Below are 141,614 nucleotides of genomic sequence, written 5' to 3' on the forward strand. Positions count from 1 at the left end.
AAGCACAAACTGACATCAGCCAACCGCACACCTTCCCTTCTAGCAGCCAAACCCTGCTCCCACTCCAATTCAGACCTGCAAAGAGCACCTCTTGCCTCCCTCCTCGAGCCATTCCAGGCCTCGGGAACCACTCCAACACAAAACCGATGGCCACCTTCTTCCGTGAAATATATCGAAACCAGGCCCGCTCACACATTCCTCCCACAAAGGCCACCCTGCTCCCAATAGTCCCCCCGCCAACTCCCATCCACCAGCAGTACCTCTTGCCTCCCTCCTCGAGCCATTCCAGGCCTCAGGAACCCCTCCCCCACTAAGGCCCTATCCAGATTCCCACCAGTACACACTGACATCAGCCCATCTCACACCTTCCCTTCTAGCAGCCAAACCCTGTTCCCACTGCTCCCACTCCAATTCAGACCTGCAAAGACCACCTCTTGCCTCCCCCTACTCGCCCTACCATCCCTACTGCACTCCCACAACAAGAACCGGCCTTGGCCTCCTCACCTCACCCCGTTTCCATCAGGCTTCCTCACACCTTCCTCAAGACAGGGCCACCATGCTCCCACTGCTCCCCCGACAACTCCCATCCACCAGCAGCACCTCTTGCCTCCCTCCTCGAGCCATTCCAGGCCTTGAGAAACACTCCAGCACAAATCCCCTGGCCACCTTCCTCCCTGACAGATACCAACAACAGGCCCCTCACGCTTTCCGCCCACAAAGGCCACCCTGCTCCAACTCCTCCCCCGCCAACTCCCATCCACCAGCAGCACCTCTGGCTTCCCTCTACTTGCCATTCCAGGCCTTGCGCACCCCTCCAACACAAATCCGCTCGCCAACTTCCACCCTGACAGATACTGACACCAGGCCCGCTAACACCTTCTTCCCACAAAGGCCACCCTCCTCCAACTCCTCCCTCGACAACTCCCATCCACCAGCAGCACCTCTTGACTCCATCTACTTGCCATTCCAGGCCTCGGGCACCCCTCCTCCACTAAGGCCCTAGCCACATTCCCCTAAAGCACAAACTGACATCAGCCAACCGCACACCTTCCCTTCTCCCAGCCAAACCCTGCTCCCACTCCAATTCAGACCTGCAAAGAGCACCTCTTGCCTCCCCCTACTCGCCCTACCATCCCTACTGCACACCCACAACAAGGACCGGCCTTTTCCTCCGCCCCTCACCCCTTTTCCATCAGGCTTCCTCACACCCTCCTCCAGGCAGGGCCACCCTGCTCCCAGTGCTCCCCCGCCAACTCCGATCCACAAGGAGCACCTCTTCACTGCCTCTACTATCCCTAGCATGGCTAGGGCAGACCCAGAACGAGAATCGTGCTTCGCCTCCTTCCCCCCCCCAGTTTCCACCAGCCTTCCTCAAACCTTCCCCCTCGCAGGGAAACCATGCTCACACTCATCCCATTCTCATTAAGACAATCGCGGAGGACCTCTTGGCTCCTTCAACTGGCTCTACCATACCTAGCGCAGACCCACAACAAGAACCATGCTTCGCATCCTCCCCTCACCCTGATTCCAACAGCCTTCCTCACACCTCCCTCCTAGCAGAGCCACCCTTCTCAAATTGGTCCCCCTCCAACTCTGATGCTGGAAGGCTGGTGGAAACCGGGTGAGGGGAGGACGTGAAGCACGGTTCTTGTTGTGGTCCTGCGCTACGCATACTACAGCTAGTAGAGGGAGGAAAGAGGTGCTCCTGTTGGATGGGAGTTTTAGGGGGAGTAGTGGGAGCAAGATGGCCCTGCTGGGAGGAAGGTGTGAAGAATGCTGGTGGAAACTGGGTGAGGGGAGGACTCGAAGCATGGTTCTTGTTGTGAGTCTGCCTTAGGCATGCTACGGCTAGTAGAGTGAGCCAAAAGGTGCTTCTGGTGGATGGGAGTTGTAGGGGGAGCAGTGGGAGCAGGGTGGCCCTGCCTGGAGGAGGGTGTGATGCCGCCTGTTGGAAACGGGGTGAGGCGAGGAGGCCAAGGCCGGTTCTTGTTGTGGGTGTGCAGTAGGGATGGTAGGGCGAGTAGGGGGAGGCAAGAGGTGCTCTTTGCAGGTCTGAATTGGAGTGGGAGCAGGGTTTCCGTGCTAGGAGGGAGGTGTGAGGTGGGCTGATCAGGAGGAAGTTGTTGATGAGGCCTTCTACTGACAGCTGGAAGTAGCCTCACGATCACAGGCCCTGGTTCTCATGGCAGACTTCAACCACCCTGACATCTGTTGGCAAGACAGCACAGCTAGGCACAAACAGTCAAAGAGGTTCCTGCAGAGGACTGATTATAATTTCTTGACTCAGGCGGTGGAGACGCCAACGAGGAGAGGTGCAATGCTAGACCTTGTGCTAACCAACAGAGAGGGTCTAGTTGGAGATGTGCAGGTTGGGGGCAGCCGTGGCTGCAGTGACCATGAGATGGTGGATTTGAGGATCCTCCGAGGAGGGAGCAGGGCAATGAGTAGGATTGCAACGCTGGACTTGAGGAGAGCTAACTTTGGCCTCTTGAGGGACCTACTTAGGGGAATCTCATGGGGTCGGGCCCTAGAAGGAAGAGGGGGTCCAAGAAAGCTGGTTAATATTCAAGCATCACCTCCTCCAGGCTCAAGATCGGTGCATCCCTCTGAGGAAGAAGTCCAGCAAAGCGGATTCAGCAGGAGACCTGCATGGATGAGCAAGGAACTCCTGGCAAAACTCCAGCAGAAGAAGGAAGTGTACAGAACGTGGAAAAGGGGACAGGCCACTTGGGAGGAATACAGGGACGTTGTCAGAGTGTGCAGGGATGCGACGAGAAAGGCTAAGGCCCATTTGGAATTAAATCTGGCAAGAGATGTCAAGGACAACAAGAAGGGCTTCTTCCAATACATCCAAAGCAAAAGGAAGACTAGGGAAAACGTGGGCCCGCTGCTGAATGGGGCTGGTGCCCTGGTAACAAAGGATACAGAGAAGGCAGAGTTATTGAATGCTGCCTTTGCTTCCGTCTTCACTGCTAAGGCCAGTCCTCAGGAATTCCAGACCTTGGAGACAAGAGAGGAAGTCTGGAGAAAGGAAGACTCTCCCTTGGTTGAGGAGGATCAGGTTAGAGATCTTTTGTCCAAACTTGACATCCATAAATCCATGGGCCCCGATGGGATGCACCCACGAGTGCTGAGGGAGCTGGCGGATGTTATCGCTAGGCCACTCTCCGTCCTCTTTGAAAGGTCCTGGAGATCAGGAGAGGTGCCTGAGGACTGGAAGAAGGCCAGTGTCACGCCAGTCTTCAAAAAGGGCAAGAAGGAGGAGCCAGGAAACTCCAGGCCTGTCAGCCTCCCCTCCATCCCTGGAAAGGGGATGGAACAGCTCCTCCTGAAGGTCATCACTAAGCATGTGGAGGACAAGAAGGTGATCATGATTCAGCATGGATTCACCAAAGGGAAATCATGCTTGACCAATCTGATTGCTAGCCTTCTATGATAGGATGACTGGCTGGGTAGATGAGGGGAGAGCAGTGGATGTTGTCTACCTGGACTTGAGCAAGGCTTTTGACACTGTCTCCCATCACATCCTCCTAGGTAAGCTCAGGAAGTGTGGGCTAGATGAGTGGACAGTGAGGTGGCTTGAGAACTGGCTGGATGGCCGAGCTCAGAGGGTTGTGGTGAATGGCGCAGAGTCAAGTTGGAGGCCTGTGGCTAGTGGTGTCCCCCAGGGGTCAGTCCTGGGCCCAGTCTTGTTCAACGTATTCATTAATGACCTGGAGGAAGGGACAGAGCGCACCCTCAGCAAATTTGCTGATGATACTAAACTGGGAGTGGTGGCTGACACACCAGAAGACTGTGCTTCCGTTCAGAGGGACCTGGACAGGCTGGAGAGATGGGCGGAGAGGAACCTCATGAAGTTCAACAAAGGCAAGTGCAGGGTCCTGCACCTAGGCAGGAATAATCCCATGCAGCAGTACAGGCTGGGGGTTGACCTGCTGGAAAGTAGTTCTGCAGAGAAGGAGCTGGGAGTGCTGGTGGACAGCAAGTTAAACATGAGCCAGCAGTGTGCCCTTGTGGCCAAGAAGGCCAATGGTCTCCTGGGGTGCATGAGGCAGAGTGTTGCCAGCAGGTGTAGGGAGGTGATCCTGCCCCTCTACTCAGCCCTGGTGAGGCCTCACCTGGAGTACTGTGTCCAGTTCTGGGCTCCCCAGTGCAAGAGAGACATGGCACTCCTGGAGAGAGTCCAGCGGAGGGCTACCAAGATGATTAGAGGGCTGGAGCACCTCTCCTAGGAAGAAAGACTGCAAGAGCTGGGCCTGTTCAGCCTGGAGAAGAGAAGATTGAGAGGGGGGGATCTCATCAACGTGTACAAGTATCTGAAGGGGGAGTGTCAAGAGGATGAGGCCAGCCTCTTCTCCGTGGTGCCCAGCGACAGGACAAGAGGCAATGGGCAGAAACTTAACCACAGCAAGTTCCACTTAAACCTGAGAAAAAAACTTCTTCACTGTGAGGGTGACAGAGCATTGGAACAGGTTGCCCAGAGAGGTAGCGGAGTCTCCTTCCCTGGAGATATTCAAAACCCGTCCGGATGTGATCCTGGGAAATATGCTCTAGAGGTCCTTGCTTGAACAGGGAGGTTGGACTAGATGGATCTCCAGAGGTCCCTTCCACCCTAAACGATTCTGTGATTCTGTGATTCTGGGAGGAAAGCGAGCTAGGCACTGCATGTGACAGTGCCATGGGTTGAGGCATTGCGCCACCTGGTGGCCGTGTGGAGTGTTTAGGAATGGCGTTGGAGGAGGGTGGCAAGGCTGGTGGGGAAGTGTGAGGAGGGCAGTGGTAAGTTGGAGGAGGGGAGGGAAAGGAGGACGGGAGTGCTTGTGGGAGAGGCGTATGCATGCCAGGGCCAAAACGGTGGGCGCCTCGGTGCTCTTTGTGGGGGGCCTGTACATGTTAGGCAGGTGTTGGAGGAGAGTGGCTGCTGTAGTGGGAAAGTGTGAGGAGGGGAGGAACGCGAGCTAGGCCCTTGTTGTGAGTGTGTCCTAGACCATGTGAAGGTGCCATGGGATGAGGCATTGCGCCGCCTGGTGGCCTTGTGGAGTGTTTAGGAATGGCGTTGGAGGAGGGTGGCAAGGCTGGTGGGGAAGTGTGCGTAGGGCAGTGGTAAGTTGGAGGAGGGGGAGGGGAAGGAGGACGGGAGTGCTTGTGGGAGAGGCGTATGCATGCCAGGGCGAAAAGGGTGGGCCCCTTGCTGCTCCTTGTGGGGGCCTCTACACGTTAGGGAGGTGTTGGAGGAGAGTGGCTGCTCTGGTAGGAAGGTGTGAGGAGGGGAGGAAAGCGAGCTAGGCCCTTGTTGTGAGTGCGCCCTAAGCATGTGAAGGTGCCATGGGTTGAGGCATTGCGCCGCCTTGTGGCGTGTTTAGGAATGGCGTTGGAGGAGGGTGGCAAGGCTGGTGGGGAAGTGTGCGTAGGGCAGTGGTAAGTTGGGGGTGGGGAGGGAAAGGAGGACGGGAGTGGTTGTGGGAGAGGCGTATGCATGGCAGGGCGAAAAGGGTGGGCGTCTTGCTGCTCCTTGTGGGGGCCTGTACATGTTAGGCAGGTGTTGGGGGAGAGTGGCTGCTCTAGTCCGAAAGTGTGAGGAGGGGACACCGCTCAAGTCAGGGTGGAACTCGAGGAGACCAGGGTCCTTAGAAGAATGAACAACAGACACAAAAACCTTAGTCTGAGGCTTTCTAAAGGATCTCTCGGCAGTGGAAGAGGTGACTCACCCACTCATGGGAACAAGCCAAAACTAGCTCATTTCTCAAGTCAGCAGTAGCATATCACACCTGACCTGTTTGGACATGTCAAACAGGTAAGTAAGAGCACAGGTTCTGACTGTTCAAGTCTTGATCTCATGATTTTGAGGTGCGAGTACAAGCCAATATGAAATCCATCTTCAAGGCATCCAAGATTTGGATGAAAACAGACCATAATTGGTTGCTATGTATAATATATATAGAGGTTACCTAACATATGTTATTATATGTAATAAATAAAATCTATATATTGACTTTTGTCAATCCTATATTCTCAGCATTTCAAAGCACAATGACTTTGGCCTTTCAGGAGTTAGCCCAGATTCAGGAACATTGCTGGAACAGATGCGTGGGGCAGACTGAAGAAATAAATTTACAGTGTAATGGGATTAATATGTTATGTACCATTCCACTGGATACATTTGTCTCCACTGGATACATTTGCAGGTCGAGGGAGGTGATCCTGCCCCTCTACTCAGCCCTGGTGAGGCCTCACCTGGAGTACTGTGTCCAGTTCTGGGCTCCCCAGTGCAAGAGAGACATGGCACTCCTGGAGAGAGTCCAGCGGAGGGCTACCAAGATGATTAGAGGGCTGGAGCACCTCTCCTAGGAAGAAAGACTGCAAGAGCTGGGCCTGTTCAGCCTGGAGAAGAGAAGATTGAGAGGGGGGGGATCTCATCAACGTGTACAAGTATCTGAAGGGGGAGTGTCAAGAGGATGAGGCCAGCCTCTTCTCCGTGGTGCCCAGCGACAGGACAAGAGGCAATGGGCAGAAACTTAACCACAGCAAGTTCCACTTAAACCTGAGAAAAAAACTTCTTCACTGTGAGGGTGACAGAGCATTGGAACAGGTTGCCCAGAGAGGTAGTGGAGTCTCCTTCCCTGGAGATATTCAAAACCCGTCCGGATGTGATACTGGGCAATACGCTCTAGGTGACCCTGCTTGAACAGGGAGGTTGGACTAGATGGATCTCCAGAGGTCCCTTCCAACCTAAACGATTCTGTCAGTGAAAACAAAGAGAAAACAGAGATTCCATCCTCACACACACACACATTTGTTTGCAAATTTTGGCTTTTACTGAAAGAACCCAACTTCCCCCCCGCAAGTTTGGGTTTTCTGCTGTGACTCGGTGGCAGAGACCAGACCAAGAATCCTCTTACTGCTTTATATGAAAGTATTTTAGCTATTAAAGTGCTCTGTTAGCAGATTGTTTCATCATCAATTTATGTTTTGAGAGATGTAAATATACCTGTGAAATACTGATATATGTTGTTTTTGCTGTTGAACACCCATATCAAAGCAAGCCAACAGCTATCTAAACCACTGTTTTTCCCTCTCGTATATTGAAGGTAGTCTGCAAACCCCAGAAAGCTTCCTGGGGTAGAGTAAGTCAGAAAAGCTAGCCTGTTTCTAGGCAGCACACATTGCTTCACAGTGGCATGCACCTCATCAGAAAGTTTAAGGGGTCCACAAAACAATGTTAAAAAGAAACAAAACCACGCCTTAAACTAAATGCCTGGAATCAGTGTTATCACACAACTCTCTGGAATCAGCTATAAAAAGTTAATTATATGTAAGTGTCCACAGATAACATTGACCTAGTAGCATTTAGCTTAAAATCAACACATCAAGAAGTTGCACAAAAGAATGATTCAGGAAGTACAGCAGCATTAAGAGTGATGAGCAACTACCACCCTGGGACAAATCAAAGGCTCCTCAAGCCCAGCATCTCAGCTCTAATATCCCAGCAACCACTGGTTGATGCCTGAGGAAACTGCATAGGAAACAAGGCAAATACACAGTACGCCTTCCTTTTAGGATACATGCATTCGAACAAGCTGAAGAAGACATAATATACAAACTCAAAATAGGAGTCTAAAGAATGTGGGATAAAAATACAAAAATACAAAAATATCATTCACTTAGTTTATTTTGTACTTCATTTTTATAAGTTATTACCATCAGAATGCTGTGAAAGGGATCACAGAAAAAGCACTGGACAGGTGGTGAGACTATTTTGTTCATAATCAAGCAGTCACAACGGTTCATGGGAGAGAAAAGAACATTACAGTCCATTGCAGAATCTCTATTGGGTGTTACAAGTTCACATCAAGGCAAGGTCTCAGCAGAAGGATGGCTCCAAAACGCTCAGTCCAGCAGTAAATTTCCTACAATAAACACAAAACAGTAAATAAGCAATACTTCCTGCAAAGTGCTATAAGCACTCAGCAGATAGATTTCAAAAGCCTCAGATATCTATGCAAGAAGTTTCTGTTACAGAAGCTGACAGAAGACCTACCAGAATGCAGGCGCACAGATTTTTAAGTCTCTTTGGAAAAAGCTGTAAGTGCCACAGAAACATCTTCTTACTCTATTCCTGTACGTGAACATGCTCTTTGCAGATCATTTATGCACAATAACACATCAATGCTTTTCTTTGGAAAAAAGATAAAATAAGCTGTTGTCTCAGGAATGCATCCATGTACCTACTACCGGCTAAGATGAATTTTAAGTTTAAAAAAAAAGTCCTTACTACATAATTAAATTGCTTCTACATAACTTGAGAGCTTTTTCCACTGACTTGCCCATAAACATCCACAGTCACCTGAAACACTACCATTGCAACTGACTCAAGAAAAGTTTCTTTCATAATTTAGTTACACCAAGGATTTGCCTAGCCACAAAACTACTTACAAGTTTGAAGACATTCTAGCTAAGGATAGAATGTAATTGGCTCTGCTAGATCTCCCAAATTACCACAGGAGACTTCTGATTTGAGATGATTTGTCAAGAATCACACTATGTTGTGAAAAATCCACAGCTTACAAAATAATCACTTTAATAATAAATACATTATTAATAATTCGTCCTTCTGATACTCTGTTAAACCCTGTATAAAAAATAAATTGAATAATCACATTTTTCAGACCAAAAATTTGATTCTGTCTTGGAGAAACAGCCACATCAACTGTCACTGCCACACAACTCAATCTAAACAAACACACAAACAAGACTTACCATTAGAGGGAAGCAGGGAAGCTCAGTCTTCTTTTTTGTACTTGCCTCCGATGTAGGGAACATACTGAAGGACCAGCTTCCAGTCTGTGAACCATATTACACCTGTCCCAGCTACACCACCCCATGTAACAAGGGTGGGAGTCCTAAAGAACAGAAACATATGCAGGTAAACACCATCAATTCTCTACCACTAAAGGTTTGAAAGACATTCATCACTAAAATATCTGGGAAAGGTAATTTCACTTCAGAAAGAAGCTGGGGAAAAAAGCCTGAAAGCATCTCACATCAGTAGGAAGTATTAATTCCCAGGGCAGCCAAGATGTTTTACAGGAAACGGCTGAAAATTGTTTTATTTAAATGGGTCACTGCTGAGTTAGAGGAGACACATTTGTTTGCTATCCTGCTTTTACAGCTCAGCCCCCTTTAGTCTCACCTGCAGGTGCTTTCAGCCTCTGGCCTTCCTGCACCGGCCTAGCAGCAACGGGAGGCACCACGACGAGCATTTAACCCCCGAGCAGCGGCCGGAGCGGCATGGCTCCGCCGCCACCCGCCTCTCCGCAGCCAGCTCCAGGGCGGACGGGCCCCACTCCAGGCACCAGCCCCACCGACCACGGCCCTCACAGAACCCGCAGCCCGACAAGTTCCAGCTCACCGGGACCAGCCTGCCCCGCGCCCCTCGCAGGACCTCCCCGTACCCCCAGACCCGGCCGGGGGAGTCCCGGTACCGAGGGGCCCGACCGGGTCTCACCAGTTCTGCAGCAGCTGGACATAACGCGGCCCCACAAGCCTACTCAGCATCCCGCTCCGCCGCCCTCAAAGTCACCCCCTCTGCGCACGCGCGCCGCCCAGGGCCCCTACCCGCCGGGGGCTGCCCGCGGCGCTGCCTGAGCAAAACGGCGTTACCGTGGTAACAACCCTCCCCCCCCCAGCCCCCCCGGTGGGCGTCACAGCCCGGCGGCGCTGGCCTGGTCCGGTTCGCACGTTGGAGCAGGGACTAAGGGACTGGACCTTGGTGGACTGTGCCACCTCCCCGTGCGCTTTCCCCAACGCCCATCAGTGTATCTGCAAACTGCCTCCTTGCCACCCCTCCAGCCTCCAAGGAGAGAGAGTTTTGAGCCAGATTTTTTTGAAAAAGGACCCTAAATGCATCCGATAAAGTCCCCAAGACGGCACTCAAAGCCAGCTCAGCCTCTTGCTAATCCACAGGTCCAAGAAAGTCCAGAGGAAGACGTTCGAGCCTGATGCCTTCATATGCCTGAGATCTGGGGCTGGATTGCCAAGGACTCTTGCAAGGCTTCCCCAAGTTAACCTTAAATAAGGGTGTCTGGGAGCGACAGGCTAGCAGCCAGCACGTTCCCTGCACATGATACGAGAGCCAGGATTCACTGAACTGAATCTGTTGCATATTCCCAGCCCCTGTTTTTTTCTCACCCAGATACAGAACAATTATTTTATCAGCTCTTTGTGTGACTGACTCAACACTGCGTTTTATTGTAATGCTTTGAGTTGCTCTCTGCCTAGATACCAGCGGGGCGACGCAGGTTACTGAACCGCACAGACTTTTGGGTTGGGCTCTGCGAGCTGTTTCCCCACTGCCCACGCGCCAGCTGGTGCAGGAGGAAGTCGGACAGGGAGCTTCACGGCTGGTGTTCCCGCAGGAAACCGGTGCCTCTGCCACAGCCGCCGCGGCATCGCCAATGCGGAGGAGGACAGAGCCCGGTGAACAGGTTCTGCACAGCTCTGAGGAGTTTTAATTGGCTTTTTAGCTTAGCACGCAAGCACAGGAGAGTCACGGCTTTTGCTTCGCATTGAAAGTTTCCTAGATGCCCCAAAAAGCAGAAAAACACCCCACCCCATAACAAATGCAAAATAAAACCCAGAAGGCAATGAAAAACAGCTCCGTGTTTATTACCTTCAGAAAAGCATTGGGGTTTTCAAGGTAGTTTGGGGGGGATTTCCTACTGCATTACCACAGTCTAGGCAGACAGAGAAAAATCCAATACTGCTATCAATTTCCTGGTTAAAAGAAAACAAAAGCTTATCTTTTCAGTAAACCTTGCTGTCATCTACAGTTCAAGCAGGGCACAAAGGAGATGGATGTCTCCTCTGGCCACCATACTGCCATACAGCTCTTGCTCTTTCTCTGGAGTAACTCCTCTTAGCTTTTGAGAGGCCAGCATAGTTCACACTGCGGCAAGGACAGTCTCATGCAGAGCTACACGCTGAAGCTTAACTCCTGCAGGTAAGCTGCCACCGACGGTGACGGCCACTTATTTCTTTTGGTGGCAGAGTTGCCATTTAAGATCCTGAAGCAGAAAAGAACAGCATCAACGGCATCAAGCCTGGTTGTCCAGTGCTGTTTTAGGGATGCTATAACAAAGAGCAAAATGCTGTTCTGGGCTTGAAATAAATTTAACCATTAGAACAAGCAATCTGCAGCTCTTCAGGCCACCAGAGCAAGTGAGGATATCTCTCTTGTGGCCTTGTGCTAAACACAAATCACTGGACCCAGTTTAAAGCAGTGTAGTGGAGTTTTCTGCCCTGAGAGAGTGGACTGGGCTCAGTGATACCTTGCTTTAAGGACCACTCACAGGCATGTCAGGCAGTGCCAGCATGACATGGTGTTTGCCCACAGGATCTGATAGTGTCACTCCTGCTCCTGGCTCGTCTCCGGGGAGAAAAATGGTTCTGGCCATTCACTGAGGGACCTCATGCCCCAGCATCAGCCCTGGACATTGGCGGCCACTGCTTGCTTGCAAGGTCTTTTGGGCAAACCTGTTATTTGCTCTCAGCCACACATGAGCAACTCCTGTGTGTTGCTCCTTGTTCCTGCCTCCTGTCCAGCCTTCCACCCCAGAGCTGCCCTTACCCCTCCTGACCTGCCTGCTTTACCTTCAGCCTGGTGCATCACTGAGCATCTGTCTTCCAAGCTTCAGCCTTGCTCCTAAGCATGCTTTTTTCTCGCGTCTTGACTGGTACAACCTTGGTTTCTTGATCCTCGCCCTTCCTTATCTTGGTGTATGGCTCCTCTCCTCACCCCTGATTGCAGCCTGGCCTGGCCTGGCAGCCCATATATCAGTCATATTTTTCAATATCCAACATATTTGGTGTCTTGAAAGCAGCTTGGTCCATCTGGACCCGGCCTTGCTTTTGGCCCACTCAGGGAAGAAAAGCAAATGGGCCCAGCACAGGCTCTGGACACATGTCAGTGCAACTCCCTGGGCTGAATCAGCCATGGGAGAGCATGCTGGGAACGACTGCCACGAGGTGGGAGCGAAGGCAGAGAGAATGAGGTGAAGCCTATCAGCCCCGAGGAGTAGAGGCAGAATTAAGAGGGCTATCATTCGATTCACTCAGCACAGCTCCCCGGGGAAGAGCAGCACACTGCCTCAAACACAGCTTGCTGACTGCTGCGAAAAGGGCAGCTGGGGCTTAATGAAATTTAACTAATTACTCTAAGAGTCACGACTCAGTGGATTTGAAGTTTTTTTCCTGCCTGGCCCTGTGTGGACAAGCCCCAAGATGGAGCAGCAAGGCCAATGCAGACCACAGAGAAAGGTGGACGTCTTTTGAGCAGCATCTCCTCTTCGAAGCTAGGGCAGCAGGTCAGGGCTTGGGTGCTCTCATTTGCAGCTGCCACAACTTTGCTTTGTCCCCCCCCCCCCGGCAGTTGCTAATGCAAAGAGCAAGCTAGTGGCAGAGGGCTAAACTGATCACTGAAACCACAAAGGTTAAAGCTATGATGATTTGGGGAAATACTTGTTTTCAGAGGGGCCACACAGTGGGGAGGTCCCCAGGGAAGCAGGAGGGGAGGCAGCTAAGGGCAGGCAGAGCCCAGCCGAGCCAGGCAGAGCAGCGGCAGGTTTGGGGGTGCTGCAGCTTCCGCTGCTCCCTTGGCAGAGGGGGGTGGAGGGAGATCCAACATCGTGCCCAATTTTGCATGTCCTCACACCAAGGAGGAGGCAGGAAGGTCGAACCATCAAGGCTGGGCTATCTCCTAGTACAGCATCCAGCCCGCTCTTGCAGGATTAAGCGCAGGAAGGGTGAACCAACAAGGCTGGGCTATCTCCTAGTACAGCATCCAGTCCGCTCTTGCAGGATTAAGCCCTCGTAAACACTCTGCCAAGTTGTTTCTCCCTGCGACCAGTCTATGCTGGGCTCCAGGATGGATGACAGGGCTGGCTGCATTTAACCTGACTTCCAACTCGCACCTGGCCAGTGTCAACCTACCTGGGTGCTCCCCAGGGCAGGGCAGAGGCAAGGAAGAGAGCGCCTGCAGCTCAGCCCCAGCCCCATGACAACCTCCCTCCTTCCAGCCAGGCAGGGGCTGCTTTCCCAGCACAAATTTTCCCAGCAAAATGAGGAAGAGACCTCTGCTATGCATGGAGCCTGGTTACTCAGGCTAAAATACACGCTGCCCTCTGAGAAAAGCACTTACTGCTGGAACAACAGCCCAGAGAAATGGTAGAGAAAGCCATCGGCCACAGCAAAGTCAAGGGAGAAAGATGTGCCACCACCTAAGCAGCTGCCAGGGCTTTTGCAATTGCTGCTGTAGAAGACGCCCAGATCCCATGGTGATGGGCAGGATGAAGAGGATAGCGGTGCCCAGAGCACAGGAAGCGAGAGAGAGAGTGGACAGTGTCTGAAAACCTGTCTTGTCTTGTTTTGTCTTTTTTTTTTTTTTTAGTACAAGGTAAAACCTTTATTACAACTTTTCATTCATAGGTATACAACATCTGAAAGACAGATATGGGGGAAAAAAAGGTAATATTGTTATAAAAGTCACATTTATTGCTACATTACTGTTATATACAGGACAGTTCTCAAAATCTACTTTAAAAAAGTTAGGATTATTTAAAAATTCCAAATAATCCAGCCAGCTGTTTTGACACTTGTATAAAATTATTTAAAAAAATGAAAACAATTCATATCTTGAGGCACTCGGAAACACAATTTTATCCCCCAATTGTGATTCATTTCAAAGAACAATGCATTTCCCCACCCCCAAATACTTTATTTTTATTTTTATTTTTTTTGCTGGGTTAGGCATATATATATATATATTTACTATATATATAGTTCAAAACTATAATGTGTATCTGATTTAAGAACAAGGATTTCAGCCACTTAAGTACATCTGGATTTACAGGTAGGCAGCATAAACATCAAAAGCAAGGACCATTTTTTTAAAGGCCAAAAAAACCCACAAACAAACAAAAAAACCCCCCAAACCTTCTACAGGGTTAAAAATAAACAACTTCCACAGGCATCTCCCCTCTGCTCGCCCACCCCCCCCATCCTACAAAAATATATAGAAAGAGCAACAAAGTTTTAACGCTTTGTTTCCTAAACTAGCTGGAGTCCTCCGTAGAAAATGTCATTTCCCACAGATCGCAAGATGGAAGTGTGTCCATGGGGGTGACCCTGGGCGGCTTTGCCACATGCCTCTCTCTCTTCTTCCCTCTCCTGACAAATTAAATAGGGATGGCAGAAGAGTGCATCGGGTTCCAGCGGCTCCTTCCCTCCCTGTCAGTCTCAACGTTATGCAGTTTGCTCAAAAGCAGGCGGGTTTGAAGTGATTTGGGAAGATCTGGCACTCGGAGCGAGGAGCTGCCACAGCGAGCTCCCGGGGCCCTGGCCACAGGGCTCAGAGATGCTTCGTGGCAAAAGGCTTTGGTGCTCAGGATGCCTCGTTTTAAAGCGTTGTCTCTGCAATCGCGCAACCCCTCTTTGCTCTCCCAGTGCCAGCCCCTGCTGTGCCTGCAGCAGCAACATGCCCAGTTTTAAGAGCGCAACAAGGAGTTTTATTCTCCCCTCATTCTAACATGGTGGGTGCTTGGCTGGACCAGGGTCAGTATTGCAAGACCTGAGGAGCAAGAGGCATGCAAGAGCAGAACAGAAATACTGATGCACAGACCCAAGGCAGGGCTACCTCTTGCTCCTGGGGATGGGAACTGAAGGTTTCACAGAAAGGACCCCTGCAGCCAGCAACGCCCTCCTAAGTAGAGACTATCTCCACGTTTGGCTCACGCAAGAGTTTCGCAGACAACACAGAGCAAAGGAAATGCAGCTGCTGGCTTTACAGTTAAGGTCAAATTTCCCTGAAGATCGAACCTCTGCCAAGAGCCCTGAGGGTCACCAAGCCATACCCAAGAGCTGCAGTCAAACGGGCGTCAAGGGCAGCGGGACCAGGAGAGGCAGCTGCACTGTGAGATTGCCCTGCAGCAGAACCTGAAACCTGCTGGACCATCCGCCTCCTAAATGCTCCAACCCCAGCAGATGAGCAGCACCAGGCAGCTGGCTGCACAGCTTTGCCCCAGTGCAAAGAAATCTGTGCATGAAGGGATGTGAGCTGGACCCTGAGGAGATCAAGGTGCAGGGGAGGAAGAAAAACACGTCTTCAGGCTTGACATGGTTAAAGAAATACCAAGCCAAGCATGGGCTCAAGCATTACAGCCTGCAGAGCAGCAGCGAGGTGGGACCCGTTCAGAGGGTACCTGAGGAGATGGTGCAAGATGAAGGATGCTGGCAGGGAGCAGCTGAGCATCGAACAGAAGGCACAGGAGGGTGAAGCATGCATGGAAGAGCTCTAGGACCAGGTCTTGCCACTGCCAGTTCAGTGTCCAGCTCCTGCAACGTGGATTGGAGGTGGTGCTGCTGCAGTTTCACCCCTCATTCGCCCTTCCTGGCACCAGGACACAGATCTTGAAATGTTTTTGGAACTGCTGGGAAGTGAAGCTGGACCCTGAGAGCAGCAGGGACTCCACAATCATGGACAAGAGCAGAGAGAAGGGGCAGGGATGGGATCTGGAGGGCCATGGGAGAGAGGAGAGAGGGTTGCATAGGATTTAACAGGGCAAACACCTTGTGCAAGCTTGGCACATGGAAAGCACATCTTCCTATTACTGGTGCAGAGCAGGAATGGGGGAAATCCAGTAGCCACAGCTTGTTGCTGGTCAGCCAGCACAGCACCTTGGGGGCTCCTGGCTTGTCCTGGCCCTGCCTACACTGCTGCCTTCCTCCCCTAGATTTTGGGAACTCCAGTATGAGCTTTACTTCACCTCCCCGTTCTCGGCTCCTTCCTAAAACCCCAGGCACCTGCAGTGCTTGCTGAGCCTGGAGCTGGCCTTCTTCACAAGCATGGCATACAGCAGGGCCTGCAAGGGGACCAGGGGCTCCACAGGGACTTAAACTGGCTGCCACCCCATGGGAGCAAAACCTCAGGGATGCAGGGGATAGGGAATGGAGGGATTCCATCACCTTTCTGTCTGCCGAGGTGGGGATACAGTGCATTGCCCAGCACGGGTGCAGGGCCCTAAAGCTCTGCTGGCCGCCCCCATGACCATGTGTGAGACGCAGGGGACCTTTGAGAGAGGCTTATGCATTGAACCTGAAATTGTAGACTCCTGGGGAAATCCCAGCTTGTTTCTGCCCTTCCTGTTCAACCGGGGCTCCTCCGCAGCATTGCTGCTGGGCATGAAGCACAAAACCCTCTAGGAAACCAGCTTGTCACTGCCACACTGACTGGGGGAGAAAAGCTGCTCGTTGAAGTCGCAGCTGGGGAGGTTTCACATCACACTTCTGCATTTCTCAGCTGGGAAGGGCAGAAACCCCTGTCGCAAGGTGGCCACACTGCTGGCCTCAGAGCACAGGGAAGGGGTAGTGCCATCACCCCGCTGCAAGGTGCATGGGGCTGGCATGGATCCATTGCATGTACCACAAGCCATTGGTGGCAGCAGCCACCTCCTGACAGCCTGGTCAGGGATCTCTAGGTATGTGCCTATCTTGATTGCCCTGAATCCTGCAAACCGGCTGCTACGTCCCCAGCTCCCAGGCTCAGTTCAGCCAGGAGTGGGGACATACTTTGTGATCCAGACTTCCCCATCCTGTCCCTCCTGCCAATGCACCACCTTAGGACACCTGAGCAAGCTGTAAAATTGGGGGAGCAGAGAAGCCCTAGGAGATCTTGGCAAAGAGCCGGAGCTGAACTCAAGCCAGGCAGCTGCTTGGCTGTGAATACGTCTGACTGGTGGGTCAGGCAGGGGAGCAAGTGCCAAGCCAGGGGTTAGCTGGAATTCCGCTCCCCGGGGCACGCTGGCAGCGGCTGCGGGGTGGCGAGGAGGAGCAGGCACACTGCTACCATCTCCCATCAGTGCCAAGCGCAGACGATACCAGACTGTAAAGGTGCTGTCTCTGGGAGGCTGCAGCTGTTTTGCTCAGGGGTGAAAGCAGGTGAAGGTGAAGAGAGGGAGAAAGAACTAAAATCTGCAATTTTTACTGTTAACAAACTGGATTCCATACACTCCCCAGCACCTGGCAGCGCACACAGCACTCTGGCATGATGCATGGGGAGACAGGTGGATGCTTGAGAAGGGGAGGAAATATGAGATCCCTTAGGCTAGGGGCAAACTGGAAGCCTCTCTCCTGAGACCTGCTGGCTGCCTGTCCTGGGATACCTCTCCTATGGCCTCTTGTCCCCAAAAGAAACACTCCTTGACGCTGGTTAGGTGAGGGAGATGAGCACCTCAGTGCTGTCTCTGCAGAGGAAAGTCACCTCCGCACCTGAACAACTCCCAGCTCCATCACACATGAACTGTCCCATCGCAGCAGCGAACCAGGGACCAAAAAAACTGTTTAACTAGGATGCAACTCGGCTATGGCAGCCTGGGAAGAAAGACAGCTAGAGAAATGCAGACCAACCAAGCAGTTGCATGCACCTGCATGGACCAAGCCCTCGGAACAACTCCAAACTGTTCCCTCCGACATCATGCCTGCAGAGGTGGCCATGCCTTAAGATCTCCAGGGAAAAGGTCTTCCCTTTCCCCCGATTCCCCACCTGACAGAGAAAGCTTTAGAGGGCTTTGCAGCCCCAAGCGCTATTGGGCACACAGCCCAGGAAAACCTCTGCATGCAAGGCCGAGAAAGGAAGCACAAAACTGAAGGCCAGCTGCGGGGTCCGCTGTGGGTGTCAAACCCATCTGGGACTGAGCGGGACCACCAATGTACCAGGAATATGCAGACAGGCAGAGTGTGGTCTGTGAGGGGTGCAAAAGACAGGCTGCTCTATCTCTATGGGACAGGCAAGAACCACGTTTTCCTTTGGGGTTGGGAGGGGAGTAGGAGAAGTCATTTTGGGGAGAAACTTCATCTGTCAGACTGCACAGATGAATGCCAGCGGAGAGCACAGGGCCATAGCAATCCTCATCCACCACGATAACCCAGCAGCCAACCCTCGCTGGGGAGCGCACAGACCACGGTCAAGAAGACTTCTCCAACCACCAGACCTCAGAGAGTTTCATTACAACAGGTTGCTACACTCATTTTTAGAAAAGCTGCTTTCCCTGGTTGGTTACAAGCGCCACACTGTCTATGAGCCAAATGCACCAGCTGCCCAAAGTCATTTTTCCTTTCTACTCTCTGCAATTGCTCGATAGCAGAGATGCCAACTAGTCTGCAGCAGGACCCGAATGCACAGCAAGCCCAACGGCATTTGAGCACCCAGTGCTGCTGTGCGACATCCAGGCCCAGCAAATGCCTGGCTCCCCACATCACGCTGTCCTGCTGGAAGAACCAAAATCTTCCCCAAACCTTGGCAGTAAGGGTTTATGCTCAAGGACTGATTGCCAGACTTTCATCCAGTGTTATACTCAACGGCTGCCCAGATACATTGGATGAGATTTCACACTTCGCCAAGGAACTTAGCCGCTTTCGCTGTTACCAGGAAAACAACATCTAAATCACCTAAATACAGCTGAAAAATACCATCTCCGCTACAACACCTGGCAGTTTAGGAATGATGGGAAAGGCCTTATCAGGAGTCCTCGTACTTTGCCTACATGCAAAGTATCAGCCAGCATTGAGAGGGCATGAAGGAGTTCAACAAAATTTTGATCAAATCATAAATCTCCTCAAATTTTCAATTTTGCTGGCAGTTTCTGGATTTTCATAGGATTTTTCTTGACTACAATATCTTTTCTTTAAATCCATCTGAACTTGACCGCCTCTTCAAATTCTTGTTGCAGAATCAAAGTGGTAGGGAAGCACTTTTTAACCTTTTTGTATGGTTTCAAGCTTGCCAAGTTTGGGACATTGCTGCATCCTTCCCTGGCCCTCCTGAGAGGAGAACATGGGCCGGGGGCAGAGGAAAGCACAGAACAGCAAAAGCCATCCTGGCCCCAGCATAACCCTGCCGATGGTGCAGGAATGCTTGCTGGATAAAGCAACCTCTTTTAGATTGCATAAGGCAGCAAACAGCTCCTCTTTTCCTAGCCTAGAGCCCAAATCAGGATTGTTTGCAGGCCTGGACCTGGCTTGCAGGCTACAGAAGGGCACTGCCCCATCCCTGCATGTTTTATCATCCCAAACTGAACTTGCTCGAGTGGCCAAAATGGAAGGTAACCCAAGCAGGACACTCCAGGAAGACCTGGCTTTTGCTACAAGGCAGCTGCTCTACTAGGGCAAGGCTGTCATACACAGCTGTAAACCTCATCCGTCTAACGCTGTCCGATGCTTAAGTAGGTGGAAGAACCCAGGGGAGGAAAGAGTGTCATAACCCGATGAGTTAATTAGGCTGAAACGTCTGTTGACACAGGCGAGCAGAAATCATGTTGCAGAACTGCAGGGACCACAGTGACCTTTCCCGGGAAACAAGCTGGGCTGTCAGGTCTCACGTGCACAAATGCGATGGTTGGAGCAGTGGGTTGCAGGCAGAAAAAGGCAGGAGCACCCAACACCTCCAGAACTACAGTCGGACCTCATGGAGTCCAGGGGCAGCAGGGAGAGGCTCTCCTGTCTCGGTCCAGCGCTCGTAACCAGCTCCTGAACTTTTCCAGCAAGCTTTGCTAGAGCATGAAGCATAGCTACGAGCGAAGAGGAGCACCAGGAGGTTACACCAAAGCCTATGGGTGCTAGGAAAGGCAGAGGGACCTAATCCTGTTCGCCAGTCCCTTCCCTGGGCTGAAGCACTAGCAAAATACACAGCTTTCACAAGAGCACAGGCCAGAGAAGCAAAGAGGAGAGAGCCAGTCCCTGCTGCTGGGGCTCCCGAGTGTATAGTAGTCCCTGTCTCGCTCGATGTCCCCTCCAGGCCAGCCCCAGCACACAGTGGTCCCATGAGCCCCCACCAGCACAGCAGCAGAGCCAGGCAGCCACAGGCCCTGCTCCGAGAGCATGACAGTCACTACCAAGATGGGGTTTCAATCCCCCTCCCAGGAGCCAAGCCCAGCTGCAGGCAGAGCTAGGCAAGGCTGGGCGCAAAACATTTTGGAAGCCGTTTTGGAGAAGGGGAGGGAGAAGGAAGAAACCAAAAATAAAATCACGGCAGACACTTTCCCAGTGCGAACTGCAGAACGGCCTCCTCAGCTTGGCACTACCTGCCCGCGGCAGCTGCCACCCCACTAAGCGCTGCTTTGTTAGCTCTGCGCATCTGCAGGCTGCTGGCGGGGGTCTTCCTCCCAAGAAGGCAGGCCCGGGTCCTCGGCCAGCTGAGCAAACGGGAGCTGTCTGGAGCGACACTGGGAAGCCCTCAGAGAGTTGGGAATATTGGCCGCACTTAGCTTCCAGGGCTGCCGGGAGCATCTCGCTGAGAAAGGGCACTTGCCTGCTCTCCTCCCTTTCCGACACAGAGAGAGGAGTTCACGTGCAGGTGCTGGTGGCTATGTCCCCCTGGCATCCCCATGGCAGCACAGGAGGAAGGGTAGCATGCTGAGGTTGCCTCCGAGAACACTTTGGAGATGCAAGAGCAGGTCAAGTTGAAGTGTAAAACAAACCCTCTCCCGCAGTGTTTCCGACTCGCCACTTCCAAACGCCAGGCACCAGCAGGGAGAAGCCACATGGAGACGGAGGGATTGCAGCTGCAAATGCTGGCTGCAGCTCATCGGGGCTGGGAGGCAGCGTGCACACGAGCTGGCCAGCCCTGCTGCTCCCCATCCTGTCACCTTGGGTCAGGGCTCTTCGCTCGCTGCCTGCAGCCAGCGTCGGCGGGTCTGTCTGCTCCAAGGTTGCCGGGCTTGGTCTCCCGCTGCTGCCTTTGCTGCAGCTGCCTCTTCTCCATCCCTCCAGCTTTGTTCAGTCATCTTTGTTCAGCTCTCTCTGCCCCGGAAGTGCCTCTGACCATGGATATTTGCTCAGACACGTGGGCAAGAGGCGTTTTGCTCCCACTTGCGTTTTCTCTTGCATCTGCGTTGCTTCTTTGCTTACCTCAAAAGTGCCCCAAGTCCCTCGTTTCTCTTCTGCTCTCCAGGCCTGCTCTCTCCCAGCGGCTCGTCCTCCCCACGTTCAGCCCCGCCACGACACTGCGGAGACGGCTGCGTTTTGCCTCATCTCCTGCAGAGGACCCCAGCCTCCGGGATCCTCCAGGAGTTACTTGCAGAGACCTTCGATGGACCTCGGTTATGGCCCGGGAGGAGCCAGAGCACCACTCAGGGATGCTGCTCTAACTTGCTTTGTTGTTTAACTTCCTTTTCCAAAATCAGAAGTGGCCAAAGCAAAGAGATGGTGAATTCAGCACGAGTGAGGTTTTTTTTTTTTTTATAATGGAAGGTACAAGCCAGGCAAGGAAAAATATCCCCTCGCTGTGGCTACATTCGCTTTTAGTGGCTTTCAGAGCCGAATCTGAGAATTCCTCTCTTTATATCCAGTCTCTCTCTTAATACAATTTTAATATTCTGGTTGATCCTAAAGATGCAACGTTAACTATAGAAACAGCAGCAGAAAAGCGGGGGGTACAAGACATTTTTTTTATACAAAAAAAATTCTTTTCGTTGCTTACAAAACATATGCAAAAGAAGCTAAAAAAACCAAAAGGCATTGCTATTTGTTCTACATAAAAAATCTCATAACTAATGTTCTTTTTTTTAAAAAAGAAATATTAAGCTTAGGCACAATTTTGCTGCTGGCTGCTCGTGAACAAGCCAAGAGAACACGCCACCCCCTCCTAACTGAGTGATATGTATTGACTGTTCCGCACTTTATACTTAAGGCAATTTTTTTGTTTTTGTTTTGTTTTTGACAAAGTGTTTTTTCCACCCCTTACATCATGCCAGGATCCATGTGTCAGTATTAGCAGTACTAAAGTTTATGGTTTGAGAAGGTCGCAGGTCACACCGAGGGTTTTCTTCCTATAGACCTCTGTATCCAGAGGAACAAAAAGACCTGCAAAGGAAACGAACACACGCAAGCATAAAAACAAGAGAAACCCAAATGAGAATGAAATTCCGCTCCGTACGCGAACCACGTGCTTGCAGTCTCATTGCCATGGGAGAAGTCGGGCCCAAGGATGTCACAGATACATGCAGGAGAGCCGGAGACACGAGCCATCTTATTCTGCTTAGACGCCGGGCTTTGCTTTTTGGCCCAGCAGGACCTCACACCCACTGGAGCAGGGGACAGCGGGCTGCCGTGGGGCGGACAACGGCCTCTCCATGCACCAGAGGCTGGGGACGGGGTTAGCCCCAGCCCAGCCGTCCTGGATCTGGTCACCAATCCTCCCCGTGGCCAGGCCGACACTGACATCCCTGGTGGCGGACGGGCCAAATGGCCTCGGCTATACCCAGGGCAAACTTGAGGGCTTTTTCCCAATGGGGCCAGCCCGGAAGAGCCTGTGTCTGCCACAGCCCTAGGGGGAATTTCACCTTCCGCATCTTTTTGTGGTGTTTCTGGGACCTGCCCCCTTCCCTCCTGTAGGGCAGGGGCCACCAGGCGAGGGAGTCCTTGGTTTCCAGGAGCCAGCTGGGGAGGGCTGGAGATGTGTGGAGCTGAGCCAACCTCGCCCCAGGTGGGGAGATGACTGAAACCCTCTATCCCAACTACGGTGCTGCATTGTCTCCTGCAGGGCGGACGCTCTACATGTTCTCGGCTGTGGACGCTTTGCCTGCCCAAAAGCCAGTTTGCCTGGGGATGCCCAACAGAGCTAAGCTCAGTCCTTGCTGTTCCCAGTGGGGGGAAGAGAGAGTCGGGGACAAAATAGCTCAGCCGATGGTTGACAGGCAAATGAAATGCATGAGTGCGTCATTTAATAAAGATTAAGTTAAGGAAGATTAATGTCCACTCATGCTGATACCCACCCTGCCTAGAAACACTAAGGGCTCTGACAGCCACAACTGTGCTGAGTGCAGTCAGTCGAGTTGCTGCTGAATAAGGAAAGCTGAGCTGCGAAGGCAGAATCACGCTGCTCCTTCCAGCTCAGCGAGTTGGGCATGCAGGAGGGCACTGGAATCATGACGCAGAGGATGGTACCTTTACATGTGTCCGACAGGGTTGTGACCATCTCCTAGACCAGGATGTGAAGCTGAAAGTGTCATCTGGGGATCTCCTACTACTCCAGACACTTTCTCCTCTTCCCGACGCTTCAAGCAGGCTGCTTTAGGGTTCAGATTGCGCTCTATGCCAAAAACAGCAAGGGAGGGAGGGAGGGAACCTCAGTTTGTGCAATAGCCTCACACACAGCAGCAGCATCCGAAAGAGAGAGCGAGGACAGTCCCAGGACAGACACACAGTACCATGCGAGGAAACAACCTCAGTGCAAGCTGCTCTTTGCCTGCTGCTCCTTGCAGTGGCTGCAGTAACTTTGCTGGACCCCTGCTAGAGTGAACCCCCATGCCCAGCTGAAACACCATGCCAATTTACACATGTGCTTGCTTAAAGAAAACCCCAACTGCCTCAAGCCAGCTCTTGGAGTTGAGGACTGAGTTTTCCAAAGCTGCTTAATGGGACGCAGGTGCCAAAATTTCCATTAAGCCCCACAGGAAAGGGACGGAGAGGGTTCAAATCCACCCAGTGGCTTTGGAAAGCTCAGCCTAACGCGCGCTCCGCCGGCAATGCAAACACACAACCTTGCGACAAAAGCTGGAGTTACAACAGAGATGCACGCGCCCGCAGAGATCTTGGGAGGGGAGAGAAAGGCCCCGAAAGGCTCCTGCCAGCTGTTACCATACCTCGTACTTGCTGCTCCAGGCCCAGAATGACCTGCACCGCTTGCTGTAGGATGATCAGTTTGGTCTGTGCTTTGTCCGTTTTTAAGTGCATCTGACACATGCGTCCCAGTTCTTTAAAGGCCTCGTTAATGTCCCGCACACGCACCCTTTCCCTGGCGTTATTGGCCATTCTCCTCTCCCGGTCCCTCAGATCTTTGTCCTCCAGTGACAAGGCCTCGTCTGTACTGCTGGGTTCATAGCACCACAGGGATTAGTCAGGGGGGTGGGACCAAGAGGGGGGCCATTAGTTGCCGTGCTGGTAGTGCTTCTGGTGTCCACTGGAAATGGCTCAAGCGGCCTCACTTTGCAAAACCAATTGTCATGGGATCAGTGGCACGGCCCGCTTTCTGGAGCGGCCCTGCCTACTCGGGCTGCTTGGCACCGCCGCGAGTCATGTTAAGGTGCTGCCAGCACAGGGCCACACTCTGTGCGCGGGGCCCCGAGGGTGCCTGCAGTGCCACCAACTGAAGTGGGCATAGGTCCTGGCCCGCCCCGGATCGAGAGGTTCTTGCCCACGCAAAAATGTCGCCTGCATTTTCAGCCGAAACCCAGAAGTTTGGAGGTGCTCAGCCAAGAATGTTGGGTTTTTCCCCCCACAGAAAGACTTTTTATTTTTGGCAGAAAGCCACCACCTCTTCAGAAGGTTTTATTCAAAAATCCAATCTGCAGCAAAATCGTCCCAAGGAAAACATTTCACCCAGTCCTACCCCAGCAGTGCAAGGTAGCCTTGCCCAACACCCTCTTATGGGTGGGGAATTAGCACCACAGCCGGGAGCCAAGTGCCCCTGGCTGCTGCTAGGAGTCAGTCCCGGAAGCAGAAACTCAATCCAGGACTTTCAATTGAGCCAAAAAAAAAATCAGCTTGGAAGGGCGCGAGTTTCTCTTCCAGGCATGGTCGGGAGCTCGGGGACCCTGCGCCTGGGCTGTGCATGGCCTCCACCACTGTTGGCATCCCCTGGGTGCTCAAAATTGGCAGGAGGGGGGAAGGCAGAGCTGTGCTGGCAGCATCTTAAACCATAGCTTAGCCTGCAGCCCGTCCCTTCCACACCCCCAATTTACTGCACAGACGACCTTCTCCCCCAGAGCAAAAATTCTCCTAGGAAAGAGCCCTATCTGAGGAGGGTCCTCGGATGAGACCTCATGCTAGGACAGACCTCAGCTTGTGGCTCCAGGGGAACCGCGCAGGTTAAGCCTTCACCCAAGAGGAGCCGCAGAAGCGAAGCTTTCCTGGGGTTGGAAGGGCCTCCAGTCAGTGCCCAACCACACAGAGGGGAAGCAAGGGCTCCCCAGGCGAGTCTGCATGGGCTGGAGGGTTATGCACGGTCCCTGCCTGAATCCTCTCCTTGCTGCCTCGTCCCTGCCTGCGTCCCCTCCTTGCTGTTCCGCATGCCTCAGCACTGCACTACAACCCTCTCTGCAGTGCTCTGGGGACACCCCAGCCAGAAGAGCCGGGGCCGGCAAGAGGAGACACCGCCAGCCTTCCCGACACCCCGAACCCACTCATGCTCTCTCCTGGGCAAGAACCCGGCTCATTCCTGCTGTCTGTTCCACCACAATTCCCAGCTGCTGGATCCCCTGGCTCCAACAGTGCCTTTCCTGCTCCAGCCTGGCAGGACGGAGCCAGCTCCCCAGTGTAAGTGAGCACTACTGGAGGTGACCAGGTGTGCATAGCAAAGCTGGGTCCCCAGAGTTACAAGGCATGTGGTGCCTCGGCTGCTTTGCACCCCACTAAAATGGGGCACTGAGGTGCCTGCCTGTCCCCCTTGCAACACTGCCCTCCCTCTAAGCTGCTCCTTTCCCTTTGTACCTCGTTAGCTGCCTGATGGCGATCAGGAGCCTGGCTCAGCATGCCGATGGCCCTGATCCACAGCACAGCTGCATGGGAGGGAGCCAAGGGCACCCCCTCGGGTTGCTTCTCTCCTGCAAAGTGGTTGAAGACCAAAGACGTTGGAAGAGTGACATCCTAGCTCTCTGCGCTAACATCTATTGGCAGCAGCACATGGGGCTCAGCTTGGTGCCCTGGCTGCAGCCAGGAAGGGTTTAAAAAGGGACAAGCGTGGGAGACCAAAGTGAACACGGTGCCAACTCTGTCTAGCCCCTGCCCTCCCGCCACCCTTTGGCTCCTGTCTTGATGAGCAAGCAGCAAGTACAAGGTAGAGAGTGGGACCACCGAGAGGTCATGGCTGGGGACTGTCTGTAGGAGATCAGAAAGAACAGAACCAAAAAATAAAAATTTAAAATAAAAAATAAAAGGAAGGGGAAATTTAAAAAGAGACAGGAAAAATATACATGTTATGAAAGGCAAAAAATTACAAACTGAAGAGAGGCACAAAGGACTCCAACATCAATGCAACAGCAGAGGCCAGCAGAGAGGAGCACAGCCAGGCACAAACCACGGATTCGTGTTACAACAGCCTCTGCAGAGAGAAAGGGGGTTAACCTGCCCCAGACAGCCCTGCCGAGCTGGGGCCGCGGGTGAGGCGGGAGCATGCACTGCGGGTTACAGAAACGAAGCAGCAAAATCCTCCGTGGCTCAGAGCGGGAAGCAAAGCCCTCTGCTTCCCCTCCAACTGGGCCACGGGCATCCGAGATGCACTCAGCTGGGGGAAGCGCACAGCAGACGAGACAGGTTCACACACACATAGGAGGGGAGCGAGCCTGCCCTGGCGAGGGGGGAGAGCCAACCCACTCTGGTCCACGGTCCGGAGCCCTGCTAGGGACATGTGGCGCTCCCAGGTTTCGTTGGAGACTGGCGAGGCCTGCCCAACTCTCCAATTTCAGTGTTTCCATCCCGCTGCTGGGCAGTCTTGCACAGCTCCAGCAATCCACACTGGTTTGCCAGCCACCCTGCAAACCCCCTGAGGTGATGTGGAGGCAGGGGGAGAGCAGACGCCCCGCGCTGAGCAGGCACACATGCAGGAAGGGGGCAACTTTCACTGCTGCTACTGCCGTGGGGAGAGATGGGCACAGGCTGCCTTGCCGAGAGAGCAGCCCTCGGAGAGATATCGGATCTGAGTCCCCCCCTATGAGATGGCTTTTTTCACTGGCCAAACGGCCAAGCAAAACACTGGGCTGCATGAAAGCTAGAGCAGCCTCCACGCTAAAGAGTCCTGGGGAAAGGCTCGGGAGCGCAGGTCCCTCTTCAGGGATTGCCATGCAGCGCACGCGATAGCAGGGGGAAACAAAAGAGAACGGCAGGAATGCAAAAAAGAAAAAAAAAGAAAAAAAGAAGAAAATAAAAAAGGACATGAACGGCCTTGGGACTCCAAGGCCGCAGGGCAGAGAGACAGTGTGAGGCACCACAGCACATGTCACAGGAGACAGACAGACAGACAGCCCCGTGCCGACCAGATACGTAAAATATCACCACTCCGGGACCCTCACTGACCTCTAACTTGTTGCTCCAGGTTCAGTATGACTGATACGGCCTGGTGTAGGATTAGCAGTTTGGTCTGCGGTTTTTCGCTGTTTAGGTGGAGTTGGCACATGCGTCCGAGCTCTTTAAAGGCCTCGTTGATGTCACGGACCCGCAGGCGCTCACGGGCATTATTGGCGACCCTCCTTTCTCTCTCTCTCTCGGCTTTTTGCTCTGGGGGAAGAAGATCGTCCTCCTCATCCTCATCTTGACTAATGGTTTAAAATAAGAACGAGACAGGGACATTCCTCGCGTGCACTCTCAGCACTGGTCAACTCACAGCAAAGAAACACATGTTCAGGCACCGACACACCGAGCCATGGGAACGGCCTCGCCGAGCCAGGGCGCTGTGCCCCACGCTCCCCCCCACGAGGCCCTGCTGGCCCCAGCACACTGCATCCCGGTGCCCTGTGCTCACACACAGGGACATGCAGTGACTTTGGAGAGAAGCAATTTAGACTCTTCTTCTTCTTGCTCATTATTTCTTTTTTAAAGAACAAACAAAGAAACCACAAAAACATGAATACGGCCTGAGCTTGTCCTCAGGAGATCCCATGGTGGCTGGGAGAAGGTGTGGGAGAGAGCAAAGGGCTGGCAAACACTGTCACAAGCTATTGTTTCAGGAAGACAAAGCCCTCTGCCACCAGGGCAGGACCTGGCTGCTCTCTGGCATCACAGGCATCGCCCCTGGAGAGGTCTCTGACGTGCTGGTGAGGTTGCAGACAAGCTCGTGTGCTGGAAGGACTCTACCTGATCCGCTGCCACATATCTGGCTGGATGTGACAGAGGATACAGGAGTCCCGAAGCAGATAGCAGAGACAATTCAAAGCAGGGAGGAAGCTGAAACCTTCCCTGTGTCTATCCAAGGGCAGGCAGTGTGGAGCTGAGTGCTGGGTCCTTTCAGAGTGTGGCAGAGCCAGGCTGCAAGCAATGCCCCGAGTGACCGAGCAGGTGGGTGCAGCTTGCTAGGACAACACTTGAACCATCTGCTTTCTAAGCACTAAGAAACCCTGTGGACATAGGGACGGGACCAGCAGGGAGGGACGGCAGGTACCCTTCACTCTTCCCCTGCACAGCGTGTCCCAAAGCGCCCGGTAATGGGGAAGCAGAGGGAGCCCGAGCTGTGCTGCCTCTGCAGCAGGAAGGAAAAGGTGCTGCTGCGGTGCACAGGGGCTGTCAGGTCCACGCAGCAGCACAACGGGCCACTGCCTGCCAGGTCCCATGGGCACCCTCTCCGTCCGCGCCAGACAGGCCACAGAGGAGGTCAGCAGGGCTGAGCCCAGCACCTGGTGGGTGGCCTTGGCTAGATCCCAGCCCCAACTCCCCCAGACCAGTAACAGAGTAAGTGAAGGGAGAGACCTGTTCAAAGAGCACCTTGTTCTGTTCCGGGAAGGTTTCAACTCCTTCTTCTCCTCTTCTGAGTTATCAGCCACCGAGGTGTTCTCCTCATCCTCCTTCTCTTCCCTCTTTATTTCACTGGTTCCCGAGGAGACGCTGCTTCGCCCCAGCCCCCCTGACAAGCCTGCCAAGGAAACAGAGCCGCATGCGGCGGTTGGAGGGGTCCAACCCGCACAGGATGGGGCAGGAAAGTCCCTTGAGCCCTGCTACATCTCCAGCCCTGCTGACCCTGGCATCCTAGATGCTGCAGTGCAGAGGCTGCCACTGCTGGGGTTTGGTCCCCATCAGCTGGAGAAAGCTACAGGATCTGCAAGCCCAAAGAGAGCCATTGCAGCAAGGATCACGCCAGGGACATCCCAAAAGCATCACTGAGGTCGCTGCCTGGCACAGGGCAGAGGGGATGGTGCTGACTCAGCTGGGACCAAATCCCTTCATACAGGTGACTCACTCATCTAGGCTCACTGCCTTGAGGACAGCACGAAGCCCTGTGCTTCTGGATGACTCCAGATGCCTTGCTAAAAGCAGCCATGCCACAGAGTACGTGGGTCCGGCCCACAGGTGCCACGTTGAGAACAGACTCATCCTGCATCACTGCAGGTGCTGGCTCTGCCTCGCCAGTTCATTTCCCCCCACCTCTGATGTCCTCCAGAGTCAGAGCCCAACTTCCCCTCCCAGCAGAGAAGGGCCCAGGAGCACTCTGCACCCCACAGCCGGCAGAAGGGACAGAAACATGCAGGTCAAACCAGAAGCCATGTCAAGGACCTCTGAAAAGGTACAGCATAGGATTCTGCCCTCCAGCTTGCCACAGGGGAGCTCCCCAACTGCCCCAGGGAAGCACCCCAACTGCCCCCTGGACCTCTGCTTTGCAGAAAGCCCAGGGTGTGAATCACCCTGGCAGTGGGCGAGACTCAAGCGTGCACATGTGCAGAGCTGCCTTACCACTGTATGTGTCTTGCTGCCTGTTGAGGTCAGGGAGTGAACTGGGCTGTGATGGAAGTGTGACATGGTTGTGGAGCATGCTGGAGTTGCTGGACAACCCATCTTCAGGGTGACCTCCTCCCACCTACAGCAGAACAAGCAGAGCAAGCTTTCAGGGATGGAAGCGTCATGGCCAGCACACGCAGGCACAGCTTGCACCAAGTGCAGCTGCTCAGCACTGCACATGATGCCGGGGCGCAGTCATGTGCGCTCCTCGCGCACCGCCAGCCACACAACCAGAGCGTGTGACATGTGGGAGGGAGCCAGCCTGTTCCAGCACCCATCAGTGCTGTCCTGCCATGGAAGAGCCTCTCCCTGCTCTGATGCAAGGCTGGCACGCTGGAGAGGACCCTCTGCCTGGGCTGCTTGCCCTGTCTCTATCAAGCACCAACAATTCGGACTGAGATTTCTTTGGAGGGCAACCTCCCCATCAGTGCCACCAGAGCAGGGGCATCCAGCAGTGTGGATGTGGCACCCCTCCAAAGGGCCTGGGCATAGAGGCTGCAGGTCGGGTGGCCTTCCTGAGCCCATGTGCACACCAAGGCCTTGCTACACTGGCCAGAGACAGGCAGGACAGATCCAGCCCTGCTCCAAACCCTCCTGTTTCTGCAGCTGGGGTTGAGGGCACTCCTCAGTTTGTAACAGAGGATGCGCATATTATTCATGGCTTAGCAGCAGAGTGCAGGAAGCTCGGAAACTTGCGCATCTGGTTTTCTTGAGCCTGAACTAGCCCTTAGGCATCAGTGCTCCCAGAGGAGCCCATGGCAAATGGGCTCCAGAAGTCCTAGAGATACCTAGCTGTCTGCACCCATGATGCCACCCAGCACTGCCGTGCCCAGGGTCCCTCTCCTCCTTTCTGCATCTCCCAGGGAATGGCTTGAAACCGTTTTGAGGGATATTCATCCACATTACAGGGAAAGATTGAAAGCTTTTTTCACCTCTGTCCCCACAAGATGTGACAGCCCTGATATGAGGGACCCACACACAGGTCTCATACTCTGAGAGCTACTCAGTGTGGATCTAATCCCATGGACTCAAACATGGCAAACTGCCTATCAGTGCAAGTCATCCATTTAAATCTGTCACCAATCAACCCAACCTGAAGCTGCACCACATCAAGCTACTCTCAAAACGCCCCTCTGGCCACCAGGGTTTCAAGGTGACAGGCTAGTCCCCTTTGGCCTGTGCACCAGTTCCCTGCAACATGGGGCCCTGGCATCCGGGCATCCCCATGAGCCAGCTGCGGCAGTGTTTTCCTGGACTCACCAGACTCGGATGCCTGTTTCCCAGAGGCATGACTGAGGTGGGAAAGGCCTGGCCCAGGCCGCCCACGGCAGCACTGTGAGCAGGTGCTGACCCCAGCAGGCCGTGCATGTCCCCATGGTTGCTCGGCATGGCAGCTGTCTGGCCCACGGCGTGATTCCTCAGCACGTGGATGGCTTCATCCAACCTGTCTTCCATTTTGTTTTGCTGGAAGGAAGGAGAAACAGGTCTCTGTTAATGTCAGTGAAGCCAGCAGCCCATTGCAGCATCTCTCTGGTTCACCTAGGGCTTGGCACGCTCCCTGCGTTAAGGAGCTGCTGGCTGCAATCATACACTTGGCTACTGCAAGGCAGCAGAGATGGGGAGAAACAACATCCCAACCCAGCCAGAGCCATCCTTTAAAGGCAAGATCACGGCCAGGGATTATATGAGCAAGTCTGCTCTGAAAAGGGAGGCAGAAACCAGGGAAAATCTGTTAGGCAGGGCCAGATCTGCAATGGTGTAAACAGGCTGTAAATTGGCTAAGGGTGCAAGATAGCATCTTTGCCAGCAAGGCTCTGGGCTCAGAGAATTAGATGGCCAAAGCTGCTTAACCACTTTCAACTAAACATCTATCTGAACCTGTAGGTCCTCCATCTTTGGGGAAGAGAGGTGTTTACTTGGCCATTTACCACCAGATGCGTTATGGATGGCCAAGAAAGTCAGCAGGGAGATCTTTCAGTGACACTTACTAAAGTGTGGAGGCTCCCTTCGTAGCTGGGAGATAAGGCACCCTGTCCGCTCGCTCGTGACCACTGGGATGTGCCTGCAAACAAACGGCAAGAGGTTAGGACCAGGTGCACGGGATGGGTGCAGCAGCCACTAGGTGGGGCTGGAAGCTGAGCAAGCGCTGCACCGCATGGGCCGGCCACACCGTGCACACGGCTGCAGGAACCAGCCATGCTGCGCACAGGCTGGCCACACTGTGCACGGGGTTGCATACGCCACCCACACTATGCACAGGCTGGCCACACTGCATGTGAGTCCACCACACTGTACACAGGGCTGCACAGGCCAGCCACACCATGTATGGGCCAGCTACAACATGCATGGGCCAGCCACACCATGCACAGAGCTGCATGGCCTGGCCACACCACACATGAGGCTGTACGGGCTGGCTGTGCCGCACACGGACATGGTTTTTGCCCCCACTCCCCGCTAGCTATGCTGGGCAGCACACAGTGGGGCTCCTGCTCTGATTTTTACAGACTGGAGGGTGGAAATTGCTCCATACTCTCTGCATCGAGGAGCTTCAACATCAGCTCTGCAGAAATGGGACCTCCTCTCCTGCCAGATGGGAGCAGAGAGACGGGCTTTCCTCAGGCTGTGGGGTGCTGCAAACGGTTTTTAACTAGTTGGCCGCCTCCCAGTTCACACTGGGCTCTTACCATGGGAGACAGAAACTAGGGACAAACTTTCAAAGTTGCATCAAAATCGGATGCTCAGGGAAAGGGGTTTTCTTTGATGGGAAGGCAGAGGTTTGAGGGGGTGGTAGCAATGTTTTAACTCCACAATCACGCGGTGTCGCTACCACCTGGGCCGGACTTGCATGGAGTCCTTAACAAAGGCAAGGAGGGTTTGGAGCTGATCTAGGAAGTACGCTGTCATGAAGTTCCTGAAAGGAAATCTTACCAATGTCTTCATATAAAAGAGCAACGCGATCACCTACCTGCAAGCCCCTGAGGGGAGCCGACCGGTGTAGAGGGGTTTGAAGAGAAGTTATTGCTAGAGTGATCTGGGGAGTAAATCTGGAGCAAGAGAAGTGGGGCATGGTCAGCAACGCCCGCTCCTGTAACGGGATCTCCCAAGCCTCAGCCTCCCTCCTCATCCTCTGCAGCAAGGATGACCCCACTGGCACATCCCTCTCCCGCCCGCACCACTGCCAACTTCCCAGCCAGCACAATGGCCGAGCCTGCTTATCCCCACTACACCACGCCGAGAGCGTTCCCCCTTGCCTCCATGCCCAGTAGCTTTCCCATTAACACTGGGTCCCCTCTCTGCCCCTGTTGTTGCGATCCCTGCGGCTGGAGCACCCCTTCAGCACCCTCCAGCTGGAAGTAGCAAACCCTGGACCTGCGAGTCCCGCTGCCGGGACTGAGCGAGGCACCAAACTAGGCACTAGGCTGGGCAGCTGCAGAGCCAGCTTGCGTGCAGGGGTTTGCAATGGCTGTTTTAACCACCCGGTGCCTTACTTTCCCCATCTGTCAAAAGGGACTTGTCAAAAGGGGATGGCGGCATGTAGAGCCCTGAGGGGAAATAAAAAACAGGGGAAACTCATGCCTCCCTCTCAGAGGCTGCTACATTTCTGGGGCCTGCAGTTTCACCCAAACTTCTCATGCGTTCATCTTTCCAGCTGCCTAGAGGATCCCCATTATACAGGGAAAGACCAACTTGGGGAGTCCCTGTGACAGGACAGGCAGCAGCTTGGGGATCTGTAGAAACTCTTACTGAAGCTAGTGCCTTCCCGAGCGCATCTCCCGAGCTCCCAGCCGTGGTTCCTCGGTTCCCTGCCGAGAGAAGATACAGCCGTCACTGCCCGGGCACAGGTACTAAGACCCCTGTCCAATAAGGTACCTTGTGCAAGACCTTCTCTGGTGACTAGGCATTTGCTCTAAGCCTGAAGTTTTTCATTCTTACCGCTTTTCTTTAAAAATAAACAAACAGAAAGGTCTGCCTGATTCCTGTGTTCCCTTTGCCCACGCCGACTTGCTCAGAGCAACACAGATGAGGGTGCGTGCACTTCGCTGACTTTCCCAGGGCTGTAGGAACATGTTTATGAGACGCCTGGTCAGAGGCATCATGCCTTTGATGGTGATTAAATGCCTCCACTGCAGCAAGGCCCATTTTAACAGGGCACCTTAAGCCCTTACAATCCCAAACTTGTTTCCGCTCCTCCAAACAAAGGTTCATCTCCAAATCAAGGTCAGGGTCCACATTTCCCAGGGAACACAAGCTAATTTCAGTAACAGGTTTTGTAACAGGTTCAGCAGGGTTAGAGATTAAAGCACTCAGGGGTTTAACGTGGCATTTGAATACAGCACGAATGCTTTCTTTCCTGATTTAGATGAATGGCTTCACACATACCAGCCACCTTCCTGCACTCAGGTGTAGCTCCTTCCCACCCCTCGTTTAGTCATGGCACCTCCACCAGAGGATTTCACAGATCCTGGTCTCTTTCCAGATCTGACAGGTGAGGTGCAAACCCTTGGAAACTCCTTAGAAAGCTGCAAGCCACCCCTCTGCCCTCTACTCCAGCTTATTCAGTGGCAATAACCTCACTAAGTCTCTTCCACATTGAGTAACTCCAGGCCTGTGTGCAACAAACAAAAGGATAAAACATGTACAGGTATACAGGATGCAGACGACATACCCTCGTGCATTAGGCTTTTGCAGAAGAGTTTGACTTTCCTGGATTAGCCTCTGCATGGTAACGGAGCAAGAGGGTTGGAAACACAAGGAGGGCCACACTTGGGGACCCACCACTCACCCGTGGACTGTACATACCCATCATGCTGTCCGTCCCACTGATTGGGGGCGTATGGCTGGAGACACCATACGGGGTGGAAGCAGAGGAAAAGCCAGACACAGAGGGGAGTCCGCCGTTAACTTCTCCTGAATGCATCTGGTAGTTCTAGCAGGAGGGGAGAGAAGCATGAGGCCTTCAAAAAGCTGCAGAGCTTCAGCAACCAGGCCAGGACCTGGCCCCAACTGTTGGCCACCTTGGCCTGCCCCACAGCCTTTCTGAGGGCAGCAGCACATCAGCAGCAAAATAGGGCTCTGCTGTGGCTTTTAAGAGATGATGGATCATTTACAGAAGCTGTCTTGTGATGTATGATGCTGCCAGCAGGCTGAGCAGAGCCCCTAACCTCCCTGCCTGCCCCAAACCCAGCTTCAGCGCAGCCCCATGGGAGAAAAGCATGGGAGCACGTTACCATTCGTTCGTGCTGATGTAAACTGTTGAAGCCACTGGACTGTGGGAGAGGGGAGGAGGAACTGCCTAACATGGCACCATAGCTCGACTGGCTCATGGCACTGGGTGAACTCCATAGGTCTGGTGAGTTGTGAAGTCCATCTGGAAGGCAAGCGAGAGGTGAGGGGGGCAGATGTTGGCCCATGTTGGACAACCCATGCAGGGACAAGCCAGCCCATGCGGGGATGTTGCAGCTCTGCCCAGGGATGCAGTAAGTCGCGTTGTGCTGACGCCAAGCATCACACATGGAGTCACTTTGGAGCTGCTTTGTGTCTCATGTGTACCAGGCTGCAGCAGGAGACCTCATCCCTCCACCAGCATGGAAACACCTCATGCTCCTGCCCCCAGGTCCCTCATTAATGCCGGGGTGGTTAAAGCCTGACCTGCCATATAGAAGGCTCCGGGATACACAGTGCTGGGAGGTTTTGAGGGAGTATATCCAGCTGGATCCCTGCTGTAGTCGTCACCTGAGTTGGATGGATACACCTGGAGGGCAGGAGAGAGGATGAAGAAGAGCGCTTGGCTACCCAACGACCGCCGGCATTTCCACCCATGTGTCCGGGTCTGCTGGAGGGTAACCTGCCCTGGCTGGCTTCTCTTTTATTTATCACAGCAGATGATGGAGCCAACTCTCCCATCAAAGGAGTTAAAAATGAAGGAGTTCAGCCCAAGTGAAGGCTACAAAGCAAAACGCCAAAACCCAAGAGGAAATCCTCAGAGGTCACTGCCCTTCAACCTTATTTCTGCCACTCCTGGCAGTGCCCCTGCTCCTCTTTAGAAGAGGCTGCTGCCATTTTGGCATCCGACACTGCAGACACCCTCCGTGTCGGGATGGGCAAGGGGCTTTGCTGGCCTTTGCTGGGTTCTGAATAGGGCGGGCGCAGGGGGAAGTGGATTTAAAGCAGAAATATTCACCTTGTCTTCTCGTAAAAGCTTTGCTCTCCTGCGGCCCTGTATTACAGAAGAGGCCAGCAGCAGCAGAAGTTTCAGCTCTCTGCTCTAGTTCCTTTTTCTGCGGTTATAACTTTTTATGGGTAACCACAAAAGAGATTATTTCTGGACGCCAACCTAGTGTCCACGGGCTCAGGCCAAATCCAGAAGGAAATGGTGGAGGGCAGTGGAGATGGGCAAAGTATTTGGGGCACATCAAGTCCCAAATCCTCTGCAAAGATGAGCCTCCCTCTGCTCAGTCTGCTCTAGGGGAAACTGAGGCACGAGAAGGACACTGAACCTTCCTGGCCAGAGTTCTTCAACCCAAAGCTTTAACTGTTTTCTCGGGAGACCTCCTGGACTCATTGGCACAGCAGGTCCCCAGGTGCCGCATGCTGGGAACCAAAACCCGCAATTGAAAAGAATAGAAACTGAGGGGACTGTGAGTCTGAGCAGTCCCTCAGACAGGACAAGATGAGGGAGAGCACTGCTCTTGGATGGTTTTCCAGCAAATATTGTGCAACGCCACCTAGGCGCGTTCTCTAACAGCACTTTAAGCACATAAAAAGTTTTTTTTTTTCTTTTTTAATGACTAAGCACATCCTAGAAAGCCTTCACAGAAGCCCATCTTGGGCTTGTGTGAAAACACCCAGTTTTTAAACAGAAATCCGACGCGTAAAGAAACCGAAATGCCACTTGAAATTACGTGAGAACCTTTGTTCCGGCCTATTTTCATCACTACCGATTCATTCTGAAACCTGTCCCTGCCCCCCCCCCCTTTTTTTTTTTTTTTTTTACCTCTCAAATACACGTGAAAGCTGAGGTTGGCGGCCAGGGCCTTGCTGGGTACGCTCAGCCCAGCGCTGACTGGAAGACGCATCTCTTTGGGAAAGAAACCCGACCTGAGTTTCTCTTTCCCCACACCCTGACTAGCATCCCCAAACCCTCTTGCCAAACTTGTGCTGGCGAGGAGGGGTGAAATTGTTGTTTATTTTTGAAATTGCCCCAAATGCTGACAATTTTATTTGGGGGGGAGGTGGGTTAAAAAAATTACTTAAAAAAAAAAGGAAAAAAAAAAAAAAGCACATGTATGCTCTAAAAAGCATCTCCCAGGAGCTGTAGACTGGGAGTGAGAAATGCCCAACGAGCAGCACCTTGCTCTCACCCAGCGCTTGCTTTTGTGCTGCTGCGATTCCCATGGCAGCTTTTTTTTTTTTTCCCCATCTGAATTTCCTCGAGCTGACAGAGCCTCCTGGCCGGCGACACACCACCCGGCACCCGCTGGGACTGCGGGGCATTCAAGGAGCAAAAAGCAACTCGGGGCCTTGCTTTCTGCCACAGCGCTGCATTCAGGCAGAGCGTCGATGCCGCAGGTTTGGACTGGCGAACTTGTTATAAAGGAAGGGGTGGGGGGAAAGAAAAAAAGAGAGAAGAAAAGGGGGAATGGAAAAACCTGACAGACGCTGACAGCTGCCCTCATCCCTTGCTCAAAAAATAAAATTAGAAGAGCTTTCGCCTTTGTGTTGCAGCTACGGGCTCGTGTCGGCACGGGGATAAAGTGCCGGTGGTGGGTCGGTGGGCCAAATAAATCAGTGCACACGGGTTGCCTGCGTTTGCGGCCAAGGCCAGGCAGAGCAGGGGAATGGGAGAGGCCACAAAGAATAAGAATCCAGCAAATTGACTTTTCCTATAATTTGATTAAATAGCGGGAGCTGGGATGGGGAATGGAGTGAAGCACGTCTAATAGCCCCGCACCATCTGCCAGCGCCTGGCACCTGGCCAGCGCGCAAGGCAGCTGTGCGGCAGTGGAGCCGGCGAGGGGGGGCAGCCAAGCCGTGCTTTAGCGGGTGCTTAATAAATCCAGAGCGTAAATAAGAATAATAAAATAGCAGGGAATAGCCTCACGCCAGCAGGGGTTTCAAAGGGGCAGCTGGGGGTGGGGGGGGGTGGTTTGCCTTGCTGCCCAGCATTGCCCTGCTCCCCACTCGCCTCTCAGCTCTTATTGAATCCTGGGAGTCGGGTTTCAGCCCCCTGGCACCTGCCCGCAGGGCCCCACTGCCACTAAAGTGGGGGGTTGCGCTTTGAGTGTGGAGATGGGAAGGGAAACTTATTTTGTCTTACGCTGTGAGATGCACGAGAATTTCAGTCCTGCTCTTTTCCAGCAGAGCTCTTTTCCAGCAAAGATGAAATCTTTCATTGCACCATTCAGTGGAGAGGAAGCTCTGCAAACCCCTCTCGGCTGTTTGTTGGGGTTTAGAGGGTTGCAAGCGGAGCAGCGCACCGCCGAGGGGGCAGCAGCAACCTCCTATGTCGCCTCGTTGCCCAAAGCCCTGTCAGTGAGCACGCAAAGCAGGCGAGAGGAGCGGGCAAACACCGGGGTGCGCAGGGAGCCGAGCGAGCCAGCGGCCTCTGGCCAAGCACCGCAGGAAGCAGTAAATCAGCGCTGGGTCTCTGCTCCCCACCCAGCGGCCCCAGCCCTCGCGCCAGCAGCTTGGGCCGCAGGGACCTCCAGGTGAGGTCATTTCCTCTGCTTGCACTGCTAGCGTGGAGAGGGCTCGCAAAGGAGCTGCGTTCAAAGCCCCAGTGCTGGGATCCTCAAGGTTTTTTTTTTCCCTTCTGTTTTTCTTGCTCAAGCGCAGAAACCGTGGTGGGACTGTGAATTTACGTGCTAAAAAAACTCCAAGCTGCCATGCTTTCTCTAGCAAGAGACCCTGTAGGAAGCAACTTGCACAAACCCCCTTCCTGGCTGCCTCCAACCTCCAGCAAAGCTGGCCAACCTGGGGCTGGGGCTCGGGGGGTCTCACCTAGGTCTTGTGCAAAGCAGGTGCATTAAATGGCAAAAGGTGGCAGCGGGTGGCTGCCAGCATGCAGGGGAGTACAGATGCAAGGAACAACCCTGTTTTCCAGCTCTGAAACAGGTCCTGATGCAGCAAGAGAGGCTCAAAAACTCTCCACGCTCCAGGGCCAGCCCAGACCCATCAAGAATACAGGGAGAAGCGTAATGGAATTAAATTGAGACACCGGCCCATTGCTGAACCAAGGTTACAGCAAACCAAGATGTTCAAGAGCATATTTTTAAAGGCGCCTGACTGATGTGGCTGATGCTGGCTACATCCAAGGAAACTCCTCCATGCAGTGGAGGAGCTGGAAGGTGCAGGGAAATGATGGTGTTTGGGGGTTACAGACACGAGGTTTGTAGCTGTACTTTTCTAACTGGATCTTGAGGCAAACATATCTGCTGCATCCATACTCTTTCAAAGCACTCCACAGCCAGAGGCAAAATGCTCAGCTCCCTGGAGGCAAATAGTGAGGGTGATTCCTTGTGGGGTGAGTCGGACATAGACTGCTCTGCCTGAGGACCACCCTCTTTTTTCTATAACATACAAAATATGCTGTCATAACTGTGCCTGGCTGCTGACCTACCTTACGTTATTGCTCAGATGATCGCAAGAGATAAAACGATACTCTAGCAGAGCAAAAGGAGATGGGGAAGGGGGACGTGCGGCGACATGCATGCACACGAGCGCCCCAGGAGCACAGGAGGCAGCACTCCCCACCACCCAAGCCCAGTACCTAACCACCAATTTCACAAGACCTAACCCCAAAGGAGCGCGAGCTGTATCCCGCAGCGAGGCCACAGCGGTCCACTGTCAGACCTGCCTGGCAGGCGCACGCAGCTAGCCCGTCCCTGCCCAGCATTGCAGGCGGCTGCCTCGCCACGTCCCTCATGAACCTTCCACCGTCATTTCTGCCTCTCGGTGCCTTTGGCAGAACCTTTCCCGTTTCAGCCACCCTCAGCTATTTCGCCCACTGACCACCCCGGGTTTTCACAGCAGCTATGGAATTGCAGATTAAAGCACTTTATTTTAATAAGATGCTTATTAACCTGTTTATTTTGCACAGGGTCCAGCGATAACATGGAGTGGGCTCCTTTGCCGCATGTTTGCAGGCAAGCCAGGCAAGAAAGACCCTTTGATCTGCTGCCTTTGAGGCAGGCAAGGACCTTTTGCTACATGCTTCGTTCTACACTTAGCTGCCTATTTCCCTCTCCCTGTGTGGAAGTTAAAAAAAAAAAAAAAACACCACCACCCAAAAAGCTAGAGGTCAATGCAAAAACAGGGCAAACTCAGCTGCCCCTCCGCGCAGGGAAATCGCTCTCTGCATGAAAAAGCCAATCTGAGCAGATCTTCACAGAGCTGCCTGCTCCGAGGGCAGGAAAGGGTGGACGTGCGCACACCCAGCCGTTTGCATTCGCCCTGTCCCTCGCTGCCACGATCTGGGGGCTGCTGCGCTTTGCTAAGTATTACATAACCCCATGGCCTCCTCGGGGGAACGCCGCAGAATGGTTATATTATACGCAGCAAATTCCAGCCTCCTCCCTCCTCGCCAGGGCCGGGGGGAGAGGACAGGTTGAGCTGCAGCCCTACAACAGTGGCACACTGTTTGCAGAGCCGCATGCACATTCAGCCCGGCCGTTGGCTGCACAAGCCTGGGATCGTGTTTGCTTATTTGCTTTAAAAAGCCATGCAGGCAGGCAGGCAGCACCTCCATGTTTGCTCGGGCGTTGGGGTAGCACAAGGCCAGATAGCAAGACCGTGAGCTTGCTGGTCACGGGCCAGCTAAGGCGACGGTCAACGTTTTCTGGGCTGGAAGAGCTTGCAGGTAGGTGTCGGATCAGACACGTGAAAGGGCCGGAATTTCAGCAAGTGCTGAGCGCCTCTTCCTGTGGGAATCGGGGCCCTTTAGGGCACCACTAGCACGATAGGCAGCAATCTCCCTCACCTTTGAAATTCGAGGCCAATAAACGGCCATTTGTTAGGAGCAATGTTTTCCCCACATGGCGACTGGCGTTTAGAAGCTCCGAACTTCACACCAAAACCTGAAGCAGGGACGTGAATTCTATTTCAAGCAGGTTTTTCCTATTAAAACATATACTCTTAGAGCAACTCAGCCTTCCCGAGTACCTTCCAGGTACCCCCGAACATCCTTCACTCTGAGAGCCCCCACGAGCGAGTCCCCAGCACGCCTGCCTCCCTCCCCACGTTGTCCCTCTGTCATCCCAAAATTTGCAGCTAAGCGATCAGTTCATGATGCAGGGGTGCAGATTGCAGAACGGGCTTCAAATTCACATGAAGGGAACGCCGCAGTGTTGAATTTCCTGTACGGGTGGATGCGCATGTGTGTCCCCCAGAGCAGGAGGGAGCGTGCGTGCGCTCCACATTGCATCAACCTCAGCTTTGGCAGTAAGGCGCGCTCAGGCAAGAGCATGTCTTCAACGCAGCCCAAACCTAAGCCGCGATTTGCCTGCGGGACAGAGTCCGCCTGTCCTTCAGCAAGCATGCAAACGCTCCGGTGAGGAATGCAGCCTCCATCTCTGCAAAGCCAAGCAGCTCCCATTTTCCTGCAGGAACCCTCCAATCCCCTCCAATTAGCTTTCCTGGAGATCCCATTACTTCTAGCCACAAAGACATTGTTCAGTTTATTCCCCTATAACAGCCGCAGAAGTATGGCTAACATATTCCTACAGGCTGCTTGGCTTTCTTATAAAACAACCCAGGCAGCGCGCACACCTGGAGTGGCCCCAGCCGCCTGCCCGCGTTACAGCCAGCTTGGTTTCCCCTTCTGAAGTGAAATCCGATCATGGCCAAGTATTACATTTCACTGGGGCGCTCGCGACATAACGTCAAACAGACGAGAGCCAGCAAACGTGGGCCGGGTGTGGACGACGGGCCAGCACTGCTCCTGGCTCACTGTGAGCTTTTCTGAGGGGCAAACGCACTCTGCGCAGGTGGCGCTACGATCCCTTCCCTCCAAGTACGGTGCCCACGTCTTGCTGTGTTTTCCCCTTTCTCCCACGTAGGAGGCTGCAGCCAGCAAAATCCATCCCCATCTGGCTAAAACCCAAGCGCTGAGGCACACAAATGAGAAGGTTTAGGACCTAGTGGCAGGATGTCTCTATGGCAGAGCGTAAAACCCCTGGGAAAGGTCAGGGCACTGGACCGCACCGGGGTGTGGGGTGAGAAAAACGCAGGGAAAACGCCCACAGCACTTACCGAGGAGGGGAGTCCAGGAGGCACCTTCCGAACCTTTTTGGGCTGTCCATCTGGTGTAAAGAAAACAAGAGAGGATCTAACTTTGGAAGAGATGGCTTACTCCCAAATGCAACCGGGAGGGAAAACGGACTAGCCACCAAGCTATAGCTAAAATCTCCAAGGGCAGAATCACAGAATCGTTTAGGTTGGAAGGGACCTCTGGAGATCATCTGGCCCAACCTCCCTGCTCAAGCACGGTCCTCTAGAGTATATTGCCCAGGATCACATCCAGGCAGGTTTTGAATATCTCCAGGGAAGATGCAAGTATCTGCTCAAATCTCAAACACCTAATAGCCAAAGAAGTATCAATAATGACAATGACTGAGGATGAACTGCTTCTCCTGTCACAGATTCTTCATCCTGCCTGCACCCTTTGTGGGCAGGTTTCACCTGGCAAAACTGAGTTCATAGGAAAGTCCCTCTCCCACGACAAGAGGTGCTCGTCAAGCCGAGAAGGGCTGCACTTGCTCTTTAGAGGAGACCAAGCCTGCCCATAAATCATCCATCCTTGCTTTTTGGAAATGGGTTCATCTTGAAGAGGGTTTGTGGAAAAAGGATCCAGAAAGTGAACAAATGCAGTGCTGGGTTTGTATTTTCATTTGCTCCTAAGAAAATAATTTGCTTGGGAAATCTTCACTGCCTCGAGAAGGTGGGCATTCGCCCTGGTCTGGTCATTCCACAATCTCAGCAGAGCTTTCTCACTCAGGTTCCAGCTCAGAGGGAGAAAGATATCATGTCGTGAGGGAAGGAAAAGCTTGGGGGGAAGGCATGAAAATATTTGGGGTAGTGGTGGGGGGGGAAGCATCCTGAGGAACAGCTCGAAAGGAAGTGCTGGTTAAAAATTTGGAGTTTTCTTTTCTTTTTTTTTTTGGTTCATAATTAATGAAAGCCCCACTTGGGAAAGGGAGGGGGTGCGGGATGCTAACACAGCAAGTCTGCTGAGCCAGGGACTCTGCCCGGTTGTAGTTCAGGAGGAGAAATTCATTACACAGAATGAGCCAATGCAAAAAAAAAAAAAAAAAAATTCCCAGGCCGAAAACCTAAAACAGTAACATTTTAAAGCAGCAAATTAGCTTTCAAGTATCAAAGCAGATGCATTTTTCTGAAAAGCCCTGGAAAAAATACATGTAACACTATGTTGCTTCTGGTTTCGTTTGTTGGGGAAAGCCCAAAATAGCAGCAACAAAGCAACTTCAGGGGGTGGGGAGGGGACTATGACAAGAAACACAACTTCTGGAGAACTGGGGCTTGTCTACGCTCAAAAACTCATTTGGCACCTGACCTTAATCCTCATTAAAAGCAAAATGGCTTATTTTCCAGGTAAATTCAGATATGGATAACTTTTGCTTTGCAGTATCAATCCATGCAGTTGCGCAGGAAGAGAGCCAGCCCTGGGGGAAAACAGCCGCCAGACAGCCAGGACCTCACTCTGCTCCTGAACATCTTATTTCTGGCCACTACTTTTGCCTGAAATAAGACAGAGGCTCAAGCGAGGGCCATGGGCCATAAAACCATTGCCAAGACAGCCCAAGATCTGCAGAAATGACTACTGATGCAAGATGTCCTTGGAGGCGTTTTCAGAAGACCCTACAGCCATTCGCTGTTTTTACCCAACCTGATGTTTGCCAGAAAGAAGGAAATTCCACATGGCTAAGAGGGCAAATGCCCAGTTTTACAAGGATTTTTTTTTTTTTTTTGGAAGTGAACGCCAGATTCACACCCATGCAACCACATCCCAGCATCAGCATTTTGATTTCCAAGGGCAGATCCGACCTCGGTGTCACTCCGGACACCCCGCCAGCCCCCACGGTCGCAAACCAGGAGTAGCTCCCTCTCCCCCTGCCCTCCCATCCCACCATCCGGGCCAGCAGCACCGCAGAGCGATGTGAAGCGACTCACCTATGTTGCTCTCGGCACCTCTCCTGCGAGGATTGTTGGGGTAAGAAAAATACTGAGACCCCCCTTTCACCCCGGTAGGGGAAAGCGTGCTCGGACTTGCGATTCCCATTTCACTGGGCAGGAAACCAGTCTGCAAACAAGGACACAGAGAAGCCTGTCCATAATTATGCCGTAGAGAAGCCATAATTATGCCGTAAAAAGCACCACGTGCACCTGGAGTGAACAGAGCCACCTTGAGCGGCCTTCATACAAATGCAGCCAAAAAATCAAGTCAAAGGGCCAAGAGGAAAAACAAATACCTAAATACGGTGGCAGTGGGAACTAACGCATGTGGGAAGAAAAGGGTCTTTCAAGCTGTACTTGCAAGAGCAACGGAGCCCAGGAGAAATCCCGCCACAAACCGTGGCAGCAGAAGAGCAGGTGCCGCCGGCAGGGAGCACCAAGTGACGCCCCGGGCCATTGATGGGTATCGACAGCTGTGGAGGGCAGTTTTGGTGAAGAGGAGGAGGTGAGCATCAAGCAGACGGGCTCATTATGCAGGGCTCAGCATCTCCCTTGCAAACCCAGCAGCGGGGCAAAAGCATCTGCTCGAGGCCAGGCACCTCGAGCGCACCGGGACGTGGTGGCACAGCTCCCAGCCCGCGGGACCCACACAGGGTGACTCGCAGCAGGAATAATTACGTCTGCTGGGAACCCGACTGCCAAGTCGCACCCCACTGTGTTTAGCTTCAACTGTTTATTCTGCAGAGTAATTATTGCATTGTTAAACACTTTTTAGGTCTTTGGACAATCGAATGGACTTATTTGGGAGTTTACATTGAGAGCCAAAACTCTTTCCTCACTTCAGCTGAGGTTTTAAGGAAGAGGATTAGAGTTTCTGATGTGATCAGGACTTTGGTGCTGTGGGGGACCCATCGCATAGTCATGGTGCGTCCATCCATCCACGCTGCAAAAGCATGTCCAGCCTAACTATCCCAAACTACCTATCACTCCCCAAACCCCTGGCCTTTCCCTCTTCCCTTTTTAAGAAACAGCAGGGAGCCACAAGGAGGTGCATCTGGGGAGAAATAACGGTGCAGCATCCATCAGCACTCAAACCCACCCATGAGAGCCTTGCTCCTGGGGGAATCCCTCTTGCATCATTTCTCTAAACCGAGCCTGAACCTCTCCCTAAATATATGTGTTTTACTTGACCACAAGAAACAGGTGAGGTTATGCTATCTGTGGCCCATCAGACTCTGTATCTCCAAATCCCTCCCCAGCCTTAAAGCCAAGCCCAAGATCCCAGTGTTTTTAGGTTTCCTGAGGCCAGGCAGCATGCTGCCCATCCAAACCAGGGATTTTCAGCAAGGAAAATTCAAATCCTTCTTTCTCACTTTATAGAAAGAGGAAACTCCTCCCTTGTGTTTATCCAAGTTGACCTTGGGAGTGACGTGAAGCCGGCAGGACGCCTGACACCGCAGCGCTTGGCTGACCCTGGGCCCTCGCCGGCTCCCAGGAAGAAGCAACGCACCCTTTCCGTGAGGAGCAGCGTTTTCCACACGGCTCCTTCCAGCTCGGGAGCAAGTTAAAGACACTTGTATGGAATTTTAGAGGGTTGGCAAAGGGCCTTGAAGTAACAAAAGCTTAGTTTCAATCCATCTTCAGAGGGCGATAAATTGAAATAAAGGAGGATTTCAGGCTTTTCAGAAATGAGAAAGAAAAAACCCGCTGCTTTAAAAGTCGGTCTCCTCAGAAAGGGGTTGGGGAGGGAAAGAGGAGCTTGTGTATTCACAGCTGGTAAAATTCTTGCAATCTGTTCCACCGGTCATATTACCTTTGTGTTTAAAACGCTTCGTGCTGCGGAGCAGTGCAGCCAAGAAAAGCAAGAAGCTAAGGAAGCTGGAGGAGAGCCTGAAGGGCCAGAGCGGCCGGTCTCATTCCCTTGCTCCTTAAGCAGGTAGCTCTGTTTTGCGGGTGAGTCACCCAGATTTTAAGGCAATTTCCCAGAGAAAAAGGGCTTCTTCCCACCTCCCTTAAGGAGGTTAAGGATGGGGACGCAGGTGGGTGGTTTGGGGAGGAACGTGCTCCCCATCCAGCCCATACGGGGACTGGAGCACGTGCAAGGCATCTGCTGTCGGACCATTTTTTGGTGTTTTTCTGAGAAAACAGGAGACAGAAGCAACAACTGTTCCAGGGACTATGGCGAGCATGCAGACAGCCCCGCTTGCCTCTCGCCACCCAGCAACAACAGGGGTTTTGTGTCCCCTCCACATCAGACGGGCTGCGTCGCCCACTCTGCCACCCGATCCAGACCCAGGCCAGGGCCTCTCGCGGATGGCAGCACCATTTGCCCACCCCATTTTTGTTACCTTATATCTCCCCCTCCTCCCTAAAACCTCAACAAAATCATAAAGTTAAAAAGGGAGCCTTGGCATCTGTCCCATTTTTATTTTAGCAGCTTCAGTGGTAAATTAAATCCACTCTGGCACAGCCAGCCAGCACAGCTGTTTCAGCAAAGGAAACATCCTCAGTTCAGAGGAGAGGAAATTATGACAAATTTGTGCAAAATTAAAACACGTAATATGCATTTGTGTGTACATGTGTAAAATAAAAAGCTGTCCAACCAACAGCTACTCCCTTGAATAACGTGATGGGACTGTTTGCATGGGGCGCTTGGTGGTGCTGACTCAGGCCACAAAAGGGGCAGTTTCGGCAACACATCAAAGCCAAGGTGCTCGCTCCTTCCCAAAAAGCTATTTCTGGATGTCTGCAGTGGGCAGCTAGATTATCTCCGTACTGGCTGACCCTCTTCCAGGGCTCTGACTTGTCCCTGTGGTATTCTCCAAAGGAAGCTCATTTTTCCCCATGGCACAGCCCTGGTCCTACCAGTGGGATTGACCTGGGATAACACAAAGGGACAGGCTTGTTTCTAGGGCAGGCAGCTCTCCTGAGCCATGTCCCTCCCTAGCTACAAAGACAAGCACTCACTGCAGGTCCTGCCTCAACAGAACCATCGTGAAACCAAAGCACCGTTCGACTCCTCCCAGAGTGATGCTACAGCAGGACACTAATCCATCCTGCGGCCTCTCCCTCCCCTTAATGGAGGAACTGTGCATGCAGTGGATGGCAGCTGGCAGGGCTCTTACTCTCTGTTTGAAGCACAAGCTCCTTTTTTTGCACCCCAAGCCGCTTCCAGAAGGTCCAGGAGTTGCAATGTGGTTTGATGGAGGTGTTGGAAACTGAACCGGCCTATAGGAAATCCTGGTCTGAACTGGGGGGAGGAGGAGACCCAGGGAGAAAGGAGAGCATGCAACACCAGGTTGTTTCCAAGGAAGATGTTAAAGTCCTTAGGAGCTTTAATGCAAAGCGATCGCACAACACTAGGCAGCTGGAGGGAGAAAAGACCTCCTTTAGAGTGCTTTTCTGCCTGGGGGCTACCCTATCATAATGAGATGTTACTTAGACCTGATTCATTTAAACTCATCTGAAAGGCAGCACGGATAGGTCGTATCTGATGAAATATAAATCGCTTAGAAGCAGGATTAACGCTAATGAAATAAGGACCTCAAAGCACAGCTAAGTGAGCCTGAACAGGTTTTGAAAAGAACTGAAAAATCGCTACCATGCAACTATTCTGACAACTCTTCTGAGCCAGCACCATGCACGTATAAAACCACAGACCCCATCGCTTTCTGAGCAGTCTGAAGGATTTTCAGGACTGTATGCACAGAGGTGAGATGCAAGGCATTAGGTTATTTTTCATTTCCAGTTCCTGAGCTCTCCCCTTCTAGCAGTTAACCAAAACCTCAGTGCGTTTATCATTACCTGATTTAGTGCTGGCATCCCCGCATCTCTTCCAAACGTGGAGTAAGAGGCTCTTTCACTGCTCTTTCCTACGGCGGAGAAAAGAAAGACAACGTTTTGCGTGAATGGGAAGCAGAGATTTTACACACATCTACAGCCACGCGCCCTCCCGCCGGCTCGCAGGCTTCCCTGCCGAGACCCAAAGCCCACTCCTGTAATGTGGCAGCTTCTCCCCATTATCACAGAGGCAACCGAAGCAGATAATAGCTTGTTGCTAAAACAGGAGCTTTTTTAAGTTCATGAGCAGCAGGGCTCACTTGGTCCATAAACAACAAAACCCCCAAATGACAGCAATGCAGGCAAGTGCTTGTGGCCATGGAAACTGGCAGTTTCAGACCCAAGCCAAAAAAAAAACCCCTCTAGACAGATTAAAAAAAGCCATCCAAATTTGGCAGAGGCAGGGACAGAGCAAACCGAAAGCTAAGCATGATCGACCAACAGAATCTGCATGCGTCTCCCGTGCAACAGAAAATATTTCAGTGCACTGTTAGCAGCAGTGTTCAGAGCTGAACTCCTGCTCCTTGTGGTAGAGGGATTACCTTCTTTCTCTTTCTCGATGGATATTCAACTTTGGAGAAAAAAAAAAAGTTGGAGCTAAAAAGCAGGCATTAAATAGAAAACTGTTTCCTTCCTTTTCAAGTGCCCTCCTTTAACTCCCACCGTGCAGGCTCCTCTCTTTGCAGTCAGTGCATCTCTCTCAACCTGGAGATTGCCTAGGGAATACACCAGGTTGAGCTAAACCCACATGCCCCAGCCCTGTCGAGTGAACTTTAGCATCCTGCCTCAGCCTTTATCAAATACACTCAACCTCGCTCTGCCCACGCGCTGCTGAAAATAGTATTTTCAAGGAAAAAAAAGAAAAAAAAAAACCCACACACACATGCTGAGATGTTTCCATTCCGAAACATCCTTGCAGTATCTTCCCTTGCAGTTGCATGTCGCAGCACCTGGGATGCAAATAGGTGCCCAGGCAGCGGCCAGCCCCAGCATAGGATGGGAGAAGGGGGCCTGACGGGAACTCCAGGTTCACAGCAGTTGGCTTTGAGGTTTCCCCCTACACAATACTAAATGAGACGTTTTTCTGGGGGAAACAGGCGTCTTTTCATTTAAAAAAAAAAGTTTGCCTGGGCTGCAAACACACAAGGAATTTTTCGCTGCTGTTAATTGCAACCTATGAAAGGTGCCGCCGGGAAAAAGGAAGATGGGAGAGGATGATCAAAAAGGCTTTGAACCCTGTGACAGGACCTTGCTCGTCCCACACCAGTGGTGGCGATGGACTTTGCAACCCCCATGCCAAACCCCTTACCAAAAAAGGGGCAAACGCCTCCCAGCTACCTTAGCAAGTAGAATTGGGAAGGGGGAGGATTTTGCCAATCTGCTTAACCTAAAACCACCACCAAAGCCTGTTAGGATGCAGGTCAACGCAGTGGCCAAACCCGAGAGCCCAGGAAAGGGCCAAGGGATTGAGACCCTCCTCGCTTTCATGGCAGCCAGACACGCTGGTCCTCATTACTATTTTGTTTCAGGGGCTTAACCATTAGGTAAACAAAGGTCAAAATGTCAGAGGCTGGATCTCTTAAATGACCTAATTTTTAAAAGAGCTTAGCAGCTATATTTGCTGCAGCGCCAGCAACTTTACACAAATAACTCAATAGGTTGTGTCATCAGGCCGATCGTGATTACTCCTAAATCAGAGGAAAACCAGGGTAATTCCACAACGGTTTAGCTGGTAAGCGGCTGCTGAGCTTCTCTTCTGCAAATTTATCGCTGTTTCCACGTATCGCTTGCCTAGCTAAGCGACAAGCAAAACACCTCTCCTATTATCAGACAGCCTGACAGCCTTAGATGCAACAGAAAGCTAAAATGAAAGCTGCTTGTGCTTGGTGCACAATATACAAGGGGAAAAAAAAAGATGACTGCAAACCAGAGTAAATCTGCACAATATTTTTCAGAAAAATCCTGCTATTTTAATCTGATGTTTGTTCTTTTGTGCCTCACTTGATTCAAGTCAGAAACAAAGCACGCCTGGTACTGGCAATCTGTTTTACACTTTGATCAGCAGGCGTTTTGCAGAATGGAAGAACTTTAAAAATAGTACGCGGGAGAGCCCAGCTATTGCAAATTGGAGTGCAGCTTCAGCAACTAAAAGCTCTCTGTTTTTACATAGAAAGGGAAAGAGTGGCAAAAATCTCAGCAACAGAAATTGCAAATTTAATTGTCAAGTTGGAGAGAAAATGCTAACGCGTCCGTGGGGACCATATGTCCTTTCTGCTCCCTGGGAGATGCTATGCGGAAAGCTCTGCCCTGCTGATGGCGCGCACTGCCCGCCGGCACATCTGGGAGCTGGGCTGCTCCTGGAGTCGGCCAGGATTCCCGTCCTGCAGCCGCGGTGTGGAGGAGGGCCGCTAACCAGAAATGTGGTCAAAAAAACAAAACAAAACAAAACAAAACACAAAACCCACAAACACACCGCAAACTGGGACGAAAGCACCTCCGGGTGAAAAACACCAGCGATTTCTAAAAGCTACATCACTCCCGCACAACCACTCAATTTTACAATTTTGAAGAGGCCGATGCAGGCATTAAGGGATCCTAGGAAAATTCAGATGATACTGGGAATAAATCCCTTGAGTGAGAAATGGGATTTCCCCTTAGAAACCCTCTCCTTCAGGCTTACTTCTGCATATTTTCGGATATGAAGGTGAAGCTAGGTTGTCACTATATGGGGGAGGGCACCTTAAGCAAGAAAGGACTCAGTGGACCTAGAAACTGGCTGGGAGTATTTAACATTTCGAGTTATTTATTGCATTCAGTGGTTTCCTCCGCTCTGAGACTGGCATTCTCTGTCCTGCCTTTTTAACCCCTATCGGTTCCCTGGTCTTTTCCCTGCCCCTCACCGTACAGTAGGCAGCCTGCTCACTTTCAACCTTTTTTAATAAGCAGTTTCTCAATCTCTCCCCAGCGTGTCCTTTCTTGCAGAATCACACGCATGCCATGGCTGAAACGAAGCTCTGCCCAGGTGCCCAGCCCGCCTTTCGCTTCAAAACGCCTGAGAAAACCTCATGTGCGTCTCCGTGTGCAGCTCGCCTGAGTCTCTGCCCCCAGACACAGGTTTGTCCCTGGATGAGGAGCGAGATGAGGAGCTCGTCCCCAATGGCTGCTCATCACGGCAGCAGCAAACGCCGCGAGCCACAGATGAGCCTCCAAGGCTGGACTTGCACAGCAGCAGAGCTGAGAGCCTCGTGCAGCATTTCACCTCCAAAAAGGGTGATCTGGGCAGTGCTTTTAAGCAAACAGGTGATTTTGAGGTTTTGCTCCCCAAGATGAGGCCAGCTCACAGATGCATACAAATCAGGCAAGAAAAGGGCGATTCGTGTTGCCTCTGAATTTGCCAATAAGCCTCCCAGGAGGAACACAGGTGCTTCACAGGTATGCAATATCCTGCACTTCTTTCCACCTGCAGGTGCTCTCAGATCACCCTATCCGTATGCACCCAAATCCAGTCCGGGTGGTGGGTCCCCATGCACGAGTCCCAGAGAGCAATGCACCCGCCCGTGACCCGCCCCCAATCCCTGCTGCCGACACAACCCATTTGAAGGGAGGGAGAATATCTCAATTCTAGTAATTCCATTAGAATTATTTCCTGGGGAAAAGGGAGGTAAAAGACAGATTAAAAGAGAAAACAAAAGTGAAAAAAATGGGAGCGGCAACAAGCCCCATCCATGGACAGATTAAAACCATTGTCCAGGAAGAACACAACAGCCCACAATACACACAAGATTAGAAACACTTCTCTGAAAAGAAGCTAATTACTAGAAATAATTACTAGAAAGAAATCTGTTATGGCTTATCAGTTTCTCTGCTCTTTAAACAATCCTCACCACCATCCCACCTCCCTTCAGTGAAGATGAATGGTAAAACAGTGACTGATTTTTAACTTATCTAGTCCAATGCAACGCAGCTAAGAACATTTCCCACCCAGTTAGTCTTACAGCAAAGCCAATAATTTTTTTTCCCTATCACCTTGCTGATTCCGTTCGGCACCTGAAGGGCCACCGATGCCTTGGAAAGCATCTAATTAAAGATTGCCCTCATGCCATCCCTGTCAATGAGCAGATGAATATCCTCATAGACAGGCTGTCAGGGACCCTCAAGAAAAGAGACAGAGCATCAGAGCAGCAGGGGCATGTGCAGGTCCCAGGGACGGGCCAGCCCCAGGCTCTTGGTCTGTGCTCAAGGTACCACCCCAATCAAGGTCCCATCATGCCAGATGCTGTTTGTGCATCTAAAGAACAACTTGTAAGCCCCAAATGGTGAATTTGCATGTCCCAGGCAAACAAATAGAAATCAGTACCCTTCCTGTCAAAGTGTGCTACAAGATTTCACACCGGTTTAGGACAAGGCGTGCATCACCCGGTTGCATATCCTTGCAACCTGCAGAGACATTCCCCTACTAGCCCTTAGGACCTGGGCTCCCTGCAGACGAGCAGGCAGGTAAATGTACCTCCAACCCACCACACTGGTACCTTCCTGCTCCCAGTGAATATTCATGGCCTGCTTGCATGAAATCACATACACTCTCTCTCTCTCTCCAGATTCAATTGCTCTGGCACTTTGCAGCAGAAAACTTCATGATCCCCTAGAGCAGGCTGGAGTCGAGCAGCCACTCACCCCAAATGTCAGACCCACTTCTTTCCCTTCCCTCCTCCTGGAGTTTGCTGCCAGGCTGCTTTCTCAATTTTTTTTCCCTGCATAACCTGAAACCAATGTTCTTTTCTGCCTCTGGGTGTGATAACCACTGCTTGTAAGCCATACATCCGTAGCAACACACAACCAAACCTTCCCTAGCCGATCTTCCAAAGCCAGGTCCAGTGCAGGAATATATCAGGAAGAAATTTGGATTAGCAAGTTTATATATGCTGCTGCTCCTTTATCAAAATGGCTATTACACCCTGCAGTAAACAAATTTCTCTCTTCACCCCTCTGTCTACGTCAGACCGTTTTGTGAGCGACGCTACAGGGGTCTCTGATGAAACCTGACCTGTGTAATGACGGAGATGCAAAACAGCTTGTGCAGGAAGCAGACCCCAGATGCCAGGTACTGCCAGCGTAGCATAACCAAATCCCTTCCCACGTCACAATGTCAGTGACAGCACTGGAGCTCAACACTTTCCAAGCTCAGCTGCAAGAACCACAGGTGAGACAAGCTTGCAGGACAGCAGGGAGTACACAGCTGCATCTCTGTTCCTCCTCCACAACACCATGGCCCTAAAAAGCAACCAGCTCTCTGGGGACAGGTGAATTCTCCAATCTCGAAAGGATTCAACCTAAAGCTCGCCCCGGACAGCAGCTGCCAGGCATAACCCTGCCTCCCTTCCCAGGAAGCAAAGGACTAGTTTAACCCTTGTGGGCAAGACTGGCAAGTTTGCTGAAGCTCAGGCTGACAGGGAGTCCCCTCGGCCACCAAAGGCCTGCGAGTCAGGTGACTCCTTTCCATTTTCTGGATACATGTGGAAAGTGAAGAAAAAAAAATTAACATTCAGCTCATTTTTTCCAACCAGTGCTAGCTGAACAGCATTCGCTTTTCAGTGCAGGAAGAGCGCTGTTCCCACTTCAGATAGGCTTTTGCAGGCATCTTTAGATGGCTCGTTGCAACCTGCCACTGGGAAATGGCATAAACTTGAGAAAAAATACCTGGAAGAATTATGAGCTCTTTGGGCTCATCTTTCTGTGGCCCCACTTTCTATGGCAGCTGGCAGAGATCTGATGCTCAGACCTCACATTAATGGGAGAAGCTAAAATTCAGATGTTTCTTTGCAGAGCCCTTTCAGCTCAGCCTCCCTCTCTGTAACCGGCCAAGCCCATCTTTTCCAACACAAAACATGCTCCTCTTGAAATATTTCTTCTAGTGGTTTCTGATCCTTCTTGAAGAAACAGAGTGAGAAACAGATATAAATTCCTATTTTGGAGAAGGGCTTAGAAAATGGTTTCACACACCTTTCATCTCTTCATGTTTTAAAATTCATCAAGTCCACTAAATTGTCCTATTAGCATTAGCTTTTCCAGCTTGTTCCCCTCGAAAGGGAATCTTTCTGGAAACCAGGGGCTGTCGGTTGAAGCGATACATCTCCAAAGTTCATGTTTCCCTTCCACTTTGCTACGCTTGCCATATGCAAAATGGTGCGTGTGGGTTCCTGTTCCCATTTTTCTCACCTTCCATTTATCATTTCACCCCTTGAAAAGTTTGCAGAAGCAGTTTGGTGAGAAGGAAGAGCAAACCCCACCCGTGGTCTTCCTTTGATCTGTCGTTCTCAGTACATGAGCAAAGAGGCAAGGCGAAACCTATTTATTTTGGAATCTGCTTCAGGAATCGGTGTTTTCTGTTTTAACCACATTCAATTTTAGGAACAAACATGACTTTGAAATGTTAGATGTCCTCCTATCTGCTCCTTCCTGGCCTCTCCAGCTCCTGTCTTGGCAACGGGACTCTCACTGCCAAACCTCAACCATCTGGGCCAGCAGACAGGACCTTGCACCCATCCTGACAGATACAGCTCCAACAGGCATCCGAGTCTTCAGCAACATGCGCCGTTGCCTTCTTGGGCGGGCAGGCTTAGCGGGGGCAGGCACAGGATTTTAGGTGCCACAAAGCAGCAGCTCTCCTTCCACCTTAGCACAACTCATGGAAATCACCTCCAGTCTGGGCAGCAGAGGCTTCAGCTCCACATGCTAGAGAGGCTGGGTTTGCAGGCTCGCTGGGGAGTGCCAAGGCGCTTGCCAAAGACCTGGAGTCCTGTCTTTGAGCGGAAGCCAAACACGTCTTCCTTGCACACATCAAAGGGGAAACCTCCATGTTCCTTCCGAGGCAGCTCCTTCTCGGTTGGAAATTCTCAAGGCTGACTTTGCTGCAGGGGTGGGATGGGCTGCCCCTCTCCAACACCCCCAAAAAACCCTGCTGAATTTCATCAAGACTCCCCTGTTTTCATTAAGAAATACATCTTCTGCTTTGCTTACATCCTCCTGGGCCAGAAAATAAGAAGGAATAATGTCCTTTCAGAGCAGAAGGGGAGAGAGCCTCTTGGAAACGTTCTTCCTTGTCTGCACAGGACCCCAGAGGGGCAATTAAACATTCCCACCTGACATGGAGAGGAGAGAACTGGCAAGAGAGCTGGATCTGACCTCAAGACCCTTCCATCAGCCACAGCACAGAAGGAGGAAACGTGTGGACACCTGCTTCCTAGCGCTACCAGGCTCTTCTCTTCCCCTTTCTAACCAGCTCCAGAGAAGGAGGAACCTCTGATGGTAGTGGGGATTTTCTGTTTTAAATAAAATTTCCTCTTCTAACCCCACCCTTCCAAAACATGAGCAAAACTACCCTGACACCACTCTTTCCACATTTGATGGAGGATTTTAACTATCATCGCATTGGAAAAAGTGGGGAAGACTAACCCCAATTCCTTACCTAATGTAATTAGAGCTCTCTAAGCCCTTCAGGATGGATATTTTCTGCTCTTAATCTCTCCTTCCGCCCCCAAGCTTGGAGAGGTAACTGGGTAAATGGTCACACGCACCTCTTTACATCTGGTGACGCACAATCACCGTCTCCGGAAATGTAGGGGGGACAGCGGCTGTGCTGTGCTTGCAGACCACCAGGAGCATAGAGATGCATTCTCCCTCATGCTGCCTGGCTGCAGCAGCAGAGGGAGGAGCTGGAAGGGGCTGCTAGAGCATTGCAGCAGGCTCTGCCCAAGCAGGGCACAAGAACATGTCCCCAAATCCCACTGCAGCGAGGAGGGAGCACCTGTGGTTGTCTGCGGGGACTGTGCTGTCCCTGAGTTTCTGCAAGACTGCAAAGCAAAGTGAGGCAGGCTCTGCCACGCAATGGTGCTCCCAGGTACCCAGCGTGGGATCGGGGAGAAGGTCACAGCATGGAGAGAGAGAGGAGGATACAGCCGGTGGCACCTGCGCACTGCCACGGTGGCACCACGGCTGCAGGTGTACAAACGTGCCCTCACTCCGGGGTGCTCCCTCCCATCACCTGCCGGCAGCTTCAGCAGCTCACTCCAGAGCGCGACCCCAGCGCACACCAGAGTCCTGGACACCTGGGCTCTGCAGCCAGCCGCCACGAGCCTGTTGTGAGACCCTGAGGACGAGTTGAGTCTCTCCCTGCCTCCGCTGTGCTTTCCTACCCTTGATTACCAGCTCCCAAGAGCAAACTCAGCCTCTTCTGTGCCAGCACAGTAGGCAATATCTGCTAGTGCCTCTAGGTGCTACTGTAAAACGGAAAAAAAATCATGCACCTAAAACATGAAGGCGGTTGTGTACATGTTAAAGGCTGATGAGACCCTCTGGACAGCGGCTCCTTCAAACACAGCTTTGATAGCACCTTCTGGAGAAGGTTTGATGGGGGAAGAACAATAATTCTGGCCAGTGTAAGTGCCCCCTGTGTTAAATTTCACCTGCTTTGACCAGGCAGCTCAAGGACACTTACCCACCAGTCCAGGTCCCAGGAATGGTGATGAAGATATGCTGTTGTGAGATGGCAGGTCTCGGTGCTCTCCGTAATGGGGGCCTTCACCATAGTTCTGCTGAAGTGACAGAGGACAGTTACTACTGGACATGTGAGGACACTGAACCAAATACAAGGTGTGTGTGGATATAAGTACACAGATGCACAATTTAACACAGCGTGAGTCCTTCTGATATTGTCTTAACCTGGTATCAGGAATTGAGGAAGGGAAGAGAAAGACCCAAGTTGCTTTTTTTTTTCACTGGGCGCTCTCAGGAGATACCAAAAAAACCAACTTAGTCCCAAAGTTGCATCAGTCACACTACACGCAAACTCACTTAGTGGGAAGGGTCAGAGTCACCTTTTAAGAAGGACACAGAAGTGATCTTATCCCCCAAAGTGCAGAGATGGCGTTTGGTCTCAAGGCCACCCTCGCCAGTGATGTATGAATGCGCAAGACATTAGCTCTGTTCATCCTCTGCCCAGCGCCTCTCCTTGTACTGGGGAGAGCAGGCCAGCGTGGCCACAAGACCACAGCAGGAGGAGACGTGGCACCAAAGCAGAGAAATATAGGGAGTTTGCCCCACCCTGGCAGCTCCTATTCAATTTTTGCCTTCCTTCAGCAGCCTGGCACCCACCAGGTGAGAAGTGCTTCTTGTGGCAAAGACCTCATGTGATTCCCCCTCCCCAAACTGGAGCGGGGGGAAGAAGAGAAGGCCTATAAAAATGAGAAATGACACAGTGCTTGTTCCAGCACTGACCTAAGGGAAGAGAATGGTGCTATTGTGAAAACGAATCACACAAACCCATTAAAACATGAGCATCTGTCAAAAAAACACCATTTCAATTAAGTTAATGTCTTTTCTCTCTTCCCTTCCTCAGGCCCCAGTTATGTGCTGTTGCAGCCTTGATTCCTTCCCTCCCGAACCCTTTCAATCCTCCCCTCCCTCATCGATGCTCGTGGTCCAGCCAACACGGTAGGTACCCCCCAAGCAAGGCCCAGCCCTGCCCCCCATCTAAAATGGGGTGAAAAAAACTCTTCCAGTATTAGAATCAACTTGGGCACAAACACACATGCTGAGAGCCATCATAAAGCCCCCGTTTATTTTTGTTGGAGCTCAGTGTTTATGCTTCATCCTTACCCTTCCTTGGTCAAACGTGGAGCTGTTTTGATCTCCCGTTCCCCAGGAACCTGATCCCGGTCTTTCATCCAAACCTACCGAAAAACAGGAAGAACAAAGGTTACTCTTGCTTTATCAGCAAAGCCTCAAAGGTGTTCTCGCAAAATTAACTCTTCCTTCTACAAACAAAACAATATTTTCATTAATAAACCACTTCCACTTAGCGTGACTGATCCTCCCCTCTCCATCGTCACCTTCCCAATTCAGCCAAGGGTTTACTCCGCCAACTTCAAAGCAAACTCTACTGCAGTTTGGAAACACTTCAAAACACAGGACAGTGGGAAGAGGAGAAACAAGTATTTTAATTCTGCTTTTTGCGAGAGGCTGCCTACGAACCCACTTTCCCTGGAGACTGATGTTTAAGAGGGCTACAAATTAAAAACTTATTGCACGTGTCCCAGTGCTCCAGCGGGAGCTGGTTTTTGCCCGTGTCTGCAGTGTGCAAACAGACCCGTCACGCTTGCGCTGCTGCTCTGTTAGATCATGGGCCAAATCCTGTTCTCTGTTACAAGTGAGGAGATCAAAAGAGCGCCTACACCTGTAAGAGCCTCAGCTGTGAATTGTCTGGGGCACAACGTATTACCTGCGGATTAGTCAGGCTTGTTCGAGGGTGATTTTTATTTGAGATACCCCCATGCTCCTGCAGATGAAGACGTCCTACTGGCCTGTTAGCACGGGGTTGATCCAATTTAACTTTTAGTTCTCCAAAGCGTCTCCTTTGCAAAGGTGATTCAATCCAAAACAGCAGCAAACCAAACACGATAGTTTTGCAATGTGACTACACGCAGGTGGTGGCATGTAGCCTTCTCCTGACAGGAGAGCTTTCATCACCCGCGAGGTCCACCCAGCCTGGGCCTTTGGGGCCGCCAGCACACGGGACATGGCCAAAGTGAACTGGGATAATACCGCCCCAGGCCTGCACTTCAGGAATTACAAAGCCAAAATAGACAGGACCCTAAACCTGCAGATGCCATGCACAAAAAGCCTCCACCATGCAAGGCAGAGCCAGGCTTCCTCCACATGGAAACCACCGTGTTGGCACCACTGGATGATGCTTGCGTGGCTATGAGGCCGTTCCTGTGGATCAGCCGAACAGCCATTGGCGTTGCACTGTTTTAGAGACATGTGGCAGCACAGCCGGGGCTTCGTGACTCCACCAGACAAGGCCGGTGTTTGGGGAGTGGGTATGTCCGTGATGTGGACCTGCGAGGTTGCCAGCTCTGTCTCCATGACTGATATCTCAGCAGAGCCACCTGGGGCTGGGGGGAAGAAAGGCCAGATCATCAAGTGGTTTAGGAGCACAAATGGCATGGATTAGAACAATTTTTCTACCTTTTTTTAGCTTGTCTTGGAAAGCCTAATCTAATTGTTGGGGGAATACAGCCCTACTCACAACAGGGTCACATCAGAGAGCTAGTGCAGCAGCTCCCAGCAGCATCCAACAAATGTGGCCTTTTGTGAGTGGATTTGTTCTTACAAACATGAAATACCACATTCCTGATGGAAACACATTCAAAATCACTCCTCCCACTCCAAACACCAGTGCAGAGATAGCAGAAACCACTGTTTTTTTACGCTCTTGGACAGTCTCATTCACTAACTCCACCATCTCAAACCTTGCATTGACCAAAAATACTTTGAACAACTTCTGTGAATTTTTAACTGCAGCATCACCTAGCAGACACAAAACACTCCCTTCCCGGCACAGGCAGGACCAAGGGGACCATCGCACCTATGGCCTTCTTCCAATAGAGGGCTGCAGCAAGCGAGAGTCACCCCGGGGCCAGCATCGAAGGCAGCTCCCAGCCCATTGCCAGGACACCCTTGCGGAGCAACCATGGGAGGTGAGACCTTCCTGGGGCAAAGGGACCAGCACCGCCAATGTGGCACTGTCTCCACCTCCAAGCACACCCAGCATGACCAGCACGGCTTCCGTCTCCCCAGCGCCAATGAGCACAACCCAGGGCTGAGAGCCCTCTCCAGGTCCCGGGTCCTTGGGGATCTGGCTGGGCTCTCCGCAGATTCCCACTGAATCCACCGCTTTTGCCTTTTCAAATGCAATATGTGCACATGGTAGAGGTGCCTGCAGGGCCTTATGTGAGATTTTCTTCTTTAAAAAAAAAAAAAAAAAAAAAAAAGAGAGAGAGATAGAGAGAGAGAGAGAGATTGGTTCATACCCTTTGGTCACAGCAACAACACCAAAGGATTGCACAGAACAACAGGGTGCTTACAGGGAACAAGGCAACGGGGTGGGTGCAGAGTTTCAGGGCACAAACCAATTTCATTTTAGCAAAGCTTATTATTATGGCAAACACGCCATGTATTTGTCTCCTCCGCTCCCCTTACTGTTCATTTAACCAGAAACTTCTTTCAAATTACATCCTTCTATTTCTGTGCCTTTGTGTTAATCATTTCCCCAGAGAATTGGTGTTTAATTGCTGTCTAATTTGCATAATTATGCATATTAATCTCTACACCTAATGAATATTCATAATTCTCATTTAGATTTTGTTTTCTAATCAAAAATTTCCAATGTGATTACTGTGCAGAGCAGGGATAAGCCTCTAATAATACCTTGGATACTAGGGAGAATTACTGCCAATTCTCCCACCTCCTACTTCCTAGAATAAACTTTTGCTTTGCTAATGTGTTTTTCTAAAGCAATTCATCTGCATACCCTGCAAACACCAATCGAGATCAGGAGGCAGAAATGCTCCTTCTATTCATTTTGCTTTCATGGGTATTTTTAAAGCATCTCAACAGTCAGGGTGAAGACGCAAACAGTAACTGCAGCCAGAACATCCTTGGCAAACTCGTGCCATGCACTGGAAGGACAAGGACTTGAGCAAGCCCTGATGACACCACACATCCTTCCTTTCACTCACCCTGTCCTCCTTGTCAGGGAGCCGGCAGGCAAAAATTCCCCAGCCTCCCCCAGACCTGGTCCTTTTTGTACTCTCTCTGGAGGGAACACCTCGGTGCAGGCTAGCGGAGGGATCTGGAGAAACTTCAGGTGTCTGCAAGGCCAGGATGTGTTTTTGGCCAGAAATCTGTGAAAAATCCCTGCCAGGGCTCCTCCAGCACAGGGGCAAGAGTATAAGGCAAGCTCTACAGGTGACAGAGTCAGCAGACGTTACCAGCAGCCACCAGATTGGTGCCGAGGGACAGGGGCACCCGCTTGTGACACCCCGCGGGGCAGTGTCGGGGGGTGCACAGCTGGCAGGTGCACAGGCAGAGGGACGGTGCTCAAACAGCATCGCAGCACAGTCTGGGTGTCCTGATCCCTGCCAGCCCGCAACTCGTGTCCTGGGATTCGCCCTCCCCCTCTACTCCAGCTGAGCAGGAATTGGGAGAAAAATCCCGTCCTCCTCTAAGCAGCTTTGGAGCACGCAACCGGGCTGCAAAAGCAGCAGCGGCTAGAGCCTGGAACAGCAAACTAACCCTGCAAGGGGAAATCGAAAAGGCCTTTTTTTTTTTCCCTCCTCCTTTTTTTTCTCCAGGCGCTGGCGTTCACGTGATCACGCTACTGCCAAGGTGAACTGAGGTTATCATGCTTTCATCCGACCAGCAAATAAAGTGGCGCACAGCTCTGGAATCGGCACACAAACCAAACGGGCTAAACAAGCTTCGCATGTGCCTGTGCAGGCACATCGCTGCAGGGCTGCCGGGGCCGGCTGGCCAGCACTTGCCTTTCGAAGCAATTGCAAATAAGGTCTTATGTCTTTCCCCGAGCTATAATCGTCAGCAGGGAGGGTGTCTGCAAAGTTTCCCATTTTCAGCCTATAGGTGTTTTAAGAATTGGACTGGTTCTGGGAGGCACATGGGGAAAAAAAAACTGCCCACTTTAGACTTCTGGCAAGCATCATACACGTAACGTGAACCTATTTTCTCCTTTCATATCAGCAAGGAACTAAAATTTAGCAGCAAATGCTCCCTGCCAAACCACTGAAAATTCAAAGTTTGGCCAAAGCTAGAAAATTTTGGGAAGCCACCTATCTCTGGCGCTCAGCAGAGCTTTGCTCTACAGGTATGACCAAAATCTCCAAAGACTGCTTCATCACTGAACGGGGTCACGCCTTTCCCAGCTCGTAATGCTGGACCTCTCTGGCACCGGCCTTCCCCGTTGCATTGCTGGCACCAGAGTCACTGACCAAGACGATATCCCAAAATCACATGGCGCAGAGCTGAATTACGTTTGCACAAGCAAGTTTAATTCTGGCATATCCTAACTTTTGAGGGCCTGACTTTGCAACATTTCTAACCATCTTCCAAGGCAGGGTGGCCGTAGTTTCTGTAGACACCCACGTGTGCACGCAGCTGTTGGCAGCCAACTTTATTTTAAAATAAAACCATTTCCCAACTAACCAAGTTAAGGCATGCTTTCCAATTCAGAGAACACAAAAATAGGAACTACCTTCTCCTTCCATTAATATAGTTATTAAAAAACATACAGATTAATTGTGCATTTTAATAACCCTGATCATGAATATTCATAATGCATTTCTTGCCCATGTTCTAATGTTCTAATTAAAACGTACTAATAGAATAAGATGTAGCTGTCAGACTAATTTTTTTTTTTTTTTATGATTTTGTATGCTGGAGCTAAGAAGAGCTCATGGACAAGCTCTGTCATAAGCTCTCAGCATGGATAAAAATAATTTGCCTAAGTTTAGTCTCAGTAAAAAAGCCCTCCACCTGATAATAGATCCTGTCTTCCCTCTCCAATCTCTGCATATCCTCCAAAGACAAGCAGGGGTCCTGTAAAGGGCGCACATTCAAAACCAATTCAGCTCAAGTTTAAGTTGCAAGTGAGGGGAACAGCAAAGTCAAAGACAAATTTACTCTCTGCATCCTGTGTGCCATAAATCCTTCCCTGCTTTCTGTATCACTTTTCAAAGTTAAGTAGGTCGTTGGTGCATTTGCTTTGAGAGACACATCTCCCCTCTCCTCCCCCTGCCCCAGGGTGGCCCACACCACCTGATAAACTAGTACGACCTCTTGCGCCCGTGAAGCTCAGCAGCCACCATCTCCTCCAGCCCAAATTTTAGCAGAGGGCTCCTAAGCCCCAATTCAGACCTGGGAGATTGTTTTGATTTTTGTTTTTTCAGTTACAGGCATATTTGATCTGGAAACTTTCAGGTACACAAAAGTCATCATATATCATTAGCAATATGAAAAGGTTAAACGCAAGTAGTTTGGGACACAGAGCACCAGGAGTAATTCCCCACGTAGAAGGAACAGGAGGAGTAAAGAAGTTGCTTTAAACATGTAAATCTTAAATGAGTAAACTCATTAAGGAGGACGTACGGTTTTCTGCCCCCATTCCCATATTCCAGCAGCCACACATGGTCCCTCCTGCTCAATTCTCCATATGCTCCTTCCAGGCCAAATCACACAGGATTCCTGGAGCAGAAAACATCATGCAAAGAGATGCCTGCTCTGGCCTCAATAGATAATCACGGCCCCCAAAGCTGCCCTTGGAACTGGGTTGACCCTTGAGCCACTGGTGAGCCCAGCACAGAAAACTCCTAAGTTTAGGAGGTATGTTTTCCCAAGCTCTAAAACACCCAGTCTGAGCATAGCTATAGGACCCAAATTGGGAGGGAAAGAGGTTTCGGTGATACCTCCCCTATGCTCTATTGGCTATGTCCCATGCAGAGGCTGCCAAGAACACCTCTGCCCTGTGTGGCTTTTGCTTTTGGGCTAAGATCTTTCAAAAGAAGCCCAGTTTCCAGCCATTCTTTCACAAGCAAGGCTCAGGGGGTGGGCAGCCACCCCTCCCAGAGTTGGGGGATAAGCAGGGACATGTGGAGCTAAGCAGCTGGACATTTTGCTCCTGGGGCCGTTTAGACACCGTCTGTGCAGCAAGATGCAGAGTCTTGGCACTTAAACCCTGCGGTAAAGGATACCTGGAGGAGAGAAACCTACTGCTGAAAATCCATGGTCCAGCACATTCAAACTGCTCGGAGATGCCTCAGTCTCAGCATTAGTAGGAGAAGGCAGCAGAAAAGCTACCACCGAAGCCCCACATTGGGTGCAAGGATGGCCTCGGGGGAGGCAAGATACTTACGCGGCAAAGAAACTTCGCGCCTGCAAGTTGTATTGCAGGAGCTGCAGCTGAGCCAGGCTGAGCAGTTACTTGCCCCAGATGCTCCCAGCCGCCCCTGCCTCCACCCTGCCCTCCGCAATCTGTCAGCACGAAAGCACCCACGCTAATCTGAGGCTGATCAAAACAGCGAGTTTTTAAAAGTCTATTAAAAATATTTAGGCCAAGCCCCTCATTTGGCTGTAGTGGGGTTAGGAAGCAATTGCGACGCATGGAGCGATGCCGGCAGATGCAACAGGGAAGCGAATGGGGCCGGGTGCTTCTTCGCCCAGCAACTCACAGGGGGAACAGCCTCCCGGTCACTTGCTGGGGAGGGCTAGGTTGATTTTCTGTTTTGACAAATAGTATTCTTCCACCTTCAGAGGTCTATACAGCATAGCCAGCTTTTATCATGAGATGTCCTGGGCAAACTTTGAAGAGATAGGGGGCGAATTTTGCTCTCCAGCTGGACAGGAGCATGCACGGAGAGGGGGAACAGCAGGGCCCTGCAACACACAGCTGATTTTTCAGATGCTGAAATCACGAAAGCCCACGGGCTTCCATTTCTGCCAACGTCAGAGCAGGACAGTCGCACAGTGGCAGCTGGGAATAAAAACCCCGCAGTCAGCAGTCTACTCTGCTTATGTCTATGAATATACTTAACCTTTCCTACTCCCCCAGAGGCCCCGGGGGAAAGACAGAGGGTGCCCTGCTCCTGCGCAAGGCGCCAGCCTCCCTCGGAGGTGGGACAGGGCAAGCCGCCTCGGCTGCAGATAAAGACGCTGGTGCCACCGTAATTTGATTTGAAACAGAGGTGACAGAAGGCTGCTTGATAAACACTTCCAAATTAAGCGGCTTTGTGTCCTAATCACTCTGGCGATCAGCCTCAGAGCAAAATCTCCACTAAAAGGGATTTGAAATCAATAAAATTAGTCGACTAGTAATTAGCTTTAGTCCCAGGCAAACTAGCAAAGTTGTTTTTCCTGGCAAGGGCTCACTCCCCAGACCCACACACTGCTCCTCTTGCTGGGCAAGAAAAAACCCACAGACGCATTTTTAACAGCGAGCCATCTTCAGGGAAAGTCATCTCAATTCACCAAAAGAGCAACTACAAGGGAAAAAATCAGAGCATTTAAGAATGGCTGTAAGTTCTGCCTGTTTATTTACCAGCCCTATCTACCCCAGAAATCGGAAAAAACAGATTTGAACGGAACACGGTTATTAGCTGTTTACAGGACATCGGTTGTGGATGGGACTATACAATTTGTTCACTTCCTTTTCCCGGCGCACGACAAAACAATTTAAAAAAAAGGGTAGGGGGTGGGATAAAAAGAAATGTCCAACACCTGGAATGCAGCTCAGGGATCCTGAATGGTGCGTGGGCAGCCGGTCGCCTCGCCGCAGCCAGGCTGCCTTTTATCAGATGTTCAAAGAGGCAGAGCAGGAATCTTAGCCCCAGGTAGGACAGCTCCTATTTCAGCCCCTCTGCCGCCTTGAAATGATCCGTTTTAGGTCAGACCAAAGCTGGCTGGTAAAGACAAGCTCCAGATCTTTTGGAAAACAAAGGATGCGAAAAGCTCAGGTTTTTTTCCACTCCCTCAAGAGAAGTGCATACTGTGGTGGATCTTGCTGGAAAGCAGACTTTGGGTCTTGACCGTTTCCGGGCAACCCATGGGGATAACCAGCACAGCCCAAATCGCTCCCCGGCAGGGCTCACGCCGGGCTGGCTGCTTCCCTTGGCTGAAACGACCTGCCCACAACGAGCCCGCAGGCTAGGCATTAAAAGCAGATGCTCTGCACCACCACAACACGGTGAAGCCAGAGGATGGAGGTTAGCGATGGTGCCTTCAGGATCACATACTTGCAGGGACACGCGCAGTACAACTGAGCCTGTACGTTAAACACACGGGTCACCTCAGAGCCTGTTAACACATATCCCTACAAGACTGATGGGGCATATCCTTCCCATCTTTGTGATGATAAACGTATTCAAAAATCAAACCCAAAACACAGGTGGCATGCCACACGAGCCCCCACGCACCTACCCCCAGGGAAATGCCCAGCGCTGCCTCCCCCATCATCGACTGTTTGCTGGGGGATAATTTTTGACTTTAAAAAAGCTGATGCCACCACTTCAGTGATCATTAATTCCTCCACTCAGCATCTGTTCTGGCATCTCCTGCTTCATGTTCTAGTTCAGCAGTTTTTACACAGTCCACATAGAGCAGGATTTTAGGGAACGTTTGGGGCTGGGGAAGACAGTGAGGTAGCACAGAGAGAGCAGGGAAAAAGGCATCGATTCCACATTAGCTTTGGACAAGGGGAGAAGGTATAGAGAGAAAGCAGGACAGAGAAATTAAATCTACACACAACACAAGAAAGCCAGAATATATCATAAGCAAAAAAAAAAAAAAAAACTAAAGCATTTTAGTTGCTCACAGCTCCACTACCACTGGTCAAACCCTCCCCCAGCCTTTGCCAGGAGACACCAAAGTGTGTGACAACCACTATGTCCTACTAATCTACGGGTGACAGCACAGAAAACTTGAAGAGCCACGAGCTGAACCTAGGCCTTGACAGTTCCTCTAAAAACCCCTGGCCCCATGTATTTGTTTTAAACCTCCATACACCAATCTGGGCACCTCGATCTTTGGAGAGCAGTTTCTAACATCAGCTCCCCAAAATGGCTATTGCTACCTCGGGTTTAGGGCAAGAAATGTGGGCACTTTGGTATCAACATGGGTACTGCTTTTAGCTTGAACTGAAATCTCCCCCACCAAGTAGTTTCCAAATTTTTTTTTTTTTTAATGCCATCCATTAAAATCCAACCAAATAAAGCTAAACATCACCCCCAATTTCTTACTTTTTTTTGCTAAGTAAATCAAACCTGGATTTTTTAGTTTTTGGACTTGCTGGACCGCCTGCACACTGAACAGGATGCGTTAAACGAATGAAAGACAACGAGACGCTGCGCCAGTGGCGAGGCCAGCAGCCCTCCCTGCCACTGCGTAGCGTGGCCAAACAACGCGCTCTCTCCGACTGAAAGGCCCAAAGAGCAGAGCTGGTCCTACCTCCGAGCCCTTAATAAAGGCAGCAAGATGCCACAGGGAAAAAAGAAAACAAACCCCTGACGACAACTAGAGGGAAGAAAATAAACTTTAAAGCTCAAAACACTCGCAACAGCTGTAAAAACACAAGCGCAGCCACGACCAAACAAGAGCACAAAGGAGCAGCGTGAAGAGGGGACGGGGGACAACCCGGCGCTCGCCCAGGCGGTGCTGTCGAAAGGTCAGCAGCAGTCGGGACGATGCTCCTCATGTCCCTCAGCGCCTCCGCAGTGAGGCTGGCCACGTCCCTCAGCACCGGCTTCCACCCAAGCCTGACTCCCCCACGGGCACTTGGCAAGGAGGGGGACATCTAGCAAGGACTAAGGGACAAAAGCGTGTGGAAATGCACCAAGAATAATATTCATTTAAGTCAGACGGGTGACAAAATTAGGCTTTTCTTTTTCAGGACCTCTGATTAACATGCCAGGGACCCTGGGCACTAAAAAGCGGTGCAGAGCTTTCCAGCAGCTCGGCATCAAGCTTCCCACAGGGCCCTCCAAAAGGGCAAGGAGGTGGCTCAGTCCCGACCCTGTTTTTAGGAGAAGCCCTTGCTACAACCAGCACGTGCTCCCCCTCTCCTGCCGCAGCCCAAGGTGAAACTCTTCCAGAAATATCCCAGTCATTGCTGATGGGCGATGCACACCCCGTCAGCAGAACCAGGCTGGCCTGCGTGGCCCAGCTCTGCCACGCTCCCACTGCGCTGGTGCCGCTCCGTGCAGGGGCTGTGATCAAGTGCTTCTGCCCTCCCGAAACTGCTTCTTGCCCCCAGTCTTGGAAACGCTCCCACGCACCAAAATAAGACTCCGAGTCAGCGGCTAGAAAAATCAGCACAAAGAGATGCAACGTTGGATATCAGCAGTTCTGTCCCGGGGGGTGGCGGGAATACGCTTTCACTTCACTTTTCAAGCAATCCTTCAGCCAAAGTTTATAGCTGCAAATACATGGCTTCTCGCTATTTTAAGGCGTGCAAGCTCGAAAACAGTGTATAGTCAAACCTGCAGAAGTATGAGGTGTTACTGCCTTGGCCTGAACCCCAAACAGATCCCACTAAGGCTCTGAGAAAAGCCCCAGTATTGAAGCCTATAAGCACATCTACAACATCTCCGAGGGCTTTGTGGGAACTGCAGTTCTGCAAGCAAACCAGAATATGAAGACAGCCCCGCGGAGAACTTTTATTCATGTTCTGCATTGCATACATTTAACAACATCAACATGCTTGCTACTGCAGAACAATTTAAATTCAGTAGATACGGCCTTATTCATAAGGCAAAGGGTTATATTCCATTAAACAAAGCTTTGGGGAAAGTGGGGGAAGGGGCAGGGGGAGAGTAAATCCGCATCCTGTTTTTTCCAGCTCATTTATTTTACAAAGTTGTACGTTCATGAAAGACGCAGACACTCGACACTAACGCATGGCTTGCTGTCCAAAGAAAGAATTCATTTCGCTGAAAGCGCAGAGAAGCCCGATGCTGGTGAGGAATGAAATACGCTGGTTGCATATATGCCCCAAGCTGCTACGTATCAACCTTTCGTGGATTTTGCAATTGCGTACAGATGTGCTGCACACACACCCAGACTATTTTAGCTGTAAGCATGTACTTCTATTTCTATGCTGATTTACATCTTTCCAAGTATTATTTCTTTTGCAATGTAAAAATACAGAGCGGCAAAGACACAATCAGAATAATGCTCTTTTGCAGGGGAATTTACATCTTTTTTCCGCTCGGCCTCCATCATTCGCAAGGCAAGAAAATGGGGGTTAAAAGCCCATTTACAAAAACGTTTGCAAGAGATGCATTTCAGAACAAACTAAAAGACTTTCCTGGCTGGCTTCCCCAGCACCTAGGGAAGCCGGGACATGTTCAGCACACAGAGGAAGAGGAAGGCTGAAGCAAAAACCACACTCTAGCGGGTTTATTTAGCACAAAACGCCCCGGCTACAATCCTGCGAGGGGCTGGGAGCCCTCTGGTGTGAGCAGGGCTGTGGCACAGGACGCCCGGCACGACGCAGGATGCGGCCGCGAGCCTCCCTAGGACAGCTACTGCATTCATCGAGACCATGATTCAGCCCACAGGAAGGATCATCGAAGAAGAATTGTTCGACACAATGAGAAAAACTTTCCTAAACAAAGTGTACTAAACACCACCTGCCTCCGCACGACTCATGCAAGCCCTGAACTCTAGCTTTTGTTTGCAAATACTTTCAAGATCGTGGTTGCCACAACAGAGGTTTCTTTTTTCCTTCTCTCTTTCTGAAGTGGACATAACTGGGGCTCATTTACTCTTCCCTCTGGGGACCCTGATTGCAATCCTTTCCTCCAAAAAACAATCCGGTGCACAATGCAGCAGCCATGTACCTATCTGCACCTACCCCATACTGAAATACACGAACCGGCAAAGTTTAGGCAACAGCACTGTAAATGAAGGATTGCAAACCTCAGGGGCTGAATATATCCAATTAGAGTTACCAGGGGATCCCTAAAGCAAACTCGAATGCCGTTAGACCCATGTAGGTGTGGTACAGAGTTTCGGGGGTAACTGCATACGTAGCCAAGGAGTTTTCCCTCCCAGGCACTAATTCTTACAGCACATTTAGTCAACACAACACAGCAGCGTGCGATATTTACCTTAAGAGCACTTCAAGGACAGATATGACCTATTTAGAGCTTTGCTAAATATTTCTGTAACTGAATATACCATCGATTATTTAAATTTCATTAAAAGGCCTGTATTTGATCTATTTGCTACTAAGAAGCACCATTTCCAAGAAATGTGGATTTTGTTTTTGTTTTTAAGATATAAATACTTCAAGATGTTCACTTGTCCCTTCCCAGGCTAAGAATTCACATCTTTGCATAATGGTCTCCTTCACGGCCCAGATTCCACTTCTGCCCTTTAAGTCAAGAGGACATGTCATAGGAAGAGCTTACCTGAGAAATTCAGTAGTGTTTTACAGTCTACCCGGCTTTTACTGCAAGGTCTTCAGGGCACTGGATGTTACACCTGATCTGCTGACAACATCAGGGGAGGGCTTGCCGTTGCATGCCGGTGCCTTCCCATTGCATTTAAACTCGCAAATAGGATAGTTATTTACTCAGGGCACCACTATGGGATGTCCCGAACAACACAAAGGCAAGCTGCCAGTACACGGCAGGAGAAGCTCAGGTGACCCTGCTTTGGCCACGTAACCCCAAGAAAGTCAGTCTAACTCCCTGTGCCCTGGATCCTTTCGTCTGTAAAATAAGATCAGGACACTGTCTCCTTTGAGGTTGATGCAAGTTTTTGCCCCCAGTGAAGGGCAAGAATAAAAAACAAAAAAACTCCACTCTCCTCTATCCTGTTCCACAGTCCTACTCTCCACCTCTCCCAGCATGCTGGCCCAAATGCTTGCAAATAGCATCAGATTATGGGATCGAGTTTGGGTTGTGGGTGTTTTTTTTTTTTTTTTTAAAACCTAGATCTGCCACCTTATCTGGTTCAATGTGCACTGCTTCTTTCAGCAGCAACATGGACGTATCCTGGTTTTTGGCAAACCCAGAGGTGTGGTATGAAACATTCAACTTGGGGTGGGATGACTCAGTCTCAGCAATCTCTGGGTTCCTGATACTGAGTGGGTGGACAACACATGGGGCATGCTAAGGCCCTATTGTGTTTTCTGCACGGTTAGTGTTACTAGGAAGCTCTCTTTTCTAGGCAAGTATTTAGATACCAGTGGAGGAAGTGCCAGTAGATGGCACTCAATGTGTAGCATGGCTCCTATGTTTGGACTGAAGAACACTTTTCCCCTTCATATGCATTTCAAATATTTCCTGGGTGCAACTTTAGCATCAGTTTACCATGGCCTGTAGGAGCTAGCCCTTCTTGGTCTAATCTCTCATGCTAAAAAGAAAAAAAAAAAGAAAAAGAAAAATACACCGTGCAGCTCCTAGGAAGTACCATGAAGATGTCATGAAAGTTGGTTTTATATTTCTGACAACTAAAACACTAAGGAGTAACATTTCACCTCGTTTACATTTTTCACATTAACCCAGACCCACACTGACCCATCATTCTGCTTGCAGACAGATGACACACCATTGCCAGGAAGAGCAGCAGCCTATTTTCTCACATGGCTCCACGCAGAGTTACAAACTCGAGCAAGCACACAGCCTTGCCTCATGCTAGTGTAAGTCCAAGTCTTTTAAACGGTCATATAAGTCACATGCGCTATTCAGAGAAACAGGTTGGAGACAAAAAGAGACCCATTAGATTATCTTGTCTCTCTCTCCTCTACATTACGTTGTGTTTTCTAGTGCTTTTGTCTAGACGAGCAATAAACACTTCTTATCAAGAAAGCCAATATAACTGTCTAATAAAATTCACCATTAAGAAGTTTCCCTGATATTTCTCTTCAAGCTTTCTTTCTCTGAACCGCAAAAAGCTCGAAGGAATTTTTTCCTTCAAGAACAGAAAAAGCCACGTTCTTGCCTAACCTGTGAGCGTAAAGATTATGGTCATTTGAAGATGACTGAAGGTCTGCAGCTCCACATTTTGTTAGGACCATGCAGGCTCAGCAGCACGGTCTTGGAGGACAGAGCCGAGCCACTCTGCTCCCACAAGGCACGGGCGGAAATGCTCCACGTGCTCAAGGTGACAAGCTGCTGCCCCACAGCAAAGCGGTAGCATTTTCAAATTTAACTTCGGGGGGGGGGTGGAGGGAATATAAAAGGAAAAAAAACATTTCATAGCCTCACTGCAGCAAAGTACATTTTCCAAATGCAAATGTAACAAAGATGCGCCAAACACACACCACCTCCAGCGTGCAACCTTCAGCATCCATCTGGATCCAGGGTGATGACCAATCCAGCTGCAGGACCAAGCACGCTCCGGTTCCTCAGTGCACAAGGTCCATGAGATGGCTTGAGGCACCTAGGTGCTCATGGCTTTGAAAGAAAAGGGCTCTCCTTGCACCTCATTTATCTTCAACAAGTTTTGGGGCTCACTAGACTTTCCAGGAGCTGCTGAACTTGGTAAAACAGCAGACAACCCAACAAAAAACAGTTCCCCATTAGAGCTGCAGAACCCCCAAGATGGGGCATGCCGACAAGGATGGGAAGAGGAAGACCTCAGCTGATAGCACAAGGCCATTGGCTCAGCTGTTTGCAAAACCACAACTTGACTTGCCTGCAACGCAGGAGGTGAGGAGAGCCCCATTTGCTCCTGCCACTCTGCAGCCTGTGGCTGAGGGAGCAGGTCACACACTGGAGGTGACAACTACCTCCCTGTGAGCTGCCTTGACCAGGTCACTGAAGCCCCTTAACCCCAGGCAGAAATGAGGAGAAAAAAATCACAGGGTTGTAAACCTTTCTGGCGCCCACAAGCCCACTCGAGGGTCTCATTTGGCCAACTCCCGTCCACTCCGTTCTGAGCAGGAACAATGAGACACACATCTACCTTTCTGGTGACCTCAGAGATTCAACACTCTAATTGGAAACTCATTCTGGGCTTGCCAAATTTCATCTTTCTGCACATTCCCCTATATTTCAGCAGCAACCCAAAGCTTCAGTTGCTCTCCTGGCATCCTGGAAGGAATCCCATCTGCTGTGAAATACACAGTATAGCATCTCATTTAAACACAAAACCACGTGTATTTAAAACTAAGAGGTCTAGGTTTTCAAACTAGAGCCTGTGTAGCCCATCTCATTTCAGAGCAGGCATCATTTGCAGTAGTTCAGATAAACTGGCTTCTTATCAAGTTAAATCTAGATATGCATGAGCCACTGGAACTAAAGCAAGACCATCTCCAGAGAGCTATGCAAAGGTTCAATTCCTCTCTTAAACTCATCTAAACGAAACCACTCCACAAGCCCCCTGAAGGGGAAGAAAACTCTGCCATCAGCTTGTGTTACCCACACATTGATAGCAATTAATATTGCCATCTACCAGCTACCAGCATTGGGACTACAGTTCACCACTATGCTCGAGAACCCCTCCGCTATCAATTAACTTCATGTTATTCTGGAGCCACCTTCCAGTTGCACTCCTTTCTCCCTCCCCATGCCAGGCCACTTGCTGCATCTTGTGCTATAATAGGTTTTAAGGAACTTACATATACATTGTGGGGGAAAGCAGGGAAGCGGCAGAAAAAGATGAGCTATTCTTGCAGAGCTGCACATCTTGCCCCCAAAACAGCATTATGTGTCCTTAAGCAGCACTAATGCCCTCTGTTCATGCCCAAAAGCAGAATGTTATGAGGAGGCAGGTGTACAGAGCATGGTGACGAGGAGGAAAAGAGCTCTGTGGATTTCCAGCTCAGTCAAGTTCACCTGCCTCCAAATTTGTCAAGAGTGATATCGCAACTAATCTGCTAAAAATTATCCCTTTACGCTCCATCCCCCCCACCTCCAGTCCCTTCCAAAAAATCCCAGCATCGCCAGATGTCTGGCAGTAAGACCTACCCCAAAATAGCTTGTACTGGGATGCCATATCCATGGAGTAACTGGCAGCCGCGGAAGTCCAGCGCCCCTGTGCCGAGTGGTTTGAGCCCCGGCGCTCCTCCCACCAGCCCCGGGAAGGCCAGGGAGGAGCTGGGCACCCGGTTCCTCCATCCCTGCCCACTCCTGCCTACCTTTGTTTGGGGGACTGCGAAGGAGTTCACTCTAAGGACAGGCAAAGGCAGTTAAAAGCAAGTTAATGAGGTTTATGGAGCAGACTGAGTTTACCAGGGGATTTTATGATGTGCTGCCCGGAGAGCAAACGGCACAACTCAGCAGCATCCAGGGCATCTTTTCCAGACTGGCTTCGCACCCAAGGAGCCCCAGGACAGCCTGAGAGCGCACAGGGCAACAGGAAGTACCAGAAACTCATTTCTCTGCCACACTTACGTTCCTTACCCACAGATGCTATGTCCTTAGCACAAGCCCTGGGTTTCCAGGCCTGGGTCGGGGCTAAGCAGGGCTCCCATGCAAGTCTGCAGCAGCCACTTCTGGAACAGTTGTTTGCCCTCAAACAAAAGTCTTCTCCACCCAGTCCTGCGCGGCTCTGTTGTGGCGATACAGGGTATTTGTTTGGCATGGCCTTCATCGCTGTTTATTGTCTTGCTTTCCTTTATCTGCAGATCTCAAAGCATTTTATAAATGTTAAACCTCAAAGCCTCTCTAGGGAACAAAACTGTTTCGAGCTATTGTACATATGGAAAAACTTGCCCAAAAATTAGGGCAGAGCTGGAAACACAACAGCGGAGACCAGAGCTGACACAGCCTCTCTTGGCACAATACATGGCAGCACAGATTATCCCTTAAATACCTGCGCGGACAGATACAACTCTGGCTATTAACCCACATGCTGTCGAGCCACCAGTAGGAGCGAACACTTGTGCTCACTAGTCCTGAAAATTTTGCATGCTGGAATATACAAAAATCTTCACAATTGGCAATCCAAACCACAATGCCTCACTAATCTTTCAGTTTTCTTGTTTGGGTAAAAAGCACTAGTCCTGCAGTTTCGACTTTTTGAAAATTATTTAAAGAAAACAGAACAAAAAAACCACAATACTTTTTAAAATACAAAGCTAGCTGGGGGAGAAGTGCTGTTCTCTATTTTTGAGCTGACCCAGAAGGGCTAGAAAAGGCAGCACATTGTACAAGAAGATGCTCATGCCTGTTTTTCCTTGCAATGTGCCACATGGCCTACTGTCAGCAGTCCGAACCCGCAACGGCTTTCACAGAGGGGAACGTAAGTCGCAACTCCCAGTTTTTTTCTTACTTGGCTTTATTTTCCATGCATTTTATTTTAAAGGAACCTGAGGAACGGCAGGAAGCATAAATTCAGTGCTGTCCACCCTGTGCTTTTCCCACTGCTCCTGGGAAATTCTGTGGGGAGGAAGGTGGTATGAGAATCATACCAGCACTTTACTTTTAGAGAGCGTTGCCTGTAGCATCCAGCTATAGGACCAAACTGAAATAGCCAAGCATCTGAGATGGGAACGAGCCAGAGAGCAGGGATGCCCTGGCTAGGGGAACGACAGCTTGAAAACTTAAGAGGAACAAGAATGAACAGAGCTGGGAAGCAGATCGTCAGCCAGTGCAAGCATCCCCCTGGTTTCTGTTCCAGCCCCGGTGCAACCTGGCAAACCGCTCTGTTTCAGTTGTAAAGGCTTTCGGACCTGGGCTGCCTCTTACAAAAAGAGAGTTTGGTGCCTAGCCCAAAGCACCCTTGATTTCGACTGCAAGAAGAACTCCAGTGCTAGGAAGGAGCCCAAAAGAGCCATGAAGTTTGCAATAAACTCATGACTCCACAGACATCAGTTGCCAAAGGCACCTGCATTCCCAGCTCTTCCCTCCTGAGCGTGACACTGAGCCTGAGACCTTCTGCAAAACATTGTAGGTTTCTGACCCTCGCTTAGTGGTCTGCACAGGAAGAAATCTGCAAAAGCTATTAAGAGTTTGTAAAGAAAAAATCCACGCAGGACAGAATTCAGAGACTCGTTCTCCACTCAAAGCTACCCAAATCAGTGAGCCAAGCAGCATTTTCAGAACTCCACTTGGACAAACTTCATGCTCCTGTGCAGAGTCAGCCAGTTACTGGAAAGCAAACGCCAAGAGAGCAACACCTCTGGGCCTGTACAGAGGAAATTCAGAGACAGGTAAAGCAACCATCAGCCCCACCTTCTCTCCACAGCCCCTTGGGAAGGGTCTAGAGGCTGCTGGGATGAGGCAGCTTTTACCAAAGGGAACAGGATGGGCAAAAGCTTGCAGGTACCTAGAAACAAAGGCTTAAAAATAAACGAGTGCTAAGTTTTGAGTTCTGAACTAATAGAAACTGAGAGAACTTCTGCAGAATCTCCGCTGACCACAAGGCAAGCGAAGACTTCTTCCTCTTCAGCTGTTTCGCGCCTGGGCTGCTTTTGCAGATCGTGGCTGCAGCCGCTCTAACCTCAGAGGCTGCTGGTTACATCACGGCCGGGAGGAAGGGAGCAAAGAAACGCGACCTGGGGGATGCTCCACCTCAGAGCATCCCCGTGGCTTGGAGGAGAAGGATTACATTGGAATAACCTCAAAGAGGGAGTTTTACGCTCTGATTTCAGGCAAAAAGATCCAAAGTGGCCCCAGACTCCTTCAGCAAGGAGAAGCCATGGAGGTCTTAAGGTTTCTTAAGGTTGCAGTCGTCTGCGGAGGGTGGCTCGGATGTTGCTCTCCAAGGAGGTTAAGCCTGTGGGTCCTTCCCAATGGTCAGAAGTGCAGAGTTCACCAAACCACCCATCCTGTCCTTCGCACCACTTCACACACCTTTTCCCACACATTTCCAGGGAAGGGCCTAATTAAAACCATGATGATTGCTGGGTCTTGCATTGCCAGTGGTGAATAAACTGCAGGCAGAGGGACAAAGAGGAGGAAGAAAAGAACCAGAAGAGCTCAAAAACTTTGGGAAAGCAAAAGCAGCAACCCCTTTCCTTCTTCCAGTGTAAATACACAACAGCAAAGGACTCAGTGACTCAGAGATGGGATGAACAGCAGTTTGTGTTACAGCACAGGTCTGAGTCAGCCGCTGTGAGCGGGGCGAGGGGCAGCCCAGGCTTCAGCAGGTGTGAAATGAATAGCTCTGCACATCAAACAGGGCTCCCGCCACAGGGTGAGCAACCTCGCGGCTGCAAGGAACAGCGCCGCAGGGCTCATTTCTCCCGTGCCCACTCGGCTGCCATGTTCCTGAGGCTAAATCCAACATCCCTGAGCGCAACTCCCACCAGCTCCCGCGGCGTGGAAGCGGCATTGGCCCCAGGCAGTGGGTTCAGGCAAGACCTCTGCGCTGCCCCAATTAACACCCGCAAAGCAACGGCAACAAAAAGGCTAAAGCAGAACAGCAGCGTACAATCCCTGTGCTGGCAGCCTGCACTGGAGCGGCTCTCCACCTAGGTCGCAGAGCATCCCAAAGGCATTCACAGCACAAAGTAGCTCCCTGACGTTTATTCTGCAAGTGTGCGGGCACTAACCCTCCAATTAACACCGCCATAGGACACTCGTGCCCCAAGAACCTGTGCATCGGCGCTTAGCACCTGCCACGCTGGCTCCAGGCATGGTGAGAACCAGATGCACTGTGTAAACGTATTTCAGACCTCCCAGGGCATGTGCCCTCTCCTTTTCCTGGGAGAATTTTTAGAGTTAAAGCAACACCGGTAGTAGGATTGTCAGCAGCACAAATGCACAATCAGGAGGGGAAGATGTGGGGGGAAAGCATCCAACTGGTGAATATAATACTTGGAAGGAAAAGCAGATTTAAAAAAAAAAATGAGGGGGTGGTAAAAAAAAAAAATCTCAGGAAGTCATCTAGTCATTCCTGCTCTTTACTGAAACAATAGACTCGGGATGCTGGCAAAGTTATAAATAATTCTACTGGCTACACAACACAAATATAAGACAGGAGCAGGGTAACTATCAGCTCAATGGAAAGTGACTCACCACCTTCATACAACATACCCAAAGAAGGACAAATACCCCAGGCCCCACGGTGGGTACCCGCACAAGGGCTGAGGACCCGTCTCTGAAGGGTGCAAAACTTGGCCGGCTCCAGAAGCAGGCAGGCTTTGCCGTGCCACAATAGCAGAGCCGGGCTCTTTCCAAACCAGACCAGACCACACAGCCTGACACTGGGAGACCGATGACAAGAAAGCACTCAAATTGGGGAAAATAATGGGAAGCCACTAACTCCACAACATCCTTCTCTTTTTAGAAAGGAAGTTGCCATTTCAAGAAAATTTGGCTGGCCTGGTGGTATCTGTTTTCCATATCGGTCCTCCAAAATGGGAGGATAAATACACAGACGAGCAGAGCCAGCACACCTTGGCTGCTGCTGCCCATCTCTCTGGAAGATGCTCGTGGCTTCATGGAAACCGGACAAACTGCTCCGGGGAAGGACCCGGCGGACAGCCCCAGAGCATGCACATCCCATCGGTCTTGCAGCTCTTGCAGGGAAGGGACGCCCTCTTTCCCAGGGACTGGCACCCGGGATGAGGGTGCCGCTGTTCGAAATCTGCCACAATCCCATCCTATTCCTCATCCCTCCTGACATCAGGGAGCAAAACCACAGGAGCAAGAAAACCTTGTGCCAAGGGTAACTGAGAAAGGGAAAGATCTTCCCAATTGGACACTTAGATAATTTGGAAGTGATATAATTTTTATTTTTTTTTTTTTTAAGAAAAAAACATTTCAAAAAGAGCTTCCTGACTTGTTATTCCATTACCCAAATCTGGAAATGTAATCATATTAGTTCAGCTGCATTAACACAACAACAAAAAAAACAACAAAAACTGTCCTGAAGATTGAACTGACCTCTCAGAACCCAAGAGAAAGGAGAACAGAAGGCAGAATATCGCGACAACCGACTACCCCTGAAAATACTGCAGCTAGCCCAGATTCCAAGGGGATCTTTGGAAGCAAGACTTGCAGAGGTGAAGGATGTGAAATAAATCAGGATATGAAGTGATTTTTAGGATCTTTTTTTTTTGGCCAGGTATGTGAGGTAAAGGTCACTAAGGGCCTTGGGAGCACACTCAGGCCAATAATGTAAAATGGGGAGCTTGTTAACTCGGTTTAAATAACCCTGAGACAAGGAGAAAAATCCGGTCTTTAGCCAAGCGTAGATACCACTAGGGAAAACCAGCAGCTGAGGTGGAGCACTTAAAAGCTCTCCAAGCCACTGGAAAGTCAGTGGAAACTCCAAGAGGCTGCACAAATCTACTACCAGAGCACCCAAGCACCTGACAAGTCTTAACACAGTTTTTCTTCCACTAGCCCAAGCAGCAGGGAGATGACGCTATTCCCGTTTTACATCAGATTGCGAACCACAGCAGACTGATGTACTTTGTCCAAAATTGCATAGAGAAATGACGGCCCAGTCTGGAAACAGGCTTCGAGCTGCCAAGACTTGAATAAACTAACAGAGAAAAATAGATAGCTTTTTAGCTCGGGGCTGAAGTTATGTCCTTGCCAGGTGTAAAGTTTAGTAGTAAGTTTTCCACAATAGCTCCACTACCACGAGATAGGTTGAGATGGCCAAGGCTCACATGCTTGAACCCAACAGCCAGGTAAAGGCAGTTTCGCAAAATTAAGCGATTAATGCTCGATGGCTCCACGCACAACGCTCCTGCTACAGAGATAAAGCAGATTCAAAGTCTGCACAGCCAGGCCTTTCAATCGTCTTTTGAAATAAAAGGTGCCTGTTGATATCGAAGTCTTTTTTTTTTTTTTTTTTTTTTTTTAAGTCAACAAAGAAGATTATAAACCTACAAGGATGAAGCAGCCGTGTCTGCAATCCAGAAGTGCTAGGAATCTTGGTAGTGGGATCATCTCTTTGCTATGAACGGGCTTGCCAATGAAAAATGGTTGCTTAAGACAAAATCTAATCTCTCTTTCAGTTGGTTGGAGCCTTTGCACTTCAGAGGACATAGGAATGACCACCTGGCCAGGCATGTTAACTTAAGGTTTTAGAGCAAAGGTGTGAACAATTTGAACCACAGTACAAGCAGGAATAAAGACATATGGCTTTAAAAAAAAAAATACATATATATGTATTTTAAAACATACCACAAACGATAGGGAGGTGTATCCATCTTCCCACAGCCTTTAAGGCCATTCATCATTTGGACAAAATCCAGTTTCACATTGAAATTCAGCTGGACTTTCAAATGCAAATACGAGAAGAGCAACATATGGTAGAGGTTAGTATGTATTTTTCCTAATTAAATGGTATACTGCTGTTTTGTATAACAATGTTAATAGCACATTAACAAGCCTTTGGAAGAGAGACCACCTCACTTAAAAAAACAAAATAAAAAACAAAAAGAATCCTCAGAAAGCAGAAGGGGCCCAGGAACTCCCCACTCTACTTGGAGCAGTCACATATTCACCAGCGCAAAGATGGATTTGGTCATGTTTCACAAGCCAAGTTGACCATTCTCCCCGTTTGTGTAGGACAGGAGGATGAGGTAGCACACAGAAGTCCACAGCACATGGTTCCATGCTGCTCTGCGCCATCCAGAAAGAGGTGATCGGCAACACCAGCCTCTTCCAAGACTTTTCCTGTCCCAAAAGGGCCAGCAGAGATTTGACTGGGTCTTCCTCCAGGTTGAGGCCACCGTGGGCTGTCCCTCATCCTGGGGTGCTGCCGCATTTGCTAATGCGGAGAGTGGCGATTTCGTTATCAAGCATCGCGAGAGGAACCTGCTCACGCATCCCCATGGCAAAGGGTCACAGGCCAAGTGTCATTTCCAAAGCAGAAAATACCCTGGTTTTGGCAATTGCCAGCAGATAAGACCTGGGAAGCAGCACACAGGTTTTCCTTGAAGGTTTTCTGTTTCGAACTGGTTGTGATTTTGTAAATGACTATCCCTTGCTCCACTTGGTATTAAAAAAAAAAAAAAAAGAAAAAGCCACCACATACACCTATTAGAGCCTTGGAGACATTCAGTAACACTGAAATTAAAAGGAACATATCCAGCCTCTGTTCTCTTCCATTCCATGCTATTATCTTTGAAAACCTTTCAGCTATCGAAAAGCTGCAGAGTGGCAAAACAGAAACAAAGCTGGATGGCGCAGGGAGAAGTAGGAAACAGCAAAACCCCCTGCAAAATGCACAAGTACAGTTCAATTCTGATTTAAAACCACTTGCCAAATCTTAAAGTGGGCCTTCCACATTGTTCCCCTTCCTCCCATCTCCAAATGCAATGAAACGAGCCCATTTATGCAATTTAAACCCCTGCCTAACCCTGAAAAAATCCCTTGTCAGAAAAAGCCTATGCCACTTTACCTTCACCTCCCTCTTGTTCCTGACGCAACCTTAGCTAAATTTAGAGAGAGAGAGAGAGAGAGAGAGAAATGTTTTCTTAGGTCACTTCTGAAACACGTATGTGCTTCTCTGGGTTAATAACAGCAGACGGACAGTATTTTTTCAGATTTTTCTTCCTGACAGCTTTGGATTTGTGCTATCTGGAGAGTGAATTCTACTCGTAATGGAAACATCCAAGAAAAAAAGGATAGGTGTCCCAGGCTCCCTCCTCAAGGGATGAAGTAAGGTGGTATGAATTGCAACCAAGATATCCTTCCTCCAGAAACATTAGTTGTGGAAGTGAGAGAGGCTTCAACAAAACCACTGCAAGAATTCAAGAGAGCTGAATTAAGAAATCTCATTCAGTCATGGTTCAGCTCTTTCCCCTTCTGATGTTCTCTCATTTGTTGTTCAGTCCCATACAGTCACCTAGGTTAGACAAATCCCGAACCTCAAACCAGAAGGCAAAATTCTCCATCCTACACCAAACACGTCTCAAAGCATCTTTTATGTGACAAAGATGCAAAGGCCATTCACCTGCACCCTTGAAACACTCGAGCCAGTCTGCAACACCCCAGGACCACAGCTCACGCTGTGCAGGAAAAGCACTACCCGAGATCCCTTGGGCTTTGCCCGCGAGTGATAGACAAACCAGATTAACCTGCATCCCATGTCTGAATCTGCTTGGCTCAACTGGTCAAAGGGTTGTGCAGAGACACTCTGTTCTCACACTCGTTATTGCCCCAAGTTATTGCTGTCAGACAAGACCAGGCTGCAGAAACTGTTACAAGCAAGATGCTCTAAAACAGGAACGTCTCACCACAAGGTGTATTATCTTGCCTTCACTGAAGGCCCACAAGTGTGTCCCACTGATGAGAGGTAACCTGCCTCCATCCTTCGAGGGCACGGCTAGGGGAAGGATGGATCCAAGAAGGCTGCTTCGGGAAGTTCTCACTCCAGCCGCCTCATCCCTGCTGCATGGGCAGGCTTTGTGCACCCACAGGCACTGGTGGAAGGGAGCGCACCTGCACCCCAGGGCATTGTCAGCTGGTGAAAGGGAGCGCACCTGCACCCCAGGGCATTGTCAATGTGCACACGCAAACATTGTCCCGCTGCCTTTGCTCTGAGGGGGTTGTAACCTCCAGCAAAAAGAGCAGCAGCAAGCCCTAGGCTGGGACAAGGCAGGGCCTTCAGACGCTGCATCCATGTTGAGCAGTCCTGAGCCCCCTGGGCAGCTTGGATGTGGCCTAAATCAGATTGCAAGATATGGAGGAGTACTGTGAAATCCTGCAAAGACCTGGTGCAAGGGGCACTGTGTGCTGCACCAGAGCTACTGCAAAACACTTTGGAAAAATCAGCACTGAAAACTAAAACCTTCTTAAAACAAGAGTCCGGCCCAGATTTTCCCTGAGCCCTTGAAGGGACACCCCTTGGGCAGCTTGCACACAAGCCTGGCAGCTCCATGGAGGGTTCCCATCACCCTCCTCCAGTGGTGCAAGCTCCCACTGCTGCTTACACATCTCCAAATGAACCTGGAGACCAGGCCGTCTCGCGTTACTGAAACCCCGGGAAGAGCTGCTGGTACACGTTTCCCCTAAAATCATCTCCCCGCCACGCTGCTGCCAGCCAGAGGCCTGGCAAAGAAACCTCCAGCCCTGCCGCAGCTGCCAGATGCACACGTTTCAGTGCCACGAGAGCTCTGGGCCCAAACTTGCCTCCGGTGCTCTCCTATCCTCAGCGCTCGCTGCGTTTCCAGGCCCCCATACAATTACGCATTCAGCACCACAATGTATTTCACACTGTATTTCATGCCTCATTTGGTAACAAAATTAATTAAACTTTAAGTCAACACTGAAGGAGTGCAGTACCTTTCTTCCCTCCATGGCATATATAACTCAATTTGTTTAAGCTAATGCGCTAATCAAGACTTGCAAAATACTCAGGAACCTTTTGGTAGAAGGCAGCCAGGGGCCTTAACATGCAGCAAGATGCCAGCCGCACCGGCCTGCCCAGCAATGGCTCTTCTCCACCTGACGATCCAGCAGGGCATAAGCACTTATCAATTTTTGACTATTTGCCCTCTGCAACCAAACTGTACAAAAGTACCCACTTGTTAAAACGTAGTCCAGGGGGATGAGCCAGAAACGCTGGTCATGATCAGACGCTGGCATTCAGATCCGGCATGTGGCTTTTATTTCTCACCCCCAAAACCAGCGAGCTGTGGGCAACTGCAGGCATCCAGCAGGGCTGGTGGCCTGGGCACGTGCAGGCGAAACCCTGGCACCTGGAACAGTCCCACAATTGCCCACTTGTCCGTACTAGAACACGTGAGAAAGCAAACCATGCAACGGGTCGTGCTCCTCCTTGGAGGCTATCGCCTACCAGGGCGGTTGAAAGCCTTCAAGATTGCTTCTCCCTTGCCATGTTCCTGGCATTTCTCAGCTATTTGGAGGCTCTGGCAGAGGGCACAATAATCCCAACCCACACGGCTGGGAATCCGGGGCAGACGTGGGAAAACTTTTTGGCATAACTCAGACAGCTGCAAGGCTGCAATTGGCCCACTGCTTTGCAGCCCGCACCGGGACACGCAGAGCCCCCCACGGCCTCGGAATGGAGAGGCCACCGAGAGCTGGGCAGCCACCAGCGTGTGAGAGTGCAAACCCCTCTTCTCCTACAGCAGGAGCAGGTAAAACAGGATGAGCAGATCAGCAAGCCTTGCAAACGAGCCAGTGCCAACACTAAAGCGAAACAGCAGCCAGCCGTAAGCAACCTGGGCTCTACCTGTACTGCAATCCCTGCAACACAGGGTAGCAATACCCAATCCTGCTCCCAGCAGTGTGCTGTGTTTTTCAGGCACAGCTTGGTTTACGCTACTCCTAGGGCAGGTTTCCAGCCCAGGCTGAGGTTCGCATTGATGTGGCCAGATAACCCTCAGTCCCACAGTCAGCTAATCACGCCGTGTTTCTGGCAACGGGCATATTAGCCCCGTTTAGCCAATCATCACGTCAAATTAGCCTCCTCTACTAGGGTATGTGGCATCTCCCAGAATGGTTTCTCCTGCCCGTGGAGTTTAGTCTGTTCTGGCGCACGCAGGTCTGTGGCTCGAAGCGCACAAAAAATAGAGATGCACATGGTTTCGCTCCTACTGACCAAGAGGAGGCTCGTATCAACATTTTCTTCTCGTAGCTAAAGTGATGCCTCGCTGCTGCCCTCCCATTTGGGAAAAAGTCCCTTGCAAACAATGCCATCATTAGTTGAGCGCAAAGTCTGTTCTTGTATTTGGACAGTATGAGAAAAGTCACCTTTAATGGTGATTTTGGATGCTAGCGGGCAGAGGAGAGTATTGCATTCATAGCATCCTTCAGCCAAGTTAACGCTGTGGAGAACACAGTGCCAAGTTAGAGAAGACGACATTCAGAATAACAAGGGGGCAGATTTAATGCATGGTGCCATTTTAAGACATCCATTGGCTATCTCAAACTGGAGGAAAAAAAGAAATCTAAACTCTAATTTGAGGGTTAACTGCAAATAAACATTAACAATGGAGATGCAAGAGCAAGAGTGACTGGCCACATGCGGGACACGTGCTGGAGCAGGGCACCCTACAGAGCATGCAGAATTTGAAATTAGCAGCACTGAGGTCCAGCAAAAATGCTTGCCAGACCTGCTGGGCCCCTTCCACAGCCATCTCTCTCCTTTGGAGAGTGCACAATAAGCGTGGAAGGCTTTGAGCTGGGATGCTGAGCGAAACGCAAACTTTCTGCCTATTCTCATCAGCAGAACGCAATTGGAACAGATCATCAAATGACTACCCAGATAGATAGACCTAACAGGGCTACTTAGGAGAGGTAACGACCAGCAAAGACCAGATTAGGCATATGCTGTTCTCCTCCAATACACAGATTCAAATCCCAGCCCTGCCACAATGTGCAACGCTCAAGCAGGCCTACCTGAGCAGGATTTGAGGTGGGCTGAGCCAGAGCTGCTGCGGCCCAGCATCAAAGCCAAGACCTGCTGCCCTCCAGAAGATCATTTTTAATGAGTCTCTGGCCCTCACGGGTAAGAAACAGCAATTTAAACAAGATACTGGTGCTAGGCGTGCAATTAATACGTAACCCCCTGCTTTCATTAAGAAAAGCAGGTGCTTAAAATTGTACAGCTTCTTTTGAAACTCAGCAGGTTCACTCCTACCTCAGCTCCATGTTAGTCTTAACTCAGGTAAGGCATGTGATTTTTACATAAGACATGCATATATCGTCATAACTCCTGGAGCAGGCACAGTTATACGGAATTGCCTCACCTCGGGGAAAAAAGCTTGACTGGTAGGAGATGGTTGTATTGCTTTAACTCTACTGGCAAAGAAACTTAAAGCTGTGTGCTTAAATGAGATCTGTGTCAAATTTGCAGTCTCTAAACAAAAGCTGTCACTTATCTCAGTACAGCTTTGGTTCTCTGGCACCTCCGACATTCCCCAGGCTCTTTCCTAGTTCAGACTCCCAAACTCAGCCAGGAGAAACGTTCCCCGGGGTAGAAGAAGAGCAAAAAGGAGACTCCTCCTGAAAACGTACACCCTCCCATCCCCTGAAGTTAAACACACACAGAAGATAAGGACTGGCAATATATGAGATTTCTCAACCATAACTACAGAACCACTAATGTGACTGTGTAATATTGTCCTCTCTCCAACTGCTGGAGAAACATGGGGCATATATCAGAGCACCTCTTACCTCAACAGCACCATCGCCTTTTTTGAGCTCTTTTCCAGGTTCACTTCTTTTGTGCCAACCTGAACCCTGCTGCATCTCTAGTAGGATGCCCTCCCTCTGTGCCTCACCTATCCGTACTGAAAATTTGAGAAAAAGAAAATATTTGGAGAGAGGCAAGAGAGTGAAAAAGGCCTTTGTGTTTCTACCTTGCTGCAAAGATGCAAGGCAAACAGCTGCAAAGGTGGGGAACCACCGGAAGCAGGGATACATGCTCCAGAACATATGGAGGTGATCAGTGATGCAACTGTGGTGTTACGTTGGATTAGTGGAGACAAGCGTGAAGATTTTCCCCTTCCCTTTGTTCCCCTCTGCTTGTGATTTCCTGCCAACCTGCACTCCCTGCCCCCAACTACTGAAATGCCCCACTTTCTGGCCCTCCCATCCTCTTTTCAAATCCTCCATCCTGTGCCCTGGTTAACAGCATCAACCCCATGGGAGGGGAGAGGGGGAAGAAGGAAAAAAAAAAAAAAAAAAAGAGAGCGCAGAAAGGGGAAAAGAGGGAGAACATGAACTTCCTGAAGTCAGAAACAAAACCAAAGCAGAAATCTATTTAAACCATCTGACTGTAGCATGTAGGAGACAAACTTCACTGAAAGTCCTCCAGGCTTCATTACTTGAAAGGTTGGGACTCTGGCACCCTCAATGCTCAGAAAGTCGACAGCATCCTCCTACATCATCAGAGCTGTTAGCAGCAGGAATGGAAATGCTTCTCAGGTGTGGACAAAAGCAGAGGTCTGCAGCAATTTTCTCTTTTCAGGCTAACAAGATCTCACAGCTTTGGAAATCTGACCTGTCCATGGCACGGTCTTTTTGCTAATGGCTAAAAAAAAGTAGTTTTTATTTCAAAAGAAATGGCCGTGACAATAGGCAGGCAAGTAAATTTTATGCTTTGACATTTTTTGTTGCGGTGACTTTTTGTTTAGTGACAGTTTTGCAAGCCTGCTGTACAGGCATGTATACAACCACAACATAAACAAGCAGCCTGAAAGAAGTGCTTTAAAGAAAAGTGTCAGTTTTAAATATCAAGTCACATATTGTGTACCTCCTGTCTGCCTTCCATTAGGTATCAAAAGAGCAAGCAAAACCCATCACTCCCACTTGAGCACAAGCAAAACATGTGGGGACTAGAGGCATTTAGAGAAGAGAACGTGATACATCTTTACTAATAAAAGCTCCTGTTTTCCTCACTATGGTAAATAGCTGCAAATGCCATTCTGCAGGCTGAAATTGCATTATTGACAGCAATATAAACAAGAAACAGAAACACTGTGCTTAGCCCTTTGCAACTCTCTCCTTGTAATTGAGCTACTTTTGCTGCAAATGCACCAGCCGGCTGCTCCACAAACTAAGCAGAGCCAAGGGGCACTTTTTGCATTTGCAGCCCTGGCACAGCAGGCGCTGAGCTCCCCGCCCCGGTGTACCAGCACTTTGGATGCTCCTAATAGCTGGCTGCGTGCACATACAAAATAATTAAATCTTCAAACGGCTAACCCGTAGCACCAATTAAAGAGACAACCTCATCTTTCATAGGATTTATTACTTTCAGTGTTGTTGCCACAGGTATCCAAGTTTGAACGTTGTTTAAAGCAGGCTTTCAAAGGGGATATAGACTCACCTACCTCCAGGGAGAATGCATTTACTTTGCTCAGTAGACTATAACTTAAAATTTGTTACATGCACCAGCTTGTAACTCTTTGAAAAACTCCCTGGTTAGCCAGCTTCAAATGCATTTTATGAACTTGCCCCGATCAAAGCAATTCCCTCAACAATGAACCTCATCTTGCAATCTCACTGGCAAAAAAGGCACCGAACAAATTTTGGGGATGGAAATCACAGCTCAGGCCAGGAGGGGACTCTCCCCTCCCAACCTACTTAACAATTCTCAAACAAAGAGCTCCCTTTACCACAAAGCAAGGAGGAAAAGACATTTAACGGCAAATTCTGCTGCTCAAAAGGAAGAAAAAGAGAAGCTATTTTGCCACAAAGCTTTTATTCCTTGCAAACAGAATAATCTGTCAGCAGGAGATAGTACGGGCTCCTGTTTCAATAGGACGCAAACCTGGCAGCACGCACTTTTGCTGATGCTGACGGGAGACAGTTGCCTGCTCTTTACATTCGGTGCAGATACAAAGCACCACTAGTGAGCTGCACGGCAAGGCCGGGATGGCCTGGCGAGGCATTAGCTCACCCAACCGTTTATCTTGGTTTTATTTCCCCGCTCCGTGTAGCCCCGACTCCTTCGACAAGCCACAATGTCAGCGCCGAGGCTGGAAAGAGACAATGAAACTTTTTCACCTCCTGCCGCTCTGTCTTAATGTCAATTAAAAATGGTTATTTCCACGTGGAATTTAGTGTGTGCAGTTTCCTGCTAGAGGTGCAGTTTTATTGAAGTGCACTGGGAAGGGGGGAAGGAAAGGGGAGTTTGTTTCTGATCAGATTAGTCATCTATGAACCATGGCATGGTGGTGGTGGTTGGGGGGAACGGAGTAACAATTTTAAGTGTTTTGCTACTGCAAATAACAAACTAACAGTTTGACACCAGGATGACGAAACCACAGCCTTCTAGGACCAGGACAATAGGCACAGGCTGAGCGTGCTGGCTAAAATAAAATACCAGCAGCAAATAACACAGCTTACTCTGGAAAACACTACTTGCAGCTCAAAGCCCCAGGAAGACCAACTTTCCTGTGGTGACCTATATGTGCTATAAATGCTGCAGACATGGTTTGCATGACGTAAGCTTCATCCTAGTGGCAATTGTTGGGTTTCTCCTCGCCAAGAAAATGCAAAGCGGAGGTGCTGAATTGTCCATAGGCCTGGATGGCTAAACCAGTTCCTCCCCAGTGCATTTAAGGACAGAAATGAGGGAAACAGCAGCAAGGTTTAAAATAAAACCAGGAGACAAATATAAAAGCATAGAGATCTCAAAGCTGGAGGGCCTGCATTAACACTCTGAATTTTCCTAGCCTGGAAGAGAGAAACAGTCCCCCTTTGCAAAGAGGCCACTCGCACGAGTGTACCAGTAGCTTGACGGAGGCGACCAAGGCAGTTATTAATTGGGATTTGAAGAGGATTCAAATTTGGGGCAGTTTTATCATAATGGTTTTCTAGTAGCACTGTTTTAAATTATTGCAGTTACCTTATTTACCAGCTGGACTTTGGAAGCAAGAATCTTATCTTGCCAAATAGGGTATTTTGGCTGAAAGTCAGCAGGGTCACTGCCTTGCTCTTTTCACTTCTAACTTCCCCTAGGGAGGAAAGGGCCTCAAGTTAATAGCTCCTCTGGAGGTGAAAAAATAAAAGCTACAAGCTGCCCCAGGATTTCCCTGAGGAGGAGGGGGATGAAGAGCAGGGGGGTCATGAGTGCATGCTTCCAAAAGTGGGTAGAAGCATAACATACCTACTTTTCTGGCACAAAAGACAATGTCAGTTTATTATTTTGCAGTTATTTCAATAAATCTAATGAGATATTTACGTTATGGTACATGCAACTGAGCTAGGACTTAAGAGAGTCAGCATTTGCTTCTCCTTTCTGAGTGCAGGGACAGCAGCGGAGGGGAAGCACTGCATTATTTTATCATGGATATGGGACACTAATTGAACAGAAGTGTTTAAAAAAAACACTAGATACATTAGAGGTGAAATCTGGCCCTTCCTGCCTGGCAAGAAGATTTAAGGAGTTAATCTCCAGGTCCAGATTACAGAGTGGCTGCAAAGCGCTCTGCTCCCTTGACAAGTCTAGGTCCCCAAATCCAAAGACCATCTGCTCTTCACCCTCCAACCACATTAGGGCTGGTGACAATTCAAATCAAATTTTGAGCTAGATGGCTGGCTATGCCTTTGGGGACGAACCAATATCTGATTGCAACTTGCTGTCAATTGCTCAACTAAGCTAAACCAGCATCAACAATGTACAAAAGCAACCACTCACCACTAAGACCTAGTTTACACACGCTTTGGATCCTTGAATAGAGGCAATGCACCCATGTACACAGCACATCTTAATACCTTACTGCAGTTATTCCTCCAGCCAGCCAAAAATCAACCTTCAGACACCCAAATCAGAAGGAAGCCAGATTTGATAAGAAAATGAAATGTTCCCCTTACTCCCTAAAGGTGAGGCTATGAACAACCAGCCAAAGGGATAACTGCTGGAAGCCATTGCCAAAGCGAACAGTTTCCCTTAAATCAAGCCCTGAGCTGCATTTCCAATCTGGGATGCCCATCTGCTGGATGGGAGAGCCACACCAGAGCCCCGAGACCGGGACAGCAGCGATTGTGAAACTTCTTTAATGCAGTTATATAACATCAGTTCGCTGTTTTTATGAACTGCTCACAGCCAGACTCAAAAAACAGCAGCCTAGAGGAAGGGTGGTGTCAACATTACCTTTCATTCACCCGAAAGAAAGGGAGGAAAAAAAGAAAAGATTTTGCGTCTTTTCAGCTGCCGTGCAGCGGAGCAGAGGGGGGTCCAGTCACGGGTCTGGCTTTACCATCCAAGCCCTGTTCCAGGCTGTGCTCACTGGCCAGCTCTATAAATCAAGCGGCCAAGCCAACCTCTGAGCAGGAAATGAATTAATGCAAGCTTGCTCCATTACTATTCTCTTGCTAGCGTGTAGTGTGTCTTTGGTGGATTATTTTAACAGCGAAAGTCTCAGGCACATACGCACACAGGAACACTCACTAAAGAGATCAGCTTCCATCTGGGTTAACTGGAGAGTTTTCTCCCCTTGAATTTCCTCCTTTCTCTCCAGCGCCCACTCAACAGCTTCCCTCCCTGTAAAAATGTTTGTTCGAAACTGTTTTGACATGCAGCTAAACAGCCAGATCTGAAAGCTTCAAATTTCACTGACAAGAAAGGGCTGGAGTGGGGTGAGGGCAGGCAAGAAGATCCCTCTCCAACGTGTCTTCTGCAAGTTTGCCCAAGAGCTGTCCCCTGACACACTGCAGCGTCAGTGCTGCTGTCCCGAAATCCTGCCTGGGTCTGCAGGATGCTGCCGGCACCCCTCAAGTGGTGTCCGTTGGGATGCCCGCCATCACAATATGCGTGAATGGCAATTCCCTAGGTCCATACAAACTCCCCGTGCCACCAGGCCAAACATGCCCACCCCAATAGCAAGGAAATCGCCAGCTTCACAGGGCCTGGAGTTTCCCTAATCGGCTCAAGTTAGCCCAGGGTAGAAAAGGTCAAGTTTTAACCACCCACAAAGCATCAGCGTGTTTCGGTAAGAAAGGCAAATTAACCGAACTGCCTGCACCCTGTGTGAACAGCAGCCTAACACAGCCCAGGCTTCCCTGGGCATCAAAAGCCCGGCACAACCAGGGAATTCACCACTTTGACTTCAAATTAACCAGTGCTGCGTTTCTAAATCTGACGCCTAAAGTTATGCACCCTTCTGAGTTTCCTACCACAGTCAGGTTAGCAGCTCGTCCCTCCCTGTAGACGTTCCGTTCCCTTGTGTTTGAGTCCCTTTCCTTCCCCCACCGGCTGCGTCAGCAGGGATTAGGCTACGTGGCTGACAAAACACCAGCACCTCTGGGCAACTCCAGTCACTGCTCGGCGCTACTGGAGAGCAGTGAGGAAGAGAGCAGGGGGGTGCTCCTGGCTTTGTGGCAACTGCAGCAACATGGACCAGGCAAGGTCTGCTCCCGGGACCTGCACAACTTCTCCAAAGCTGCGGCAGGGATCTAACTCAGAGATTCACAAAACAGCTCCAGCCACCTTTGCTGCCGCTCTCCATGGGAAGGCTGTGTCACCGTGAGTTATCTGATCAGCAGCGCTTTGCAAAGCCACCTTTGGGAATGGAGAGATGTCCCACAACAGTGGGGAACCCCGCTGGAGGAGCTGCATGGGGAAGATACCCAAATTTCACCAATGTCTCCCTTCAAAGCCTTTGGGCACCTGAGCCCCAGGAACTAGCCATCAATGAAGTATCTTCTCAGTGACGTACAGTAAAAGTCTTCCAGGACGTACATCTGCAGACACACGTTCATCTAAGCAGCTCAAGAGAACAGCATTGACTGTTCTTAGACCACGCCAATCAGAGCTGCAAGGCAACAACCTTCGGTTCAGGTAATGACTTCTTAATTGGAGAAAGAGCAGCAAGGCAACTCTGCCTACCCACACACATGAGGAGCAACAAGAAAAACATCCTTATGCAGAGAAACAGCAGCAGATCACCACCATAACAATACACAGCACCACAGACCTACAGCAACCCCTCTGTTTAGATCTTCGGAAGAAAATAGAAATTTATTGCAAGAAGCATTACACTGTTAAGACAAAAAAAATTAAGATGACAGTACCTGATCCTCCAAACTGAGTGCTCGCTAGGGTCGTGGGTCTGTTTTTTCCATTTGCCACTGGCAGAGGAAACATCTAGAAAAACAAGAAGATGAGAGAGAAGGGAAGAGAAAAGAGATTTCAGTATGTTAGTTTTGCTGTGCTGCTGTAAAGGGGGACAGATCAGGGAGACGGGGGGAGGAAGGGGGGAAGAGAAGCACTTTATTGATGCAAAAAACTTCCTCTTCTTGTATCCCTGCTATATAGATCAGCTGCAGAAGGGACGGGAGAGCGACGCAGCTGTGTGCTAATATACACACACATTCTTACACACATAAACTTCTGTGTACACAGTATGTCTGGTTCCTTAGGTGCAACGGAGAACGAGCCAAGAAGTATCATTACTGTGGTCAAAACCAACAGTCTCTTTCCTAACTTTTTCACAGAGGCCCAGACTAGAGGATGCCCAGGAGGCCATGGAGTAAGGCTGACTTCATTCATAAAAAGCTAGTGCAAAGACTACAACACCCAGCAAAGATTATAGCACCCAGCGAAGACTACAACACCCAGCAAAGCTCATTTTATCCCTAAACCCATCAGCACGCAAGGTGGGCTGAGTTCAGTTCCCGTGTCTCTCCCAGGCCTGCCTCCAGCACGGCTCTGTGCTTGAGGAGGGCTGGGGTTGCCTGCAGGCTTCCAGCTGGCCAAGACAGGGATGACTAAATTACACTCCCTCGATTGTCGACCTCAGCACAGGACACCCTACGCCAGCCCTAGATGAGCCCTCCTCCTTGGAGGGACAAACCCTACGATCTGTCTCCCAGCCCCAGTCCTTTGGGGGCTACGGCACTGCTAATGCAGCAAACAGTCTGTGAGAAGCTGGTGGGAGAAGCTTGGCTAAGTGCATGATTTTTTGACTCACGATTAACATATTTTTATAATATCAGTCATTCTGGCTGCTTGTTTGCTACCTTGCTGCAGCTACAATATCACAGCTAATCTTCTTCTGCCAGGGAGCTTCCTCCAAAATACTGCATACCTAGTGAGCTAACCTGTATAAATATTTTTAATATAAGTTGGGAGGGTTTCAAAAGCTGTTATTTAAAAATGTATATGCACCTGCGTGCTGCAGAAAAGAAAACTAATTCTTCTGCACACAAATGGAGCTCTAGCCAATAAAACAACTGGTGAGAAAACGCTTAGTAAATTAACATTTTAATATCCTTTTACTACTCAAGATACTTTCACCACCAAGTCATTTGAATTTTTATTATTTTTAGCTGTGCAATGTCTGAGTAACCCAAAAGTTTAATGCTTTGAAGATTAAACAATGCAATAGCACAAGAGCCTACAGAAATACAGCATTTCATGCCCTGACATAGCTGATGTCTGGCTGTGGTCAGAAACATTCCTTTGTACAAAACTGTCTGCCCAGCTTTGTTTTTACAAATGCTGGGGAGAAAAAAACACAGTTAAATGTGGTAGAGATGCAAAGAGAGCAGTCAAGCAACCAGCTGCCATTCAAAAAGCACACAAATTTGTGACTGTATATCTGCATGCACACATTTATATATATATATATATATATACACACACATATGTGTGTGTGTGTGTGTGTGCATGCATGCGTGTGTGTGTATTTAAATATATGTGTAAACAGTGTTTAAGTACATACCCCTGTAAACAGTGTTTAAGTACATACCCCTGTGTATGGAGAAGTCATTCCTGCCAACAGCAAACCTGAAGACACCTGGCTCCCTACACATTCACACCCTGGTTCTCCGGCCAGCCCCCGCAGCAACGCCACTATCCCTGCGCCTCACCGCACACGCTGTCAGATGCGCAGCACCCACGGATGCTGCCGGGGCAAACCCCGGGCAGCTGCTGTCCCCCCAGTTCCCCAGTACCCACATGCCCAGGGGGCGTATCGGAGGCCGAGCCCCTGCACTCCTGCCCCAGGGCCGGGTGCCATGAGCGGGCTCAGCAGTTACTCGAGGTGGGCCATCAGATCTACCACCAAACATGCCTTGTTTCCTCAGGAAGTTGAGCTAGAAAACAAAAACAAAACCCAATGACGCTGAAGACCTGCAAGCTGCCTTCCTTTGCAATGCCGCAGAGGACTTTTTGCGAAGGACAGCAGTCTTTGAGACTGCTAAAAGTGAAGTTTGTATCACTGATCCAACCCAGCCTGTTCTCACTCCCTCTTCATAAGGTAGGGAAGAAAATTAAATGAAGTGGTCAGAAACCCCCTTTCCAAGTGGTACGAGGCAGTTCTGCATATGCAAGAACACAGGGGGTTGGGATGTACAAACATAATGGTATCAAACAGCAAAAAGAGGAAAAAAAAAAAAAAAAAAGTAGCACCACTGGCCCTTTTCCGCGAGCGTTTCTGCTTAATACTTGCTGATACTGAAAAACCCAAGATTCGAGTTGCAAACACCAGTGGAGCAAATGACCGGCTTTGTTCCATTGTGCAACGAGCACTTTCAACTTCTGCAAACACGGTGGTCCCCCCCGCGTGGCCCCGCTCCCCCCAGCCTGCCGGCTTTCGGCAATCCCCAGCACACCCACGCACACGGGCCCTGAGCAAGGGATGCCCTCCCCACCTCTCACCTTCACCCGCCTCCGTCTGTTTTGTGAGATATTTTGAGACTGATGTAACACCTTCCTGTTCTCGCTTCCAAAGGAATTAAAGCATAACTGACCCCTTTTCCACATCAAAGAGAGCGGAGATGCTCAAGCGGCATGACATTTGAGGAGAGGGAACCCCGGGTTACTGTTCGCTTCAATAAAGACTCCAAACATATTTATCACTTGCAAACTCCAGGAAGTGTTTCGTTTGCGCTGCCAACTTGTTTTTCCACTGTGGTGTGGGCTGAAGTCAAATTGGTTGCACTGCATCGCGGAGCGGGGCGCAAGTCATATGTAAAGCACTCTCTGCCTTCGTTCACTTCTGTCACTCAAAATCAAAGTTCACCCACCCACTGCAAATTTCCTTTCTCCTTTTAAACGCGACTTTAAAAATAAACAAGGGGGAAGAGGGAAACAAACTGAAGAATTGGCATGCACTGGAGGGACCCAAGCATGGAGCATTTAAGAATTTGTAATTGGGTCATTACTTGTCCTTTGTTGGATTTGACTAATGTAGATTTAAGCAGTTATGTAAAATCCCCCATCTTAAGTCTCTGTATACAGTTTCTCAAGTAATGCCTCCAGTCTCCTCGACAGCTGACAACAACTTATGCGTATCCTCATATCTGTATTTCTCCCCTCCTTCCCCAAGAATTAATTCTCCTCCTTTCCTCCCAGATTAAGAAATACAAATCCAAAGTATGGAAAAATTCCAATCCATGCACTTGCCAGTGGGATGTTAAACCTAAGAGACGCTATGTTTTCAAAAGCAAACTCATAAGCAAGTAAGGGAATTTGTCAGACACAAATAACAATATCGAGCAACATTTCATTTATTGTGTACTCTTACCAGTACATCAGTGTTTTCAAATTAAATAGCCGTTCTCACTTCCTCTGCTCTTCCGCCTTATGAACTCCAGGCTGAACCAACCTCAGGCCTGAACTCAAAACCTGAAATCTATTTTGCAGCATGGAAAGCATCCAGCTGTTAATTCAGGGGAGAAGAGGGAATTCGACTCAATAAATTTTGCCAGCAGGATATTTTATATGCGTTCATTTAAGACAGACCTTCCTGACTACAGCCCCAAACGTTCACCGAGGTGTAAAGCAAACTTTACAACCGCTTCACTCTAAACAAAAGCAAGAGTTTTATCATGGAAATGCAGGCACTACTCCTTGGCTAGAGCAGGGCATATGGCACTTTTAGCATTTCAGAAGTAGCAGAAGCAAAGACAGAAGGAGTGCCGGTAACTGAGAGCTGCTCAAGCCCAGCTTTTTTATAATATAGTGTCAGAAAGCTCTGGCAGTTGCGTTTTTACCCTTAATTCAGTGGCTGGAGTCACAAGGGCCAGCAGGCAGTAAGAGCAGTCGCTTGCAGAGAAATCAGGCTGCAGGTCCTACGTGATTGCTCAAGCCTCTGCCTACATTGCAACTTCTCACTAAGTTAGAAAGCCACTATGTATGACAACTAGCATCCCCACAGCATATGGTTAATACTCTGTTAATAATCATGGCTGTTAACAGTATTTCACTTCTGCCATAGACCTAGGCTGGCACACAGCCGCTTCCTTCTATCTAGCTTGGCAGGCTCCTTCTGCGGCATGGACAGGGCCCCCAACCTTGCGTTTCAGCGCCTGGGCTGCTCCCTCCTTTCTCCTGACTCCCTTTGCACAGTAGCGTCCCGGCTGCCCCTCCCTCCCGACACCCTCCCGAGCCACCTCCGCGACATGTCCGGAGCTTCCCGCGAAGCACAAACACCGGCAATGCAGCATGGCCAAGACTGGGACAACTGCACCAAGTTCACATGACCCAGCATCTCCCAGCACACAAAACACATACACATAAGTGCAGCTCTTACTGTACTCATTCTATACCTACATATATAACCTCAAAAATAGACAGCTATGGACCAAAGAATAGCACGTCAAAACCAAAGTCTAAAAAAAAAAAAAAAAAAAAAAAAGGTTAAGCCAGCAACACAAATCAATAAATAGGATGTCTTCCTGAAAGCCCTCTTCCAGATTTGCAAGCCCTTTCTGGATTACTGCCACAGAGCAGTGGTGAAAGAAAGCTTACAAATTACCTGCACTTTGGGGCAATTATAAAAGGCAATTTGTTCTGAGGGAGAAGTAAGCGCTCTGCTTTGCACACCCCAAAGCAGTGATCAGACTACAGAGCTGGGTGTTTGGCTCCGGCTAACTTAAATGCACATTACAGATTCCTTTGATTTTCACCCTTATTGGCAAATTACCTCAGCACAAAGCTCTGGAGGAGTGCTTTCCAGTTCAATAACTACCTAATTTATTTATTTATTAAAGATGGCATGAGTCTTTCTTTGCCAGACTATAAGCCCAATTTATAACATCTCATACAGCCCTGCCCTTTAGTGACCCCACAAACTCATGTCTGCCCATGCAACCTAATAAGGCCAGGACTTAAAATTCACTCCCGGTACAGCAAAGCACAGCACAGAGCTGGACCACAAACTACCAGGGGCCGAACATATTTTCCCTAGAAAAAAGGAACTGAAATACTGATCTGAAGTGAATGCTTCTGGACTCTCTCAATCTCTCTAGTCTTCTCTCCTGTCTGCTGTCCTGAAGAGAACCCAATGCTCTACTCCTGCTTTTTCAAATAACAATATAAATATACTTGATAGAGAGTTTTGTGGTCAAAAAGCCTTCATCCCAGTGATGCAGGGACAGCAGCCCATGTAGCAGCCTCTACAACATTCCCACACTGCACAAAACAGTCTACTAGCTCTATGTTTTAGCTACTCATTTTCTAGGAGATATGCTAATATCCTCTTTATGCAAACTCAGGAGAAGGGTGTGCATGTGCAGAGAGGAGGGTTTGTGAAACAGATCTGGCTCAAATCCAGACTGCGCTGGAGCCCATCGGCCAATTTATCCTGGAGGGAACGTCTTCAAATCATTTGTTGGCAAATGACATTTGCAGGCCCTCATCCTGCAAGCAACCATCCCCAGTGCTGTTGCTCAATATGCAAGTCTTACATGAATACAGGACAAATTCTGGTCATTCTCCAGGTTTTCACCAACATAAAAAGAGCTGGAATCGAACCCAAATTCAACCATTAGCTGTAGGTTAATCTCCAAGAACAGAAACGTTCATGTAGAGAGGGAACAGGTCAGGACCTCTCTAGGGAGCACAACTCTGTGAGCATGCAAATGAGGATGGTTCGTTAATATTGAAAATAAAGTCTTGGGTTTTTTAAAGCTCCACATGGTGAGTGGGATTCGATTTTTTTCTAAGGGGGAAAAAAAGACAGACAGGAGTTACTACAGTCCTGAACTGGGAGCAGATTATGGATTACTGACCCAAAGCGTAGTTCAAAACCTGGCACTTTCACACATATGAGACAGCGAGCTCCAGGACTCTTGCCAAGCAGCAGAACCTCTAAGATGAGAGGGGAAAAATAACCACACACTGCTCCTCAGTGAACCCTGAATGTATTTCTATTTTTAAAAGCATACTGTCACCACAGTCCCCCTACCAACTGTAAAATGTGCTACCGTAAAAAAAAAATATATTGCTGTTAATTAAATGGGACCAACCTCCCTACAGAAGCTGAAAATTAGAAGAATTTATCCTTTCTTTCTGGAGGAGAATTGCTCTTACATGGGATAAAGGAACACTACCACAATGCCTGCCTGCGCTGCAGAGCTCTCCATGGACTGATACAAGTCCTGGCTGTACGAAAAGGTTTATTTCCCATTGCTAATCTTCTGTGCCTAGGTACAGAAGAGGTGCCAAACTTCAGCACTCTTTGCAGGAGTAACAAGTACAAGGAGAGTGGGTGCCCCTAACTTTGCTACTCTTTTTCCCCTCTTTATTCTTCTCCCTTCCTCTCCAAGGGAGGGTAAAATTAGCTCACAGGGGGCTATAGCCCTGCACTGGGTGACCCAGTGCAGCCCAGGTCCACAGCTGTGTTGCTAATAGTTACTCCTCCTCATGGAACGGTTTTTTCCATCTTCACAGTACATTTGCTTATCTAAAAAGCAAGACACACACTCCCAGTGCCATGAGGGTGCAGCACGCGACAGAGGAACCACACAGAAAGTTACTTTCTTTTGAACATAAGCTCCCCTTCCACAAGTCACCTGCCAACTACAGCCGGCTCCAGTGCCACAAACACGCAATTTACACTGTGTGCCACGTTACTGACTGCAGGGGAACGGAGGCCACAGCACAGATGACTGCGCTAAGGACGAGCCCTTACTCTGCTATGATAAGAAGGGACTCGTCTTCCCTCTGAGATGCATACGCTTTTGAGGCAAAGTTCTTATATTCTGTTACTTTAAATGCAACTAAAGGCTTCCAGGACTGAGAAGAGCAGAACGTGGGGAACACAAGAGTCTAACTCCTGCAAAAATAATGCACTGGAGAGTTTGGATAAATTTCCAATACAGATAGAATAACCTGTAGGAGCAAAAGTTTAATAGTCTGGATATGGGAAGAGGAAAAAAGCCTGATTAATCAGCTACTTAAGCCACATCTTTGCATTAGTTTTGTATCTATGGCTTCAGGAGCAGTTATCCGGCACTTTTGCAGTGAGCATTTAAACACAACACAGACAACGATGTTACATTTCCAGAGAATTTCCCATCCTCCCCCCGCCACCCTCAAAAAAACAAAACAAAAAAAAAACCAAAAAACCCAAAACCCTCTCTGCACTCACTGCGAGGAAACCATACACATTTTGGGGGGGGGAGGGGTAGAGGCTTTGCTTCAACTCGAAAATAAACAAGTTGCAGCACATGTGCCCGCACACAAATACACAGCACATCTGAAAGCCATCACGTCCAATTTCCAGGCTCACGTTTCCTCCCTTGTGCAGCTCCAAAACACTGCAAATAGGCAAAGCCCCAGGCCCTTTAAAGCCCCCCGACCGCGTTCGCTTACCATACTGAAGTCCAGCAGGTCACTGAGCTCTTTGTCTGTCCCAACTGCAGCCATTCTCTGCTGCTGCTGATTCATACTCCCACAGACTCAACAGTGGCAGTCCTAGAGAAAGCGAGGGGGAGGGGAAGAGATATTTTAATGACTAGAGCAAACCACCCACCCCATTGATGAATATTTAAAAAAGACAGAGCCAGAGAGAAAGGACCAAAAAAAAAATCCTTTGCGTCTCTCCAGCATCCAACTTCTGTGCTGAGAACACAGTCAAAGTCCTCACATAGCACCCAGAGGCAGGAACAAGCGCTCTATTGACCAGACACACTTGTATGTTAGTTTTTTGCTGCCAATCCCACTAGTTCAGGCCAATTCTGTTCCTGGCGTGCGGCGAATGAAAAAAAAAAAAAAAAAAGAGTCAACTCATTTATCAAAGGGTTCAGGCAAGTTATCACTCAGGCGCTTGTCTGGCTCAGCTTCGCCCCCTCTCCTTCCCCCACGCTCGCTCCCTGCAGGAGGCTCTCTTGTCCTTGCCTAGTTTTCTTTAAAAAAAAATGAGAGAAAAAAAAAAGGGTCCGATCTTATGCCTTTTTCCTGACAGTTGTAGAGCACCTGCAGCTCCTTTTTGAGGGGGGCTGAATTTGGAGATGTCCAGTAACTTTAAAAAGCCAGACTGTAACTAGTGGGAACTGAGCCTCTCTCCCCCACTCCGCACCAAAAGGGACTGGAGGAAAAAAAAAAAAAATTGTCTTCAGAGGGTATTGCAAAAATAAAGCCCTCCAGGAAACCTTGCAAGATAGGTAAATATTATTCTTCCTAATTTTACAGATTATTTTTTTAAAAAGGGAGATTGATCTTTTTGGCTAACTCACTGCGATAGAAAAATATTTCTTTGGGAGGGAGGAAGAGAGGCCTGGGATGAGATAAAAGATTCCTTCCCCCCTCCTCCACTTTTTTTTAGGAGCTCATTCATGGTTGTAAAGGGCAGCTGGCCAATAAATTTAACTCATTAATCATAAGCCTAAAAAAAAAAAAATTAATAAGAGAACTGCGTTCCTTCCAAAGCATTTGTAGGCTGTGCTGGCTCAGCTATCACTTTTTTTTTTTTAAACTTCATTGAAAAGTTGAAATCAGCCCAGCATGTAAAAACCTTTTGCCACTATAAAAAACAGCCAGGGGATTTTTTTTTTTTTTTAATCCTCTTATTTAAGTGTCAGCAATGCGTCCGGCAATTATTTTTAAAGCAACTTGACCAACCTGGTTTTCTTCCCCTCCTCCTCCCCCCCAACACCAGCCCTTGCCCCTGCCTCGACCACCCTGGTCTGAGGAGCTCTCTGAAGAGCTCGTCCCCACCTCTAAGCACCCCGAGAAACCCCAGCGCCACGGGCAAGAAAAGGGAAGGGGAAGGGTGACAGCAGCGGGGCCGGCAGGGGGGAGAAGCATCCCCCTAGCAGACCTCCCCAAGCTCCCTCGACAATACCAGAGCAGCCCTGGACAACCACAGCCCTCGGAGGAGACCTGGAGCCATCGGCAGCTCTCGCAAAGACCACAGACCAGCACACACCAAAACTTCAGTATGCTCCCCCCACCCCCAATTTTAACTTCAAATTAGTGGCCCAGGAAGCAAAAGTCCTGCCCTCGCCTTGTGCCATGGGAAGGGTTTTTATTTGTTCACCGGCTTCTAAAACACAAAGGCCGCTCAAAACTCGACCCCGTGCGGTGGCCACCACCGGGGCGCAGCCTTGGCAGGACGGGGCGGCCGCGGGCCTGCAGCCAGGCCCTGCTGCGCCCTCGAAGCCGGGCGAGCAGCGGCTGCCTCGGCCGCGCAGTGCCTCGCAGGAGTTTTTGCGCCGCGTGCCAGCGGAGGAGCCGCGCTCGGGCTAACGCGCAGCAGATGTTTGCTCGGCCCCCCCGCCTTCCCCAGCGCACTTCAACCTGAGACATTCGAGTTTCTTCCACCAGAGCCGAGCTGCACCTTATTGCCTTTGGACAAAGGCTCCTCACCACCAGCCCTACACTCCTCCCCCACCCCTTCCCCACTCCCTCCTTTCTGTCTCCTCCTCCTCCTTCCTCCAAAGCCCTTTCCCAAAACTCCAGACATGGCCTACAAAGCCCTGCTGCTCCAGCCACCAGCGAGAGCACCCACTGGCCGGGCGGGACGCCCGCACACGGGCTGGGCCCAACTCGCCATGCCCGGGGTGCCCGCTCCCCTCACGCCAACTTTGCAAACAGCGGGCGTGCGAGGCCTGCAAGGTAAACACGAAGCCTGTGGCAAGGGTCCCACGGGGAAGGGGCAGCCCCGGCTGCCTCCCCTCGCCAAGGTCCTTGGGACCACGGGGAGGGGGCCCAGAGAGGCTTGCCTCCTCCCCCCCCCAGGTCTGTGGGGAGGGGGCCAAACCAGGGTGCCCCAGGGCTGAAGTAGGCCATTCCCTCAGGCCACGGTGAGGGGGCTGAGGCAGGTCACCACCCCCCACCCAAGGTCTCCCAGGCTTTGGGGAGAGGGGCAACGCTAACCATACCCCCACGGTGCCCTGGGCAATGGGGAGGGGGCCGAAGCGGGCCACCCCCCCCAAAGATCCCCCAGATGATTGAGTGGAGGCCAATAGAGCTCCCCCCCCCGGGCTGGGGGGAGGCGGTCGACACAGGCTGCGTCCTCCTGGTTCCCCCAACTTTGCCAGTGCCCCAGTAGGAGCTGAGTCCCTCGGCCTGGGAGTAGGAATGAAGAGGCCCCGGCTGAGCCCGCGGACCCCCCCACCCCCGGCCCGGAGCAGGGATGCGCCGGCCCAGGGACCGCCCCGGGCACAAAGGGGCCCCCTGAGCTACTGCCCCGGAGGGAGGCAGCGCTGAAGTTTGCAGCGTACAGACCGGAACGGAGCCCCCCCCCCCCCCCAGGGGAAAGCAGGGACCCTCCAGACAGGCCGCGGGACTCACGCCAGGGTAGGGTCCCCCTCCAAGGTGGGAACCCGCGAACCGCGCAACCCTCATCCCCGGTGCTCCCCTCGTCCCTCCACCCCCCCGAGTGCCCGCAAAGACCCCGTGCCCCGGAGCAGCGCCGCCCCCTCCCCGGATCCCCCGGCAAACTTTGCCGAGCGCCGGCAGCGAGCGGCGCCGGGGACAATAGAGCGGCCCCGGGAGCGGGGGTCGCCGCGGCCCGGCGAGCACTGAAGGGGCAGCACCGACCCCCCCCCCCGGTTGACCCTTTCCCGGCCGCGTCCCCGCTCCAAGTTCGCGGCGGCCCCGAGGCGCGGAGCAGGGACAATAACTTGGCGGCCCCGGGGCTCTCCGCGGTTGCCGGGGACAGCAGGTCCCCCGGGCGGGGGGAAGCACCCTGCCCTCCGCCCGCAACCTGAAGTTGCCTGGCGGCAGGGAGCGAAGTGGGGGGAGCACCGGGCCGCCCCGGCAGCCGGGGCGAAGTTTTGCAACAGTTCCGGGAGTGGGGGGCTCCCCCATGACCTCTAGCGCCCGCAGCCCCGCGGAACGGAGGGGGCAGGCGGTGGCAAAAAGCGTCCCCCCGCCCCGGGCCTTGCCCTCTCGCGCCCCTGGACCGGGGGGAGGCGGTGGGTTAGAAGGTTTACATATATATATAATATATATATATATTTTATATATATATATATATATATATATACACACACACACACACTTTTTTTTTTTTTTTTACCTGTTCTGGGGCAGAAACGCATCCAAAGTGCGTGCGCGGGGGAAGGGAAGCGCATGAAAGTCCCCGGGGCGCGGCGACGGGGGCTGCGGGGGGCGCGGCGGGCGGCTGCTGCCTGGCGCGGCGGCGGGCGGCGGCCGCGGCGCCCTGGGGCCGGCGGGCGGCGGCGGCGGCGCCTATTGTTCTCGCGCCGCCGGCGGATACAATGTAGCGAAGCGGCGCGTTCGATCGGGCCCGGGCGGCGCGTTCGATGCGGTCCGCCCCGCGCGCGAGCGCGCGGCCCCCCCTCCGCGCGCGCGCCGGGCCCTAGCGCTAGCGCTGCCGCCGCCGCTCCTGCTGCTGCCGCTCTTGCCGGCCCCACTGCCTCCGCATGGTCCCCCCGCGGCGGCGGCGGCGGCGGCGGCGCGAGACGCGGCGCCCCCCCCGCCCCTCCCCTCGCAGCGGGGCTGCCGCTCGCGCGGCACCTCCCCCCGCCGTATCCCTCCGCCGCCTGCCCAGCTGCGCCTTGGGGGGGTTGTGGCGGGGGGGACAGGGGAGGCGGTGCTGCCGTCGAGGCCCCGCGTCTCCGTTTCTTCCCCCCCTCCCCGAGCGCCACGCGGGTGAAGCAGCAGGTGAAGGCGAGGGCAGCACCAAGCCCCCCGGCTGCCCCGCCGGCGAGGGGGAGGGGAGCAGCACCTGTTGCAGCGAGACGTGCCCCGACGGAAGCCCCAACATCGCCCATCCAGAGCGGGGGGAGAAGGGGAGCCCGGAGGGAGGGGGCCAGGGGGGTGGAGCCCGCCAGAGGGGCGGGGCGGAGCGGGGGCAGAGGGACTATGTTTCGCGGCGGAGGAGGCCGCCGGGCGCGCGTGGCACGGCCGCGGGAGGTCCGGGGGCGGGCCGGGGCGGGGCGGGGGCCATGACGACATGGGAGCACCAGGAGATGGAATGATAAGGCCGCCGGGCAACGTCCAACGGGAGGGCGCTGCTGCATCGAGTGGCAGGCGAGGCGGCCAACCGGAGCGCGCCCTGCCCTCCGCGCTCCGCCCCTCGCCCGCCGAGCGAGGAGGCTGGGCGCTGCAGGGGTCAGCGGCGGCCGCGCTGGTTCGCGTCGACGCCCGCACGCTGCCCGCTCCGCCGAGAGCAGCTCCAACGGGGCGGGCGGGTAGGGCCGGGCAGGCCGCAGACCCGCCCCGCAGCCCTGCGGGAGGGAGGAGGTTGGCCAGGCCGAGTCTGCGAGCCCCTTGGGGCAGGGAGTGCGGCTTGGCGCCGTCCCAGGGGGACAGCTCTGGCCCCAGGGCTGTCCTGCACCCTGTCTCCGCTGATGCCGGGGCCTTGGGGTAGCCATAGGCCTGCCTGGGAGAAGAGGCCAGCACCGTTAGAAGGGCTCTTTTGGGGCTGCTTTCAGCCAGGCCAGCTCCTCGAGTTGGGCCGAGTGCTTACCCGAGGCTGCAGGCACCGGGCATGCTCTGGGGAGGGAGACACTTGCCCCTTCCAGCAGCACCTTGGGCTGATCATGAACCCCCCGGAGCTGCACAGGGGCCACAGCTGGGCCCTGCTTGCAGCTTCCTATGTCCTCGCGTACCCTTGGCTATGCCCGAGGCCCCCCTCAGGAGCCAGCCCTGGCAGGGGCACGGGAAAGCCAAGCATGCCAGTGCGGTCTTGTGGCTGCCCTGCCACTCCATCCCCTCGGCCCTTTCGCCGAAGCGCCGGGTGCGAGGAAGGACACAACTCTCCGTTGTGGCTCAGTGGCAGGGAATGGCACGAGGACTCAGGATGAACCAACTCTTTTCTCCGCTTGTCCTTGCCCAGCTCCTTCCAGCTGGTAGCAGGCAACTGCCTGAGCTGGAGTTTAAGTTTGTGCAAATCAAAGTTTGTGGAAAGCTGCAGGTGTGACTGCAGCTGGGATGTCCCCAAAGGACAGCACGAAGCCAATGGGGTCTGTCTGTGCCATGCCTGGCACGAGGGGGGGACGGGGGTCGGGGCAGCAGCAAGAGGTCCTCGGTACCATGGCGGTACAAGGTCTGCTTTGATATAAAACCCGTTTTTTATATCCAGGCCTTAACATCTTTATGGGTTGTTTGATTTCCGACAGTAACTTTGTAACCAGCCTTGAGCCCTGCGGCGGGCACTTTGTATCAAAGGTGCCGCAGCACAACCCTGGTGGCTTGTGAAACCTGCCACGGGTTCGGGCACGCTGGAGAAAAAAGGCTTGCGCTTCAGCCCGGTTCACCGGGGGCAGGGGAGGGTATTTCTTTGCTTTGTTTGGGGTGTTATTTTATCGACCCAGTGCGTGGAGGGAGTTTCTTCTATCTCGTGCTTTATCTTTGGTTTATAGGGCTCGGCCTATAAACTGGATGAGGAAGTCTAAGGATGAAGTTGTAGTGCGTGGAACTGGAGAACTTCCCTCTGATGAGGCCAGACCAAAGCGCGAGTCCGAGGGCTTGTTTCTGCCTGGCAGTCACATCCGTCAAATGAAACGGGTCACAGTTAGGCAGCAGATAGCACACGCGGATGGGGTCACTGCTGTTCGAGCTGCTGTACGCTACCACTGAGAAGACTGTAAAATGCCCGAGTGTGTGCCTGCCCAGGTTTGGCTTCCCTTGTGTGCTGTGCTGGTGCAAGCATTTGCAGAGAGGGGGCTGGGGGTTGCTCCCTCGGGGTCTGCTTGCAGCTGGTCTCCTCTTATGCTTTAATCCCAATCCGCAAACAGCTCTGAAGCTTCGGGGTCTCTGTGAGCATCAAAATGCTTGGTCCTCGCCAGGTCTTGGCAAGCACTCCTGCAATTGGCAGCCTGCTTTTTGCCAGTATATTTAGGGCAACACAGACTGACTGACACTCACTATAGATTCCCCTGTGCAGGATAGTAGTTTATTATTGCTTTCTAAAATACCACCAAATGCCTCCGGAGAACAGAGCTGACGGTGCTTGGTTCAACGTAACCAGAGTGTCTTCTCTTGGCCCAATGTCGTTTCTCTGCTTGGGGTCGTGTAGCTCTCCGGGAGTGCAGCAATGGGGAAAGTGCATGCGCAACAGCAGGACTGTGGCCCACACTGAATTAATTTGGGCAGGTGCAAAAGCAGAGGCAGAAATTTGCATATGGCTGTTGTGGGTGTGGGCAAGGGGGGGTTATCTAATCTAATAAAGTTTACGCCAGTGTCCGATGGAAGGAAAGAGGCGGCACTGGATTGCTGCACTCCTCTGGAATGGACTGTGAGCACCGCCTCAAGAAGGAGATTCGAAAGAGATGCACACCTGCCGGCCTCGTGCATCTTACCTGTTCCTCTCACCATCCTGCTTGGTAAGGATGGGAGCTTTCCAGAGCAAAGGCCTGCTGTTCACCCCACTTATCCTACAGTGCTGTTTTCAGCTTCAGAACTGCCTCCAACATTGCTTTCGTTTTCACTTTGCCTGACCCCGTTCTGCAGCCGGGTCTTGGGGCCAGCTGTCACCTGGACCTTAAGGCCATTTGGCTATTTTTTGTCTAAAGCAGAAAGAATTGCCTATGTTCAAGTGGGGTCGCTGACCAAAGACATCTCTTGCGCATTAGGGCTGACTCTTCCCAGGAGTGAAAACAGCCCCCTCTAATTCTGCATGGACGGTTTTTGTTTTACCCCCCTCCAGAAGCTGAGGATTTATCTTTGCTAGCTGCTAGCTGGTCAGCCAGCAAGGTACCAGCCAGGGTGAAAGCCCAAAGCATGCAAAGGGGGAATCACCGGACACCACGCTTGCATGTGCACATCTGCACACCTCTGATAACCAGGAGGTGGGCTCCAGCAGCTCTGGGCACTTTGCAGAGCGCTCCCCACCCCGAGCCCGCGGGTCCTGACATCCAGAGCGGCAGGCTGAGGTTGCCCTCATTTTGTGCTTCCTTGCAGGCAGACAGCCTGCACGTTCGCCTTTCCCTGGCTACCGCAGAGGTCGTACATGGCCATCCCGCTCCTCTCCCAGCTTCCGCAGGCCTCCCTTTCTTCCCGGGCTGCTTCCCCGTCCTGCCGCAGCGTCCTTTTCCCTCCTGGTGTGGCAACCAGAAAATCAACGCGGCTGTCTCGGCTGCAGCCACTTCCCAGCCCGGGGTGGAGAGAAAGAAAGAAAGAGAAAAAGTGTGGGATCACTTCAGGGAAAGAGAGAGGGGGAAGGGAACGCCGGGACCATTTCGTGCAAGCGACTGCTACCCGTGCTTGCTCCACGCCAGCAGCGAAGGGTAGAACCTCCCCCCGCCTGCACTTTGCCTTCTTGCTCTGCTTCTCCGCAGCAGCCGGAGCAGCGAGCAGCCTTCCCGCGCAGCTGCCGCCATCCCCTGAAAGTCCCCAGGCTGGCCCAAAGAAAAGGGGCTGCCGGAGAAGGGTCGGACACTAAATCCACATCGAGGGGGGATTTGCCCCTGGGGCTTTCACACTTCGGAAGGCAGGACCTTGGCGGATGTCAGTTCCCGGACTTTAGGGACCAGTGAAGCACTAGGGACACTGCACTTTCCACTAACCTCCCTATCAAACCTGTGCCTGGCGCAGGCCACACATAAATTAAGCAAATAAAGCTTAATTTCAAAAGAGGAAAAGTCGCTTTGGTGAGTGGATATGAGGAATGCACATATTTTCTGTGGCTCTGGGGTCCCAGCAATCAGGTGCTACCAGCCTTCGTGCTAAGGACCCCTTAGAGCAGAGTCCCTGGGGGAGAAGTTTCTCCCAGGGTGTGTGTAGCAGGGGAAACATCCCATCCTTTTTATAGCACCCATGCTGACATTTTGAGTGTTTCTCACATGCTCCTCCTCCGCCTGAACATGAAGCACGATATTAGAAACATCCTCACCCTTCTGGCTCCAAACCCATCCCTTAAACGATGTTTTGGTGGCCTAAATTATCCCACTCCAGCCTACTCGGGATTCCTTGCAACATTGGTGCCGTTATCCCCTGGGCAAAGAGCCCGTTCATGGGAAATGCCCCTTGGGCTCATCGTGGAAAGGTGTACGTGGACAGGGTGCTGGGAGGGTGGCCGTCTCTCGAAACACTGCCTTTGAGAGCTGGGCTTGAGTTTGCAGCGTATTCTGCTCTGTTGCACCCATATACCCATAAGGGCAGCGTCCATGTGTGGGCCACCCTCTTCGTGCCTGACTTTTGGGGCTTGCTCTGACCTCTGGGGTGAGCCATCACATGGGATGATGAGGCACCCAAAATCACGCTTGATTGTGAGGAGCAACGCAAGCGTCTCCTGCCTAATCCCACCTCTTCCTCCCACTCCCCCCTGCCTCCCGCTCTTCGGGACAAGTCTTGGAGAATTAGAAGATTATACATTTCCCTAACACAATTATATTCTAATTTGGTGCGTGTGGTCATAATTTCCCTGTCAACCGTTGTAATTAAACCTCAGAGCCTAGATATCCTGTCACTGGTTGCTGTGCAAAAACCACATAACAGAAAGCCGTAACGGGTAGGAGTTACAAGCGTGTGCCTCAGAGGATTTCCCTGTGCATCCACCTCCGGGATGCTTTGCTATTTGCTCAGGTTTGTAAGATGCCTGGCTCGTCTCCATGAGAAAGTGGCAGGGTTATTTTCCTGCTTGGAGCTATTCTTGCTTCCTTGGGAGCTGGGTGTCTTTACATACACTGAAGATAAAGTTTGACTTCGGATGGGAGAAAGAAAAGCCTGGATTCACAGGAAGTTAAATGGCTTCAAAGGTGGTTTGGGCCATTTTAGTGGGAGGGTTTGGAAAGATCATTGTAAGCCTAGCCCAGCCTGCTCTGTCCTGGGGAGCCTGGTGGAGGCAATACTAAAGAGGAGCCTTAAAGTCGACTTCCTCCAAAACACCCATCACAGCCCTTGCCTCATTGCTGTTCCCACCCTGCATTGCCCCTGCTTTTGTGCTGCACCACTGATTGAGTCACCAGACCATAAACCAGAGTCAGAGCAGTGCTGACCCGGGCAGTGGGGACTAGGCTGCGCACAGGCTGGGCAGGGATCCCCAAAAAATTGCACAACGTGTTGTGACTAGGTGCCAAGCATGCCACCAGGCTCCTTCTCCCTGGTTACAGCATCAGTGGAAGAAGTACTTTTCTTTAAGCTAAGCAGTCCCCTCTTCCAGGTCATGGCACAGTCCTGTGGTTTCCCTTTTTTGGGCTATTTTGGCATAGGGCACAAGCAAGCAGCAGGGATGGGGAGGAATAAGTACAGCAGGTACAGCAGGGAGATGAGTCACCTCCTGAATAGTCACGCACTGTGCAGACACCTCTACTTGACCAAGTGGTCCAGTAGGCCACTCCTTTAAAGCCAGGACAGGTTCAGGCACTTCAAGCATCCTATTCACCCAAAGTCATCCCCATGGCATGTAGGACCTCCCTATGGTGAGATACGATGGAGAAACCCTGGCACCCCCCTAGCATTCTGCGGTGCAAGACATGGGCAACTCAGCCCCTAAAAGAAAGGCTTAAAACATAGCACTGTTGTATGCGCAACACCCCAGGTTCTCCTTATTTTCATGCCTTGAACTTTTGGGGTGGAGACAGCAGGTTTTTTTTTGTTCTCTACAACTGTTAGGGCTAATAATGCACAGTTAATAAATAATAAACACATGGAGCTGGGATTGTATCATAGTCCTCCAACTCCAAGAGCTGTGACTTAAATAAAACGCAATTTCACAATGACTCTTGCAATACTCAGAGCTGGCGATGCCCGGGGGAAAAAAAAAAAGCTGCGTAATGGAGGCCTCGGAGCATAAACCAACCTGAAGGAAGGGATGAAGCCATTCCCCTGCAGGCAGGTTATTCCACGGTGCTCACTGCCAAGCTTCATGGATGACGTGGACATGCTGTCTGCCAAATGTTACTGAAAGAGGGATTGTAGATCAAGAGGGTGTAGATCAAGGGGGACATGCTTTCCCATTGCCCATCGCCTTTGCAGCCTGGCTGGGGATGCCAGACCCTCCAGCCATCCACATAGCCCTCCTAACAGCCAAGAAGTTGCTCCAGACCCACACCATCATTTCCCCCAAGCCACAGGCTGGAGGACAAGGTAAGTCAGTGACTTGCTGAGGTAGCACTGAGCTCAGGCGAGTGGCTCCAGCCAGACAACCCTCTCTCTTTGGAGGAACAGGGCGTGTAGCAAAAACATCAGTAGCTGAGTGAAGGGCTTTGCAGCCCTGGAGGCTGACTGGGAGCCTGGCAGCACTGCAATGAGAGTAACAACGTGCAGAGATCTTCCTCCTGCCCCTTGCAGGACCAGAGCTGCTCAGCCAGTCACAAGGTGTCTCCTGGAAGCAGCACAGTCTTGCTGACTCCCAGTGAAAAGATACCCCAGCTGCATCCCTGAGGCTCCAACAATCCCCATGCACCGAACAGGGAAGGCGACATCCCAGAGGAGCCGGTAACATGCAAACTCAGTTTCTCCTCCTGCCCCGAGTCTTCCCAAAATGCAGCTACAGCACTGAAAGGCAGACCTCCTAGTCCCCTGGCTGCTGCCCACTGGCAACTGGCTCCAAGGGTAGCAGCCTCCCATACAGCACTGTTAGAGTCCAAGGGGCTGAGCAACCCCAGCCCCAGGAACACAGCCCTTCTGAAACACCTGGAGGTACCCACAAGAGCCTGGCTTGGAGGGCAGGACACAAAGTTGAACTCTGCCGATGTCCCTCCAGGACTGCTCATATCCCATTCCTGAGGTCCTCCTGGATATCTTCAACAGCCTCCGTTTTTAGATTCGCGGGCCCCTGCAGCACGATAGCTAATAGCTGATGCTCAGAAAGGCGGAGCACCAACAGCCCCAGAAAGCAGGGGCATCTCACCGCCTGGTTAATATTTCTGCAGGAATCAGACAAATCGCACTGGGGCTGAACACGAGTTCAGCAACTCCCTCCACCTAATGCAATTCCCTATTTGCAGCACCACGTCGGAGGAAACAAAAAGCAATAAAATATCAATAAGCACCACCACTGCTGGCAGCTGAAGGAGGAGACAGGAAAATATAATTGTGTTAAGCAAATGCAGCAAAAATGCGCTCAAGACTAAAGGTACTCAGCAAAAATCCCAACAATCTCTAACTTCATCACTATATAAAATAGCCCTTCCTGAGGTCTCTGCTGCATCACGCAAGCCAAGTCTCTCTGACAGCTTTCATGGCTACGGAGAGAGATGCATTCTGCAGAATTCCCATCAGGAGGAACAGATGCTTCTTTGCACTTTTGTTAGCCCAGTTTACTGTTCCCGGAAAATGAAGAAAAAGAAGAAGGAGAAGAAAAAAGTACTCACCTTTCCTGGAGCAGCAGATCTGTGCAATTGCTCCTGGCAGCTCGACTCCCCAGATGAGAGGGCCTGCTGAGCACTGGGGTTTGGCAACCGGAGAAACACTTTCTGTCTAAATAATTGCAATGGTTTAATGTGCTGCCCTCCCTGGCTTGTAAAGCGTAGTCTTTTCTGCTTCCCGCTCTGGAGAATCCCCCGACACTAAAAGTTTACAAAGGTGAAGAGCAGCAACATCCCTTTGCAGCCCTTTACTGTGATCCAGAGGGCTCTGGCCACATCCGAGCTCCTTCAGAGAGGCTCTTCTGCTCCCCTGGCCTCCAAAAGAGAAACTCAACCAGAATAACTGCTCATCTACAGGGCTCTGGGGCAAACGGGAAGAGGAATGGTTACTCTCACCCTATTTTTCTCTCTACTTGCCCCAATCTTTAACCAGCTCTCCAGGGCCTGCCCCAGGGCTGTGGCTGGGCCTGGGGAGAGGACACAGGGAAAAACCGTCAGGCCTGCAAAGCCCCAGTCTGAAGCAGTCAGCCCTCGCTGTCTGGGAAGGAGCAGAATTTGCAGGTGGACCTGATATTTTCAGTGCCCTTCCGTATTGCAGTGGCTCCTTTCCCTCCTCAGTAACCTTTGGCTAGTCACTGCCTGTGCCTCAGTTTCCCCTGTTGAATCATGCGTAGGTGAAATCCTTTGGCATCCATGCTGCCCCGGTGCTATTCATGTTATTGCAGTGGTCTGCCAGCACATGCCGGTCATTCCTGGATGGGAAGAGGCTGGCGTTCCTGGTACCTGAATCCCATACAGTGATTTCCGCCAGTACGAGCTGAGTCTGCGCAGCTCAACGAATGGGGCTGGACACAGCAGGAGGACCAGAGTGAGTGATCTCATGAAAGTGCCACCTCTGGGACAGCAGCCTTTCTCCTCCACCAGCTCTGTTGCTTTAGCTCGATATAGCAGTATTTCTGGAAGCATGTCACGGTTCTGAGTCGTTTCTAGCATGGCAGCAAAGCCCCCGCCTTGCTGGGCGCAAGTACGGCCCTGGCTCCGCGTTCCCCAGTGACTCAAGCTCTGCTTTTGTGGTTTGCAACGTCACCACAAAAAGCCCCTCGCAGCCAGAGCCAGGATTAGAGACGTGGGCAGACATAGCAGGCGCGACAGGGTGGCGAGGGCCACTGGCTGCTGCCTGGGGCAAATGCATGCTGGCCTTGCAGTGCCCTACCCATGCCTGCCCCCCTACACCCCGAATAAGCTCCCTGTAGGAAACCTTGCAGCAGAAATGGGCTCTTCCCACCCCATTCTGCCTTCGCGGGTGCTCAGAGTATGTCTGGCCACCTCAAGCAGCCCTTTTACCACCACAAATCACAGCAGTAGGGCTGGGAACCACTTGGCCCTTGGTGCAAAGGAAAGGGAGGTTGTTAGAAACCGGGGAACTGAGCTCTTTTCCTTGTGCAGTGCTTTCCTCTGGGCAATGCATCCCTTCAAGCTCCCCCTCTGGGGCAGCACCTCCTGGAGCCAGAGGGAGGGTGCAGCAATTGGGGACACAAGGCTTTGGGCCCAGCTAGGGGGTGCCTTGAAAATTGGCTTGATTTCCAGAGCTGTAGATTGGCCAAGCTGTTTAATTTATTGCTGAGAAGGTGCCGGGCCTGTTGCTATCTGCAGGGAAAGGGCTCCCGGTGCAGAGGAAATGGCTCAACTCCAAGGGGAATAGATGGAGGCTTACTCGAAGGCAGCTTTTGGGCAGGTTGTCCCACCACGGAGATCCCCCCAGCCCTGTCACTGTCCCCATGTCACCTTCTGGCAGCTCAGGGTCGGGAGGAGAGTGGGAGGTTTGGGGAAAAGGCTCTCCACAGTCCTTGGCTGGGAAAGGCCAGGCTCGGCCAAGGCAAATATTGCAGCAACACCTGGGAAAGGCTCCGGCCCCTGCTGGGGTCTCCCAGACACTGATCTCCACCTTTCACCATTTCCTTTGGAGTCTCCCAGCTCCCTGTTACAAAAACAAAAATGAATGAAAGTTCAGTTCTGTCTTGGTCGAAGAAACAGGCTTAAAAAAAGAAAAAAATACAAATATTTTAGAAAAATCCCTGTCCTGCTGAAATTTCCTTCGGCTAGGACTGATTTTCCCAGGTCAGATGGCTGGAGGGTGTGCTAGACCCCCAGGAGGCAGCAGGGATGGATGTGGATGGGAATAGCTCTGTTTGTTGCGAGCCACTCTGGTTTGGGACCCGGACTGTGGCCATCCATAATGATCAGAGAAGCCGTGTGATAACTGCAAGCACCCACTGACGCCACCAGCTTGTTTCACCAAAAGACAACTTTGTGAATGGCCTTTTTCACCTTGTGCAAAGGACCCAACATCTAGGAAAAAGGAGATGAATGGGCCAGAACCACCCAGCGGGACCAGGTGTTGCCCCTGGAGTCCTTGCATTCCTGCACAGAATCCTAAAAATTAGGACAGTGGGGGCCTGCAAGAGGCAGGGCAGACCATGGGGTGCATCGTCCAGCCAGTGCAGAGGTATCCATTGACCATCTTGAGGGTGCCCTCCTGCCTCTCCGGTTCACTCCCAGCTAAAAAATAAACCTGGAGGTTTGTGTCTCCCTTGGGACCTCTGGACTGCTGCCCATGGAGGATGCTCTGGTGGCCGCTGCTGGGGATGAGGACAGCTCCCGAAGGGAGCCACCACACAGCCTGTGCCTGGTCCCCAGTGAGGTGGCCTGGGGGCCAGTAGGGCTCGAGTCACCTCGCCTGAGCCGACAGCCTGGGTTTGGCCAGCAGGCTGCGGGTGACGGGGTCGGGCAGTAGTTTTAGCCTAGCTAAGCCAGGACTTCATGCTGGATCTTGACAACTTTAAGGAGCAAGTTCGAGTTCATATTTGCATTTAGTCACAGTGTGAGTCAGACATTCCAGCCTGGGCTGCCGAAATACCTCAGCTCTGACTTCTTATTTCCCAGTGCAACTTTTTTTTTCTCCCCCTTCTCTTTCCCTTTCTCCTCTTTTTGCTCCCTTTCTTGCTCTTCCTTTGTGGCTGACCTCAGTTTCGAAGGCAGGTTTCCCGGGGCTGGGCAGTCAGGTCCCCATCTCCGTGGGCCAGACCCTCCAGAGAGTGGTCTGCACTGGGCACGGAGCTCCTCAGGGGAGCTACGATGCAGAAGGGATGGTCGCGGGCAGTTCACGCACGGAGGTTTTTTTTTTTTTTTTTCCTGGTAAGCTGAGGGCGGGGGTTGAATCTGGCCAGCTGGCCCAGATGTGGAAGGGGTTGAGCCCCGGAGTTGCTCTCGCCCCAATCCCTCCAACGATGGTGGGGAAATGGGGATGCCCTGAGACCCACTGGAGCCACCTGCACCTCCTAGGCAGCTCTCAGCCACCTGGGCTGGTCCTGAGCAGAGAAAATATGGGGGGAAAAGGGGAAGAAAACAGGGGCAAGCCACGGGGAAAATCCACCGGACCCTCTGCTCCCGTTCTTCTGTGGTGTGGTACATCCTGGGCTTGCCCAGGTTTATTTGTCCTTGGGAAAGCACTTGCTTTTTCATGTTTTCAATTAAAAAAGAAGACCTGGAGCTCTGCCACAGTCGTTGCAGCCCAGGGAGCTCCCACATGCGGCGACTTTGCTGTGCAGCAACCTCCCCCCACAGCCGGGGTTTTATATCCTCCCACAGGAACCGGGTGCCCGAGAGCCAAATCCCTCGGGAGTGTTGGAAAAGCAAAGCCAAGGATGCTGGCAGGGTCATACTGCTGGCTGCTGGCCCCAGCCCAAGGGAACGCGCATCCGACCCATTGCTTTGGCTAAGGCCACGAGGCTGAACGAATCAGCGCGTTTAGGGTGAGCACGGTAGGCCAGGGATCGTGGGATGTGCATTACAGTGTGTGTGCGAGCATGCGGGACCTGGCACCCCCTGTGCGAGCGAGCACCCGTTGGACCTGGGATGACGAACATGCCGGCGTGAAGAGGGCCTGCGGGGCCGAGGGGAGCCGAGGGGAAGGAGATATGCTGAGTATTTGGACAGCAGGCCAGTTTTGTTTTTGGTTTCCTGAATGATGCATTCCACAAGGAGTTGCATCACGCACAGCTGTTACATCACTTTAGCCAGGAAATTTAAAACAAGTGGTCTCTGCTGGAAATGGTGATTTAATTATTATTATGGACAACAACAGCAATAGAGAAAAAAACTCAGAATGCTTTTTTCTTTTGTTTTTTTGGGGGGAAGAAAAGAAGCCTCAGTCTCACGTTACAGCTACTTTGTCACCAGGTCCTTCCTAGCCTGGCGTGCCAGCAAGGGAGCCAGGCTGTGTGGCGGGAGAGAGGACAATTCTTTAACGAGGGCAGTGCCCAAGGGTTGATTCGTATTCTCAAGGCAGATTTGCCGGTGCTTACGGACCCTTTGGCCACTTTGAGGGCGCCTCCGCTTCGCGCCTGCCCAGCAGCACCCGCAGCACAATGGGGCACCCATCTGCTCTGGGCATCACAGTCAGAGGTTAGGGGTGCAAGCAGGGGCCTCAGTGGGACCTCGGCAGATCCCAGCGTGAGGGGCTCCAAAGCAGGCATCCATCATCTCCACCTTCCCTGGTAGGGTGCACCCAGGAGGGAGACATGCTGCTCAAACAGCTGCCTGTTATGAGCTTTCGTCCTCTGCCATCCTCTGCTCGGGGGGCTCCCTGCCCAGCAGATCATATATCTATCTCACCTGTCCCACAATCAGCTGAGCCTCTCTTGCAACCTGATAAATAGATGATGATAAATATATGGGGGAGGTCCAGCCTGGTTTCTTCATATTTATTCCTATTTTTTGCTCTAGGGCTGCAACTCGGTGAAGAATTTGAAGCCTGGGGAAGTGCATCCATGGCAAGGTGCAAACGCAGTGGCCAGGGCTGGGTTCACCCCTGGACCCAGCTTCGCCAGCAGCCACAGCAGGATGCAGTCCCTCATCACAGTCGTGCTCAGCCGTGGCTTCCACGACCCGAATTCAGGCCTGTCTCACCCCCTGCTTCCACTATCCTCTTATTTAGATATCTAATCATCCAAAAGGGTGGTGAAAAGGGTCTGCAGAGAAGGTAACGGGGGCCACAACTTGTCCGCACCCGACTCGGGGCTGGCGGGGTGCATGAAGCCGCTGTTCTGCGGAAAGCATCGCTACCTTCTCTTGCCATCCTTTGGGTGTCATTTATTATTAGCGACAGCCTCTGACAGCCCTCGCGACGCATGGCGCTATTATAATTCTATCAACTGAATTATGATAGTAAATATCTCCCGGGGGACGGGTTGTAATGGCACTGATAGACTGGAGTCCCTCGCAGTCTGCCAGCAGGGAACAGCTGGGTGCACCACGGGGACCAGCCCCGCAAGGCCAGGGGACAGCACTGCAACCCCTTCTCCTTCCTATTTTTCACCCTTTTTCTTCCTGCTGTGTGGGCAGAAAGGACAGTGAGAGCGTTATCTTCTCTCCTCCCCGCCTTTGAGTGGGTGCCTCAGCGACCCTCTGCTTCCTCTTTCTTCTTGTTCTTTCTTTTTTGCTCTCTTTGCAGGCTTGTGCTCCTGGAGCACCGGGGAGCCGCTGCTGCGCTCCGGACCCCAGAGCCCCCCAAGCCACAACTCCTGCCATCCGGAGGCAATGCCCTCTCCGCCGGCAGCTTTGCAGCTTTGAGTGACTGCCGCACATGGCTGGGCCAGAAGGGAGCCTGCGCTGAGGCCACCTGCGTCCCCGGGGAGCCAGGGGAGAGGATGACATTGACGGGAGCTGGAGCTTAGCGCCCCGCGCTGGCTGCTCCTCCAAGTGCTGGCTTGACCTGGCTCCGTGGAGGGGGCACCTGGGTGCACGGCCCAGCTCTGGTCCTCGCCGTCCATCTGCTCTGGGGGACCCAAGGCAGCTGCAGCCTGGCTCATTGCACAGGGGTTTGAGGAAAGCGGGGTGCTGGGGGTCCCCACCACCCCTCCAGGACCCGCCAGAGCCAACAATGCTGAGCCGTTTGCAGAAGGAAGTGGGAGAGCCGGGATGGGCCCAGCTGCCCCATCCATTGCGGCGCTCAGGGTGTTTCACGAAGGACGGCAGAGCCACCGCCCCATCTATGAGTGGGGAAACCGAGGCAACAGCAAGAGCAGTGGCTGCCTGCCAACCTTGACAGTGTGGGATGCCGCCAGGCACCCTCATCTCCCCAGGGGAACACAAGCACCTTTGGGCACTGGTCCTGTCACCCTAGGCAGAGGGCACGTCCCACCAGCACTGTGGGGCGCTGGAGGGGAGGCAGCTCTACGGGAGCCAGGAGGCTTCACTCCCGTTTCTCTATGGGGCATTGATGGGTTCACGGGAAGGTGGAAGGGTGGGAATTCTCCAGCGCCGTGCAGCCCACTCAGCTCCCCGAGCAGCCACCCGGCTCCCAGCCCTGAGCAGCTTTCGGACTTCGTCCCAGAGAGGGCAGAGCTTCATCTCTCCCGGCCCCGCCAGCGAGCAGAGATAACAACGGCAACAGCGGCTCAGTGACTCCAACATTTCAGTGAAAGCCTCGCTGCACTGCCTGCCTCTGTCTGCCTGCCAGCCCAAATTCAGAAGCAGGATGGAAACTTCTGAGCCATACATCGAAAGTGTCGGGGTGGCTGATTGGAAAATTCAGAGGAGATGTTTTTGTGCGCCAAAGCCTCACGTTGTACAAATGCGAAAATATGCAAAAATGCTACATCAGAACGCTGACCCAGCATCAACAGTGACAAATGCTCCGGTCGTCTCCTGGCTCTGGCGATGGAGCAGCAGGGTCCTTGTCACCTGCTTTTCCTTCCCTCTCAGTTGTGGGGCTACACCAGTGAGCATTGCCCTCCAAGATGCCACGTTTCTCTGTAACTACAGCATGGATGATTATTTTTGGGCCTCTCGACTGCAGGGCACTTGGTGTTTAAAGGATTGCCAGAAGCTGCCCAGAAAATTAAAGTTCATAATGCAATACAGAGCTCCGTGGACGTGCAGTCTCTATAGGAATTTAATGGAAAGTGCTCCCCAAATTGTAATTTTTAGATGACTCAGTTATAAATAAATCCCACCTCAAGTGCCTCGGGTTAACTATTGCACTGCAACCTCTTTACGGTCGTGGGATGCAGTACCTGCAGTGCTACAGAAAAGCCAAAAAGCAGAGCCTAAAGATGCTTGGATCCAACTCGGCAGGCCAACGCACTCCAGTGCTGTTCCATTCCTGCTGTCCATCATCCACAGGCTGTCCGTCACAGAGAGGCAGCCGTTTCTGGGTGGGAACATTGCAGCTAGAGGCAGACGGCTCCAGCTCAGATGAGAATTTGGCCATGCCACACTTTGAACTGTGCTTCAGCCTACAGCCACCCAAAAACACCACCCTCAGCTTTCAGATGAGCTGGAATCTGGTGCCATCCCAGTCCTGCAGCCACGTGCATGTGCCCGCTGCCAGCGATGCTCAGCTCAGGGAGCACCCTGCCTCCGGTGTGTCAGTCCTGCATCCCCGGTGGCTGCTGGCTGGGCCACCCTTGCACTGGTGTGGGGGGTTGGGGTTGCAAAAGCGCCTTAAAATGAATCAAAACAACTCGTGAGAGCTCCAGCTCAGCTCGGCAGGGCATGTGGGAAGAGGAAACCCGCCGTGGCCCCGGCCCCAGGTGGAGTTCCCCACCCGCGCTCTGCAGCCGAGGCCCAGGATAGCATCCGCCTACGAACAGGAAACCCTTTGTACTCTTACAGCACGTGGGGGGCCCAGGGAATCTCCTCGCAATGGAAAGAAAATGCATCCCCATGCCCTGGCCTTGAGGTTTTAATCTGCCTCCCCCGAGGCGGGGGAGATCTCCAGGGCTGCCCTCGCTGGAGCGCCCTGAGGTGGCTGCAAAGGACCGGCCTCCCCCAGCGGTGCGGCAAGCGTGGGGTGCTGCTGCCTGACAGCGCTCACGGGTGGGAAGAGGTTAAACTGAGCTTTTTTTTTGGCAGGAGGCCGAAAGCCGCCTGTTCCAGCGCTGTGCAGTCGGTCGAGGCCTCGGAAGAGCCGCGCGCAGGCGGTGAAGGGGGATGGGAGACAGCCGAAGAGAGGAGAGGAGGAAGAGAAGGAGGGAATGAGCACGGTGGAGAGGAAGAGAGACGGAGGGAATGAAGGGATGGAGACGTGGGAGTGGCGGTCGGGGGACAGTGAGGGAGGTGCAGAGCGGCAAAGGGGATGAGACACCCTTCCCACAGGTGTTGGCTGGCATTGGGTGCTCTCCACTGCTGCAGACGAGATTGAACCTGCTCTCCACACGTTCCCGGCCACCCTGGAGCAGTTTGGATGGGAAATTTGAGAGTGACCCAGCCATGCGAGAACTCCCCTTCCTTTGCCGCTCACGGCTGGGGGTGATGCGACCACAGTCACAGAGCCATCGCAGCATGGGGAGAAATGTTCCCTCCTGCCCTTCCGGGCAGATGTGATTTCCTTCTGGGGGCTGATGGAAGAAATCATAGAGAATGAAAAGTAAAAATGAAAGAAAAAAGAAGATGCTGAGAAGGGAGCCTCAGTGGTGCCCATCCAACCAGATTCACCCTGCATCCCCACCTTGGGGCGAGCAGCTAGTCCTAGGACAGGGCCACCACATCCTGTTTGTCTCCATCTCACCCTATTTTCTCCCTAAAAACCAAGCCGGACTCCATGTTGCCCACTATCCCCAGCCCCTTGGCAGCTGGGTTGTCACCTCAGCGGATGACTTAGGTGAGGGCGATCATTCAGTCTGAGGGTAAATATTCACTGTGGCCTAGGACTGGCTCTTCACTATGGCAGCACCCATCCAAAGGGCTGGAGAGACACCTCGGTATAACCTCGGTACCCAGCTGGAAAAATCCCTTCTGCTGATCCCAAAGGCCGTGGGGCAAATGGGATGGCTCCTGCCTGCTCTCGCGCCTGGCCTGTCTCCCCGGGATTTGTGGCTCTGCGCGTGTCCCGCGGGGAGCACTGCCTGCTCCTGCGTTCCCCGAGCAATTTCACAGCCGTTCGCCCCTTCTTACTGACAAGCAAGGATTCCACTATGGGGCGATGTTCGGGGTCGATTGGGCAAATGGAGCAAAACAAAATGTGAGGGATTTAAAAAAAAAAAGAAAAGTGAGGCCATAAAGCGGGGCCCAGCAGCATGAGGGGACAGTGGCTCTGTCCCTGCTCCCATGGGGGAGCGTGGGGATTTCCTGGAGCACTGGCAGCATTGCAAAGAAAACCTCCTCTGAAAGCAGCCCAGAAGAGCCTCCTCTGCTCCCCAAACCCCAGCACCAGCCCACTGAGAGCCTGCAGTTTGCTTTAGGAGTTTGTAAACCTCTAACACCCACGAGTGCTGCATATGAATGTGTCACATGCCCCCGTCCGTGTCACCAGCGCAGGGGCAAATGCTGCTCTGGGTGATATGTGCCCTTCTTGCTTGCAGCACCTGGGTGGCCGGAGACAGGCAAGTCCCGGCACTGTGAACGCTGATTAACAAAGCTGCCACCATGAAGTGTGGCCCCGCCACGTGGGCCCAGTGGTGGCGATGCTCTGGCTCGGTGCATCTTGCATCCTGCCCTCCTCTCAGGATGGACTCAAGGAGAAGTTTATTTCCCTAGCAAAGAAGGGGCATGGAGGAGTTTTTCAGATTTCTGGCTGGCTGATCTCCCACTGAACTGGTGGTTTTAATGCTGCTGAGACATAGTTGTGTCGTTAATGGTCTGTTCAGGTGCCTCAAGTCCCACAGAGGAGCCTTTCCAGTGATTTCCATCAAAATGAATAAATAACTGTTATTTATTTATAAATGCATAAATAAAAAAAGAAAGTTGCGTCTGCAAACATGCCCAGAGGTGAGATGCTCCAAGTGACTTCCTTGGGGCTGGGGAGAGCTGGGCTGGGAGCCAGCAGGTTTGTCAGGGCATGGTCCCATCCGCCACCCAAATAACTGTTTCCCATCCTATCTCTCCAAGGCTGGTTCGCTCCCTGCGCTCCAGGGTGAGGCTGCGGCACCGTGCAGCATCTGGCCCCTTTGCCAGTGCATGGAGCTGGGATCAGACCTCACCGTGGCCTGTGGGTGCCTGGTATGGGGCACTAGCACCCTGACGTGCTCAGTGGCCTGTTCTGCGTTTGCTCCAGGGGAAGAAGGGGAAAAAGGTGGTGGCCTCTCCGGGACCAGCCTGGGGATTTCCCTTCCTTACCCAGATTTCTTCCCTTAGCGGGTTTCGTGATGTAACATCGAGTTTCAGCATCATTTGAGGAGTAATAGAAACCGCCCTGGTGAAGTGACTCCATCCTCAGGGCTCGTTCCCTCCCCACCAAGCACCACCGCGGGGGAGGATGGCCTGACCCTGGCACCACCTTGCCACTGGAGCAGGAGCGGGCTCCAGCCTCCCATCCTCAGATATGGAATGTGCTGGGTCCTGGCAAAGTGGGGAAAGGCAGCAGGTCCTATCTCTGCCCTTTCCTCTTCCATGGTCTCAGCCTGAGCTGAATGCAGTGGGGGGCTCTGCCATGGGCACCGTCTGCCAGATCACCATCTGGGATGATCCCCCGGCACTCAGTCCTCCCAATTTTGCTCCTCTCCTAAGGTTTGCTCCATGCATTCTCTACGTTAGACCTGCTGGATGGAAGATGTCGCTAGTTCTGTCCAAAAACTTGGCCTTGGCTTGGGCACCAGAGGAAAGACCAACTTGAATGCAACCATCTACTTAAAGAAAGATGCAGTGCTGTGGTGAAACTGGCCTTGAGTGACCTGATTTTTATAGATTAAAAGAGCAGCATGGGGCTATGGCTGGGAGGTGACTCTTGGACTGTTGCAAAAGCCCAGAGGGCTTTCAGAAGACACTGGAGGCTGGAGACATGAAAGCCATCGGCCTCTGAAAACCCTTCCTCCTGCCTGCAAAAGGCACCGCATTGGGCACAGGGCTGTCATAGCTCTGCTGGCTCTTTCGCACCCCCTCCAACCTGGCCGCAGGTGCATCCCCGCCGTTTCCTCCCCTTTCTGCCCGGCCCGGCTGCCCTGCTTCTCTTTCACTTCTCCGCGCCGGCGCGTGGGTGGGGGAGCTAACCGCACCATTCCGGCAGTATAATTAGATGCTGGCAACCCCAAGAATTCACGTCACTTTGGCTGCAAGGAAAGGAGAAGCAGAAACTCCTCTGCAGGCTGGGCTGCTGGGGAGGACGCGGTTTCCCTTCCTGGCCCGCACTTTTTCCTTTGGGCAAGGTGGGGACTACGCTGGGGCTGTGTGGCGGAAAAAGGGTAGCTGAGGGGAGCAAGGGGGTGTCGTGGCGAAACACAGTTTCAGGGAGGGGGATGGCAGTTCTGCGGTTAAAGAGCAGGAGGGAGCTCAGAGCCGGGATGCCTGGGTCCTCTGGCTCCTGGAGGCAGCAGCGGTGGAGAAGAGGCAGCGAGGGGTTGGCAGGACTCCTGGGCCCTGCACAGTGCTCATGGGGCAGTGATGGGGATGTGCCCAGTCTTAGCATCTTTTGCCCCACAGGCAGGTCATTCCTCAGTTTCCATTCTTCAGCCAGGGATGCTCCTGGAGGCTGCTGTCCCCACTCCCAGCTCTGTGCCCATCCTGCAGTCCCAGGTCCCTGTGCAGCAACAGGTGCCTCTGGGCACATGCTCTGCATGTCTGCTCCACAGTGGGACAGCTCGCATCCTGCGCTTGGGATAGCTGCTGTCCTGCAGCAGTTGCCCCATGCATGCTGCAAACCACCTTGGGGCTTTGCCGCATCCCTACGGTCCACGCCCCGGTCTCGATTTTGCAGCTGAAGCTGTTCAGTTCCTCCCCAGTGCTTTGCAGGGTGCAACCCCAAGCCATTCCCTGGAGCCCTGCAAGCTCTGCAAAGTCCAGTCACCCCAGCAGGCTCCGGTTTATTTCTGCCACCAAGCACCAGTCAGCTCCTGGCTCTCACACATGAGATTTGGCTTGAAGGAACAGGCTGAGCCACAGTTTCACTTGGAAGCTGCTCTGCAAGAAGAGTACCTTTTCTGAGTAGCAAAGCCATTTGCAGGTCTGTGGACCATGCAAAGCTCTCAAGATACTTCTGGGCACAAAAAAACCGGCCTCCTTTTGGCTTCCAGGAAATATCAGGAGGCTCATCCCTGTCTCTGTGCTGTCAGCTGCTGGGAGCTGTTCGGAGATACCTGAAGCGGTTGTGGTTTGCTCTAGGGGCACTGGGGCCTTGGGCTTTGGAGAGCAGAGGCTTACGGAGAGACTTTTAATCAGGGAGCGTGAGAGAAAAGCAGAGGTAGGTTAAGGCAGAGCAGCTGGAGAGGAGCAGGAGGAGGAGGAGGTTTTAATGCAATAGCGAGGACTCTCGTGCCATCGATGCTGCCGGAGGAGGGTGTTTTGCTGGGTGTCAGTTACTGCATGGCACAAACAGCCTCACACCACCTTTTGCACCAGCAAGGACGTGGCCGAAGAGACGCTCAGTAGCAGCCCTGGGAGAGGGAATACGCACATGGCAGGAAAACCCATCTCTGCACCCAGGTCCTGGCACTGGGGCCATGGCCAAGAGGTTACAGAGGGATTTGCCAAAGTGGGTGAGGAGCAGGGTGCCCTAGGGCTCAGTTTCAGGATGTGCCAAAACAGCATGGGGTACCCAGGGGCAGGAAGAAACTGCCTTCCTGTGGCCCAGGCTGGGAACCAAGGGGCTCCCGGACAGCCTGGCAAAGGGCTAGGGAAGCCTAAATGAACCCCATTACGCTACAGCACCCACCCCACCACCCAGGCGCTCCCTCCTCCCCCAGGCGCAGAGAGCCCGAGTGCAGTTGCAAGCTGAGGTGGGCTGGTGCGGAGGGGGGGGAGGGTGCAGGAAGCCAGATTAACGGCAGCCAGTCGTGAAATCTAGGGCAGACCCATCTGTCAGGCGTCTCCTGCTTGAATCCAGCTGCCAGGGCTCCCCCCGCCTTCCCCCACCGCCTCCTCCACTGTCCCCTCCCCATGCCGGGCACCGCTGACCCCACGGCCAGGGGCGGGGGGTTACTGGGGGAGGAGGGCGAACGCAGGCCATGGGAGCTTACTTTGGGGAAGGCTAGTTTTCCCCTGATCACACCCTGGATGTGTCTATTGTGCCCATGGACCTGTCTTGCTCTTCTCTGATGCAGCGCTTGTCCCAGTTTTGTACATGTCGTGTCTTCCTCCTCTATTCCTGCAAAGCTCCAGGCCAGGGAGTCAGGGGGTTTTGTGACAGTTTTGTCTAAAAAGCACGAGAATGAGTGGAAAAAGCACACATTCAGATTTGGAAACAGGAGAGAAAAGGTGCTCCAGGGTGTCCCAAAGGCTCTGCAACACCCACGCGAGTGAGGGAGCCCCAGGTCTGAGTTTGCTTGCTAAGCAGCAGGGCTTTTACAGCCGCTTGCAAAGCCAGCGAGGTCCGGGACTCACAGCATGGGGCTCCTTGTGGCCATCGACACGCCAGGACCGGCTCGCTCACCTGGGGTTCGTGTGGGGCACAGCCAGGGTGATGCCACATGTGGGCTCTGCATGCGGGCTCCAACTCAACCCAAGCACAGCGTGGGCTCACCGTTTCTTCCGCCTCGCCGGGAGGGTTCCTGTCACCCCAGCAGCGCTGCCACCCATTGGGTGCAGCCGGTCCCCGGGTGCCTCTGCCTGCGAAGGCAGCACCCACGGGAGCCGGCTGAGGAGCGGCAATCCCGGGTGGCCAGAGCCACGCACAGTAGCCCCTCAGGAGGGGCTTACCGCAGAGCAAATCACACTAAAGCGCTGACCACAACAGCCTTGGAGATGCTATAAATGAGTTGAGAGGGTTAACCACACAGATATGCTACAGAGATGATCAAGCAACGCTGGCTCCTGACCACATGAGCGACTGCAGAGAACGGCAAGGGGCAAAAGCTGACCTGCGCCAACCAGGGCGATACGGAGACAGGGCACGGGGATGCTGGTGACACAGACGTGCCGGGGACCCACTGGACAGCCACTTTCTGTCAGGCCCAGCTACCTGAGCTGGCATGCAAGCCCCTCTGCATCCTTGAGCTTGCACCGGCTGCAGGGCTGGAGCATGGGAAAGCTGGAGAAGGGGCACATTGCCAGCAGCATCGTTCCCTGCTAGCCTAACCCTGCACTGGCACAGCAGTCCCAGTGGGAGGGGAAGCCGCTGGCCATGACTCCTTGCTCTGTTAAAGGGTGAAAAAAGGAGTTGACTGGGAAGCTGTCCCTCTCCAGCACAGCTCTTTGCTCGGGGCAGGACGGTGATTTGTTGCAGAACTAGGCAAAAAGTGGCCCTAACATCAGCTGCGCTCGCTGTTTTGCACTGTGCAAAAGGATGAAAGGATGCCATTTTATCAAACCAACCAGCAGAGCCAAGTTGAAGGACATAGATTTGCCTGAAACTTAAGAAGCAAAAAAAAAAAAAAAAAAAAGCACATATGTGTGTGTATGCAGTCTGGGGGGTGGGGGGGGGACACATTCACCAGCGGGGGTTTACAGTGACCTCAGTTTAACTTGGCAGCCATCAGACGGCTTATCTTATCTCTGCATCTTGCTGTGTGCTCTGAGCTAAACAAGTGCCAAGCCTTTTGGCTTCCCCTGCTCTCGCCTGCTGGGGCACCAGCGTGTCGCACGCGCCAGCGCAGCTTTGCTTGCTCTGCTGGGCCGTCATCCGGGGGGTGACAGCCTGCTCGGTGTCACGGTGCTCAGAGCTGGCAGGGATACAGATTTCACCCGGGTTCATTCAGGGGAACAGGTTTTTTTCCTGCCCCTGCATCCCTCTTCTGTCTATCCGGAAAGCCAGGATCCTGGGAAGGGGAGGCTGAAAATGCCAGGTATTATCCCGCCTGGATTGGCAAAGCAAGATATGAGCTGTGGTTTTGTACAAGGGCCAAGGAGGAGGAAAAACAAACCGCCCCGTAGAGCAGCCCTACACTCAGCTTTTAGTCATACCTCCACTGCAAGACTTTGCATTTTTCTCTCAACCTTTCATTTTACTGCAGCCACAGGCTTTCCTTGCGCACTCGCATCTAATTCTGCCTCCCCGCATGCGCTTCCAAAATAAAACAGTGATGCAAAAGCCTTCACCTGCTCCAACCTGCTGCTCAGCAGGGAAGAAGCTCTCCTGATTTACAACTCTTTGCTATGAGGTCGGCTCCGCGATATGTCATGTGGGGAGGACAGTGCTGGCCTCGTCTTTTCCAATTTTCACTGCAGACGTTTGCCGTTTCTCTAGTGCAGCCGTCGCTGGCCGGGCAGATTTGCACCCCCCCCCCCAGCCCTGCCTCGGCTGCCTCTGCGGTTTCCCTACCTGCTCCAGGAGGCCCCCCCAGGGCCGGGGTGACAGCAAGGCACTGAAGGCAGGATGTCACCTCAAACCTCAAGAGGAGGTGCCGCGCAGGGGGAGGGTGACAGCGGGTGGCAGAGAGGATTTGCAAGTCACTGTATGTAAACACGGGCACTCCTCTCCCAACCGTCCTCTTCCGCAGCCTCCCGGCCTCACGGCTCCCCTTGCCGGGGGCCGTGTGGCTCTTGCTGTGGGTCTCGGCTCCCCATGGGGACAGAGATCGCCCCTGTCCGGAGAGTTCTGGAGGGCTGGCACCTGCTCGGTGGCAGGCTGCGGTGTCCACAAACCCCAGGGGAGTTAGGATGTGACCCTTCACTGGAGCACTTTCGGACCCTCTTGTAGCAAGGAGCAAAGAAAACGCTCTGCTGCCTTGGGAGTCCTTCTTGGGGGGCGGGAGGGTGGCACAAGCCATGTCCCCTCCTCTCAGTCCCCAGACTGCCTGACTCAAAGTGCAGATGCGGTGACATGGATTTGATAGCCTTGACCACCTCTGACAGTGGTTGAGGTCCCTCCGGCCTCCTTAAACCGTTGGGGAGGGTGTGCGTTCAGGGCAGGGTGGGGTGAAATGGGGACTCTGCCCTCCACCGACTCTGTTTCTGGGTCACCGCTTTGATTTCTCTTCACCGGACTCCAGCACCGCGTCCGGGGAGCAAAACGCATTAGCTCATCCGTCGTCCATGTAAACCCTCCAAACACCCCTGCATGTTGGGCGCGAGCCAGGTAAAAGGCCAGAAAACCAACGCACCGGCTGCACAGGACTCTGCGAGCGTGGTGATATGGGGCTGCAAAAGCTACGTTCCTGTGGCTCTCCCAGGGCGAGCCTGCATGCACCTGTGGGCGCGAGCTCCACGGGCAATGGCATGCACGAACACCGCCGCAGCTTTGCAAATACAGTGCGTGCAACCCCCTGCCAAGGGTGCAGGTCCCCAGCGCTCCCCATGGCAGCTGCTTGCCAGGTCAGGTCGGAGGCAGTCTGTGCTTTCAGTGCCTGTCGGTCCTGGCTCGACCCTTCTTCCCTAGGAAGGGGATGTGAGGGCCAGGAAAAGGCAGCAATTTCCCAAGGCAGCACCCCAAGGCCCTGGAGGGCCCGGGCTCTCCCCGCGCCCCAGCTCGCAGCTCCGTCAGGGAGAGGCGGCATGGTTGCAGGCTTCATAGGTGTGCGGTGCAGCCCTGCGCGGCGGTGAGGCCGGTGTGAGTGCCGGGGGGCAGGGGCCATGGCAGGTGGGTGCCCCGGGGTGGCTGTTGGGCTTGGCACCAAGGCATCTGCACCCCCTCCTCGGTGGGGGCCACCCTGCGCTTGGCCCCCGTGAGGATGAGGATGGTCACGCTGGGGACAGGATGGGGCCCTTTCCACCCTCTCTGTTCCTGTCCTGGCCCTGCCTTGCGCAGCGCAGCCCCAAACGGCATCCACAGCAGGTGAGGGGCCAGGCCAGGTTGTGTCCCCACGGCAGGAACCTGTTTGGCAGCTGGTTATATCCACCCTGAGGCCAGATCCAGCGGTGGAAAGCGCTGCATCTGCCTCAATGTCGGCCAACCAGGACGCTTTCCTCCGGGCCAGCACGGAGCGACATCCAGCGATGGGGACAAGCTCCAGCTCCTGCAAGGGCAGCTCCAACTTCTGGCCGCAGACCTTTCCACGAGCTTTTCCTTGCCTCAAATTTGCGGCAAGGGGCTGAACAGACAGCGATCCAGGAGCTGCTCTGTGCCAGGCCCTCCAGCAGTGGCAGGGGAGGCTGCGAGCAAGAACTTTGCAGCTTTGAAAGAGAGGAAAAAAGCAAAAAAAAAATTGTGCCTCCGGGGAGCAGCTGCTCCTGTTTGCCCTTCTTCTTTCCTACTTTTTTTTTTTTTTTAAATTCGTCGTCTCCTCTTGCTTCGACCACAGAGGCACTAAGATGGAGCCAGTTGCCTCCCATCGAACCCGTAACCGGCTCCCTCCGCCTCTCCCAACCTGCCACCTCCACCGCAGCGATGACAATGACAGCTGCAGGGTTTGCGGGCGTCCCTTCCCCCTTGCGCGTGCCCCTTCCACTGCCCACCCCTGGCCTCCTCCTCTTCCTCGCCGCTCGGTGAGCCCCCGCAACCCCCCAAGCTGGGCTGCCGGGCAGCCCTGCCGCGCTTTGCCTGACATTTGAAAAATGCCAGGCTGAGACAGGAGACGGCAGCTGCAGGGTGGCACCCAGCCAACTATTTCATTTTGGGTGGGTTTTGGTTTGTTTGTCGTCGCGGCCGCACACGGGAACGAAACGGGCAGGCTGCGAGCCTGTCCTCACACTGCCCGTCCCACCGCCGGCGCCGGCCCTCGCTCCCCTCCGGCCACGGCTGGGGTGCAAATGGGTCGGGGCAAAGCAGGTTTTTGGCCACCAGTGACACTGCCAGTGGGACGTGACTCCTGTGGGAGGTTCGTCAGCGTGAACCAGCCTGGCACGGAGCTCGGACCCGCAGTCACGGTGCATCACTTCTCTCCATCCATGTGTCCGTCTCCGTGCTCAGGGCCAGCCCCAGCTGGGGCTCCTGGCCCCTGTTGTCACTCAGCCCTGTCACCATCCCTGTCCACCCCCAAGCCTTTCCCGTGCTGATCACCCTCGTGCCATGCAGGACCATCCCTCCACTGCGCAGGGCACTGTCACGTGGAAGGTGGCCAAAATGCCACTAGCTTTGATGACACAAAGCCTGGCAGGGGTGATGGGGGGCTCCTATACATACTGGCATGTGAGGGTGATAACATTTCTAGGGATCTGGGAGAGCATCAGAAACATGCTCAGAGGAGCTGAGGACAGCTCGGAAATGCCACTGACCCAGTAAAGGCTCCGAAAGGGGGTCTCAGCCCCAGGGGGAGCAGGGCTGTGTGTGGGGCCGACTGGCCGGCCAGTGTGTTGGTGCTAAGTAGGCAGCAGATAAAGAGAAGCTGGGATGGGAAGAGACAGACAGACAAAGTAGCATTCAGGTCTCCCGGGATTTGGCCATTGGCGGGAGCGGAGATCCTGATGGGTTCAGACACGGGGTCCCCCCAGAGGAGTGGCCCCGTTGGCCTGTGCTGGAGCAGCTGCAGCAGGGCCAGGTTGGGGCAGGGCACTGAGGGGACCCCTTGCTTTTTTTTTTTTTGCCTCAGGCAAATGCCTGCTGGAGCCCAGCAGCCCTGGGAGCGCTCAGAGCTCAGGAGATACAGCACAGCTTCCGGGCTGGACATTTTGGCAAGGTGCAACAGGGGCGATGGTAGGACGGGGGCAGAGCCATGGGGCACCTGGCAGGTGACCACTGGGTGCCCCAGCTGCGGGTGCAGCAGGACAGAGCGCACCTTGCAGAAACACTCCCAGCCTTGTGCACCCCGCAACATGGCCATGCATCCTCTTCCCAGCCACGCTCAGCCCCGACAACCTCGCACACCTCTGGGCGGCCCTCTGGTTCACTGCGGCTGTGGCACGGGGCTGGCTTGATGGGCGTCGGGCAGGATGGCGCCGAGGCACTGCCGGATTGTTTGGCGGAGTTTGCTGCAGGAAGATGGCGCAGAGGCAGGAGGAAGGGAGAGGCTGTTTTTCTCCCCTTGTTGCAGGTACCCAAATCCCTTGGCTGTCACCTGGCCTTGGCAATGGGCAACCTCAGCCGGGGCAATGCCAGGGATGGAGACACCTGGACATCTTGCCCTTTTCCCCCTCCACCCGGGACAGGGTGCAGGACTGCAGCAGGCAGCAAGGACAACCCTTTGATACTTATATTTTATATTCATGTAAGCAACATAAATCCGCCTGGCTGCTCTTTCCCTGACAATAGAATTCATTATGATGGAAATATCCTCCGGAGGACTGCAGCTTAATTACCTCCTGATTTGCATTTTTGCATATTAATGACTGCAGAGCTGCTAATTTTGCTGCATTATTTTAAAGGCGAAGGAGCCCTGCTCCTCCGTTGTCTAGCCTGCCATTTTCTTTTTTCCTTGCTTTCTCCCTGTTGTGGCCAGAGGCGTCACAACTCCAGGCTCAGTGGGTGGCTCTTTGGTCGTGACCCCAGCACGAGAGCCCAGCTCTGTCCTAACACCACTGGCAGAAACATCCAGCCTTCCTCATTAGCAAGGTGCCCTCATTAGCCACTTGGGCCACCTGGGACAGTGGGATGCCCCTTGCCCATACTGGGTGCCCTCGCAGGGTGCCCTGGAGCCCATGCCCGGCTCTGCACTGGTGGAGCGAGCGTTGGGGTGAGCACGGCCTCCCGCGTCCCCTGCGCTCCTCACCATTGTTCTGGTGGTGACATTTTGGGCAGCGGTGTCGCTGCATGTTACTTCCACTACACGGCCTCCAACCGCAGCAGGCTGGGAAAGGAGGAGGGGTGCTCAGCCTATTGCCCCCCCCCCCACCCTTCTCCCACACCAGCAGAGGCCAGGTGCCAGCTCCACTGGGTCTCCCTCCTCCGGCTTCTTATGGCCCTGAGGCTCCCTTGGGCACCGGGATGAGGACACAGGGCTGCGCATGGACGTGCAGCTTCCCAAACCAGCTTGTGTCAAGAGGAGGCATCAAGGGGGTGGGAGGGTGGTTGAGCTTGAATCCTCCCTCCCTGCTTCTCTGTTGACCCCACAGGCTCCAGAGCAGGCACCGTGCAAAATGGAGGGATGAAGAGACAGAGATGCCAGCCCCAGAGGGCTGGTCCCAGCTTGATCGCCACCCATGTTGGATGTGCTTCCAAACCTGGTCTTGGTTTCCTATTGTCAGTGATCTCCACCCCCTGTTTCACCATTCCAGGAGAGTGTTTAAGGGCACTCCATCCCATCTGAACCTCAGGCATGATCTGCAAAGTAGCTGCCAAGCTAAATCTGACCCCCAACCCTTGGATCTCCTCATTTACCCTGGCCCACCCTGGAGCAGGATCTTGCTGGGTGATACTATCCCCCTACGTCAGAGATGGAGAAGTGGAACCAATGGCTTCCCGTCCCCGGCCAGAGCCTGCCCACAGCTCGGCTGCAGACCCCCCCCGCCATGGCAGTCGGGCCCAGGTGCGACTGAGAACAGGGCTGCCCACTGTCACGAAGCCTGCCAGATGCCACCGAGGTCTGCGTGTGTGGAAAGCCTCACAGCAGAGTTTCCAGGCAGGTACGGGCTCAGCAGTCCCCAAAAGCCGACGAAATCCTAGGTCCCTGCCCATCTCCAGGGCGCTTGCTGCTGCCCAGGCCAGAGGGCTCTGCCATGGTACGTGCATGGAGTCGCGGGAGCCAAGTATGGTAAAATAGCCTGTCCCAGGGATGCGGCACTGCTTGCAGGGCCTGGTGCACATGTGTGGCACCATGGAGAGTGCATTATTAGTGCAAGCCATGTCTTCCATCCCCCAAACTGGGGCTCCATCCCACTGCTTGCGGGAGTGGGAATTTGCTTCTAGCAACTGAGTTTTGGGGAGGTCCCTGCCCCTGTGGCAGCACTGCATCCCCATGGGTGCCATAAATGTGCTGGGTGCTCAACCTAGTAGGTCCTTTGGTGCCTGGCAATCAGGAGGGGAGGACAGAGGAAATGCAGCTCCTGCTGGCATCACAATTTGGCAGCACCTAGAAAGCATTTGCTGCCCCTCATCCCAGCAGATCCACCACAAGGAGGATGCATCCCTGTTCCCCATCAGCCTGCCCAGGCTGAGCTCTGGGGTGGGGGAGGACAGAGCAGAAGAGGGGGACAGGAACAGGGCTGTAGGACAGAGAGGGACAGATCCACAGACTGAGTGGGACAAGCAGGGAACTGACCCAGACAGGGTTGGGGAAAGGGATAGTGCTGGGGACAGACAGGGACAGGGCTGGGGACAGGAACAGGGCCGGGGTCAGGGACAGGGCAGTGGAAGGGGACTGGGCCAGGGTTAGAGATGGGGATGGGGCCGGGGCCAGGGGTCGGGGCCAGGGACCGAGCCGGGCACAGCCCTGCCCGCCCGGGCGAGGGCTCGCGGCGCCACCTGGCGGCCGCCGCCTGCAACGTCGGGGGCCGGGCGGGCGGTGGGACCCCCGCGGGGGCGGCGGGACCCGCGCGGGTGCCCCCGGCGGGTAGAGGGGGCGAGACCCCGGCAGATGTGGGGATTGGGCTCCTGTGGGTGAGGAGGGTGGGATCCCAGGGGGTGCAGGCAGAAGGACCCTAGTCAGTGCCCCTGTGCCTGTCGGCAGTGGGACTCTCGTGGGTGCAGTGAGTGGGACCCCAGTGGGTGAACCCCAGTGCATCCCTGGCACAGCACTTGCCGGAGCAGGGGTATAAGGGTGGTTCCCACCTGAAGGGCTATTTTGGGTGCCTTTAACCCCTGGGCCCTGCCATGGGTGCCCTGCAGTCACCAGCCCCCTCTTACTCCTGGGGTTTTGGCCCCCCCACATGACCCTCCTGCCCGAGCCATGCGAGGTGGCACCGATCCCCCCACAGGCCTGAGCCTACTGGGCTGCCACATTCCCAGGGATCACCAATGCCACAGGCTCCGGCTTGGTGCTGGGGTGCCCAGCCCTTGGGGATGCTGCTCGCGCTACTGAGCCAAATGCAGCCATGGACAGGGTGGACCATAACAGTATAGGGATGCTTTGTTCAGCGGGACTCCCAGGGAGGGCGAGACCTCCAGGGACTTGCTGTGACCCTTATGTCCCCACTGCTCCATGCTCAGCACTGGCTCAGGGCCACGGGGAGCCGGCCTTTATGTCAGCCCAGGGCAGGACCAGCGAATGGGCCGTTGCAAGCCAGCTCAGACCTGGCCCTGGCACCCTGGGGGTTTTCCCCATCTCTTCTGATCCCTCACTTCCCCATCAGGGTCCTCAGCCCACAGGGAGAGGGGAAATCCCCAGCCCTGGGCCTGGTGCCAGCTGGGGCAAAGACAGTGGCAGAAGGTCCCACCTAGGCTTCTAACTCCTTGTCCTTGAGAGTCCTCTCTGCTTTGAGCCCCAGGCAGCCCTTTGGGTCCCTGCTTGTCCAGGACACCTGGGTCCCCACGGCCTGCCCTGTTGTGGGTCTACCTCCAGCCCCCGGGACACCCCTGGCCTGGGCCTGCCCCGGGAGGGTGTCACCGGCCTCCGTCTGCCCCACGGAGTCCCGCTGGGCGAGGCTGCCAGGGTGCCGAGCTGCAGGGCGGAGGGCGGCAGGGGAGACCTCACGGCGGCAACAGCCGGGTCCCCTCGCGGTGACAGGGACGGGTGAGACTTGCCCGCTAGGGGGCAGCGGGAGCCCAGGAATTGGGGTCCCCGGAGTAGGACCTGCCCCCTGCACCCCTCCATCGTGCACCCCTCAGTCCTGCCACTCCATCCTGCACCCCTTTACCCTGCAGCTCTCCACCCTGCGCCTTTCTCATTCCCCCCAACACCCCAGCCCCTCCACCCTGGCCTTGTCTCTGTCCTACCTGAAGCCCAGCCTCATGCCTCACCCTGCTGGGGCCTGCTGTACCTCCCTGGGCACCCTCTGCCCCTCAGTCCTTGGGACATCCTCTGAGACACACCAGTGATGGCCAGAAGGACTCAGTGCTGCAATCTGTCCCATGGAGGTGAAAAAGCCCCTGAGCAGCCCTCTGTTCTGCCCTGGCTAGGCTGAAGCAGGAGGCTGAGCACTGACAAATTCAGTGCACCTCTAGGCCTGCCTGGTCACCATGCAGCTGGACTGGGGTGTTGCTGGGGTTTCTGGGAGCGGGGTTAAGGAGAAGAAGGGGGAGAGAGCTAAACCAGGGGGAAGAGCAGGGCGGCACATGTTGTGGGGGGCTGCAGCATTTACAGCAGCCGGGGTCGTGGGGCTCGATGGTTTCAGCGAGACATTTCCTAGGCTGAGGCCCACGGCCAGCGGTGCTTCAGTGTCCCCATCAGTAACCCAAAGATGACCCTGCTCCCAGACCTGGATATATCTGGCAGGCGGATACAGCCCGCTCGCTGCCTGCCCCTGTGGCCCATGCTTGCGGTGGGAGTTTGGGCGGAGAGTTCAGGGAACCATCCTACACCACAGCCCCGACAGCCGGATGGGAAGGACGGGAGCGGGTTCCTGCTGCAAGACTGAGGAGTCCCTCTGCGACTCCATTTCCCCAGGGGACATACCACATCCACCCTCAACGACTGGAGATGCTGGGGAGGGTCCAGCACTCCCTGTCCTGCCTGTCCCACCCTGGTCCCCTCAGATGAGATCTGCCCCTCTGCCCCTAGGGTGCCACCTAGGCCACGAAGTTAACCCTCGCCCTCCCAAATCCACTTGCATCCCGCTAATGCACTTGCCTTGACATGTTGACCTGCCCTAGTCCCCCTCCCGCATCCGGGAGCCCCTTGTCCATCCCCAGGGACCAGTGGTGTCACCGTGGCAACCAGGGATGGTCAGCATCCTGGTGACCCGGGAGCCCTGGAGGGAGCCCTGGCCCTGGCCAGGGTCACAGGGGTCAATCAATCTCATTGCTATGCACAGAGCCCTTCGTTACCGCCAGCACCGCTAACGAATGCCAGGACTGGGGAGAGAGAGCTGGCAAAGCATGGGAAAAGGGAGAGAAAAAGGAATACAGCTTTAAAATTGTATAAAAGACACTCAAAGAATTTTGTCTCAAAAGCCGGAGGCCCTGTCCTGCTATGGGACCCCCAAGATGGTCCCACCGGAGCTCTGCAGTGCTCTCGGGAGCAAGCAACGGGGCTGGAGGCACTGCAGGGCTGGGGAGGGACTCTGGGACATGCCTGGGTTGGGTGTCCCCAGGCTGGGTGGGGGTCTAGGTGCCCAGGGTCAGGCCCAGGCTGCAGTGTGGCCGTGTTGTCCAGTACACTGGGGCCTGAGGGCTGCTGTTTCCCGTAAGCCCCCTGTTTGCACCGGTGCAGCCTGCTTCAAGCCAGCGTTACCGCATCCTGCCGGCGAGCGTCAGCAGGCGGCTGCGGGAAGGGGAAGTGAGAGGAGGGGGCCTTGGTTCAGCCCTGCCAGCCTCGTCCTGCCCCATCCTGGGAGCAGGATGCCAGGTGCCCTCCAGGAATACAAAAGGGGGGCCCTGACCAAAGACAGAACCCACCCTGCTGACGAGGTTCAGGGGTCCCTACTTGCAGGGCAGACAAAAGGGGAAAGCCGGGAACTGAGTATGGATTCAGGCTCTCCAGGCAGCTGGGGACAGATGACTGCCTTCTTCCTTCCCCGTGGCTCTGAGCCTTCCTCCCCCTCTTGTGATCTGTCCTCCTCACACCCACGTGCAAGCCAGGGATGCCCCTGGGTTCGGATCTGGGCTCAGAGAGCGGCTGAGCAGAATCTCCAGGGCCTCCCGGCTGGCTGAGGCCCAGCAGACTCATCTCCCCAGTGGGCTCTTTGCCCAAATCTCTGGCCTGCCCTTGCCTGGGCACTTGGCTGGGTTCAATTAGCTGTTGGCAGCTGGCTGCTGTCTCTGGGCCATGCTGAGTTAAGTTTCAGTAAAAAAACCCTTTCATACCCCAGGGCATAGGACGGGGCGCCCAAATCTTCCCCTAAATGTCATCCAGCTCCTCGAGAGCGCCCCAGCCTGGCAGGGCAGATGTGGGCATCCCTGGCAATATCAAGGAACTGGGGCAGCAACCTCAAAATCTTGCGCAGCTTCTCAGCTCCGGAGACACTCTGCAGCAGCCAACGGTGCTGAGACACTTCCGTGGTGGAGCCTGGGCGATGGCAGGGCCAGGGCTCAGCCCAAAGACACTGAATCTCTTCGGGGGCTGCTGAGAGCAGCCAGGCCCTACGTTTCCTCCTCCTCAATCTGCAAACCGAACCCCAAAGAGCCAGGCCAGAATTTTTAGGGGCACCGGCCACCTCCGCCGCTCGGCTGCTGCCTGCTGCCTTATGGTAAAACATCTCACCAGGCCCCTGCCCACAGCTGATCCTCTCCCCTCCTCCCGGCCGCTCTGGGGCTGAGGTTGAAGTCTGGGAAAGAGAGACACGTTGTCTCCAGTGCAGAACCACACTCAGCTCGAAGATGGGGTCTGCTGGGAAAAGCCCCCCCCCCCCACCTCCGCCTGTTCCTCGCCGAGGCTCCTGGGGAAGAGCCGGGTTGCCCGCAGACGGGGGCATTGCCAGGATTTACCGTCAAGGCTGGGGCTGGGGCTGGGGGTTAACTAGCACCAGCCTTCCCGCTTCCTCCCAGTCCTCGCCGGGGTTAGCTCCAGCTGCGGGGGCTGCTGGCTTGGCCCCGGGGCTGGGTTCCCGCTGCAGGTCCCTGTCCCCTGCACGGTGGCTTCCTGCTCATAGCAGCCCCAAGGACTTGAGGCTCTGTCCATCCTGCCCCGTCTGCCCTTCCACCGAGTTATCCTGCACCAGCCCCAGGTGTGCAGGATGGGAGCTGGGATGCCAGCAACCCCTTAATTGACCCAAATTCCCATTTTAGCTCGTATCATTCTAACCATAGAAAGGACCCTCGAGGTTCAGCTCCTCCCCATCGCCCAGGATCAGCATTTTGGGGGTGCTCCTGGCCTGGCCAGGGCAGCCACCCGCTGTCTCGCTGCCCCAAGCACGGAGCCTCACGTGAAGGAGAACAAAGCCGGATTGTAGCTGACGGCTGGAAGATGGATTTATTGCAACAACACAAAAATTAGTTTATAGAATATATATAAATAAAGATTTCCTTCCTTGATGGGTGAACTCCGCACAGCAGCCGCTCTTCTGGCAGGATTTATTAATCACCCTGGTGCATGGCTTGTGCAATGCCAACTATTTCCCCATGGCCCTGAAAGGCCTGCGGCACCTAAGGGAGGTGGCAAGGGTGGGTGAAGGGTGCAGGGACCCCCTCAGGGCTGGGCTCTTCTCTCTGCAAAGGAGATCAGAGCCGTGGCACTGGCAAACTTCATGAACTGGGGTGCAGACTCACTCCCCAGGCTGGTCCAGGCAGCCGTAGGCTTGTGACCTTAGCAGACCTCAGGGATGCCAATGCAGGCGCAAGTGCAAGGACGTTGTCTGAGGTGGGGAAACTGAGGCACGGAGCTAAAGGAAGAGACCTGTGACCAGCCTTGGCCAAAAATGTGAGCCACCAGATCAGTGCGGCAGAGCAAGGCCTTCCTTCCCTTGCACCCAAAACCAGCTGAGAGGGCAGCATCCTGCCAGGCCAACACGGGGAAACTGAGGAACAGATGCAGCATGAGTTGTCCAAAGCTGCAAAGCCAGTCACTGAGAACCCGAGGGAGGATAAAGGAGTCTGTGGTTCCTGAAGTGTAAAAGGCAGATGTGCTTTTTCTTAGATGTGGGGACAGAACACAGGCGTCCCCACGATCAGCCTCCCCTGCCTGCCCTAGGTGAAATGCTCCCACGCCAGCACTAGCGGCTGCTTTTGCAGACTCCCAGCCCCTATTTGGTGGAAAGGGGGAAGAAAGTCCCAAACCCGAGCTCACGGGCGCGATGCCTGGTGCCGCCGCTCCTGAGGACCATCAGTGACGTCCCGAGGAGGAGGAGGAAGCCAGAGACCGGCGTGTTGCTTTCGGGGGGCCGCGCACACACCCGCGCACGTGTGGCAGGAGGGAGGGAGGGACGCCGGGTCCCATCGCCGCCCCGTGGGGCGCCTGCTCCAGGCGGGCTGCAGGCTGCTGCTCTCTGTGTCTCCTCGCACGCGGTCGATCCCCAGACAGACTCCTTGCCTTGCTGCGTGTGCTCTTTCGAGCCCATTGATTTCCCTGAGTAAGTGAGTTTGTATGGATCATGCAGCATGCAGCCCGGGCTGCCCGGCGGTGCAGCAGCCGGCGGGGGGGAGGGCGCGCGCGGGAGGGCAGCGCCGGGGAGAGAGCAGAGCCGATCAATACAGACAGTGTGAAGTGAATTAATGGAAGACATGGAGGCTGGCTGACAGGCAGGGCTGCGGAGGCCGGGCTGCCCTTTGGGGACTGCTCCCAGGCAGCTGGCGATGCTGCGAGGGGGCCCAGTGGCTCCCGGCTCCTCTCCCGGGACCTTTGCAGGGGGATGGAGTGGCCGGAGGCCTGGGGACACCAGCGTAGCATCTCCACATGGGGCACAACTGCAGCTACTGAGGATCCCCAAGCTGAGCTATTTGGGGCCCCCTAAATGTTTCTGCTTTTGGAGGTTCACACCATAAGCCCAAGCCAAGCTCCCATCAGCAGCCTCAGCTCAGAGGCTGCTGGGGCAGCAGCACCCTGGCACTCAGTGCACCTTAGGGTACCTGGCTCTGTGGGAGCACCTGTAGCCACTTTTGCAAGAGCCAGGCATCCTGGGTTTAAAAGAAAGACATTTTCTTGCAGCAAACTGAAAGCTTTCAGGGAGGTTTCTTTATTCTAGATTTTCATCAAGGCATTTTGGGGAGAGGGAAACAACAGAAGGAGAGAAAAATCCCCAGCTTTCAATTACATTTCCTTTCTTCCACCAGGGCTTTCAATAATAAAAGAAGCCCAGTGTAAACCAGACCTTGTTACAAACAGCTTTGAGCGAGCACAAAGATTTCTGATGTTTCATTTGCTTTTGCAGGCCCATTTGGTGGCAAACTCAAAAAAAAGTCTTGAAAATCCACACTGAAACTGCTGCATTATCACCCATTTCCGACAGCACCGAGGGGACCGGAGCAGCGAGAAGCAACCGGGACCGGAGCTTTCGTGGCTAGAACCTGCTGCCTCAGAAACGTGAGAGGCAGCCGCTAGCAGAGGCATTTCTCTTTCATGTGTCTTGGCCGCCTGCCACCCTGCCCTCAGTGCAGGTGGGCGATTCCTATTACTGTTAATGCAAGTTAAACAGAGCCACCTGCCGAGCATGTGGTTAGCTCAGAAATCTCTCAAACTCCACGCAAGACGAGAAAATTTACAGCGGCTGCCGGTTGCTGAGGCTCGTTAGGGTCTTGCAGTATAATTACTCTTCCTCTTTCTGGAGCCTTCTTGCTGGAACTGAGACATAAAGAAGGGCAGCTTGTTAACTGACTTCACTAGGTTTCAGTGTTAACATGCTGTGAGAATGAAAGTTTCCCAACAGTGCCTTACTAAAGCTGCCTACAGACTCAGGAAGATGTTCTTTCACTCAATTTGCTCAGATCACATAGTAAAGGGTTTTTCTGTGGTGATGCTGGCAGCTGCATGAGCTGCTGTGGTTGAGCTAACCTGTTGGGAAGGGGAGATCTCTTTGACTGGGCTCTGTGACCCTGATTTTGTCAAAATATGTGTGAAATAATCTGGGGGGGAAGGTATCTGTCTGTCTGTGGGTGAATGTCCAAAAGCAGTGTTTCTGCAGCTAGTATCTCATTTATTTGTAGCAAAAATGCACCCAATTCTACTGAGAAACAAGTTGCTTGTGCTCTGGGAAACTTGTCTTACATTTGGCTCTTTATCTGCAAGGCAGGTGTGTGTCAGTACTTCTTTTTCCCTTGTCTAACAGGAGAAAAGCGGTGAAATCAGCATAAACAGTGCACAGGATGGGAGGGGGCAAGATCCTATGGGATCAGCAAGGGCCTGTTTGCAAAGCACCTCCTTCTAGGACTGCAAGTGCTTGTGCTGGGAAGGAGGAGAAAGAGGATGACTCCTTGAAGCCCAAAGGCAGGGTTTGGAAAATCAGGGCTCTTGCACTGCACCATTTGTCACAGCAACGCCCTTGTGAGCGTGTACCCCTTCCTTGGGACCACAAGGGGTTTGCAGGGCTGTGTTTGCAAGGTTTCCCCCCAGGGGAGATTGAAACCTGCTTGTGTTTGCCTTCCTCCAGGCTACCCCCTTGCAGCGCTGTGGGTCTCACTACCTCTGCCTCATCTGTCCTCCCTCCTTGCAGGTGATTTTGCTGATGAGGGTAACTAGGTTAATCACCTTCCCCATCTCCAGCCACTTTGATCACAGGTAAGCAATGAGCCTAATGCTGCCTGATGTGCATGCTGCCATATCCTGTAGATCCTCTTGGAGGTACCCAGGCTATGTCTTGACCAGGGAATACAGCAAATGAGGACATTTAGGCATTTTGGATATGGCAAACCTGTTGTGGGATAAAAAGTTTGGTGCACGCCTTGTGCACATGATTGCAACTTCCCAGACTGGGCTCTGCCAGAGTGGAGCTGGGTGTCCCTGCTCAGTGCCTCCCCATGCTGGGCTTGGCCCTGCATGGGAGAGGAACGTGCCCCTGCATCGCCTGCTCGCTCCAGCCCAGGAAAGCACTGGCTGCAGGGTGGCAATTGCAACTCATGGGGCTTTTGGAGATTTCTACCCTTGGTTGTGAAGCAGGAGGAAAAGATTGTTGTGGTGATGTTTGAGGAGAGATATTAGAAATAACCAGAAGGCAAACAAATCATTTCAGGAAAAAAAAAAATTAAAATGTGATCGTTTGCAAATGAAATTCTCTTGGGAAGGCTGATGGGAGCCTCCTCAAAAGCCTGGGCACTGTAGCACACCAGTAACGTACGCTGTGGTCTTCCAAAGGCATTCAGGGATCCATATTTTCAGTGCTGGAGAGCCAGATTCCCCAGGGTTTGGTTCAGGGAACAGGGTCAGACTTTCATCACAAGGGTACTGGGGTCCCTAATGCTGGGGCAGCACGTGCACATCCCCAGGCCCATGGTGATGGGTGCCAAGGAACTGGGGGCAGGTGATGGAGCAGCCTCAGATGCTGCCTGGTCCTTGCCTCACCATGTGCACAGCACCCACCCAGCAGACACCACTCGACTCTGACGTGTCAGTGAATTCAGCAGGAAAATGCAGCTGGTGCTGCCTGTGCCCAGGTGGGGGAAAGTGTTAAGAGCAGCTGAGAAGGGTAGGGGTTATGCAGCAGCCTGTGCATGGGGGTAATGTGGCCTTTAGCTCCCAGGAATCAAAGCAATAGAAAATAAAATCTAGCAGGTAGGCTGGTAAAGCAGGACCTGTTTTTGCAGGTGTTCCGGTTGCTGCTTGTGTGTGTGTCTGTGTGTGTGTACACTCATGTGGGAGGCTACTCTTGGAGGTGCTGCGGCAGTGTAACTGTGGACACTGGAGAGAGGTTGTCCACACTGGAAAGCTGCAGAGCAGGAAAGATGCTGCTGAGTGCCCCTGAGAAGGGACCCTGCGTGTGTCCTTCCCAGCCAGAGCACAGCCTAGAGGGATGTGATTGGTGAAGAAGGGTGTCACCACCAGCAAGGATGGCCCTGGAGAACAGGTTGGTGTTGCATTGTGCCAGGCAACACTTGGCATGCAGGACCTGGTGGGAAGCAGCTCCTGTTGGCCCATCACTGGGTACCACCAGGCAGATGGACATGAGGAAGGGGAGATGGGGAGGAAGAGGTATACTGGCCCTTTAAGAGAATAATTTCGGAGCTGGCCTACTGAGTTATTGATTGGCGCTATGGTAACGTATATTAGATTATGTATGGCTGGAAACGTGTTGTGGACTGGGAGGCTTGTTTGGGAAGCCAGTACTCTTCTTCTTGTAAACCAGCTCCCTGCAGAGGGTTTGGGTTGTGGAGGGTTTGTGGCGTGTCTGCTCAACCGTAGCTGAGGACGAGTTGCATGTGTGAGGCTGAGCCTGGACAAGGAGGGCCCGGGGATGCCTGCATGGAGCAAGGAGATGCTGTGGGAGGCTGCAACATGGGTCAGTGGGATCAGGCACACTGGGACACTGCTAGAGGTATCTTTGTCCTCTTTTGGGGCAAAGTCATAAATGCTGAAGAGTTCCCCTGAACGTTATCAGACAGTTGGAAATGCTCATGGAATTGGGTCAAAATTGTGAAAAACCTGCAGTTGGCCCCCTTTCCCTTTCCAAAACCCAACCAACGGCAATTTCTACTTCCCATTCTCACTTGGAAAAGGTGAAAAGTTTAGGAAAGAGAAAGGATCCAGCATCATCCATGTGCCTCATTAAATGAAACACTTTGTT

At 52.5% G+C, this 141,614-nt stretch overlaps 1 protein-coding gene and 1 long non-coding RNA gene across 14 annotated transcripts in view; one reads left to right on the forward strand and one right to left on the reverse strand.

Annotated features, from left to right (window-relative positions):
- Positions 1–21,479: 21,479 nt before the first annotated feature.
- TCF3 (transcription factor 3) lies at positions 21,480–103,366 on the reverse strand. 13 transcript variants are annotated; one of them, XM_068920278.1, is made up of 20 exons: positions 103,166–103,366; positions 98,842–98,943; positions 91,311–91,383; positions 57,211–57,284; positions 56,051–56,147; positions 47,521–47,588; positions 43,714–43,843; positions 41,776–41,825; positions 35,176–35,278; positions 34,755–34,894; positions 34,327–34,453; positions 33,271–33,329; positions 32,492–32,570; positions 31,515–31,588; positions 30,787–30,990; positions 29,482–29,605; positions 28,504–28,666; positions 27,118–27,356; positions 22,993–23,137; positions 21,480–21,909 (listed from the first exon to the last, which is right to left on the reverse strand). In XM_068920278.1, the coding sequence occupies exons 2-19, from the start codon at positions 98,914–98,916 to the stop codon at positions 22,995–22,997; spliced, it is 2,022 nt and encodes a 673-aa protein (XP_068776379.1). In that variant the 5' UTR covers positions 98,917–98,943; positions 103,166–103,366; the 3' UTR covers positions 21,480–21,909; positions 22,993–22,994. The 13 variants fall into 13 exon arrangements, with proteins under 13 accessions (XP_068776379.1, XP_068776381.1, XP_068776385.1 ...); XM_068920280.1 differs by having other exon boundaries at positions 56,051–56,144; positions 103,166–103,213; XM_068920284.1 differs by lacking the exon at positions 103,166–103,366 and adding an exon at positions 102,494–102,645 and having other exon boundaries at positions 28,519–28,666; positions 56,051–56,144.
- A 37,318-nt stretch (positions 103,367–140,684) lies between these two features.
- Positions 140,685–141,614, forward strand: part of LOC138062377 (uncharacterized) — a 9,915-nt gene continuing 8,985 nt past the window's right edge. Inside the window, exon 1 of the long non-coding RNA XR_011136420.1 lies at positions 140,685–140,897. This is a non-coding gene — a long non-coding RNA (uncharacterized lncRNA). The remainder of the gene's footprint in view (positions 140,898–141,614) is intronic.

This window comes from Struthio camelus, chromosome 26 (assembly GCF_040807025.1).
Source record: "Struthio camelus isolate bStrCam1 chromosome 26, bStrCam1.hap1, whole genome shotgun sequence".
NCBI lineage: Eukaryota > Metazoa > Chordata > Aves > Struthioniformes > Struthionidae > Struthio > Struthio camelus.

What these genes read in the sequence shown, in the direction of transcription:
- TCF3 (XM_068920278.1), bottom strand. Translation starts at nt 98,916, where the DNA reads ATGAATCAGCAGCAGCAGAGAATGGCTGCAGTTGGGACAGACAAAGAG. An exon ending in AGGTGCCGAGAGCAACATAG is followed by an intron (nt 41,826 to 43,713) that starts GTGAGTCGCTTC and finishes TCTTTACACCAG; the next exon opens with ATGGACAGCCCAAAAAGGTT. An exon ending in TCGGGAAGGCACTAGCTTCA is followed by an intron (nt 32,571 to 33,270) that starts GTAAGAGTTTCT and finishes CTCTTGCTCCAG; the next exon opens with ATTTACTCCCCAGATCACTC.